Source organism: Nannobrachium achirus (genome assembly GCF_963921795.1).
Source record: "Nannobrachium achirus genome assembly, chromosome: 1".
NCBI classification, from domain to species: domain Eukaryota; kingdom Metazoa; phylum Chordata; class Actinopteri; order Myctophiformes; family Myctophidae; genus Nannobrachium; species Nannobrachium achirus.
Genome location: NC_137810.1, coordinates 27,666,713 through 27,810,891, shown reverse-complemented (window position 1 = coordinate 27,810,891; position 144,179 = coordinate 27,666,713). Strand labels below are relative to the sequence as shown.

The window sequence follows — 144,179 nt, the reverse complement described above, 5'->3', positions numbered from 1 at the left end:
GATTGGCGGCCCAACCTCGACAGAGAAGTCACAGCAGGCGCCACAGCTCCTGCTAGTAAGGATGGGTTTTTGGTCCTATTTGACATTTTATAGGATCCAATAGGATTTCCCCTACACAAATCCTATTGGATTTTTTCTTATAGGATTATTATCCTATAAGAAAATATCCAATAGGATCTGTTCCAAAACTGTAAGGGAGTGTGCGATTTTAACGCGCGGTTGGTATGGTCCATAACGGGGGGGGATCATCAAATATTTTTTTTAGATCTTGGGGGGATCATGATTTTTTTCATTTTGGCTTTAGGGGGGCCATGCAACTTTAATTTGTCGAATTTTGTAATAAAAAATGCTTAGTTTGTTCTTTATCTAAATAACATCATCAAGTTAGTATACCCAGTTTCAACTATACATTGTCCCCTACATAGTTGATGGACTTGGTACATTCCAGTTGTTCTAATACATCCCTCGGCCCCTCCCCCTGGCTGCTCTCAGTGCGTCTCTGTGTTGTCGAAGTTCGCTGCACAGTGTGCAGTGCACACACAGGAGTTTCTCGTAGCAGCTGGACTGGATAGGCTAACAACCACCATATTTGTTACCAAGAGAGGAATATAGCATTAGAAAGAAAGGTGTAGTCTCTCTCTCTCTCTCTCTCTCTCTCTCTCTCTCTCTCTCTCTCTCTCTCTCTCTCTCTCTCTCTCTTTCTTTCTCTTTCTCTCTCTCTCTCTCTCTCTCTCTCTCTCTCTCTCTCTCTGCTGCGAAGTGGGAATTGGAGTCAGAAGGAGAGAGAAAAGACTCATGCACACTTTGTTGACTTGGTTGCTTGATGAATATCATGGAAAATAGATCAGTTACTCAATCTTAGTTTGGAGTGTTTTTGTAACCCCACTACAAGTCTAGAATAAAAAATGTACTTGAGTAAAAGTACCTAAGTATTGTCAAATGAAAGTCCCAAAAGTAAAAGTACTCATTATGCAGAATGTCCTGTTCTTTAATGATATTTTAAAAATAGCAGATCTACAAGCTCACAATGGAAGGCACGCAGGACAACTAACAACAACCCATATAAAACAAACATTATACACTTGATTGAAGTTCTTTATGGGGAGATGTTATGGAAACTGTACAAGATCACCACCAAAGCCCTTTCAACCTTCTCAAAGTTGCATAACAGAGATATATGCAGCATCGTGACCACTCGACCATACCAGTGAGTAGCCTATATATTTGATTAATTGCTGGCCAAATAAATCTATCAATTTATGAAACATTTGCGCAGACCCGACTTTCAGACTATTTCTCATTATTCTGTACATGTGTTGTTGGCCTGAAACATGATGCAGCAGAAACACCTTGTTGTGAAAACATGCAGTATGCGTGCAAACACAGCCTGTGCGATTATAGTCCAATATAATTAATTTCCTTATGCAAGATGAAGCTGTAGTATGTTTGTTGTACAGCCTACTACTCCTTTACATTCGTTTTTGCACCTGCTTGTCATCCATGCATTCAAATTATTATGTCCGGTATTTTTTATCAGATGTCCGATAAATTAAAAATACTAGCACGATAGCTTAATATATATATATATATATGTATATGTTTATTGGGAAGGGGGGTCATGCATTTTTCTCAAGTCACACAGGGGGGACCACAAAACAATATTTTAAGGTTGTGGGGGGACCATGAAAAAAAAAAAAAAGATATCACCTGTCAACCAGCACCCCCTAGTGGGTAAATAACGTACACTCCCTAAAGGATTCTTATAGGATTCTTAATGGGATTTTTTAAAGGATTTTTCTATCCTATTGGATTTTTTTCTTATAGGATTATTATCCTATAAGAAAATATCCAATAGGATCTGTTCCAAAACTGTAAAGGATTCTTATAGGATTCTTAATGGGATTTTCTAAAGGATTTTTCTATCAGAAATCCTACAGCCTCCACTTCAACTCATAGCTAGATCAGATGTAGGGAGAACGTAGGGAATAATACCGCCCATAACTCTATCATTGGCCCCCCGTTGCCATGGTGACCGGTGATTGGCTCGTATTCCCAGCTATGGGACCGGCGGATCCAATTTCAACCGAGGGGGGCGTAGCCAGAACACACACACACACACACACACACACACACACACACACACACACACACACACAGCCCCTAGAGAGCGCAGCCCCTCCGAGAAGTGCGTCCGGCGGTCACATATGTCCGACCGGAAACGTGCTGCGGCACAATAGTTCCGCCACAATAGTTCCCCCCCCCCCCCCCCCCCCCCCCAATTTTTTTTTTTTTTTTTTAAACTTTTTTTTTTACCTTTTTTTTTTTTTTTTAACTAGATGTGAGCGGCCCGAAGGGCCGCGACCCTCTAGTTGGAACTTTACAAAATCCAATTGGATTTTGCAAAACTCCAATAGGATCCTATTGGACTTTCCAAAGTTAGATATAACCCAACTTTGGAAAGTCCAATAGGATCCTATTGGAACTTTACAAAATCCAATTGGATGTTGCAAAGTTCCAATAGGATCCTATTGGACTTTCCAAAGTTAGATATAACCCAATAGGATCCTATTGGAACTTTGCAAAATCCTTTTGCAAAGTTCCAATAGGATCCTATTGGACTTTCCAAAGTTAGATATAACCCAATAGGATCCTATTGGAACTTTACACAATCCAATTGGATTTTGCAAAGTTCCAATAGGATCCTATTGGACTTTCCAAAGTTAGATATAACCCAATAGGATCCTATTGGAACTTTACAAAATCCAATTGGATTTTGCAAAGTTCCAATACGATCCTATTGGACTTTCCAAAGTTAGATATAACCCAATAGGATCCTATGGAACTTTACAAAATCCAATTGGATTTTGCAAAGTTCCAATAGGATCCTATTGGACTTTACAGAGTTAGATATAACCCAATAGGATCCTATTGGAACTTTACAACATCCAATAGGATTTTGCAAAGTTCCAATAGGATCCTATTGGACTTTCCAAAGTTAGATATAACCCAATAGGATCCTATTGGAAATTTGCAAAATCCTATTGGATTTTCTAAAGTACCGATAGAATCCTATAGGACTGTATTGGAAATTTGTGAAAAACCAATATGATCCTATAGGATTTTCAAAATCCTATAGGATTATATTGGAAATTTCGAAGATCCTATAGGATTTTTTGACTAGGGTATGCAGGTGTTTTTTGATTTTGACAACAAGGTGGCGCTCTAGAGCCATATTTTCAGAGACGAGTTTATTTTTTATTTTTTTAGAGTTTTTTTAACAACTTCTACCCCCCCTAAATCCTAAATGCCGATCACGAATATGCAGGTTTCGTTTGATTTCGACAAAAGGTGGCGCTATAAATCCTTGTCCAAAAATGCATTTTTTAAAATTTTGAATATTTTCATTGATTTTTTATATTAAATCCCCTATTTCGACCACGCCAAGTCGAATGGTGCAGGTCCCAACTCTCTACAACCCCTAAAAAGACCATTTTCATGTCTAAAACGGCCTTTACAAAGGGTTAAAAAAAAAAAAAAAATTATCAAATTTTTTATGGATTCTGCGCCCTCAAAAACATATAGATACATTGTCATTAAAACAAAATCTATTTTCCTATTTTTACAGTTGATTTTAAGGCGTTTTTTTCGGTCAACAAACACGTTTTAGGGGTTAATTCTGCAACCGTTCGAAATTTTATAAAAGTTTCACCTCAGAGGTGCTTAAGGGGTCCCCTCCAAGACTCGATTTGTATTACTTCCGGTTTATTGCTTCTCCTTTGCTAAAATCACTATTTTGGAGCTAAAAAGGCCTTTTTTCGGGTTTTCTGAGTCTCCTAGAGTCACGGGATATTTTTCTTTGGAAGGAGCGCACAAAAAAACATATAGAATTGGTGTTGATGAAACAAAAGGTGTTTTCATAATTTATTTATTGATTTTTGAATGCGTTAGCATTGAAAAAACAGTTCTTAAGACTTTTTAAGACAATGGCTTGACCTTCGCTCGAACTAACAAGTCACACGTGTTCTGGGGAGGTATAGCGACATAACGCTACAGTTAGTCCCGTTCCGTTTGTTCCTAATCGCTCAGACTAGCTTAGATGAACGTTAGCATAACAAAACACGCTAATCTACATATTTCTCCGCAACGGCTTGACTTTTGCTCGAACTAACAACTCAGGCGGTGTCCGGGGGGGCGTACCGACGTATTCAATGGGTTATCCGGGTTCTGATTCGCCCTTTCGGTACCAAGCCACGATGTAAACAAACCAAGCTTAGCTAACACCCGAATCAAGGTTTACAGCCAAAATTAAGTGCTTTATCACTAATTATATTAAAAATCGTTACTCTCATCAGATGCCCCATGAATCAAAGTGTGTGTGGTAAATATCAGCTAAAAGCGAATAACTTTTTTTTTCAGTCGTTTTTTGGAAAATAGAAATAAATACTTTATCGATAATTATATTAAAAATCGTTACTCTCATCAGATTCCCAATGTTTCAGATAGCCTTTCTGGTAAATATCAGCTAAAACGGAATTATTTTATTTTTCGACAATTTTCAGGATTTTCAGAGGCTATTTTAGCGAGTGCAAACGACCACTCAAATAGCTAGAGGGGGTCCCCCTGAACACGTGGAAAAAAGAACTTTTCAAAACGGATGCACCGTTCCGGAGTTATGGTCAAAAACATGTTTCGTTTGCAGCAAAGGATTCTGGGAAATAGAAAATCAACTTTAAAACGTTAATTTCACCCACTGCCACACATCGTACAGAGAAAAGAGTTATATATCTGTGTAGGGTATTCAACCCTCTATCTGCTCAGCACAAAATCGACCCCCCCAAAAACAAAAGAAATAACCGTGATAGACAGTGACGGTTCCGTACTATAAGTCCAGGAGAGTAATTTTTGGTTTCGACAGCATTTTTTCACCACTGCTGCCGGAGGCTCTGCCCAATTTTTCAACAAACCAACTTTTGAGACTAACTTCGCTCTTTAACAGCTTTTTGGGATTTATTTTTGCTCCAAAACAAAAAAAACCCTAATACGGGGAACCCCTGCCCAATTTTTTTTTAGGTTTTCGTTTTTCTTTGTCAAAACCAAAAAAACCCTAATATGGGGAACCCCTGCCCAATTTTTTTTAGGTTTTCGTTTTTCTTTGTTTCAAAAAAAAAACAAAAAAAACCTTAATACGAGGACCCCCTGCCCCTTTTTTATTTTCCTTTTTTCATCCATTATGGACTATGGAGATGGATATAGAGGATCTAATAAGGGAGGAGGCTGCCGTGGAGGTCACGGGCATTAGACGAATGCAAGTTCGCTTAGGCCCAATTCGAGGCGGGGCTCACCAGCCTTTACTCGACCCCAACCCCGTCCCCAACCCTAGCCCTTGGAGGTGGTGGAGGGAGTTGCTGGAGGGAGACAGCCCCCTCCCTCCCAGAGGAGGAAGGTTAGCGAGGAGCCCACCCTCACTACAGCACAGAAGTCAGACGAGGACCACCCCCTGACTCCAGGCCAACGTGAGCCAAACACTCATGAACCGGCCCGCCCACACCCGCCCACAGCCCAGCAGCATCACCTGGCTCCGTTGAAGGGCCAGGTGATGATGCCCCAGGGAACTTTATCCCGGGGCCGCTTGCACCCAATGACATTGAATTAGTAGACTCACAAGACTCAGACACCTGGCCTGTGAGGGAGATCCAAGTGCGCTCCCGCCAGCGGGAACTGGGTGAAATGGCATCCTTCATTGCTCCGCCCTCAGGCAGTACTCCAGCTACGCCAATACCAAATGTCTGGCCGGCGTCCCCCAACGCCAATGGGTCCCCCACACCACCAGAGGTGGACTCTGACACCTGGCCCTTAACTGAGTACGGGATGCGCTCACGCCGTCGTGAGCTGGCAGCCTCCCGTGCTGAGCCATCAGGCAGTCCTGAGGGCCATGCTCACGAGCCCCTGCCACCCTCGCCAACCCAACCCATGTCCACTGGGTCCCCTGCGACACCTGGCCCTGTGGAAGGGCCAGACAGTCCAGGGGACCCATCCCCTGCTGCTGAGCCACTGCCACCCTCGCTTGGTAGTCAGGCAGGGGAGAACTATAGTGAAGTCTCCATTATAAATGGAGAAAATGTGGGTGAAATGTGGAGGCCGTTCCAGGACGATGCTGAGGCATTTTTGAGGAGGGACGGGCAGCCTCCGGCCATCCACCCTGTCTATGTCCAAACCCAGGATTTTTCCAAATACCTGGACATCCAGTTGGACATAGACGGGGTGGTGGTGGAGCTGCCCAAAGTCTCCTCAATTAAGACCCGCATGCACTACCTGATGCTTCCTGAGGTTCCCGTCCAGGGATATCGCCTTAAGTGGCATGAACTCAGGAAGCACGTGCCGCTGCAGGATCTGAGCTCGGCTGTGTACAAGGAGTGGACCCATGTGCACGGGGGGATACTTGGATACCCAGATGGGGGCTGGCAGCTTCACTGGGCCCTGGTCCCCAGCTCCCGAACTCATCCCAGTGGCAATCTGAAAGACCACGCCATGGCCAAGCTGCGCACCGCAAATGCCCAGGTGGCAATGGCCCAGGCGTTCAAGGACATTTTGGGGGGTCTTCCGTTGAGTGAGAAGGCAAGTCCTTCTCTACTCAAAAATGCGCTCTATGACACGAAGCAGTTCCGGGTTCTCTCTGCGGACCAGTCGTTTGTCCTGGACCTCCTGGACCAGGCCATTGCCAGGACGCAAACGCCAGAGGGAGACCGGATCATGCTTTTTGTCCTCCGCATGGGAGACAAGTCACCGGCCCCTGTGAACCTCGAGGACCTGGTGCACAGCACCGACCTCGTTGAGGCGGTGTCTGTGCACCCCGCCGCGTCCTTGAGGGACAAGCAGGGGTCGGTGGACGTACTGTGGTCCAGGTACGGCATCCACCGGGTAGTTGGCAGCAAGGGCAAGGTGTGGACAGCCTACACCTTGCACGAGGCTGCCAACTACCACGGGCCCTTGGACCGGTCCCAGCCCGACCACCATCCAAGCCTGACAAGGGTGTTTAGGGCGTCTGATGTTGGGGGCGCACGGCTGAACTTTGTTCAGCTGTACTGTGACGGCCCCCACCAACATCAGACGCCCTTCTACATACTCCCAGTCACGGCGGTGATATTGGGCATGGGGCTGGTCCAAGTGGACAGGGCTAGGGCAATGCTGCGCAGAGCCCAGTCGTACCTGGACCACTTTGAAGACTTGTCCAGGAAGATGGGGGTCCAACCGTCCTATAGGCTACTGTATGTTCCATGTTCTCCCTTATAGACTGTTTTTATTTATTTATTTTTTTCACTTGCTTTGGCAATGTAAACGTATGTTTTCTCACAAAATGTCATGATTACCGAAAAGTATTGAAAAACAGTGTGTGTGTGGTAAATAATAGTTTGACATTTTAATAGCAGCAACTTCAATGTATGAAAACTGCTGATTTATCACCCACAGTTTATTTTTAAGCTGGGCCACCAGCTTCGGTAATCAGCTCATTTTCTTAGACGACCATTGATTACCTCTTCTGGATAGGCTATTCATGTCACATGGTAGAGCTAAGGGCCAATCGCAGGACAGTACCCCAGGAGTGCCCTTCCAGACAATGGGGGCAGGAGAGTTTACCGCTCCTCCAGGCTATGGGGGAAATTAGCAGTGTTGGAAAAAGTACTCAAATGTTTTACTTAAGTAAAAGTATCGTAAGAGTATCAATACTGCACTGTAGATGTACTCAGTTATAAGTAAAAGTCCAGAATTCTAAATGTACTTGAGTAAAAGTATGAAAGTATTGTCATCAAAATGTACTTAAAGTAGCAAAAGTACAGATGCGACACGTTGTGAGCTTGTAGATCGGCTATTTTCAAAAAGCCTAGGTATGAATTAGGACGGCCGAGTGAGACACACGATCTAATTAGCTGCTACAGCTCTCAGCTGCGAGTGCGCCACCCACCAGCAGGGGGTGGTGATGTGCGGACTGAAGTGTCAGGCTAAGTGCGCACTGCCTGTGCAAGTGTGTATGCTTCTACTTGTCGGGTGTCACGCAGCCAATATCAAAGGATGCGCGCTGCCCCGGTGCCTGGCTGTCTGACCTGAGAATGAACTGGGATGATGGGTCAGTCCACTTAATGAGCTTGAGTGTTTGACACGGGGGGAGACTGGTGATACCCCCGCTACCTTGGAATAGTCCAAAATGTAGCTGAAATCTGATTGGCTCGAGGGGTTCCACCCAATCATATTACAGGTTTTGCAGCTGATCTACAAGCTCATAACGTGTCAAATCAGTGATCCGATATGGGCTTGTAGATCAGCTTTTTCGGCACAGACACACGTTGAGCTGACAAGGAGAGAGAGAAAAACAACAAAACATACACAGCGCTACATTTGAGATAGTAACGTTACCCTCAAGGAAGAAAGTGATGTATGATAACTTGGGGATCAGGTGCACCATGTGGGTGAGCAAGCAACAGAACATCTTCTTCCTGGCTTTCTTCTTTCTTATCCAACATCATTATTAAAGCATAGGTAACTTTTCAAGCACAAACTAGTGACACATGATAGCACTTTATGAATGTCATGTGTGGGCTCCCAAATCAATATGAAGAATGGTTTGGTGTGTTGCAACAATGTGTCTAGTTATCTAAAGTATGGAAATTAGTCATATGATTATGTCATGCAAAAATAATCTAAAAGCTAGCAAGTCAAAAAGTCTAGATTTACTTCCATTATAGCAATGATGCTCCCCTCAAATCCCCCAAACCAGGACACCAGAGTTAAAGTGGTTAAGTGTTATGCATCTTGCCTGGTGCTCATTGGGGCTTAAAGGACATGTATAACAATATGTAGGCATCACAATATTATTGTTTCAGAAATTCAGTCCTATAGTTCTCAAAATGTTCACAGGATCATAGATGTTATTAAAAACTCTGAATTGCTGTTGAAACAAGAATTTCCTGTAATGCCAATCTCATATAGCCTATAGATCTAGCCTGTTTGTACAGTAGATGTATTATCAGACAGAACGCTTAATTGTTTTCAATACTTTAGCTAACTAGACAAAGTTCTGATAGCATGCACTCATTTTTGTATGTAATCATGTTCATTCTTCACCCATTCATAATAGCCCTACTGCTTCTTTTTTCCTTTCTATTTCCTATTCCATTTCTATGTACACATGCTTGACTCTTATTGCACATTTGCTTGAGCACTGCTGCTATTGATTAGTGATTGTATATTCTGCACAACATCTCCACATATTTAAGCTGCTATTTTTAAGGTAGTGTTTGATTGTTACTGTTTTGGCTCAAGTCAGAGTAGACTATGTTGTCTCATTCACTTGCTGGCGATGATGGTGGTCTGCATGTTTTATTTGCTCATTTATCCATGGGACTGTTGTGGATTATACTGTACTAGCCCTTACCCGTTCAAAGATATGAGCTCCGAAATGATGTGCAGTGTGTGGGTTATGGGATGTGTGCACATGAGGGATGGAAAGTAACTTTAACTGGTGCTGGCATGATAATATGTAGGAGCATCAATGTAAGAAATACCCGTTTAATGGCTACAGAGATACTGTGTACCGACCTGCATGATATTTGGACGACATCTGTAAACCCCCCCCCGCCTACACACACACACACACACACACACACACACACACACACACACACACACACACACACACACACACACACACACACACACACACACAGAGAGAGCTGGTTAAACATGTTGCCTCAAGCTAGATGCAGAATAGATATGCTCATGCTAGATGCAGAATAGATAGATACACCATAAAAATGCTAATATACAGCATATGATTTGTGAAAGTGACAAATGGGCTTCACAGTTATGTCAGGTGTGTTCATATGCTAATGGTGATGCGATTTCAGATCAATTGCTCCAGCCATTGAGGAGAAACGCTGTGACAGACACTCACTCAGACATTCGGAAAATTATAGTATAGACTAGTCCTTACCCGTTCAAAGATATGAGCTCCGAAATGATGTGCAGTGTGTGGGTTATGGGGTGTGCACTGTGCACACAGTATATGAGGGATGGAAAGTAACTTTCTGGTGCTTGCATGATAATATGTAGGAGCATCAATGTAAGAAATACCCGTTTCGTTTAAAGGCTACAGAGATACTGTGTACCGATCTACATGACAACATCTGAAAGAGGGCCAGCCAACACCCCCCCCCCCCCCCCCACCCCCCCCACACACACACACACGCACGCACGCACGCACACACGCACACACACACAGAGCTGGTTAAACATGTTGGCCCATGCTAGATGCAGAATAGATATGCCTCATGCTAGATGCAGAATAGATAGTAGTTACACCATAAAAATGCTAATATACAGCATATGATTTGTGAAAGTGACAAACGGGCTTCACAGTTATGTCAGGTGTGTTCATATGCTAATGGTGATGCGATTTCAGATCATTTGCTCCAGCCACTGAGGAGAAACGCTGTGACAGACAGACAGACAGACAGACAGACAGACAGACAGACAGACAGACAGACAGACAGACAGACAGATTGAAAGTGCATATCTGTGCATGTATGTGATTATGTAGTGATCTTGGTTAGATCAAGCTAGAATTCATGGACTGTTCCTGAGTTGTTGTTGTAAAACAATGCAGCACTGTTATGTGGTACAGAAGTTAGCAGTAGTTAGTTGGCAATACAGTGTGAATCATCTATGCTGGTCTTATTTTGCTTATACAAAGTTATGAGGCATGTGTCAACATGACATCCTTTGCCTTGATGGTCTACATACAACATCATTAGAGATTCTTTATACCACAAAAATGATGAGTAACCGCTCATCGGTTAGTATTTGGTGCCTCGATTTGCGCCCCGAAGGCAAAAAATCTGGCACGCGGCTAATGGCCGCGCGCAATGAAGGCCTCTCCAAATCTTTTTCCCGGGCTGACTCAGGGGCCCAGCTCGTCCCTGCTAGAGTTATAATGTTGTGACATTAAAGTCACAGCTCACTCTTCATGGAAATCCCCAAAACTGACAACATAGAAAAACACACTTTACTGTTTAATGTCACAGGTCATGCTAGCAACTGTTGCTAAATCATTAGCTTTGTGTGTTGCAAAATGAAGTCACACTTCCATAGATTGTTTATACGAATATATAGGCTACTTAATGTCTACCATTTCACACAATGTACACAAAAGAATAATTGTAACAATGGGAATCCATATGTTAATATATTCAATTCGTTAATTTTGTGTGTGAATGGATGTGTCAGACTACCTTGGAATGTATCAAAGAGATGCCACTTACAGCAATTCACAGCAGTCTACTGCAGATTTCATCCCACAATATAGTCAGTCAGTCAGTTATATGTTCACTTTGTCACGCTCATTCAAAGCATTGAGCAGTCATCATCGTCATCTCAATATACTTTTACAAATACAAATGTGTTTAAAAGCATTACGTTAGTAAAAGTACAATATTTGGATCTGAGATGTAGTGGATTAGAAGTAAAAGTAGCCTACTGAAAACTGGAAATACTCAAGTAAAGTACAAATACCTCAAAACTGTAATTAAGTACAGTACTTAAGTAAATGTACTAAGTTACTTTGTGCGCAATTTCATGATAATTGCACTTTGCGGATATGGTAACCAGTGAAATGGAACGAAAAGTTACCTTTTCAGTAATGTCTTCAGTTAAAGATATTACATAGTGCACTCTGAGCTAACGCGGACAGTTTCTGTTGGCAGATGGGCGGATCCGGAGAATCTCTCCAGGAGATAGACTGTTCAACGTCCCCGCCTTTTTAATAGGGCTGCGAATCTTTGGGTATCCCACGATTCGATTCAGAATCGATTCTTGGGCTCACGATTCACAATTTTTTTCGATTCTTTCAAATCCAAACGATTCAAATTCAGAAACGATTATTTTCCGATTTAAAAACGATTCTCGATTCAAAACGATTCTCTATTCAATTAATAGGATATCAGGATCTACTCCAGTCTGCTGGCCTGAAAGCAGAGTACATTTACGTGGCTTTTATTGTAAAAGTAACTTATTGCAATAATGTAAACACACAAAGGTAAATCCAAGACAACATGTCTGATTTATTCATGCTTGCACACATTCTTTTAACTTGTACAAAATATCTAATGAAAAATTTAAGAAATTTAAGAAGAATTTTAGAAACCCAATTCGAATTCAAATCGATTTTTTCCTGCACCCCTACTTTTTAACCCAGTGACCAGCTTATATATTGACTGTGTCAATTCTTGTTTAAACTGAGATGTCTACTGTTAATCTGTTAATGCTGTAGGCTACTCCTACAACTGTATACATTTTACCTCTTCTCAACTGCATGTTTTTATTTTATTTTGGATTCTTGCTTTAGCAATGTAATTTAGGTTAGGCTATCTGAGAATACGTATCCAATCCAGAGCAAATGTCACAATACCTTAGATGTTCATCCTGCTGTAGCACTGAATGCAATCTGTCGCCTTATGAAGGTTCCGTTTCCATACAATCTGTAGTAGCCTGTATAATGTTCAGTTCCCATACAGTCGTCCCACTGCCGGCAGAGTCCCGTCGGCTCCTTGTCTTCCTGCAGACTGGCTCAGACTGACAATGTGCTTTTGTTTATGTGGGGCGCCACGTGCCGGAGCCCGTTACGCACAGTCTGTCCATACGCACACAAGCATGATGTTCTACCAATTGTCTAGCACATGGGCGTGTTATGTATTCATGAGATGAAAGCTTATAAATAACCTAGAAAGATGCAAGTAGAAAAAAAGTGTGGTTGCTGTCACACAAGTAACACTTGCAAATTAACCTGACTTTCGCCAGATAGTTGCAGCAGTGCGTAACGCTCTGCCTTACATCTGGGATCTCTCGGCCAGACTCTATCTAAGGGGCGGGCCATTTTTTGAATTTCTGTAGCAGGTGATTGGATGTGGCCGTTTCTATCACAGTCTGGGAGTGCCAACTCCAACCACTCATATTGGCCTGTCTGCATGACGTTGCAGACAGGCAACGTCATGCACTCAGGCAACGTCACTCTATTGGCTCAGAGCCGCTCAGAGCCCGCCCATAGCTGCCGCTGATTGGTCCGGCCCGGGACTTTACGAGTGTTATCAACGCTGGCGGACCGAGCCCAGATGGTAAAGCAATGCAACGCAATGCTGCCACCATCTGGCGAAAGTCAGGTAACTTGCAAATGAATTCCGTCTTAACATTAGAATTTTCCTCATTCAAGTCGGAATCTGACGGTCCACTGACGGTCACCCATCCGGGGTCCTCAGAATCCGTACCAGGATCTTCACCTTGAGGTTCCTTGATCACATAACAATAACAAAACAAAAATATGTTTTATAAGTCAGCCTCCTGGTGGAGCTATAAAAGGAAGATGTGAACAATGGCAAACATTTTTCCATAGCCTTATAGACTGAGAGTAGACTATACATAAAACAATGTACACAGATCACTGCAGTTATAGGTAAAACAAGAAACAACCAGTTATAAACCATGGGGTTAATTTGAAGATTTTCATTTCTTCTTCTGCCTAGTGGAAATGTGTGTAAAATATATCACTGCAATCGCACGCTGTTTTCATGATTTACGGCATTATGTTCAAAACGGAGCACTCCTGCAAACTTTGGCAGCCAATCTTAGCCAATCATCATTAAGATTGACCAATCCTGCAAACTTTGGAAGCCAATGTAAACCAATTAGGATGGAATATGAAATATCGGACAGATCATTATTGATCCCATGACTATAGAGATACTGTTTACTGATTTGTGTGATTTTTTGAACAAATCTGAATAATAATAATATCAAACGATTTGTTAACTTAATATTTTCACAAATATAGCTGATGATCTACAAGCTCACAACCCGTGGAAGCACGACACCTTGTTAACCCTGAAACATGACAGTCGACCGTCATGTTCCAAGGATAGACACCTTGTGAGCTTGTACTGTATGTATTTTCCCCAGATGTTCATCATTTATGGCATATACCGTTCCCACATTACCTAGATATTAGTGACGCTAGAGTTCATGTGGTTAATGTGATTAAGATATACTCTGGGTGTTTTTTCTGGTGAATCTTACCATAATTGGCAAGATCATCCATTGGGGATTGAACTCTTTGACGTCGTCCCAATTTCTTGATGCATTTGTCTTACCTGCTAGTATTCACCTCTGTTTTAAATGCTCTTATTTTTCAAATAAATGAAATGGCTTGATAGGCTTTAAATAGGTCTTACTATAGTACAGGTAAACATGGCAGTCATATCACCACTTAGTGGCCTAGCTGTGAAGGAAAACACTTGAGGAAAAAATTGATCCTGGACTCAAATTTATTCAATCAACAAATGGTGGATGGAAAAAGTGGACAGTTAACAATAGCAACGTGCTTGACATGTGCATGAACATTTGCACATTTCTGAACATTTGCAGATTAGGGATACTAGGGTTAATGTGATTAACATTAATCAACTTAAATAAACAACTCTGGTGTTTTCTAGTGAACAATCGTTGGAGGTCATCCTTTGGTTTGGACCACTGACTTCTTGTCCAATTTCTCCATTTACTTGTCTCTCCTGCTTCACATCTATTGTTTTATTACCAAAGTATTCAAAAACAGATTCTCAGTCACATTTACCACTTAATGGCCTAGCTGTGGGGAAAATAAAGGCAAAAGTGATCTTTTGGAGGACTGCATTAAGATGGTTGGCAAAAAAAAAGACATTTAGCATGTGCTGGTTTGTACAATCTACAATGTACATCAGAAAGTTAAACAATCAAAAAGTAAATGTTCACAATATGCACAGAACTTTGCATATTACAGATCAATGTCTGTCATCTATACTATAATTTTGCGAATGTCTGAGTGAGTGAGTGAGTGAGTGAGTGTCTGTCTGTCTGTCTGTCTGTCTGTCTGAAACAGCGTTTCTCCTCAGTGGCTGGAGCAATTGATCTGAAATCGCATCACCATTAGCATATGAACACACCTAACATAACTGTGAAGCCCGTTTGTCACTTTCACAAATCATATACTGTATATTAGCATTTTTATGGTGTATCTACTATCTATTCTGCATCTAGCATGAGGCACATCTATTCTGCATCTAGCATGAGGCAACATGTTTAACCAGCTCTCTCTCTGTGTGTGTGTGTGTGTGTGTGTGTGTGTGTGTGTGTGTGTGTGTGTGTGTGTGTGTGTGTGTGTGTGTGTGTGTGTGTGCAGGCAGGCGGGTGTGTGCGCAGGCGGGTGGGCGGGCGTGCTGGGGGGGTAGCCATTAAACGAAACGGGTATTTCTTACATTGATGCTCCTACATAATATCATGCAAGCACCAGTTAAAGTTACTTTCCATCCCTCATATACTGTATGCACAGTGCACATCCCATAACCCACACACTGCACATCATTTTGGAGCTCATATCTTTGAACGGGTAAGGGCTAGTTACAATAAAAAGTTAAATTCTCTTAACAGAAATCTATGCACAAAGTACTTTGCATAGCCTATTCAAAAAACCCTGTCCTCACACAGTCCATTGCATCAACTCGGTTTTGAACATCCATCCACACGAATCTTTCTCCGAACTTCTTGTTGATGTCATTGAGGGTCTTGTGGTCCAGGCTATAAAAAACAAAATAAAAGCATGTTAGTACTAGTGGGTAAACTGAATCCATTTTTATTTTTTTTCTTCATATAGCCTAATTATAACGTGCACAACACACACACACACACCTTAGCTGTCCATCGTAGACGATGATGACGCTTGCTTCACGATGGGGAAGGGGGGGTTCAGCGTTGTTGCCGCTGATGCCATTTGGTGTGGCTGTCGAGGCCGATGCGCGAGCCGCACATCCGTCCACAGGTAGGGCAGGGGAGCCCCGTCGTTGGGAGAATGCCGGCTTCCCTCTGGTGTCGCTGGGCACGTCTCTCGGACCTTCGTTGTTGGTTGCTGTTGTTTATTTGTGTGATTGCTATGGTACAGGTGACCTGCCATGCTGATCGATCAAGTGCCAGGGTTTCAAGCTGTGTGGGGTTGATGGCAGTGCGCTTCAGAAGGTCCTTGGTGTAGTCCTTGTAGCGCCTCTTTTGTCCGCCGGCGGCACGCTTTGAGTTTTGTAGTTGGCCGTAGAGGACTTGGCGGGGCAGACGATGGTCAGGCATGCGGATGGTGTGTCCTATCCATCGTAGGTGTTTCTTGGCCACGGCTGCTTCCATACAGCTGGAGTTGGTGCTCTTCAGGATCTCAGTGTGGGGCACCCTGTCTTCCCAGGACAGACCGAGGATCTTCTGAAGACAGCGTATGTGGAAAGCCTCCAGGTTCATGATATGCCGCTTGTATGGCGTCCATGTTTCTGCCCCGTAGAGCAAAGTGGACACACACACACTGAGTTGTATACGGCAACCTTGGTGCTGATCTTTAGGTTGCGATTTTCAAACACCCTGCTGCGCAGGCGTCCAAAGGCTGATGAAGCTTTATTGATTCGGGAGTGTATGTCGGTGTCAAGAGAGCAGTGGGAGGACAGTGTGGAGCCAAGGTAAGTGAATTGGTCAACTGTTTTGAGTGGCACACCATTTATATGGAAGCTGTGGGTTGAGGAGGGTTGGGTAATGAGTTGGGACATGACTTCTGTTTTTTGAATGTTGACCTGAAGACCAAAGGACTGGTAGAGAGTGGAAATCGTGTTGAGGGCATGCTGCATAGACTCTGGGCTGTGTGCTAAGACTGCACAATCATCTGCGTATTGCAGTTCGCAGATTTGACAGACCTTCGTCTTGGTGTGAGCCTGAAGACGACGAATGTTGAAGAGATTACCATCAAGGCGGTATTCTAAGTGAACACCATCGTTGTGACCAACCTCACGATGGAAGAGGTAGGTGATGGCAGAAAGGAGGAGATTAAAGAGCACCGGTGCCAAGACACAGCCTTGCTTCACCCCAACGTTTACTTCGAAGAACTCTGATTGGAATTCTCCGGTGACGACTCTGGCTTGCATCCCGACATGCAGTTGCTTCAGGATGGAGAGAAACTTGGGTGGGAGCCCAAGTTTGGCTAGTTGTTTCCAGAGCATCTCACGATTTATTGTGTCAAAAGCTTTGCTGAGGTCGATGAAGGCTATGTATAGGTCTTTACACTGCTCTCTGCTCTTCTCTAGAAGCTGCCTTAAGACGAAGACCATGTCGGTTGTGGATCTAGTCTTCCGGAAACCACATTGTGTCTCCGGGAGAACAGCTTCCGAGATGTGCTCAGTCAGTCTCTTCAGCATGATCTTTGCCAACACTTTCCCTGCGATAGAGAGGAGAGAAATTCCACGGCTATTCCCACAGACCGCTTTGTCACCTTTGTTCTTGTAGATGACCACAAAATGTTTGCATCCTTCCAGTCCTGTGGGAGGGTCTCGTTTTCCCATACATGTGAAATAAACCGGTGCAGGCGGCGTGTGAGAAGGTACCCGCCATGTTTGAAAACCTCTGCCGGGATACCATCAGGTCCTGCGCTTTTGTTGTTCTTCAAGCCCTTAACGGCTTGGCGGGTTTCACAGTACTGTGGTGGAATGTCAAGGTGCACAATTGGTGGCAGGTCTGGGAGTTTCTCCAGAATGTGGAGGTCAACAGGGTTGTTGTGATTGAGGAGAGTCTGAAAATGATTTGCCCAGCGGCCAAGGATCTCGTGACGGTCCTTAAAAAGGGTGAATCCGTCAGCTGAACGGACAGGGGCAATTGCCCGCTTCCTAGGGCCATATAGGGCTTTGATGGCATCGTAAAAGCCCTGGGTGTTATTGCAGTCCGCCAAGTTCTGGATCTCGTGTGCCTTCTGCACCCACCAGGTATCCTCCATGCTCCGGAGGGCACGCTGGGTTGCTGATCTTGCTTCAGCGAAGGCGGCTTTCAAGGTGGGAGATCCGGGGCAGGACAGGAGGGCTTTGTGTGCTTGATGTTTGGTTTGAAGGAGTAACTGTATCTCGGCAGAGTTGCAATCAAACCAGTCCTGGTGACGCTTCCTTGAAACGCTATGGGTGGCTTGCCGCAGAGATGGCCAGTCAGTGGATTCCTCAGGGATCTGATCAAGGTTTCTTGCAAGAAGCCGTCGAAGGTTGTCTTTGGTGGTGGGGCTGTTTAGTGCTGTGCAATTGAGTTTTTCGTTGGGGGCTGTCCTTGGACGACGGGGTTGGATGTTCATGAGGAGTTTGGACCTGACCATGAGATGATCGGTCCAGCACTCTGCTCCGCGCACAACTCTGGTGGTAAGAACATCCTGTCTGTCCTTTTGACGGACAATAACATAATCAAGGAGGTGCCAGTGCTTTGAACGGGGATGTTGCCAGGTTGTTTTAAGCCTGTTCTTCATCTGGAAGGTGGTGTTGGTAATGACCAGGTGGTGTTCTGCACAGAGGGAGAGGAGCCGTAGCCCGTTGTTATTCATTTTCCCCACTCCATGTTGGCCAATAACATTCTTCCAAACGAGGTGTTCTGTACCCACTCTAGCATTGAAGTCTCCCATGAGAATTAGTTTATCTGTAGCTGGAGTTTTCTGAATGATGGAGTCGAGTGCCCGGTAGAAGTCCTCTTTGATGTTGTGTTCAGCATCTAGAATTGGTGCATATGCACTGACGAGGGTGGCGAAGCGTCCCTTGATGAGGGGAATGCGCCAGGTCATCAGTCTTTCATTGATGCCGATGGGGGATTCTGGGATGCGTTGCAACAGCTGGGACTTCACAGCGAAACCTACTCCATGGATGCGGCAAGTGCCTTCAGGGACCCCTTTCCAAAAGAAGGTGTAACCTGCACCAACCTCTGTCAGGGAGTCCTCCCCATGTAGTCTTGTCTCACTGAGTGCTGCAATATCGATGTTATACTTAGCGAGCTCCAGGGCCACAAGTGCTGTCCTACGGTGGGGCCTCTCAGGTGTTTCAGCCAAGTCCAACAATGTGCGAACATTCCACGACGCTATGCATAAATTACTTTTTTGTTTCTTTGTTTTTCGACCGCAAGAGGGGATGCTCCGACGGATGCGGTAACCCGTCCGGAGTAGGAGAAGCAGACAATTTTTGGACCACCTTTTCTAGGTCCTTCCCCTGTTCAGGGGAGAGCAGTGTGGGGCTGCTCTGACACAATGGCAGCTGCCGAGGCGATGCGCTGCTCCATCCCGCAAACACAACGACCATCTTTCCATTGCCGCCTGTGTGCATGGTTTGACTAGGCACTCCCAGCCACATCCTTAGCCTGTACCTGCCGCCATTCCATGTCGCCACAGGGCTTCTTAATAGGGGGGTGGGGGTGGGGGGGGTGGGGGCGGGTGAGCAAGAAGCTTACGCAAAGGTAAGGATTAGGGTGGGGGTGTGGTTGCGCAGTCCTCACTCCCACCGTCTTCACTCCATCAGGTGGATTCCAGTGGCATGAGAGACCCATGACGACCTTCAGCCTGGCTGGAGTTGCAGGGGACTGCCGGTGGTCCGGTATTTTGGACTCCGCCTATGCCTATCCCCAGGTGCAGATTTGGATTCAGGGTTTACTCCCCTAGCCAAAGCACCCTCCCGGGTTTACCCACATGGCAGTGGGGCAGTGGTATGATGGTGGGGCCCACTGCTACCCGGCGATCCCCTTCCTTTTAGCCTGGAGTCGCAAGACTCCAGTTACCGTGTGCTGCCACGAGGAGGCAAGGGAGGAGTCTTGGTGAAGGAGAGGCTATGTACTGACCTCGGAAGACTTACGCACTCGGCTTCCTTTACCCAAGAAGGGTCAGCCAGCGGCAGGAACTAAGGGAGGGGGGTCACATGCATCCCTACATGCAACGTCTCTCTAGCATGCTGCACTAGACGCATCACTATGCACCCTGCGGACAGAGCCGCTAACAAATTCTCTTAACAGAAAACTATGCACAAAGTACTTTGCATAGCCTATTCAAAAAACCCTGTCCTCACACAGTCCATTGCATCAACTCGGTTTTGAACATCCATCCACATCCACATTCCATCCAGGATCAGGGAGAGAGAGGAACGAATCTTTCTCCGAACTTCTTGTTGATGTCATTGAGGGTCTTGTGGTCCAGGCTATAAAAAACTAAATAAAAGCATGTTAGTACTAGTGGGTAAACTGAATCCATTTTGATTTTTTTTCTTCATATAGCCTAATGATAACGTGCACAACACACACACACACACACACACACACACACACACACACACACACACACACACACACACACACACACACACACACACACACACACACACACACACACACACACACACACACAGGTTAAACATGTTGCCTCATGCTAGATGCAGAATAGATATGCCTCAAGCTAGATGCAGAATAGATATAGATACACCATAAAAATGCTAATATACAGCATATGATTTGTGAAAGTGACAAACGGGCTTCACAGTTATGTCAGGTGTGTTCATATGCTAATGGTGATGCGATTTCAGATCAATTGCTCCAGCCACTGAGGAGAAACGCTGTGACAGACACTCAGACAGACAGACACTCAGACAGACAGACATTTGGAAAATGATATGTTTGACTAGCCCTTACCCGTTCAAAGATATGAGCTCCGAAATGATGTGCAGTGTGTGGGTTATGGGATGTGCACTGTGCACACAGTATGAGGGATGGAAAGTAACTTTAACTGGTGCTTGCATGCTAATATGTAGGAGCATCAATGTAAGAAAAACCCGTTCCATTTAACGGCTACAGAGATACTGTGTACCGATCTGCCTGATTTTTGGACAACATCTGTAACAGGGCCAGAACCCCCCCCACCCCCCACCGCCCGCCCGCCCGCCCGCCCGCCTGCACACACACCCCCCCCCCCCCCCCCCCCCCCCCCGTGTGTGTGTGTGTGGGTTTGTGTGTGATTGTGCATGGCCTGAACAACAGCGCCCCTCCCTTAACATGTGTGGTCACAAAAGGTACTGTAGGCTAAATAGATATAGATACACCATAAAAATGCTAATATACAGCATATGATTTGTGAAAGTGACAAACGGGCTTCACAGTTATGTCAGGTGTGTTCATATGCTATTGGTGATGCGATTTCAGATCAATTGCTCCAGCCACTGAGGAGAAACGCTGTGACAGACACTCAGACACTCACTCAGACACTCAGACAGACAGACATTCGCAAAATTATATGTTTGATAATAGGATGATCCCTTTTGTGAGCTTGTAGATCGGCAATATTCACCTTATGACCACTAGTCGACGGGGTCCTCAGGGTCCTTATCAGGATCCTGGCGGGGCTATAAAAGGCAGATGTGAACAATGGCAAACATTTTTCCATAGCCTTATAGAGAGTATACATAAAACAATGTACACAGATCACTGCAGTTATATGTAAAAACAAGAAACAACCAGTTATAAACCATGGGGTTAATTTGAAGATTTTCATTTCTTCTTCTGCCTAGTGGAAATGTGTGTAAAATATCACTGCAATCGCACGCTGTTTTCATGATTCACGGCATTTTGTTCAAAACGGAGCACTCCTGCAAACTTTGGCAGCCAATCTTAGCCAATCATGGAATATAAGATTGACCAATCCTGCAAACTTTGGAAGCCAATGTCAGCCAATTAGGATGGAATATGAAATATCGGACAGATCATTATAGATCCCATGACTATAGAGATACTGTTTACTGATTTGTGTGATTTTTTGGAACAAATCTGAATAATAATAATATCCAACGATGTGTTTTAAATAAGTCAGCCTCCTGGTGGCGCTATAAAAAGCAGATGGGAAAAATGCAGGGCAAAGGTTTTTCTTTGGTCTCTAGGGAGTGTGCATAAAAGGTTTTACACTGATCAGTGGAGTTATTGGTAAAAACACGAATCGGCCTGTTACAGCACTACCACAAGGCTCAATTGAAAATTTTGAAGTGGCATTTCTTCCTTGGCCTAGTGGGAATTTGCATGCAGAACTTCACTGACATCGCACTCTGTGTTCATGATTTGAGGCATTTTAAGAGAGCACTCTTGCAAACTTTGGAAGTCAGTCTTAGCCAATCAGGATGGAATATGAAAAATCTGAAAAAACCCAACAGGGGGAAAATAGTGACACATTCTAGGCCATTAATGAGGCAGTGAATTAGTAGGGCATCATTTAGCAACTAAAGATACTGGTTTCCTTTTACACAACGTTGAGCATGACAGTTTTTCATCTTGCCCATTAAGAGCTGAGGCCGATTCTACGAATGCATTCAGATGAGATTGATGAGAAGATTGAGATTTTTCTCTTGGGTTCCTAACTACCAGTATATCCCAAGAAAGACTTCTCCAACACCAGTGTAATAGTACCTATTAAGTTCCCGGCCTTTCTCCATTTTTCTACACTATTTATAACTATAAAATAATTAATCACAGTTCTTACCTGATGGAATGACACATTGCATGGGCTTGTCTGTCTCTGTGTGTCTAGAACACGTGACAGGGCACTTTTGGAGTGAGGACTCTCCAAGCTACGCCGTGTTCAACGTCACTGATGACCAGGGTCAGGACCTCACCATCTCCCTGTTCGTTCGGACACGGAGGCAGACTGGACTGCTGCTGGCAATGGCCAACACTGACCAACACTACCTGGCCATTTGGCTGGAGGATGGCCGGGTCAGAGTTAAGGTAGGACTGCCTGCAACTAGAGAATACTTTTTTGATTTCGATTAATCAATCGAATAACCAAAACTAAAATGTTTTTCACTTGGAGCGCTTTTTATCAAAGTGCTTTACATGTGCATCACGTTCATCTATTCACACATACACCGATGGCAGAGGAATGCAAGGCACCAACCTGCGCATCGGGAGCAATTAGGGGTTCCGAGTCTTGCTCCTGGACACTAACTCTGGGGGAGCCCGGGATCGAACTGGTAACCTAGCGGTTCCCATCCGGCCACTCTACCCCTGAGCCACTGCCGCCCTTGCACCTTTGTTGAACAATGGTGACGTGCATAAACAGTTAATATTGGGAGGTCTAAAATCTCACAACTTGCCACATTGTGATGCATTATGAGCACCATTGTGAGCAATGTGGGCAATGAAAGGCACACTCAAAGCTGTGCAAAAAAATTATTTTATTGCTTTTTATAGCAAGATGTTTGGTCATAGACCTTCAGGTCTCATCACTTTATTGATCAATGTATCACACCTGTGCAAAACATGTCAGTGACAAACCCCAAGGGTTTGACACAAGTGTCCACTGACACAGGAAACACCAAAAAGAGGATTATTTACAAACAGAAAACTAGGGAAAATGCAACACAATGCAAACATCAGGCAGTAGCCATCATAAAGCAAAAAGCATGTAATCTATCGTGATCTATTTATGGCATCATGTCAAAATCCTCATTTAAACCAATCTAGGGTATATGGCTCCAGTATAGCTCTCTGTGGCATAACCTTCTGTCAACCTCACCCACTCTCCGAAGCATAGAGCTGGGCTGGAACCTAACGAGGAGATAGAATGAGAATAACAGGCAACAGGGTAGTTTACTTCTTTTCTTCTTATTTAAATGTTATGTTCACTTGGTTTGACGGATGGTTTTGCCAATAGCAATAACATTCCATCCAGGATCATTGAGGGTCTTGTGGTCCAGGCTATAAAAAACAAAATAAAAGCATGTTAGTACTAGTGGGTAAACTGAATCCATTTATTCCTTCTTCTTGATGGCAAGGTTGCTATGTAGGAACAGAATGTCATCCACGGTATCAGGGTTAAGGCTTGTTCTGCGCTCCTGAATAACGAATCCAGCCGTTGAGAAGTCTCTCTCGCTGGCTGCGCTGGATGCCGAGATGCACAGAATATTTCTAGCGATGAGTGACAGGTTGGGGAAGTCGGAGGTATGCTCCTTCCACCAGGACAAAAGATCAAAGTCATCCTTGCCCTTGAGTGCCTTCTTGTATTCTATGTATTCCGCGACTTCATCCTCAGGCTGGACGCTTTCATCGCTGCTATCCTCCACGTCTGATAAATCGTGACGGGGTCATTTAGCGGGTGGTGCTGTGGCAGCAGCGGCCTGAGCCAGCCGGCCCGGCCCCGGTCCCTGTGGGCTTGCTCTTTTCTCCTTCAGTTCTAGAGGATATTAAAGAAAATAATATTAAAATCAATACTATTTTAAGAAGCTAAAGGACAAAGAAAAGAAAACAAGGATCCATATCACATTACATTTAAGAGTTGCACTGAAAGCTGAATAGTTTAGTGGGCCAAGGTTAGGCCTCTAATGTCAGGAATTACTATTATTATTATTATTATTGTATATTAATTAGGCTTATAATAAAGTTACTTTTATTGTAGGCCTAATTATGTTTAGACTTGCCTTGAACAAAAGCTGAATAGTTTAGTGGCTCAAACTTTAGGCCTATAACGGTAGGAAATATCTAAATATATAATTAGGCCTATAATAAAGTTACTTTAAGTCACTTTATTATAGGCCTACATTAATAATAATTATTATTACAATAATAAGTCATTTTATTAAAGGCCCAATTATATATTAGACTTGCCTTGAACAAGACGTCGTGCCTCCCCATGAACAGCCATAATGTCAGCCTGGTTAGGCAGCAGCTTCAGGCTTTTCAGTTTGGGATGGAGGAACAGAGCCATCTTATGCAGGAGATGCAGATCCAGTTTCTCCTTCAGGATTGCAAGGCTTTTTTTCTTGAGTGAACCCAGTGCCATGCTGTCAGAGGTAGCTGGTTGCAGGTGACCAGTCAGGCGCTCCAGCCACACAGCGGTCAGGTGAAGTGTGGGGGTTTTGGAGGCCTCTAGGGCCTTGGTGGCGTCTCGAAATCGTTCCAGAAATGAAACCAAGTCACTCAGAATGTCAAAGCTGATGTCATTCAGACGGCGTTCTTCTCCTCGCTCAGCCAGAATAGCACGTACATCTTCATACTGACTGTGGATGGACTCCAGCATTGTGTGGAGGGAATTCCAGCGTGTTTCCACAGATGCTTTCAGTGTTACCTTTAGGCGATTCTGGAGGTTGGTTCACTTAGATCAGCCACCACAGGGATGCTGACAGAACCCTCGCTAAAAACTCCAGGGCAAAAATCCACTCGTCCGAGACAGTTTGCCCTCCTGGCCCCCAAGATGTGGAATAAACTCCCTGCCGCACTTAGAACAACGGACTCACTCGCTAGCTTTCGCCGTGGACTGAAGACTCACCTTTTCAGACTCCACCTAAACCCTTAGCACTACAGAAAAATCAGTGACCATACATGAAGCTAGTTAGCATTAGTTTTTTGTCTTTAGGTTTTTAGAACTTTGATTTTACTGTGTTTTTTCTAGATAGATAACCATTTGCATTTGTTATATTGTTGATGATGTTCTGACATATTATCTTGTTCATTATTGTGATGTTATTTGCTTATTGTAAGTCGCTTTGGATTAAAAGCGTCTGCTAAATGCCTAAACGGTAAACTGTAAACTAAACTGTTGGTCTGCTTAAAGTAAGTTACAAGGGACTTGGCAGAATCAATAACAGCAGACACTTCTTCATGAAAGAGGTCATCATCAGCTTTTTTCCCAAGGGTGGTGTGCAGCACAGTGCTCAAGATGTGTGCGGCGCAACTAAGCCTCGTAACATTGCGCAGTGCTGCCACTATGTTTGAGCCTCTGTCAGTCACGTAGACCAGCTTGTAGTAGAACTCATCCAGATTGTACTTGCGTAGTGCATCTTGAATAGCTGGCCTCAGATTCTCTCCCGTTTTGCGCAAAGCACTATCCCATTCAGCAGTGCAAAGCACACGTTCGACCAGCTCCCACTTCGCATTGATGTAATGGAAAGTGACACCGAGATATCCAATTTTTTTGTAGTCATCGGTCCACATGTCCAACGTAACGGCACCGTTGCTTACAGTCAGCTGCATCCTCATCTCCGGAATGAGTTTGTCTCGAAAGTTGTCTGCATATTTTGTGAGTCCCCGTGAGAAGTTTCACAGCATCCACCCTGCCAGCCCGGGCCCCGATGTCAATCAAGCCTTGGGCTAGAGCTCGGAATCCTTCCCCATGGAGGGTCTCAAAAGAGCGCACGTCTCGTGACACAAACTCAATCGATAACTTGGTTATAGCATCCTTGTCCTCTCGTTTTGGTGGTAGGAGACCGTCACCTTCGTTGCTTTTTTTCTTAAAGTATGCATCTAGCGAACCGCCTGCTTTCCCACCACAGCTGTCCAAGTGTTTCCGCAGTGAGGAAGTGCCCAGTTTACGGCTATCGTAGGCTAAAACTTTTTTGCACTGTTTGCAGACGGCATATCCATTAACTATGTTGTTTTCTTCGTCTTGAAGCAATCCAAATTTCTCCCACACGTCCGACTTGGCCCTTGTCGAATTGTTGTCCACAACTTCGTATTCACCGCTCACTAGTTTTGCTTTTATCTCATCCATGTTTGTTGTTCATTCACTCCCGCGTGGCGTGTGCGGTTCCGCTGCCAGTGGTTGACTGATTGTGATTGCGTGCTGCTGCTCACGTGGTGTGCGTGTGCGGCGCGCTGCTGACGTTTTTTTTTTTTTTTTGCTCAGTGTTTCAAATGAAACAGCCGTTTATTATAGGCAATAAAATGTGACCCGCCCGTGTTTAGTTCTGTTCCGCCAATCCGCCCGTGCCCGTACCCGCAAATTTAAAGTTGAATATATTCCGCCCGTACCCGCCCGTCAAACACGGGTACCCGTCGGGTACCCACGGATACCCCACCCGTTGCAGGGCTCTGCAATAGGCTGAACTGCACCTATCGTACATAAATACTGTATATATACTGTGGAGTTTTTTTTATTATACCGACCTTTTGCACATAGAACACTGTGAAGTTGTTTACAAATAGTTAAAGTACAGTAGCTACTAAGGGAAAATAATAAAATACACCAGGTCTAAACACAGACAGTCTTTACTTCTAAAAAAGCCCAAGCAGGCCCCCACTAGTTTCTCAACACCGTATACTCCAGCAGCAGGGCTAATAAAATATGTATTTCTTAAACACTGGCACATTTTCATATGTGCTGGTGTGTGTGTGTGTGTGTGTGTGTGTGTGTGTGTGTGTGTGTGTGTGTGTGTGTACCTTCTCCCTCTGCTCCTTCTCCCTCTGCTCCTTCTCCCTCTGCTCCCTCGCCTCCTTCGCTCTTTTCCTCTGCTCCCTCTCAATCCTCTCCCGCTGGCGATAATTTGGGTCCCACCACTCCATATTCTGCCAACAGACAGAGGAGACAAAGAATCCATTAAAGTGTTAATTTGACACAGTGACTCATCCATGCTGTACCCATTGTCAGAGTATCCATTATATCTGTGTCTGTCCCTTGTCTGCCCAGTATGGAGATCTCAGTATGTATCTGTCTGTCTGCCTGTGTCCCTTTTATGCTAATACTGTATGGAGTTGGAGATTACTAATGTCATCATTATAGCCCATACTGTATGTACATGGGCATGTTGATGCCAATACTTTTGTACTTTTACTCAAGTGAAATTTCGAATACAGGACTTTTAATTGTAACAGAGTGGAAGCTAACCTCTACAGCAGGGGTCTTCAATAGGGGTTCCAGGACCGAGTTACTATAGGGGGTCCTCCAAATCATAGAAACTTTTACTTTTTTATATTAACCAATTGAACCCCAAACTTTGCCAAAAATAGCAGATCTACAAGCTCACAATGCCTCGCAGCATGAGGCATTGTGAGCTTGTAGATCGGCTATTTTCAGCAAAGAGGTTTGGTGTAGAGGGGAAAAAGTGAAAGGTCAAGTGGTTAAATATCTGAAAACACAAATTGAAATGAATCCAAAATACACTGATGATTATGCTGTCAAACGATGAATCCATGCCTGTGTGGCAATGCCTAAGTGGTACGTGCCTGGACCAGTAGGCCAGTTTCCATACAAACAATTATTTGCACTGCAAAACAATTCGATACCGATTATCTGCATTGTAAAACAATACTGGTACGATACAATGTCAAAACAGTACAATATATGCTTTTGCATATTGATATAGTACATCATATAGTATGGCTAAGTACTCACTAGAATTTGCCCAAATAATCCGGGTTTCTTCTTCTCCTCTCCATCTTCAATGAAAGCCTGGAAGGTTTGGAACAAACCAGGCATGGAGAAGGGGTTAGCACACTTTCTATCGTAGCCCTATAAAAGTGATTCATGGCTGCTTGGCTGACCTTGAACTTTTTGAGCTACAGTCTGATCTTAATACTGGTATTGAAATCCCATGTTAATGAGTCATGGAAGGAGGAGACCCTCTCTACAACTCTGACAACTTGTTTTCTGTCACATAGAAAGTTATACATCCATTTACAAATGGATGCACCAGTTACAGTTAAAGGACAACTCTGCCCTAAATCACTTCTAGGCTCATTTTCCTACTTATATTGTTCCAAAATTACCGTCCATGGGGTCTATTAGGCAGAAATACCCCTGTTGTCCAGTTTCCCCAAAAGAATGCAGCAGCTGTCACAGCATAGAGTGGAGCCTATAAGCCTATCGCTTTTACACTATTTGTTGTGTTCAAAAGTGATTTTCTTTTTCATGAATGTGTTACTAGATGTCATTACAAACACATCCATGCCTTGGTTGTCTCACACAATCCACCACAATCTCATAAATAATGTTTTGGGATGAGCATTCGGCACAAGTGCCAATCAAAGTGACTGCACTGGCCAATCACAGGGCATCTTTTCCGGGACTTGGAAAGACACATAAAAGCCTAACATCTATTTAGTAGAGTGTGATGGCTTGTGCGAGACAGTGATGACATGGATGTGTTTGTAATGGCAACTAGTACCACATTCATGAAAAATAAAAACACTTTTGACCACAACAAATAGTGTAAAAGCGATAGGCTTATAGGCTCCACTCTATGCTATGAGAGCTGCTGGGTTCTGCTGGGGAAACTGGACAACGGGGGCATTTCTGCCTAATAGACCCCATGGACAGTCTTAATGGATCAATATAAGTAGGAAAATTAGCCTAGAAGTGATTTAGGGCGGAGTTGTCCTTTAATACACCCCCGATACATAGCCAATATTACATTTCATAGAGCGGACGCTAATGATTTTCCTCTCTCGCTGCACGCAACACTGTGAGCTTGTAGATCGTCTATTTTCGGCAAAGAGGTTTGGTGTAGAGGGAAGAAAGAGCAGAAAAGAGTGAAACGTAGAGTTTACTATAGACGGTTAATTGTTAATTGATAAGTGGTTAATGTCTGAAAACACATTAACATGAATACAATATATTGCTGTCAAACATGTTTATGAAACTATAGTGGGGTCCTTGCTTCATCTCTCTGTCAACTTAGGGGTCCTTGGCTGAGAAATGAGGACCCCCTGCCCTAGTAGGCCACCATTGTCTCAAACATGAACACTGTCATGTGATGCCAGTCTGAAGGACCAAAAACCTCTATCTTTTATATCTACACCAGACCTTGCAAACACATTACAAATGTTACAAGAACTTACAAAAAAATCAGAGCAAATAAGACTAAACAAAACCAGAATTAATTGATTAATTGTAAAAGCAATCGATAGAGTAATCACTAAGAAAATAAACCCATAGTTGCATCCCCTAAACAGACCCCGCACGCGTAACCACTTAAATCTCATATGGTTGCACGGAGTCCCTCAGGGCCAGGCTTTATGCTAGCGTCTTTTCTGTCATTGTGGGGCAGGCTTTCACTGAAATAGGCTAAATATCCTATCGACAAGCTCACAACGCTGCGCTCTGCGACGAGTTGTGAGCTTGTCGATCTTTCACCACGGACGCTGGGGTTTAAGTGTTTTAAAGACCAGTTACTTCCACCCGCAAGTGCCCAGACAGCCATTCAATCTTATTAGCATTGTAATCTCAAGGGATTAAGAGGAGTCATGCATGATTAGGCCCCAAAGGTGATTGTGTGAGAAAGACACCACTCCAGGAATTTCCAGTACGTTTATTGTTTTCTTACCATTCCATGTTTGGTTGGGATGTCGTATGGGGTGGGGTGGGGTGAGCGCCCACCAAACAGCAAAACATTAGGACAAAGTGCTATGTATTAGCAGTAATAATAGTGCTTCAATGGCCAGGATAAACAGCTGTGTCTATATATCATACCATTGCTGTCGGGAAGAAACCTCTCATCTCCATAAGTCCATATTTAAACTTTGTGTTTTTAATTTATTTATTTATTCGTAAATTAATGCCCTACTTAATAATACTACAGTGTCACAAACATGAAAAGTGGCAGCTCCACAAGCTTGAAACTGAATCATGAAAAGTGACAGTTTTGGAAATTATGAAGTTTCCACCCGACAGCAATGATACTGTAAATGTTTGAATCTTCAGCATAAGATGTTGCCATTTAGAAATGCACCAACGACTTAGGACACAGTAGGTTTAATTATTCACATCCAAACAGTATTGTGTTACTGGATAGGTCATAATCAGGGTAAAAGATTAACGTCAGTATGAAAAAGGGGGTACTTTTTCATTGTGGATGATGAGCTAAGACAAGGGTCTTCAACAGGGGGTCTGAGACCCCTAGGGGGTCCTCAAAGTTACTATAGGGGGTTCCTCCACATCTTTGTGTGATATATTATAAACCCTTTTCCCTCCTTTTTTATATTAACCACTTGAACCTTATTCTGATAACTTTAGCCAAGTTGTGGGGGTCCCCGCGTCATCTCTCTCAACTAAGGGGTCCGTGGCCTGAAAACGTTGAAGTCCCCTGAGCTAAGACATCCATTCAACTACAATGACTGATACTTTAAGTCAGGTGGCTGGTAAGATTGCAAGCTAAGCTGAACTGTTAGCAATAGGCAAATGTTATATGTGGTGCTTATCAATGTACAACCTTTGATGTATTAGCGTGTCACATTTAGATGCCAAGACAAAATGAATACTCATTGATTATTTTTCCTTGGGCTGGGAAATCAAAATCAGTTCATATTTTTGACCACATATCTTTATGTTGATACAGCTAGAAAGGTCAGGTAAGTTCAGAGGGTTAATACAGTTAAAGCCTTTAAAGCAAGGGCTGTCACGATTATGACATTACATGACGATTAATTGTCACCCAAATAATTGCAATTAACAATTTAATTGTGTTTTTGTTGTTGACAATTACATTTCGGTTTGGCTTGTAGGCTTTGAAGTTGCACATGGCAGATATGACACAACCTAAATATACAAAGAAATGAAGGACATATTTGACAACTTTACACTTTAAAAAGAACATTAATAGTTGAAATTGCCGATCTACAAGCTCACAACGTGTCGCATTGCAACGCGTTGTGAGCTTGTAGATCTGCTATTTCCAAAAATGTTTAAATGTTTGAACATACACTTATGCCTGATATCACATTACAATCAGAATCTCACAATCTCATATAACAACATATTGCCCAGACCTTCCTGGTCATTCCAATGCATTCCTGTCATGACTGTGCCAACTTATTTAGTTTGATAATCAAACAGGAAGACAAGCGAACCACACAAATCAAACAGGAAGACAAACAAACCACACAAGTCAAACAAGAGAAGGAGCCAACCTCTCAGGACGAGCTCTCGTCTCTCTTGTTTAATTATACTTACGTGAGGTGAATTGATAATGATGGCTGTTTGTCATGGGAGACAACTACACAGCAGTTTGATTTAGTTTTAGTCATACTGTAGTCTTTTGAATACAATTTAATTTAGTTTATAGTCATATTTTAGTCATCTGAACCATTTTAGTTTTAGCAGACTAAACGTTAAATTGACAGTTGATTTTGTCGACAAAAAAGGATTTTGGCAGGCCTTGATGGCATCGTAATGGCAGATTTGACACTTGGTTGGATGCTGAAAATAGCCCATCTATAAGCACACAACGAAGGCCATATTTTGTCTCAGATCTTGCCCTAAAATCCCACAAAGCGGTACACAGTATCTCTAAAGTCATGTCATCAACATGGATCTGTCCTATTTCCCATATTCCCTCCTGATTGGCTACGACTGCCTTCTAAAGTCTGTGTATGCGACCTGACGGGCGCTTATCACCGATTAGGGAGTCTTAATGGTTTTCATAAATGAACGCCCCACTTGATCATGCTGCAGCGTCAAACAAAAGCATCGAAAGTAGCAGATCCGGGAGCTCAAAGCGCTGTGCGAATATATCAAAAGAGAAAAGTCACAGTTTTGGACATATGAGGTTTCCACCCGACAAATGATATATGGACGTCTCACATGAATCCTGAATATGTACAAAATCAGCATCCATAAATAAGGCTTAATTTATTCTCAGGAGTCAGGAGGACTAGGGTTGGGATCCGTTTGGTTTGAACCGAGTCCGATTCTTTTTCGGTTCCCCCATATCGAGTGAGTGAGTGAGTGAGTGAGTGAGTGGATAGATGGATAGATAGATAGATATTTTTATTTCATTATTATAATAAAGTGATTCCCTGATTACTACAGCAACTTGTAGGCTATAACTACTATTTCAACGTAACCACAATAACAATGGAATACATGGTTAAGGGTGGACGTTCAAGCAGTGGAGAATAAATACATGGTTATTTAACGGCACGATGAATAGCCGATCTACTACAAGCTCAACGCGTCGCACGCGACATGCTGAGCTTGTAGATCGGCTAGTCTTTCGTTGTCATTATCCCAGCTGCGCCTGCTACCAGCGTGAAAGCTGAAAGGAGTGAGTTGCTGACTGTTGCTATAGTTCTAGATATTCTTCATAAAACCTCAAACAAACGTCGCGTCCGTCATATGGAACGCCATGAATGAACTGCAGTAAGCCTAGTGAAAAGGACATTGCGCCGTGGTTTACTCCGTTACGTCGCGTCCGTCATATGGAACACCATGAATGAACTGCAGTACAAGCCGAGTGAAATGGACATTGCGCCGTGGTTTACTCCGTTAGCAGCTACTGCTAGCTAGGCTACTGAATAAAGTGAAGCAGCAGCTGCAGTCACTGCCTCACTGGTACAGATTTTAGGAGACTGCACATTTGCACGAAAGGATTGCACTGCATTTCGTGCACTTTGCAAGCTTTTTCCCCTCTCTTGACCACACTCGTGAGTAGTTTTACTGCTGCGCTAACGTTGGCTCTGTCTGTCTCTCGAAGGATACTAGCATTCTGATCCTGGATCAGCTGTCGTAGACTCTGCTTTGAGTGGGCGTATCCACCTCGCTCACACATGTAGCGAGACGTCACCACAGTCGCTTGCAATGTAAGAACCGAAGAACCGGTTCCGGATCCCAACCCTACGCAGGACTGTGTCGCTTGCTTTGGGTACCCGGTTCCGAAATTGAGGAACCGGAGCCGGTTCCATCATATTTTTATGACCGGTTCCTATAACGGTTCCTGGAATTTCTTATGAGCGTTCATTTGGCCCAGCTGTGTACATTGCAAGCGACTGTGGTGACATCTCGCTACATGTGTGAGCGAGGTGGATACGCCCACTCAAAGCAGACTCTACGACAGCTGATCCAGGATCAGAATGCTAGTATCCTTCGAGAGACAGACAGAGCCAACGTTAGCGCAGCAGTAAAACTACTCACGAGTGTGGTCGCACTTTACAAGAGAGGGGAAAAAGCTTGCAAAGTGCACGAAATGCAGTGCAATCCTTTCGTGCAAATGTGCAGTCTCCTAAAATCTGTACCAGTGAGGCAGTGACTGCAGCTGCTGCTTCACTTTCTTCAGTAGCCTAGCTAGCAGTAGCTGCTAACGGAGTAAACCACGGCGCAATGTCCATTTCACTCGGCTTGTACTGCAGTTCATGGTGTTCCATATGACGGACGCAACGGAGTAAACCACGGCGCAATGTCCTTTTCACTAGGCTTACTGCAGTTCATTCATGGCGTTCCATATGACGGACGCGACGTTTGTTTGAGGTTTTATGAAGAATATCTAGAAGTTAGAATTATAGCAACAGTCAGCAACTCACTCCTTTCAGCTTTCACGCTGGTAGCAGGTGCAGCTGGGATAATGACAACGAAAGACTAGCCGATCTACAAGCTCAGCATGTCGCGTGCGACGCGTTGAGCTTGTAGTAGATCGGCTATTCATCGTGCCGTTAAATAACCATGTATTTATTCTCCACTGCTTGAACGTCCACCCTTAACCATGTATTCCATTGTTATTGTGGTTAAGTTGAAATAGTAGTTATAGCCTACAAGTTGCTGTAGTAATCAGGGAATCACTTTATCTATCTATAAATGCGACAAATCTCTGCGTGTATGTATCTCTGCGTGTATGTAACCCGCGTATCTCGAGAACCGTTCGTCCCACCGGCTTCAGATTCGGCACGCGCGTTCCCCGACGCGGCGCGGAGTGCAGTGCCGAGCCTCGACCCGACCCGACGCACGGTTTTCCGAAACCGGCGCAAAATGTTCGGAATCTCCTTATGCAGAGCTGATTGTTGACATCAGGCTGTTCCGGAGGAAATCGGCGCAAGCGCTGACTCATTGTGACATCACTTCATAAAAGGCTCTGACATCACGTACGCCGGCGCGAAACGTTCGGAATCACCATATGCGGAGCTGATTGTTGACATCAGGTGTTTCGGAGGAAACCGGCACAAGCGCTGACTCATTGTGACATCACTTCATAAAAGGCTCTGACATCACGTACTCCACATGAGTCAACAAAAAATCTCTGTGAATGTGTATGTATGTATGTAATCCGCGTATCTCGAGAACCCTTCTTCCCACCGGCACGCGCGTTCTCCAGATATGGGCATAAAATGAATGCCCGTATGCGGAGCTGATGTCTGACATCAGAGTTTTCCGCAACCGGTACTGTGTGTGCAGAGATCTCCATATATGGGCATAAGGGGACAAAGGCAAACAGATGGTCAAAACGGGTCCTATGACAACAGGTATATTGGGGTTTGCATTAAAGGGTGGGGACAAAGGCAAACAGATAGATGGTCAAAACGTGTCCTATGACAACAGGTATATTGGGGTTTGCATTAATGGGGTCCGCTCCAAAAAAAGATAAAGAAAATAAAAGAGACAAGACAAACATAAGACAAGCAACAAAGCGTGGGACTGGGAGGATGACTTGAATGATGCAGATTTAAGCAGGCTGCGTATTCTGCTTAAAGAAGAAACAAACAAAAAGCGACAGAGATCTCATATATGGGCATAAAATGGATTGGACGCATATAAACAGATATCTCCATATGCTTAAAGAAGAAACAAACAAAAAGCGACAGAGATCTCATATATGGGCATAAAATGGACGCAGATAAAAAGATATCTCCATATATGGCATATATGGGCATAAAATGGACGCAGAATCACAAAGATCTCCATATACGGGCATAAGGGACACAGACAGACAGATAAAGAGATCTCCATATATGGGCATAAAATGGATGCAAATAGACAGATATCTCCATATATGGCCATATATGGGCATAAAATGGACCCAGGATTATATCTGCAGTGATCTCCATATATGGACATAAAATGGACGCCGACAGACAGACAGATAGAGATATCTCCATATATGGGCATAAATGGACACAGGCAAACAGATGGTCAAGACGGGTCCTATGACAACAGGTATAATGGGGTTTGCATTAAAGGGCGGGGCATTCATTCCCTATTTACATCGTTCCCGAGTTGGCCAGGTCGCCGACTAGACGCTGGGCCGCCCGAAGGTTGTTGACATCAGGTGTTTCAGAGGAAACCGGCACAAGCGCTGACTCATTGTGACATCACTTCATAAAAGGCTCTGACATCACGTACTCCACATGAGTCAACAAAAAATCTCTGTGAATGTGTATGTATGTATGTAATCCGCGTATCTCGAGAACCCTTCTTCCCACCGGCACGCGCGTTCTCCAGATATGGGCATAAAATGAATGCCCGTATGCGGAGCTGATGTCTGACATCAGAGTTTTCCGCAACCGGTACTGTGTGTGCAGAGATCTCCATATATGGGCATAAGGGGACAAAGGCAAACAGATGGTCAAAACGGGTCCTATGACAACAGGTATATTGGGGTTTGCATTAAAGGGTGGGGACAAAGGCAAACAGATAGATGGTCAAAACGTGTCCTATGACAACAGGTATATTGGGGTTTGCATTAATGGGGTCCGCTCCAAAAAAGATAAAGAAAATAAAAGAGACAAGACAAACATAAGACAAGCAACAAAGCGTGGGACTGGGAGGATGACTTGAATGATGCAGATTTAAGCAGGCTGCGTATTCTGCTTAAAGAAGAAACAAACAAAAAGCGACAGAGATCTCATATATGGGCATAAAATGGATTGGACGCATATAAACAGATATCTCCATATGCTTAAAGAAGAAACAAACAAAAAGCGACAGAGATCTCATATATGGGCATAAAATGGACGCAGATAAAAAGATATCTCCATATATGGCATATATGGGCATAAAATGGACGCAGAATCACAAAGATCTCCATATACGGGCATAAAGGGACACAGACAGACAGATACAGAGATCTCCATATATGGGCATAAAATGGATGCAAATAGACAGATATCTCCATATATGGCCATATATGGGCATAAAATGGACCCAGGATTATATCTGCAGTGATCTCCATATATGGACATAAAATGGACGCCGACAGACAGACAGATACAGATATCTCCATATATGGGCATAAATGGACACAGGCAAACAGATGGTCAAGACGGGTCCTATGACAACAGGTATAATGGGGTTTGCATTAAAGGGCGGGGCATTCATTCCCTATTTACATCGTTCCCGAGTTGGCCAGGTCGCCGACTAGACGCTGGGCCGCCCGAAGGTTGTTGACATCAGGTGTTTCGGAGGAAACCGGCACAAGCGCTGACTCATTGTGACATCACTTCATAAAAGGCTCTGACATCACGTACTCCACATGAGTCAACAAAAAATCTCTGTGAATGTGTATGTATGTATGTAATCCGCGTATCTCGAGAACCCTTCTTCCCACCGGCACGCGCGTTCTCCAGATATGGGCATAAAATGAATGCCCGTATGCGGAGCTGATGTCTGACATCAGAGTTTTCCGCAACCGGTACTGTGTGTGCAGAGATCTCCATATATGGGCATAAGGGGACAAAGGCAAACAGATGGTCAAAACGGGTCCTATGACAACAGGTATATTGGGGTTTGCATTAAAGGGTGGGGACAAAGGCAAACAGATAGATGGTCAAAACGTGTCCTATGACAACAGGTATATTGGGGTTTGCATTAATGGGGTCCGCTCCAAAAAAGATAAAGAAAATAAAAGAGACAAGACAAACATAAGACAAGCAACAAAGCGTGGGACTGGGAGGATGACTTGAATGATGCAGATTTAAGCAGGCTGCGTATTCTGCTTAAAGAAGAAACAAACAAAAAGCGACAGAGATCTCATATATGGGCATAAAATGGATTGGACGCATATAAACAGATATCTCCATATGCTTAAAGAAGAAACAAACAAAAAGCGACAGAGATCTCATATATGGGCATAAAATGGACGCAGATAAAAAGATATCTCCATATATGGCATATATGGGCATAAAATGGACGCAGAATCACAAAGATCTCCATATACGGGCATAAAGGGACACAGACAGACAGATACAGAGATCTCCATATATGGGCATAAAATGGATGCAAATAGACAGATATCTCCATATATGGCCATATATGGGCATAAAATGGACCCAGGATTATATCTGCAGTGATCTCCATATATGGACATAAAATGGACGCCGACAGACAGACAGACAGATACAGATATCTCCATATATGGGCATAAATGGACACAGGCAAACAGATGGTCAAGACGGGTCCTATGACAACAGGTATAATGGGGTTTGCATTAAAGGGCGGGGCATTCATTCCCTATTTACATCGTTCCCGAGTTGGCCAGGTCGCCGACTAGACGCTGGGCCGCCCGAGCTTCTAGTTATAATAATGAAAGAAAAATATCTATCTATATCTATCTAGCTGTCTATCTATATATATATATATATATATATATATCTCTGTATCTATCTATATATATATGTGTATCTGTATCTGTATCTCTCTCTCTCTCTCTCTCTCTCTCTCATATATATAGGCCTATATATACAACTTCCGGAACCGTTATAGGAACCGGTTCTACCCGGAACCGATATGGGGGAACCGAAAAAGAATCGGACCAAACGGATCCCAACCCTGTGTAGCATGCACGTATTTTACTAGCCTGGGGGGCGTGTCTCTTCGCGGCCCCGGTTCTCTAGCGAGGTAGCCATAAATTATAACTTCCAGTAGAGGGTGCTAATATGCGGAGGTTACGTCTCTCCTGGAGTTATAACGCAGAGTAAAATAGCTCTCGCTGGTTGAGCCTCCATGTCCCTAATCGCCTCAAAACATGTTTAAATCATGAAGTTGCTCACCTCATCGTCGAAACAGCTTTATATCTACCGATGAGCCCACTCGTTGGCATGTGTTAGTCCATATGTTTCTAATAAATTAATGTTTACTAAAACTTATCTGAGACTCGCGTTTCCTCGTCGGAATGTTTCCGCATACAGAGCGCTTCAGAACTACAGAACGTTGGAATACTTCCGCATACAAAAACGTCATGTCCTAGTATGAGCAAATCGCAACGGCGATCAACGTCACGTGATATGTAGCCTCGCGTAGCCAGGCTTTTACTCATCTCGCGTGATATGTTCGGCCATTTTACCCAAGCAGTTCAAAAACAAGGAAAGCGATGAGACTCAAAGAAGTTTTAGTAAACATTAATTTATTAGAAACATATGGACTAACACATGCCAACGAGTGGGCTCATCGGTAGATATAAAGCTGTTTCGACGATGAGGTGAGCAACTTCATGATTTAAACATGTTTTGAGGCGATTAGGGACATGGAGGCTCAACCAGCGAGAGCTATTTTACTCTGTACCTCCGCATATTAGCATCCTCTACTGGAAGTTATAATTTATGGCTACTAGCGAGGCACTGAGAAACACCAAGCCGAGATGAGCGCTCGTTTCGGCCAAATGCTGGAGTTGCCTCGGTGCTTGACTGTGGATGTTTTTTTTGTTTTTTTCCTCTCTCTCTCCTCCTGTTTTTTCCCCTGCCTCTCCATTCATGTGTTCTCTACCTCTGGACCAAACAATGACACGAGATTGGATTAACTCACCCAAAAGAAGGTAGACAAATGTATTCCACTGGAATTAGTTATTAAAAGGTGCTTCACAAACGCGAGTGACGGGGCCGTGGGCTGTGCGAGCCACGTGACGAGCTCGACTGGAAAAGATACTCATATTTACTTAAGTAAAAGTACTCTCATATCATTTTCGCACGCATGGACAGTCACGCAGTGGCCAATCTACAGTACAAGCTCACAATTGTGAGCTTGCAGATCGGCTAGTTTCAAACAGCCAAGGTATAATAGGGCTAAAGTAGTTATCTGGTCCTTCACAAACGCGAGTGACAGGGCCGTGGGCCGTGCGAGATCGCAATGGTGGAAAAGATATTTTACTCAAGTAAAAGTAAAAGTACTCATATCATTCTCGCATGACAGTCGCCTAGGACGTGACGTGCAGCTTGCAGATCGGCTAGTTTAAAACAGCCAAGGTATAATTTTATATTATAATGTATTTCTGTTTTGATTGATTAAAGACTTTATTAGAAGTTTGCATAGGAAAAGGTACTGTAGTAGCTAAAGCTTTCAAATAATTTTAATGGTGTACAGTATTTGCCTCAGAGATAGATGTAGTGTAGTAGAAGTGAAAGTATTGGAAATTGGAAATATCCAAGTACAAATACCTCAACATTGTACTTGAGTACAGTAGGACTACTTGAGTAAATATACTTATAGTTACTTTACACATCGCGGTGATGTCCGGGCGTGCAGCGAGCCGCGAACACAAACAGTCACGCAATCAAACAGTCTGCAATGTGTCTCTGGCTCTCTGCTACTACTGAAGTAGGCTAAAGTACACACAATCAGAACATTAAACAATTATTTCACTAATCATTCACTCAGAGTCCTGCAGAAACAGGCAGAGGGGAGGGGGTGACTGTCTGTCTGTCTGTCTGTCTGTCTGTCTGTCTGTCTGTCTGTCTGTCTGTCTGTCTCCCTGCCTGTCTGTCTGTCTGTCTGTCTGCTTGTCTCACTGACTGAGGTGCACCTGCTTCTAATGATATCAACGCACTTAATGCGAAATATTCACGTGCTTTCAGACTCTTCAATGCAGAGGTATCCATAGATACAGCATACTAGTATCTCACCAATGCAGAGAAGTATCTCACCAAGGCAGAGATATTAGTAGTAAAATGACGACATCTAGTGGTCAACCTCAGAGGAGCGCAAAAATAAAACCTGAGGTGACTCCCAGCCTCGAACCAGATGCCAAGTGTGCTCTGTTCCCCAGTGTAACGCTCCACGCCACTGACCCCGACGGAGCGGCGCGGTATTGGGCGCCGATGAGCCCCGTGAGTCGCCACCGAGGCGAGCGCTAGCGAGCCGAGTTGCCGCGACGAACGGTGCGAACGGCGCCCAATCCCACTCAGCCGCGTTACCGAGTTATGTGCCGTTATGGACAGAATAGTAAATATTCAGTCCCTCACTATCAACATCTACCCCACTATCCACGTCATAGATAAATGCACAAAAAAGGAGTCATTTCATCCGTTCATTAGCTCAGTCAGTAGAGCACGGATGCAACAAACCCACGGTTTGGGTTCGATTCCCCTGAGGGGACTAATATTCAAGGCGAGAGATATCGGCGCATGCGTACTTCAAAGTAGATACTCCTCCGTGGATACACTGTGGATACTATCTGCGTTCAAACGTCTGAAAAAGGGTGATAAAGTCCGGTTGAATGCGAAGATACCAGTCGAAGCGGGTGCGAAACGAGCCTCCGCTGTGACGGAACAGAACGTCACGGAAGAGGCGTGGTCCCGAAGTCGAGGGAAGCAGAAGGAAGTAGAGGGTGTAGAGGGAGACACTGATTATAACTTCAAATGTGCCTATGTCTTTTGCGTTTTTATTTATTTTAAATTTATTTTGGCATCCTTAGGGGATCTTTGAGAGATATGCGTCATTATTTAGATAAAGAAAGATTCCTGCTCCCCCTCCTTTAAGAGCATGTTTATGAGTTTTGAGTTTATTCAAAAGCATTTTAAACAGGACATTCAAATTTCACCTGGAACTCTGAGATAAGGGGGTAAGACTGCAGGAAGGTTAATTGGCATTCAGATTGTGTGAAATGTCACTGAGTACATACCTTGACAGCAGTGGGAGACCATAACACTGTGCTTTGAGGTTTCTTCTTGGAAGTTGTAGCCCCACTGTCATGTTTAACCTTGCATTAAATGGGGGAGGGGGGGAGGAGCCATGTTAATAATAGGTCTAAATATATGTGGGCAGTCTGGGCACATAGACAACTCATCCTTTGTGTTTTGACTTTTATTTACAAGTCATTTGCAAACCATAACATTTGACATTTTATAAGGGTGAATTTACACATGCATGGCGAAAAAATGTAAAACTTATGGACTAGGGTTAGGGTTTATTGCTCCCTCCCGTATAGTACCGCGGTGTGTGCGAGGAGGAGTTAACTTCTGGGGACTCAGATTAGGCAATGGCTACAGACTACAGTATTATTATTTTAGGTAGAATGTAGCCTACTAGAAGGTCGGCCGGCTACGCCGGCCTCCCCTCTAGGTCGCCGCGTTGCATCTATAGGAGTAGATATTCGTCAAAAACAAACCCCTGAGGTACAAGGTGGCTTTGATCAGATTCCATTGCAATTGGGCAGTTTATGTTGCTGTTACAATTAAACAGCACAACATGCACCAACAACCAGTTGTGAGTCAGGCACCAAAAGGCCTTGGGTTAGGGTTAGGGTTTGATGCGTAGACTGTATGTGGACTGGAATCCTGCTTTATTTTCCCTTGCTGCTTTCTTTAGCTTTTTCCTGCTTGGCCACTGCTTGCAGCTATATTTGATTGTTGCACATTTGTCTGTGTTTGTTGGTGTGTAAAAGGCACACATACTAATGTCGACATTGTAGAAGCTAACAACACTGCCGTTGAGTTCTATATCTGTGTTTATCAATCTATGTATGTATCTATCTACTATATTATAATATATGCTATATACTACCAGTAAGACGGCCTAAGGGCAAGCTAAGGATTATTATCAAAAAAAGTTTTTTGAGGAAAAAAAAAAGTTTTTTGAGGAAAAAAAAAGTTTTTTGAGAAAAAAAAAGTTTTTTGAGAAAAAAAAGTTTTTGAGAAAAAAAAAGTTCTTTGAGAAAAAAAAAGTTTTTTGAGAAATAAAGTTTTTTGAGAAATAAAGTTTTTTGAGAAAAATAAAGTTTTTTGAGAAAAATAAAGTTTTTGAGAAAAAAAGTTTTTGGAGAAAAAAAAAGTTTTTGAGGGAAAAAAAGTTTTTTGAGAAAAAAAAGTTTTGAGAAAAAAATTTTTTTTGAGAAAAAAGATTTTGGAAAAAAAAAATTGAAAAAAATAAAACGTATTGGTGATGCGATGACGTGGTGTATACGGATGTTACTGCGATTGAGGTGAAAGAGAAAAGTGGAAAGTTGTGAGCTAACTATTAGCTATTTTTGTGTGTGTGTGTGTGTGTGTGTGTGTGTGTGTGTGTGTGTGTGTGTGTGTGTGTGTGTGTGTGTGTGAGTGAGAGAGAGAGAGAGAGAGCACAGTAGGCGGGAAAAACTGTAAACCTCAAGTGGCAGACAGGTGCTCTGTAAGTGGGAGTTGAGTACATGTGTATTTGTGGTGCTCCATGTTGGAATACATGGCTGTGGTGCCCGTCCCCACAACCACCTAAATGTTCCCATCCAGTGTTGCCAACCTAGAGGATTTGTCGCTAGATTTAGCTACTTTCCAGACCCCACTAGAGACTTAATTTGTGAAAAGCTTCTAGAGACAAATCTGGCTACTTTTTCTGCTGATTTGGAGACAGATATTGTTTACAGGAGCCATAGATAAAACCCTATTTTTCCTTCCTTTTCCCTCTCTCAGCCTCCATTTGCTGCTTGCCTTCTCCTCAGTGACACACAAACGTGCACGCCGCATCTCTTTCTCTCTCTACTGGTACTGCCGGCGTGCAAAAAAATACAAAAACTCGAATTATTACCCTAGAAACGTGCACGCGCATCTGTTCACGTGCACACGCTTTTGTGTGCACGTGCGCGCAGCGCGCGTGCACCCCACCCCTAGCGACTTCTAGCTACTTCTGGGAGAGCCACTAGCTACTTCCGTTACTGGGGAGTTGGCAACACTGTTCCCATCGAAAATGGTCCATTACAGTTGACATACTACGTAAAATGTAGTGGTCACCGCAATGTCCAAAAATAAAAATGTTAATAAGAATTACGTGATTACATCTAAATGACAAGAAGATGACAAGAAATCAAGTTGGAATATGATAACCTTGCTCGGTTCTCAGGAAAATATGTCAACATTTCAGCTTTTTGCACGCATCCTCTGTCAACCGGCCTCACTGAGTTTCAAACCTTTTCAACACATTGTACTTCACATAGTTACAAATGTGCTTTGGTGCCTTTAGATGGTCTTCTGTAGCTATTATGCTTTTAGGAAGCTGGGACCCTGGACTGTAAAGAATGTCCATGTCTGTTTTCTTACACTCTCCAGTTGGCAGAGAGAGGCTGGCAAGGCACAGAGAACACATTGAAATGGCCTGAGGATGTTTGGACACTGAGCTCACTGCTCTGATTCAGAGCACAAATCTCTAGCTTAGATTAGAAGGTAAAGCAATAAGACAGCAAGATGGTGAGTGGGACACATACTGTATACAGTGACACTGAGTCCAGTAGAAGAAAATACATACAGTAGTAACAACAAACACACACACGTACGCACGCACACACGCACTGGACGCACAGCACGCACAGCATGCACGTGCAAAGACTGGAGTTGCATACAAGGTAGGTCACACACACACACACACACACACACACACACACACACTAAAATCCAGCAAGAGCCGTTGGCCGCCGCGTCCACGTCCATGGACGCGGCCGTGGACGCGTCCATGGACGCGGACGCGAAAAAAACGTCCGTGGACGCGAGGTCGCGTCCACGGACGCAAACGGCCGGCCGTCCCGGCCGTGGACGAGGCCGTGGACGCAGACGGCCGGGGACGCGGCCGTGAACGAGGCCGTGGACGTGGACGCAAACGGCCGGCCGTGGACGAGTCCATGGACGAGGCCGCGAAAAAAAGGCAGCGAAAAAATTTATTATTTATTTATTTATTATTTTTTGATGGAGAATTCAAATATGACCTTCTTTTTTGCATAGGACAACTCTAACCTGCATCAATTGGTATTTTATAATTGCCAATTGTACCCTATCCATCTGAAAAACAAATTGGATGTCTATTGTATGTATTTTTTGATGGAGAATTCAAATATTACCTTCTTTTTGGGATAGGACAACTCTAACCTGCATCAATTGGTATTTTATAATTGCCAATTGTACCCTATCCATCTCAAAAACAAATTGGATGTCTATTGTATGTATTTTTTGATGGGGAATTCAAATGTTACCTTCTTTTTTAGATAGGACAACTCTAACCTGCATCAATTGGTGCATCAACCTACTATCTATCTATCTATCTATCTATCTATCTATCTATCTATCCATCTATCCATCTATCCATCTATCCATCTATCTATCCATCTATTTATTTATACTTCACCTTTAGTCCAGAAGAGAGTTCAGCATCAGGAACTTGCACACATGTAACTGTGTCATGACTGTGTCATGGAGCTAAAACAGGGCTATGTTAAATACTCAAAATGACTCTGATGGACCAATCAGGGTGGTGGTGGGGGGAGGGATCAACAATAGACAGAAACTGGATAATGCTTTGTTAACTGTCCCACCTAAGTCCCTGCTAGTCTGAACAAACATCACCTTCCCTCTCATAACACTACTACTACTACATTTATATAAAGCTGCTCTTGCATTTGAATTCAAGTCTGACACAAGTTAAGGTTAACTTAGGTAGTATTTCATTTTGCTGGCTTTTAGGGTCTGTGTGTGAGTGTGTAGGCTCACAAATTATTATAATTGTCATTAAGTGACTCTATCTGTCTATCTATCTATCTATCTATCTATCTATCTATCTATCTATCTATCTATCTATCTATCTATCTATCTATCTATCCATCTATCTATCTATCCATCTATCCATCTATTTATTTATACTTACTGTTTACATTTTCTATAAATATTTATTTCTATATAAAACTCAGTTGTGTGGAGTTATTGTGTGCCTTTTCTTGTAGCTAAAGAGTCCATTTGTTCACTAGACATTAAGTCAAGGTTACTATTTTGAGTTGAAGCTAAGTGTTTTATTGCTTTGTGGTTTAACATGATTTAAAATGCAAATTCATTGTTATGGTTACTTTAGAAGACTGCTTTTGCATTCATGAGTTAAAAAGAGAGCCAAGCTAATTCAAAGAGTTAAGTTAAAGGAACACAAAACATGACCTAACTCGCTGCCATTGGACAGACAGTTACAACATAGGCCTACTCTTATCTTTCACAGAACAGACAATTATCATTTGTTTTATCTATTTGAGACTATGTAGCTTATCAGCCTATTCAATTGATAATGACCAATGGGTGCCAGTTTCTAAGTAGTTAACCATATTAACATAACAATATATGTGGCCTAGACATGGATATTGCCCAATCAACTCGTAATCTACAGAAATGTCCACCACATCACACAGTATAAAACTTAGTAGGCTCAGTGGATTCACCTATGTTAAATCATGTCAGGTTAGTTTGGTTCAAGGTTCAAGTATAATAATTTATGAGACAAAAATGTAAACAGCACAAATGTACAATCACATCTCGGCTAGAATGATAACATAAAGTCCTGACTACTCCTTGTTATTGTGGTCCTAAATACTACAATGATTAGTTTGGATGCATTGCTTCTATCATGTCCAATTAAAAATAAATACATTACATACATACAGAAATCTGCCTTCTCCTGTATTGTATTAGTGACATTCATTATAAATAGTAAAATAACAGGACAGAGCAAAAAAGGCCTCTGTTGTGTCTTTATCTGATCACATGCAATCAGACACTCACACTGCACAGCAATATATAAACTTTATTACAGGCTCAAGGCCCACAGGGTAAGAAGACAATACATTACAAAGATAATAATTAAAAAAAACAACAACAGAGAGTACATTCACAAAGCCCCACCGGAGCTAAAGAGGCACTCATGCCAGTGTCCTCTAACGGTAGACGTGTACCTGACAGAGCTTTCCCCACATTGGTTACAGATATAAGGTTTCTCTCCGGTGTGAATTTGTTGGTGTATTTTGATATGTTCCAGTCTAGGAAAGCTCTTTCCACACTGGTCACAGCAATAAGGTTTCTTTCCAGTGTGATTTTTCTGGTGTGCTTTGAGATGATGCATATCACTGAACCTTTTCTCACACTGGACACAGCAGTATATGGCTTCTCACCAGTGTGGATTTTCAGGTGTCTTTTCAGAGCCGTCTTCAGAGTGAACCTTTTCCCACATTGGTGACAGCAGTAAGGTCTCTCTCAAGTGTGAATCTTCTTGTGTTGTACGAGGCTAGATTTTACAGTGAAACGTTTGCCACAGTGTTCACAGCAGTAAGGCTTTTCTTCGGTGTGAAATCTCTGGTGTACTTTCAGAGCAGCCATTAAACTGAACTTTTCCCCACATTGGACACAGCTGTATGGTTTCTCTCCTGTGTGAATTCGTTCATGTATTTTGAGATAAGACAATCGAGTAAAGCTTTTCCCACACTGGTTACAGCAATAGGGCTTCTCTCTAGTGTGAATTCTCTGGTGTTCTTTTAAAATCCCCTTTTGAACAAATCTTTTCCCACACTGGTCACAACAATAAGGTTTCTCTCCAGTATGTGAACGCTTATGATCTTTTAATTGTCCAGACCGAGCAAAATACTTCCCACATTGTTCACAGCTGAATGGCTTCACTCCGGTATGAATTCTCTGGTCTACTTTGAGATAATAAATTGAGCTGAAGGCTTTTTCCACATTGGTCACAACAGCACTGTCTTGGTTTAACTGAGGACAGCACAGGACAGGGAGAGAAAACACACACCTGATAAGAGCCAGATTCACACATTGATCAGCATTTAAGTAACATCATCATTATTATTGTTGAGTCTGAAAAGAACAATACAATGTGATAGATCTTTACACATCTGACCCATAACATTATTAGCAATTCACATGGTTACTATAATAGGTGAGTCTTCTAGCTTTTTAAAAATGTAATATTTCATTAATTCTTTCTCTTACTAAGTGTAACATCCCACTTCTTAATTGTATATTATTTGGAAAGGGTTAGCAAAATGTTTGCCATAAATTCAATGCTGAGTTGCATTTGTTTTCCTACATTTTCCCCTTCGATGTATTATTACAATGTATTTACTATTTCTTACTTAGGTCTACTTAACTTTGTATTTTTACATTATTATATTGATCAACATTAACACATAGTGTGTGTTAGGTTAGGTTAGTTGCAGAGTGTCCACAACTGTCCAGAATACACTGTACATAATAGACTCCAGACTTCAAGTGAAGATGAAATCTCTAGACGGCACCAGCGGCAATTCTGATGAACGGGTGGAACCCAAAGACCATCAAGATCTCTGTAAGTCACAGACTGAGTAAGTCTCCAGATAAACTCACACACATCAAAGTGTTTAAACATTACTTTTATCATTCATGACATAATATCATGTTACTGTTACCTACATGCCTTTATATGGGGAGAACCAAGCAACTTTGACCCAGTTATGATTTTGCTTTTAATAGAAAGGAATCCCTTACATTGTTGTATGTTAAATTAATTTCTGATCTGTTTGTGTTCATTATAACAGCCACAGGAAAGATACATTGTTTCAGATTGTTCCAGAGACTGATGACAGACCCTGGATGTAGCTCTGTCAGGTACACGTCTACCATTAGTGGACACTGGCATGAGTGGCATGAGTGCCTCTTTAGCTCCGGTGGGGCTTTGTGAATGTACTCTCTGTTGTTGTTTTTTTAAATTATTATCTTTGTAATGTATTGTCTTCTTACCCTGTGGGCCTTGAGCCTGTAATAAAGTTTATATATTGCTGTGCAGTGTGAGTGTCTGATTGCATGTGATCAGATAAAGACACAACAGAGGCCTTTTTTGCTCTGTCCTGTTATTTTACTATTTATAATGAATGTCACTAATACAATACAGGAGAAGGCAGATTTCTGTATGTATGTAATGTATTTATTTTTAATTGGACATGATAGAAGCAATGCATCCAAACTAATCATTGTAGTATTTAGGACCACAATAACAAGGAGTAGTCAGGACTTTATGTTATCATTCTAGCCGAGATGTGATTGTACATTTGTGCTGTTTACATTTTTGTCTCATAAATTATTATACTTGAACCTTGAACCAAACTAACCTGACATGATTTAACATAGGTGAATCCACTGAGCCTACTAAGTTTTATACTGTGTGATGTGGTGGACATTTCTGTAGATTACGAGTTGATTGGGCAATATCCATGTCTAGGCCACATATATTGTTATGTTAATATGGTTAACTACTTAGAAACTGGCACCCATTGGTCATTATCAATTGAATAGGCTGATATAATGCTCTATTTCCCATAGAGCAGCTACATAGTCTCAAATAGATAAAACAAATGATAATTGTCTGTTCTGTGAAAGATAAGAGTAGGCCTATGTTGTAACTGTCTGTCCAATGGCAGCGAGTTAGGTCATGTTTTGTGTTCCTTTAACTTAACTCTTTAAATTAGCTTGGCTCTCTTTTTAACTCATGAATGCAAAAGCAGTCTTCTAAAGTAACCATAACAATGCATTTGCCTTTTAAATCATGTTAAACCACAAAGCAATAAAACACTTAGCTTCAACTCAAAATAGTAACCTTGACTTAATGTCTAGTGAACAAATGGACTCTTTAGCTACAAGAAAAGGCACACAATAACTCCACACAACTGAGTTTTATATAGAAATAAATATTTATAGAAAATGTAAACAGTAAGTATAAATAAATAGATGGATAGATGGATAGATGGATAGATAGATAGATAGATAGATAGATAGATAGATAGATAGAGTCACTTAATGACAATTATAATAATTTGTGAGCCTACACACTCACACACAGACCCTAAAAGCCAGCAAAATGAAATACTACCTAAGTTAACCTTAACTTGTGTCAGACTTGAATTCAAATGCAAGAGCAGCTTTATATAAATGTAGTAGTAGTAGTGTTATGAGAGGGAAGGTGATGTTTGTTCAGACTAGCAGGGACTTAGGTGGGACAGTTAACAAAGCATTATCCAGTTTCTGTCTATTGTTGATCCCTCCCCCCACCACCACCCTGATTGGTCCATCAGAGTCATTTTGAGTATTTAACATAGCCCTGTTTTAGCTCCATGACACAGTCATGACACAGTTCCATGTGTGCAAGTTCCTGATGCTGAACTCTCTTCTGGACTAAAGGTGAAGTATAAATAAATAGATGGATAGATAGATGGATAGATGGATAGATAGATAGATAGATAGATAGATAGATAGATAGATAGATAGATAGATAGATAGATAGATAGTAGGTTGATGCACCAATTGATGCAGGTTAGAGTTGTCCTATCTAGAAAAGAAGGTAACGTTTGAATTCCCCATCAAAAAATACATACAATAGAGATCCAATTTGTTTTTGAGATGGATAGGGTACAATTGGCAATTATAAAATACCAATTGATGCAGGTTAGAGTTGTCCTATTCCAAAAAGAAGGTAATATTTGAATTCTCCATCAAAAAATACATACAATAGACATCCAATTTGTTTTTGAGATGGATAGGGTACAATTGGCAATTATAAAATACCAATTGATGCAGGTTAGAGTTGTCCTATTCCAAAAAGAAGGTAATATTTGAATTCTCCATCAAAAAATACATACAATAGACATCCAATTTGTTTTTCAGATGGATAGGGTACAATTGGCAATTATAAAATACCAATTGATGCAGGTTAGAGTTGTCCTATGCAAAAAAGAAGGTCATATTTGAATTCTCCATCAAAAAATACATACAATAGACACCTTTTTTTTCTTTTTTCGCTGCCTTTTTTTCGCGGCCTCGTCCATGGACTCGTCCACGGCCGGCCGTTTGCGTCCACGTCCGCGGCCTCGTCCACGGCCGCGTCCCCGGCCGTCTGCGTCCACGGCCGCGTCCACGGCCGCGTCCACGGCCGGGACGGCCGGCCGTTTGCGTCCGTGGACGCGGCCTCGCGTCCACGGACGTTTTTTTCGCGTCCGCGTCCATGGACGTGGACGCGGCGGCCAGCGGCTGTCTCTCCTAAAATCATCACATACATGCCATCCATTTGTAACACAAGTGTATAAATTATAGGTGGCTACATTTGTACACTTTTAGAGAGTTAAATTATATATATATATAATATATATATATTAGAGATGTTACCGATCAATCGGCAATGGATCGGATCGGGCCGATCAAAGCATGATCGGCGATAATCGGTGGTTTAGATCAAAAGGTAAATTCACCGATCCGATCCGATCGGTGCATCTGATCAACCAGCCGTTCAGTATGCCCACTTGAGGCCATTTTGGGGTATTGATTTCCACAGTGCTGAAGGAATAATTAGTTACTGCTATGATAATAAATGCATAGTAATGCTAGTAAATAACTATAAGGCAAATATATAAATGAATTCATGAGTGAATGAATGAAATAAAGTTAAAACATTAACATTTAGAATATATAAATAATAACTTGATCGGATCGGTGATTGATCGGGATCGGGTGATCAAACTTTTGTGATCGGTGCTCGGTTCCAAAAAACCTGATCGGACCATCCCTAATATATATATTTATTGCGACCGTAGGTCGCACTTACTACAGAAAGCTCCACCAGGTGTCCGTGCGTCCGTCAGTCAGTCCGTCACACGTCAGACGTCACACTTTTGCCCTGCTCATATCTCCGCAACCGTTGCCCCGATCCATGCCAGATTTTGCACACACACTCCTTACCTGCCAAACTACAACCTCCAAGGACCCCCGGAGTTCCAGGGACGCCCAGGTCCCTGGGGGACCCCCAGGTGTAAAAAAAATACCAAATGTGCAAAAATGACCAAATGACCACCCCCACGGGGCTGCTCACGGGGAATTCCCGGGGACCACCCACTCCTGCTACTCCAGAACGGATGCAAAAGTGGTGGCGCCCCCAGTGGAGGACCCCCTCCACTGCAGCTCACATAAAATGCCCTAACTCGGCCTAGGAGCGTCCGGGAGAGCCGGGGCCGGTACCTATTCGTCCGCCAAGGCAACGCGGAGACCCCACCCCTCATTTCTCACATGGCCCTCTTCTAGCGAGACCTACGGTCGCTTATCTCCCGATTAGGGAGTCTTACTGGTATATATACACACACACACAGAGAGAGGTAGGGAGCGAGGGGGGGAGAGAGAGAGAGACCTCCTCCTTCTCTCCCCAATGTCCTCAGCCTTCGGCAGTGCTGGACTACTTTCCTGCCAATGTTCATTAACCAACAAGTCGCAATGTGATGTGTTGTGAGCTTGTAGATCGGCTATTTTTGTAGATGGACAAAGGTGGTTCAAGTACAGATCCAACTCAGGGCAGGCCCAGTTTACTACTGTATGTCTGGACTCCAGACTTAGTAAACTGGACATGAGTGAGTTGTAGGTTAAGTGGTTAAACAGATACAGTATGTGCATCGTGTACAGTACCCCCCCCCCCCCCCCTCTCTCTCTCTCTCTCTCTCAAGGAGACACACATTATATACATAATACATACTGTAATCTGCAGCTCAACACCTGTTTGTAAACCAAGACCACAGCTCATTCATCACAACAGATGAAAAAGACAAATGTGAGACATTTACATCCTGAGTGCACAAATGTAACTAAATTGACCTGTAAGGGTCTATTAGGTTTCATTAGTACACTCTCAGTTACAAATGGACACAGACGTCACAGAGGATTTTTTCTGGGTATACATGTAGATTGGTTGCTTATTCTCCCACTCCCCTGGCAGGCGACAAGTACTGTACAGAAGACCTCATAAATAAGTATCAGGCTACAATATGCTGCTCGTTCTTCCCCCATAATGACCTATAGCTTGCAACATTATTGGCACATTTCCACTAATGATGATCTGGACGATCATGACTGTAGTACCGTTTGAAAGGGCCATGTTTATTATTGTTACTAAAGGTCCAGGTTCATATCACTGCCCTTTTCTTTTTTGCTTTGTTGTTAATTGTTTGAACTTTTTTAGAATGTTTTATTCTTGCTCTTTAAATGTCATGAAAGATGCTATAAAAATAAAGTTTAATATAATTATTATTACCAGAAAAGCTATCTCGCCCTTTGTGTGGTTGCCCTAACAGGGCATCATCTGGGAATCAGATGTAGAGGTCAGCTCTATATGGAGATCTAGGTGATGATCCAGTCGTCTCCATCTGGGAATCAGATATACAGGTCAGGGATCTCCATAATGGCCATAAAAGGGACAAGGACATAAATAATTTGCAAGTGTGACTCGTGTCATAAAGTGTGACTCGTGGCATAAAGGGATTCTATTAGTGTGGTTGCCCAAACAGAGCATCATCTGGGAATCAGATGTAGAGGTCAGCTCCACATCTGGAGATCTAGGTGATGATCCAGTCATCTCCATGTATGGATATCCAGGGTTTAATCTTCGATGAGGTGATGTCACAAGTCACAACAATGTGATGTCACAATGTCAACAATTTGATGTCACAACAATGTAATGTCACAACAGCTATAGACTATAGATAATGACATATTCCCAAAGTGGCAAAACAGTTGGAACTTTGGAACCTGAAGGATGCTCAAATTACACACAAGGAAAATATCAATTGCTCAAACCAAAGCGTACCAAACATGTCACATAATCAAGTATAAAGAAATTGCCGTCCCATTCCAAAGACACACACAATGTTCTTAATTTGGAATGAGAGCTTAGATCAATAACTCATTAAAATTGATGAATATTGTAATAGAATTTCTGAATTGCAACAGAAACGTCAAGGTACAGGTACGTACACGACTGAAAGATCACAGCTGAGTGCGACCGAGAAGGTTCATGGAAGGCCAGGCGTTGAACACAAACACACACACGCACACACACGCCCCTGCAGATAATCCTCCTGGCTTACTGTGTGCTGAATAAACAACAAATTACCTCCTGCAGTAGAGTCTAACGCCTATATTGTCAATAGAAAACTATAGTTAGAGGCCATTTAGGCTTAAATATCAAATCCAATTGATCACAAAAAGATTTACTAAACAATCAAAACGGTTAATTTTCTATATAATAATACATTATATAATATACTTCTATATCCTACGTATATAATACATAGGTTTAATGAGGTTAGACTGACGCACCAGTCAATCCTGAAATTAAAATGGAGTGCAGTCCTAGGCCAAATACAAGCAAGCCCCTTTTCGCCTGTAGCTTAATGAAGTTAGAAGAGAATCAATTTTGCTAAATTAACTTTAGGTTTTTTACAAATCACCACATAAAATGCAATGAAATGCACGTTGGAAATAAATGCCACCCAGACAATATTGTAGGTAAAGTGGATTTTGTTTTATCACATTCACATTGCAATAAATCTCCATTTGATAACTTTGCATGATACGAGATGGCGGGGTTGGTGGGGGAGTGGATGTACATGTCATAGTTCCTTCAGTACATTAATGAGATTCAGAGTGTTCTGTATACAAACACACACACAAACATACATTATACTTGTTTACAACAGCTGGTAAATACTGTTAAAATAATCTCCATATAAAAAAATACAACTAAATTACTCTTAAAAGCAAAACACAAATCTGGAGTTCTTCACAAGACTGCTGCTATGATTGATTCGGTATTCCCTTTTTTAAAGATGAACTGGAAATACAACAGGATTGCTTTGTTGAACTGGTCAAAACTGCAATGTTGTTAATAACCATCTAGTCTCACATGGCCAGACTGTTGCGTCCCACCATTTCCAAATGCTTCAGTCATCCAGTCTGGAGAATGGAAGCTCTGGTGACGATGAGCAAGCGATAACGCAGACGTGAAGCCTGTTCCCCACTTCCGTTTTGTCTTTACAGTCGTGTAAATTCATCTTAATATCATGGAAATGCCAGCTTCCTCTCTCGAATTTCGGGAGGTGTACGTAGTTCCAGGCTCTATATAGCATTCGGAGATTGACTAGTTGTCTGGCTACGTGAGACTAATAACCATCAGTAGTGTCACTTTAGTGGAAATGTATTATGAGTACACACTTGGTACTTCAAGTGAACCAAACTAATATGAAAACATTTGAGCTTGTATGAATAAAGATAAAACAATTCCATTATCAATAGTCAGAGATCACAGAACTAGAACTGTGAAATTGTTAAAATAACATTTTCAGCTTGATAGAATATTTTCACGTTGTGCTGGACATGCCCTCTTATCGAGTTCACAAACATCCAGGTGTTAATTAAATGTGAAATCACTCATTCGCCAATTTTGAAAACATGAACCTCACCTGAATCCAAAAATGCAATTGTGACATGAGGGCCGTGTTGGTTAAATTGACAGATTTATTTGAACTGATTAATCATAAGGTTTTTAAGTTCAAGACATTAACCTGGGATGGACACATCTTTAAAAATGTAAATCTTCTACCAAAATGAAATATAACTGACCAATGTCCTATTCTACAATAATGATTGCATATGGCCTATGGTGAGAACTGGTGACACAACCAGAGTGACCTAAAGCCTGAGTTACACTTGGTTGTGCATTGTGTTGCACAAGTAAGTATAAATCAGGCTCTAGCTCTGGTCCATAGCGTTAGGAGTTCTCCTTAACGCTATGTCACAGATGAGCCCTTGCACTCACAGCTGCGGTAGCCCAGGCTGCTCAGCCTCTCGTCTGTAGTAAAAAATAAAAGAATACACTTTCGCCACTCACTCACAAAACAAAGATTGTTCCAAGCTGTTGAAAGCCTACTTTCCTTAACACTTGAAACCCCCCACCTCACGGATATGTTAGTCAGTTTGGGTAACTCAGTGAGATTGGGGTAAGAGCGCTCGTTTTGTCGTTCACCACACACCCCTAACACCACCTGGATCAATTCACCTTGATAGTCTCTTATCAGCGCACCTGTGTAATTCTGCGTATTCACCATGAGATGGCGACAACAGCCATTCACTTGTGTTGTCGCTGACGTCACTCGTTTGCGACGGTACTACAGTACGGTACTAGTCACTCGTTTCAATTTCACTGAAACTCAAAAAAACTGTGACATATATTTCACGGATGTTTTATCTACTCCACAACGCCCTCTACAGATCTTGTCAATAGAAAATACCATATTGACCAGATTTTGCCTTCTGGTGAAATATTGTATTTTCTGTCTAAAAAGTGTATTTTAGATAGATGTGAGCTCAGTGTTCCCACTAAGGAAAGTAGGCTTTCAACTCCCTAAAGCCGTCTTTTTTTGGTGAGAGGCAAAACAGAATTTTTAATTTTTACAGCGTTTCCTGAGGCGCAAGGGATCGTCTGTGACATACTAACGCTATGGACCAGAGCTAGCGTAACCCCCTTAAGCACTATACACGGCTGTTAATATTGGTCTCCACTCAGTGAAAAATTACAGTACCATCATTTGCTATCTAACCCCCCCTTGCCCCCCCGCCTTGAACTTGAACATTATACAGGAGTCTCTTAAAGACACCTGAACTTAAAATGTTGTATTCATTTTGCAAGTACTGACTTCCATCCAATATGGACCTAAAGAAAGATAAAACTGAATAAAAAAAACATCCAAGGCATCAAAAATATAGTCAGATACCATGAATCGACAATTCATTATATCAACCCAAATGTCTGAGCATCATATTTTGAAGTACATGTACATGTATTTCCAACATTAAAAAAAGAAAAGTGTGTACGAACACATTAATAGCTATTTGTGGTTTTGTATTTACACTTCATAATGTGTCTTTGAGAATGATATCCATTTTGCACCCGCTAGGAAATGCATACTATATTTACTTAATCTGTGCAGTCGGACGAAAAACTAGTAAGAACAGACAGACAGGGTCAAATGACTCTTCATCAGAAAAAGAGGATTGCTCAGACATTAAAGTTTCATCTCTAACCTCTAATACCATTTTGAAAATAAAGGTCATAATGCATTCAATGGTGATGCTTTGAAGGGTCTTTCACGCACACACACACACACACACACACACACACACACACACACACACACACACACACACACACACACACACACACACACACACACACACACACACACACACACAAAGAGTGTAGAAAAGATGTTCTGAGTGGTTAACCACAGAGGTGGTCTGAGGTTCAGATAACCTCTGTACGACAGTGAACAGCAGCATCTCTATAGCTTGGACATCAATTTCAATTTAACCACATGAACCCTGGCATCCCTATTCTGGGAAGGACCTTCTGTGTAAATAGCAGATCGACAAGTTCACAACGCATCGCAACGTGACATGTGTTGAGCGTGTAGATCCGGCAAAGAGATTTGGTGTAGAGGGACAAAAAGGAGCGGATCTAGTATAGAGCCCTGGGGGACCCCAGTCAACTAAATATATAGGGTTTAAGTGGTTAAATGGTTCTGCGTGATATCTAGTTTCACAAAGAGCACAGTCGCAGTATTTCCTTGTCCTCAGGTGGTGCGATAGGATGAGAGGGACTCATCCTGTATAGGTCCTGCTGTCGTGTTCGGGCAGATAACAGGGGACAGCACATGTAGCCTATGGACATTCAGGATGTCTCATCTCCACACAAGGGTGTCCCCATCCCCATAAACCCCCAGCAGTCACTTCAATGTCACGTGCTGGAATTCTGTCTTCTCTTAAGAGTCTGAACATTTTTTGTTTATTTGTTTTTTTGTCTACATAAGTCCAGCATCACAAGAGAACATTAAACCTCTCTTGGATTCACAACTCAAAAATAGAAAAATAATAATAATGAAGAAACAATTCAGAAGAAATGTGCTATCATCCATCACTCCCCCTTAATAGTTCGGTTACAGGATATGATGTGCTGGTTACGAGGAGGGGAAGGAGCATGTCTTTTTCTTGGCTAACAAGAGTCACAAAGTGTGGTCAGCCATGGCTGCTTGTTCATATATCCCACAATCCACCTCAATAAATAGTAGAAAAATAATATTTTCTTTTTTTTAATATCCTTTTTATTTGTCTTCTTATAAAATTGAGAAGCTTGTGTTTGCCAACAAGTTTATGGGACATTTATGCCATTTTCAGAGAACAGCCCAATGTTTTCTGCTGAACCAAGGAGCCCGGCTGCATCAAAAGAGGAAAACAAAACAGAACAGGGTTCTCCAGCAGTGACTTGTTTATAGAGGAGGGAATGCCGTGTCCCTCACTACAGGAGGGATTAGTGGAAGAAACCCCTTTGGAGGCGGGGATGGAGGACTGGAGCCAAGGAGGAGGCATCACATGTAGTATTCCAAGGTGGGTGGTGATGGTGTGCCAGTGGTACGGTAGGACTGTTTTCCTTGCGTAAGCCAGTTCCAGTGGTGACTGGTGACCTTACTTTGCTCAGTGCTGACAAATTCCTTCAAAGAGCCCTATGTTTGTTCCTACTGATTGTAGTCCATCTAGGAGAGCGGATGCAGAGATTCCTTTTCACTCCCGACCGACATGTTACCACCTTCAACTCTCTAAGAGAGTGACCTGGAAATGTGCACTAGCCCAAGGTTATTAATTTACAACTAGTGCCAAACTGTCCAGATTTAAAATGGGGTTTACTGGAAAAGGAATGATTTGGCAGCAAACCGAAACTGCAGGCTAATACTTAATCCTCAAGTTCCATTCCTGAATGTCCAGTTGCTCTGTGGCTCAAGTCTTGTAAGTCGGGACAGTGTGGGTTCAAGTCGGGTTTTATCTCATGTCGTGCCCTCTCCATCCTTACATGGTTCCCGTCTGCTGTCCACTGAAGCAGAAATGTCTTTCAAAAAGTAGTCTTTTAGATAAAAATAGTTCCGTCTCGGGGGAGAAGGGCCCAGCGCTGGATCAGCATTCTGCATCCACGCTGTGCACGGTGACCGCCGCCTGTAGGTGGTGTGTGTGTGTGTGCAGCGGGTGGTGGTGTGTGTGCGTGTGGCGGTAGGGGTGGAACTTGTGACTGAGCAGCGCCGCCGTCTGCGGGGGCGTGTCCAGGTCCAGGTCATCGTCATGGTTACCCACGTCCACGCCGGCCGAGAGCGGGTCGTTGTTGCCGGGCGGATTCTCGCTGTCCTCCTGCGGGCTCATGGTGCTGTAACCTGCGGACACACATGAGTTGGTGTTACTATATTTGACTAAAATATACACTAAGTGTAAATGTGAGTCACAGACACATTGTTAGATAGATAGATACCTTTATTATCCCACGGGGGAAATTCAGTTGCACAGAGGCAGCACAGCAGTTTAAGGTTACAAGTTACAAAGAAGAAAGAAAAAGAGTACTGTAGTGTACTGTAGTGAATGTGTCATTGTTGCACAATGACGCATTCCTAAAATCTATATTGTGTGTGTTTGTGTGTGACCACAATACATAATCCACTCAGCCATTGAAGAGTATGGCCTCACACTTAGCTGCCAATGCAAATGTATTTATTTATTGTGGACACAGAGACAAAGATAACCAATGTTTTCGGACAGACAAGCTGCCTTCTTCTGGGTCAGCCTAAAGCTTGTCTGTCCGAAACGTTGGTCATCTTTGTCTCGGTGTCCACAATGAATAAATAAATTTGCATTGGCAGCTACGAGTGTACGGCTATTCTCTTTTATTATTTAGTGTTTATTCCGTTGGCCTCACAAGGACTGATGTGCTGTGCACCTTTTGTTACCCTATTCAGACATAGGATGCAGGTGCAGGGGACATACAGTACATACAACCCCAGCGTCCCTATTCTGGGGCAAAGAGATTTGGTGTAGAGAGAAAAAAGGTGGGGTCTACAGTAGTATACTGTAGACCCCTGGGGGGCTCTGGTTAACAAAGTACAGGTATATCGTCGTTGTCGGGTGGAAACCTTGTATGTTCAAAACTCTTCGTTTTGCATTTATCATTTTAAAAATGATTTAAACTAGTGAAAACAGCCGATCTACAAGCACACAACGCCTTGCACAGAGAGACGTTTTGTGCTTGTAGATCTGCTGTTTTCTCTACCTTTGTGCGACGGCCTTGTATGAAGCAGGGCTTTACTTTGCGAAAAGAAACGTACACATTTGAGGAGATACAAGGTTTCTACCCGACAGTGACGATATAGGGTTCAACTGCTTGAAAGCAGCAGTGGCTGTGGAGGTAGAGTGGCCACTTGGGAAACGGACGGTTCCCAGTTTGATCCTGGGCTCCCCTAGAGTTAGTGTCGAGGTGTCCTTGAGCAAGACACTGAACCCCTAATTGCTCTCGATGAGTAGGTTGGTGCCATTGCACGATTTCCTGTGTGAATGTGAATGGGTGAATTTAATGCACATTGTAAAGCGCTTTGGATAAAAGGTGCATGCAATAAATGCACCATTTACAGCATACAAGCTAAACACCTGCAATGCTCACAAACAAATGAGTATACTGATACTCATATGTCACATGTAAAAAAAAAATCACACCCGTGTGAACTGAGCGGTGGTTCCCCCCCCCCCCCTTCCCCCCTGTGTGTGTGTGTGCGTGTGTGTGTGTGTGTGTGCCTGGTCTGGCCTGGCCTGAACAACAGCGCCCCTCCCTTAACATGTGTGGTCATAAAAGGTACTGCAGGCATGCAGGCTACATACAGACACGCACACACACACACACGGACGGACGGACGCATACACACACGGCCACGTATAGGAGACGGTGTAACCACCGCTCAAAAACGCATATCTATACTATAATTTTGCGAATGTCTGAGTGTCTGAGTGTCACAGCGTTTCTCCTCAGTGGCTGGAGCAATTGATCTGAAATCGCATCACCATAAGCATATGAACACACCTGACATAACTGTGAAGCCCGTTTGTCACTTTCACAAATCATATGCTGTATATTAGCATTTTTATGGTGTATCTACTATCTATTCTGCATCTAGCTTGAGGCACAGCTATTCTGCATCTAGCATGAGGCAAAATGTTTAACCAGCTCTGTGTGTGTGTGTGTGTGTGTGTGTGTGTGTGTGTGTGTGTGTGTGTGTGTGTGTGTGTGCAGGCAGGCGGGTGTGTGTGCAGGCGGGTGGGCGGGCGGGCTGGGGGGGGCAGTATCTCTGTAGCCATTAAACGAAACGGGTTTCTTACATTGATGCTCCTACAGTACATCATGCAAGCACCAGTTAAAGTTACTTTCCATCCCTCATATACTGTGTGCACAGTGCACATCCCATAACCCACACACTGCACATCATTTTGGAGCTCATATCTTTGAACGGGTAAGGGCTAGTTCATTTGATTGCTGAGGACTGACTCACACTTGCCCTTTGGGAGAGGTTTTTTTCTTTTGTGGTTTTGTTCTAAAGCTTTCTTATACATGGTTTAAAGAAAGAAATAATAAATAGAAATACAACATCAATATTCATATTGAGATTCGCCGCATTTATATATAGGGTATACGTGTACTTTGCCTGGAGGAAACAGAAGGAGCTGGAAACGAGGAATAACCTTTAAACCAAGAGCAGTACTGTTATTTTTTCCCAAGGTTGCTTTAATGTGTACTGACTGGATTTCTACATGAATGCCATTTCCTCTTCCTGAAGCCTCTTATGAAACCATGAGGTTCTCACCTTGACACCAGTGCACAGGAGAAGAGGATCCATCTATCTCTGTCTCTTATTAGTCTGTAGGATACAACCTTCTCATCCGGAGTACCTCATTCATCATATGGAAATCTCTACCATTACTGTTGATTAAACATGAAATCTCCCGAGATCTCCAGAGACGAAAGAAATATGTCTGGCTAAATGTGTGCGTTTGTGTGTGTGTGTGTGTGTGTGTGTGTGTGTGTGTGTGTGTGTGTGTGTGTGTGTGTGTGTGCGCGCTCGCATTAAGTGTTTGGCAGTATTGAAGCCTGGTACACAGCGGTAAACCAGTGACATGAGCATTTCGAAACTTGTTTCTTTATGTGACTGCATAGATGTGCGTGGGATGGCCTTGGCTTGTTCCAACTCCTCTACCTTCCAACACCATCTCCTCCGTTCTCAGAACACTTCCCAGTGAAACATATAACCTTTTGTACAAAACGCCTCCGATCACTGGGAGGCTGAACATTCGGTGCCTCTGGCATTTGCAATCCATCAATATTCTGTAAAAAATCTTGTGTCTCCATTTGGCCTTCATCCTCTTCCTGGAACAGTGACAGGTGACATCAATCTCCTAAAAGATGTGTGTTTACTAAGGGTGCGGGAAAAAATCGATATGAATCGATTATCGGTTTCAACACTAGCGATACGGCCGCATCGATGCGCGTTTACCCGGATCGGTCCAAATCGCGGCCGTATCGGTCGATGTATCGGTCCTAAAGTAATTAATCGGATTAATCGGATTTTAGCATTAAATAATTAACCTGCTGTGAAATTCTGAACTTACTTACTCATCGTTTACTGTTACAAATCATTACTTCAAAAGTGAGCGCTCTGCTAGCACAGTCAGTGCTGCAGTGCAACGGAAAGAAAAAAAAGAAAAAGCTGCCTGCTGCTCTGTCCTCCAAATAGAGCTGGGTTTCTACGTACTGCAGTCACTGTCCTGCGGGAAGCCGCAGATCTACAAGCCCACAGGGTGTTGCATGTGGATGGGTTGTAAACTTATAGATCTGCTACTTCCGATGCAGCGTGTATGACGCTCGCATGTGCGACACACAGCGACTTGTAAACAAACCAACAACGTGGTAGTTGAGTTCCATCACTATGGATTCATTATTCCAGTGGAGAAACGCAAGTTTGGATTTTATAAGAATGCGACAGTAATGGATTGGATAACACTTTTCCCAGTGGAACCATCAGAAGTCCCTGCACTTCGACAGCAAAGGTAATAATCACAGCATCAGCTTTTATTGCAAAGGGCGAGTATTGGTCTTCAAAGTGGGGTCCTGGGACCCCCAAGGGTCCTTGAGGGAGTTCTAGGGGGTCCTCGACGAAATGATAGGAACCAAATGGACCCTTGGGTATGTGTAACTCAGGGGAGTGTACAAATTTAAACTTAAGACAAGAGCCTGATCTATGTCAAACTGGGGGTCCTTGACATTGATTTCTTTTTAGAACTACTGCAGTAGAGCCATAAGATAACAAGAAGACATGATGTGTGCCAGACTTCAAATGTTGCACTTACTTTATACTGCTGTTGTTACTGTTGTAAAGTGGATCTTTTTTAAATGATCTTATTGACTGAATAACAGCAGGCTCTTTTACTAGTTTTATTTGGTGATCTGATCTGTGGCATTGCTGAGGATTGATCTGATCTGTGGCATTGGTGAGGATGTAATATTTTAGTGTTTCAGTGTTATTATAGCAGCTTTGCAAAGTACAATTATTGCACTGTACTGAAGCCTGAAGGGCCAGGCCTTTTGTGTGTTTGTTTTATATTTCTCCACCTGACCAACTGTAACTGCTAAAGTGAAGCTCTTTGAAATGGGTGTGTGAGACAGATTTTCAAACCATGTCAGTAGGCTTTGTAGTTTACATTAATTATTTTTTGTATCTACATGTCTGTGTCTATTTAGAATGAACACAACAATGACATGATACTAAAATGATTTGTCATCGATCTTTCTTTACAATTTTCTGTTATTCCTTGGTCTTTTATGAGATATTCATTATTTGAAGGTCAGCAATGCTACTTTATAGATTATAGCTTCTTAATTGAATGGAAAATTAATGTTTCATTAAACGTATGTATCAGATCACACCGTATCGCATCGAATCGTATCGAATCCAATCGGATCGCATACAATTCCACAAAATCGAAATCGTATCGAAATTGCACCGTATCGAATCGTATCGAATCGTTATGTATGTAAGATGTATCGTCTCTGAATCGAATCGGAGCCCATGTATCGGATACGTATCGAATCGCCATGTAAGGGATGGATACACACCCCTAGTGTTTACCTTGGGACCAAGAATAACCTTTACTACAATGGAGTTGATGAAAAACAAAATCACCCAGCTTTCTCCTCAACTATTGAATAGTTGACTTTTTCTAGATACAAATCCAATAAGTTAAACCCGGGAAGGTACTGACTATTATGTTCAATGAATATCATTTCTTTGACACCTGTCGTAATACACTGCAGTTGCAAGTATCTTCACCAACACTAAATGTTTGTATCATATTGTATTAAATATGATACTTTAACTTTAAAAATTGCAGATCTACAAGCTAAAAAATTGACCCGTGTTCTAAATCCTTCTAAGGTTTTTTGAAAAACACATGTTTCTACGTCAGTGGTTCTCAAACTCTTTCATGTCAACGACCCCTAGAATTATATGTATTTGGCCGCCAACCCCGTCTCAAAATATTTTGTATCATGGATCCCCCCCCCCCCCCCCCCCAGAAGCAAATAAATATTATATATATTAATATTTGAGTTACAAATGTTCACTTTAAAAATTAGATATTCAAAGATTTGCACACATTTTCATGATTTTTCAAAAATAGCAGATCTACAAGGTTGCAGCGCGTGTATATCTGCTATTTTTCAATAGTTAAAGCATTCAATATTTCTAGGCTTAAATGGCTTAAGACACTCAAGGTGTTGCCAAATCACTGTAATGTACTGTAACTGCAGGTCATTTATTAACAGTCAAGAGTATGAGAGCTGCTTCTTTTATAAATCTCCCCTCTGGCCTCCCAGGGGATTAGCTGGGCTTTGAAAAGGAGAAGAGGTAAGACACAGTGAGGGGCAGAAAAGTGAAAATGACAGATGGAAACAGCAATGAGGTGATAGGGTGACCACCCGTCCCACAAGACTGGACCATCTGTCCCGCACAAAGGGAACAATGTAATTTTTATTCTATTTTATGTTTTTTTAATGTTTCTGCACTGTCAAATAGTCCTACATCTAATCTATAGCCTCAAAGCCATAGAGTTTTTTACCAGCAACCGTCTCTTGACTCTTGATTATAGATATTTTTTTCAAGTTACATTTGGTTGGGTAACGTCCAGATGACAAGAATATGACTGATTTAAGTGGAATTTGTATTTATATTATATTTGTCCTCTGAAACCAAGGGGTTTATTGCGACCATAGGTCACAGTTCACTATGCAACCCGGCAGATCCTGTCCGTCAGTGAGTCGGTAAGTAACGCCTAAATATCTATAGCTGACCTGTTGTGACATGGGAAAATCCCAGTTGGGCGGTGTCCCAGTTGGGCGGTGTCCCAGTTGGGCGGTGGTGTAGCGTTAGGCGGCAAGCGTACAGCTATGAGACCCCATTGATTTTTCGACGAAAATTTGATGAGCATTACAATGGTTATATGTCACAGTTATTGTCCACGACATTGCAAGCGCTGCGCGAGTTACAAATCCGTGGTGAATACAATCGTTATATTTATGCCCAGGCCGTAAGGCCTGGGCAAGCGCACGATAAACGCATGAATGGGATGAAGATCGCTTGCTTTTTAGTCTGTTGGAAATGCTCCCCCATCGCCTTATCGCTGCACCGCCCAACTGGGACTAGCCCTTGTGACATCACATTGTTGACTCAATGACCAAGACAGCCGTTCTGGCAATTATATATGGAGATCCCTGATGTCATATATTAAGCCCATATTTGGTAATGCCCATATTTGGCAATGCCCATATATGGACGCTCCATATGGCCAAGACAGAATTCATTTGCAAATCAAGACTGCTGACTATCATCACCTGGATCTCCATATATGAAGATCACGACATTGACCTCATCAAACCTTGGATTATCCATACATGGAGACGACTGGATCATCACCTAGATCTCCATACAGTATGGAACTGGTCAATACCTCTACATCTGACCTCACAGACTCTTTATATGGATATAGCTGACCTGTTCTGACATCACAGTGATGACTCGACCAGCTCAGCAGAAGGGTATACATGCCAAAGCAGCCATGTGCACGTACCCATTTGCTACTCGCCCTAAGTGTCTTACTGGTAGTGAGAATTTACTTACTGTCCTATGATCTTATTTCATTTTTTTGTAAAACACTTTAAGAGATGTTGATTGCGACCGTCAGGTCGCAGTTTAGTATCAAAACCTCCACCGGCCGTCCGTCGGTCACACGTCACACGTCACACCTTTGCCCTGCTCATATCTCCGCATCAGTATGACATCACACTGCTGACATCAGTATGACATCACACCGTACACAAATGACCCTTATATAAGACCGGCATTATCTACCGACAGCTGCTATAAGCCAACCCTGGCGATAAGGTCTGAGTCGAAGAAATGCTTCTTTCCTGGCAAGAATTGCCCCTTTATACTGTAGGGCTCGTTTGTGTATTGTATGACATCACGCCACATCATCGGCTGAGGACTGTGTGATGTCATCATATCTCTATATATGGAGACATAAGTTGCTCATGCCCAAATATGGGCTGGTGAGGTCAGACTTAGTGTGATGCGTAGGTTATCTCCATATATGGAGATTCAACTTCAATGAGTAACCATGGCAAACTGTCAACTGCCCGTATGTCTTGATAATTGGTAAAACAAACTTTTGGCCTATTTGTGGAGATAAGCGACCAACGGTCGCTTATCTCCCGATTAGGGAGTCTTACTGGTGATAAAAAAGCCACTATCAATCACCCTGATGACACTTCTGATTAATCACATTGGACGTGCCTTGCAACGATTCTTTTGCATGCTAAGTTCAAAAACTTGAAGGGAACCTAATGAAAAAGCTCCAAGTTAAAGTTACAAGCCATGCAGGTTGTCGAATCACCCCTGCTGCCGTGTGTGTGTGTGTGTGTGTGTGTGTGTGTGTGTGTGTGTGTTCTTAGTACAAAGTAACACACACATAGTACATCTCATGCCTTGTGTGCATTTTATCACAACCTTCAGTGGTAGGAGAACACCTTTGACTGAGAAGAGAGAAGCAGTTGCTTTGTACTGAATCCCCCCTGTGCAAAAAAACCCTCTCCATTAGTTCAACTCATCTTGCGTTCTGTGTGCTTTAATCTCACTCTTATGCTCCCTCTTATTATAAATCAGATAGATTCTCTCACTGGAAATGGAGCATAAGTGGCAGAGTGGATTTTCACATGTTCAACATGTGACACATCCTTTGAAGTGCCTTCTCTTTCTGGTTTTTATCTTGTTCTTGACTGTAAACCTTAAAGGAATTATGACATGCTGTTTTTACCAATCATTAAAGTCTTTGTCCTGGTCCTTAAAACGTGTATTAAAATGTTAAAACTAAAAACTCCACTCCATGACAGGTCCTTTTCTCTCTGTGTTCTGTGGCCTTTTGAGTATCAAAGATAATATACCTAGTCACCAGATATGGCATAGTACAGAGACTTTCATGGTCTTATCTGTCTCATGTCAATCATCGCCTCTGCTCTGCCCCCCCAAAGACCTGGCCCTCCCACCTTCTCCAAACACCCTGCACGTATGGTGCAGTGATGGGATGTTGATGAAAAGCTCCGGTGATACAGCAAAGATGTTACAACCACACTCTCCCCTGGACGATGATGCATACGTCCAGAGGCCAATGAACTAACTTTTCTGAGCCTAATTACCGGTATTCAAAAAACTAAAGATTACAGAAAACCACTGAATGTTGAAAGCTATGTTTTCTTGGTGTAATTGAGGTCAGGAAACATAAAAAAGAGAGAAAAAATGTACATTTTAAAAAAGACATTTTGATGTCATATGACCTTTAAGAGATACTCTAGAGTTTAGTTTATGCTTCAGCGATTCATTTATTCATTTGCAAGTTAGCGATATGTGTGGCAACTTCCCCACATTTGATGAGTGTCTTCATTGAAATCAGTACATATTTTATAAATTCACCCACTCAGGAGCATCTTTTTGAGTCAATATCACCAAGTTGGTGTTTAGAGTCAACGGCACAAAGTTAAAACACACAGTTCTCTAAAAATATATATTTTCTAAGAATCCTATAATTTATATTCAGTAATTGGTGTATTTTTGACTCATCGTTTGACACATCATTGGGAACCAATTCCTCTTTCCAATAATGCTGATATATTGGATTTTTTAAAAAAGAGAAGAAAATATACGTTTGAATATGCAGTGTGTGCATCTTACCATGATCACTCTCTGTCCCTGATCGTCCCCAGTACCTCCGTCTGCGTTCAGGGCTGTGAGTGTGTCTCTCAATAACAGCTGCAATAAAGCGTGTGTTGCTTACTGGAACACAAGACAGGAGAGAACACGTGTCAACTCAGAACATCCACTATGAAACCTGCAGAGCGCTGAGTTCTGGACAGTGGTGGAAGAAGTACTTACTTAACTCACTTACTGCCAATTTAAAATGCCCCTCGAGTGGCACTAGTGCCAGAAGCCTCCATAGACTCCCATGTAATTTATAGTGCACAGATCATGCACGCCCATGCACAGATCATGCACCATGTTTGTGCAGGCTGTTCACAGCTTTCAAACAAAAAAAAAAGATTGGAAATCCGTTCAGGCATTCATGATTTATCAGCCATAATGTTTTCTTCAGATGTAAACAAAAATGGCTGCCATGTTTGAAAGATGGGGTTGTATGGGGGGTGGAACATGCAAAATCGCGATTGAAATCATGTTTACTAGATTTAATTGGGTCAAAAAAAAAATATATATATATATATATATATATTTTTTTTTTTCTAAGTAAAAGTCGCCCAAAGTCGCTTGGCAGGGAACTCCATAGTGAGAAAGTTGCTCTAAAAGTCGCCTGGCACTGTATGAGTTAAGTCAAATGATCAATACCACAATGTAGAAATACTCTGTTACAAGTCCTGTATTAAGAAGTTACTACAAACAGTTTTTTTAATATATATATATATATCCACAAGTTTCCGCGGGAGTTTACTGGAGACTATCAGGACCAAACTTCCGGGTTTAACAGCAGACATACAAGCTCACGTCGCGTCGCAGATGCAACCCGTTGTGAGCTTGTAAATCGGCGGCGGAACCTCGGTGCAGACGTCTGCGCAATGCACTATGGGGCGTAGGAAACTCGTGGATATATATATATATATATATATATATATATATATATATATATATATATATATATATATGAATTTATGAATTTATATATGTATATACAATACATACATACATACATACTGTAGACACACACACACACACACACACACACAGTCAGGGGTGTCGCACCAAATTCTGGGCCCTGGGTACTGTAACTATTGAAAAATAGCAGATTTACAAGCTCACAGCACGGCACCGAGTGCCGCGCAGCGAGCTTGTAGATCTGCTGTTTTTGAAAAATTGTGAAGATTTATTGAAAAACCTGTTTCTACGTCAGTGGTGCTCAAACTTTTTCACTTGAAGGACCCCCAAAATGATATGTATTTGGTATTATAAATATTTAGTTCCAGGGACCCCCAGAAGCAACATTTTAATTATAAATGTTCGCCTAAAAAATACACAAGTATATTCAAAGATTTGCACACATTTTCACGACTTTTCAAAAATAGTAGAACTACAAGCTCACAGCGCAGCACCGAGTATAAAATAATTAGGGCCCCTCCACCTTGGGCCCTGGTAACTCAGTCCCACTTTTCCCCCCCTTGTGACGCCCCTGCACACACGCACACACACACACACACACACAAAGTATAAGTCACACAGCACTTACTTATTCCTCTGTCCTCGTGGCTGTCTTCGTCTCGCTCGTCCCTCTCGTTGTCCAGGTTGGACATTCTCACTGACATCTCTGGACAAACAAAGTGGAAGACCACAGAATTACTTTATGTGCAAATAAATAACCTTAAAATATGAAGACTACTACTACTACGTGGACTCTGACATCACAACCTAATATAACTGGTATAACTTGGTGTTTAACTCATAACTAACTTATGAATAAAAGATTTTTCTTCCTAACCGTTTCCCTGTAGCCATATGCAGGAGTAAATGCTGCATATGGAATATATATTACCTAGTATGTATGGAGGTATACAGGTAACACTGGGTGTAATTTCATCTATCTATAAATGCAAGAAGTCTCTGCGTGCGTGTCTGCGTGTCTGTAATCCGCGTATCTCGAGAACCGTTCGTCCCACCGGCTTCAGATTCGGCACGCGCGTTCCCCTCCGCCGTGCGGAGTGCAGTGCCGGGCCTCGACCCGACCCGACTCGCGGTTTTCCGAAACCAGCGCAAAACGTTCAGAATCTCCTTATGCAGAGCTGATTGTTGACATCAGGCTGTTCCGGAGGAAATCGGCGCAAGCGATGACTCATTGTGACATCACTTCATAAAAGGCTCTGACATCACGTACGCCACATGAGTCAACAAAAAATCTCTGTTAGTGTGTATGTATGTATGTAATCCGTGTATCTCGAGAACCGTTCGCCCCACCGGCACGCGCGTTCTCCATATATGGGCATAAAATGAATGCCCGTATGTGGAGCTGATGTCTGACATCAGAGTTTTCCGCAACCGGTACTGTGTGTGCAGAGATCTCCATATATGGGCATAAGTGGACAAAGGCAAACAGATGGTCAAAACGGGTCCTATGACAACAGGTATATTGGGGTTTGGTTTAAAGGGTGGGGCATTCATGAGGTTTGCATTAAAGGGTGGGGCATTCATTCCCTACTTCAAATTCGGCACGCGCGTTCCCCACCGCAGCAGGTAGTGCAGTGCTCGGCCTCGACTCGACCCGATACACGATTTTCTGGAACCAGCACGAAAGGTTCGGATTCTGATGTCTGACATCAGCATTTTCCGGAACTGGCACTGTGTCTGCATAGATCTCCATATATGGGCATAACATGGATGCAGACAGACAGATACATATATCTCCATATATGGACATAAATGGACACAGGCAAACAGATGGTCAAAGATCTCCATATATGGGCATAAAGTGGACGCAGACAGACAGATACAGATATCTCCATATATGGGCATAAATGGACACAGGCAAACAGATGGTCAAAACGGGTCCTATGACAACAGGTATAATGGGGTTTGCATTAAAGGGGGAACCGGCACTGTGTCTGCAACACAGTCGGAGGCACAGACAGATACTCCATATATGGGCATAAATGGACACAGGCAAACAGATGGTCAAAACGGGTCCTATGACAACAGGTATAATGGGGTTTGCATTAAAGGGGGAACCAGCACATGTGTCTGCAACACAGTCGGAGGCACAGACAGATACAGAGATCTCCATAATGGGCATAAAAGGGTCACAGACAGACAGATACAGAGATCTCCATATATGGGCATAAAATGGACGCAGATAGACAGATAACTCCATATATGGGCATAAAATGGACCCAGAACTATATCTGCAGTGATCTCCATATATGGACATAAAATGGACGCCGACAGACAGACAGATACAGATATCTCCATATATGGGCATAAATGGACACAGATGGTCAAAACGGGTCCTATGACAACAGTATAATGGGGTTTGCATTAAAGGGCGGGGCATTCATTCCCTATTTACATCGTTCCCGAGTTTGCCAGGTCGCCGACTAGACGTTGGGCCGCCCAAAGGGCGGCCCAGCTTCTAGTTATATATAAACACTGTACTGTATATAACAAAAGGTGCGCTGCTATGTGTGTATTTGCACACATGTATTTTACATTAAGTACAGGTCTGCAGCTTGCTGTGTGTATGTGTACACAGCTAAAGCCTAAATTATATTTCAACAATCCTGAAGTTCAGTCATTTTCAGAGGGCGACACTGTCCTGTCTCGTGTATGGTGGTTAAGTGTTTACACAACTGACTCTTTATTACTTCCTTGCATATTTTTTATGTTTGTCTCACTGTTGCTGCTTTTCCCTAATGGCTGTGTTTGATCTTGTATTGTAAAGCATTTTGTAACAATGTTTCAAACAGTGCTATGTAAATAACATTCATAATCTCACCCTGTGCAGCCAGTGGGGACATGTGCTGGTGTGAGCGCCTGTGGATCTGGTGTCTGTAGGCGTACACGGCCAGCACCAGCACCATGATGCATCCCATAATACCCCCAGCTACTGGACCCACCGGAGCACTTTTGATCATGTTCAAAGATGCCACCTCCTCATCTGGGAGGGAGAAAGAGAAATCGATTACTTTGTCCCACTTTTGCTTTGGGCGATGTAAACGTATGCTTTCTCATGCCAATACAACAGCCCCCATCTGAACTGAATTGAAAGAGAAGAAATAAAGACTGAAGGAAGCAGAGGAAATGAAACGTTCTGTCGATAAGCTGGAGCTTATTACTAGAGGTTATGAAAAGAGCTACAGAGATGCCCCCTGGTGGCTCAAGAAGATAGAACTATGGTTACTTGAATTGCACCTGTTGGCGCTATGCTATTACATTCTTATATTATGCTCCACAACACAATAGCATTGCAAAGTGACAAATTGTGAGCTTGTACTGTAGATCAGCAATCTTTGTTGTACAACACCATTATAAGAAGACAAAGTATAAAATAGGGCTTAAGTGGTTAACAGTCCTTATTTTGCGGAGAAACTCACCTGCAAGCCCCATGCCATCCATGTAGGGACTTTTGGCCCCTACGATGCCCCCAAAACACTCCTTCTGCAGGGCACAGTAGGGCTTGTCCAGGTGGGTCTTGCCGTCACTGTCCACCATGCACCACTCGCAGTCCAACACACCAAAGCAGTCACTGAAAGAGAACATAGAGTTCCAGAGTAAGCTAATAGCCAGTGCCAATGTCTGTTTATGTGTGACGAATGCACCAAGGATCAAGAAGATGTTCACTTCAACTCATGGATGGATTACCCAACGGGCACAATGGGCCCAGGCCCAGGGGCCCCTGAGCTAGGGGGGCCCCTCAGCTTGAGCCACCGTGTGACCGCGTCCCTGTTATTAGCGTTGCGCTATTTGCTAGACACTATTTTATTAGTTCATGTAAAAAATAACCCCAAATATTCCTAAAACACCATGATACATATTATACTGTAAGTGTTTAGCTCCTCAGTTTATCTATAAGACTTCAAAACAACAACAACATTACATTTTCTAATGTCCACGCATTACAACAATGTAGAGGTAGTAAGATAAACCGGAGTAGATAACATAACTGTTATGTTATCTACCCCGATTAATCTAAATGGGCCCCCTCATTCATACCATAGCATCATATACTGTAACACTTGACTGTATGGTCCTTTAAGTATGTGTTACCACCAGCCTTACCTGGCTGCCTGGGACAAGTCAGATTCTTTGCATAAACATAAAAAGCCCTATCAAATGTATAGGGGCCAAACTCTTGCAAGAAGTATAATGAATAATGTATAATTAAAATATAGATAATAATATATCTAAAATAAATAAGTCATCACCCAATTTTATATAAAGTATTGTTAGATTTTCTTATTTTTTCTTTTAAGTTGCTTTAGCAGCTAACATAAGCATGATGAAGAATGTTATCACACAGCATAGAATAACTTTGAACCTGGCACCACTGTTTTTAGGGCAGAGGAGAGGGAAAATAAACCCATCCAAAATGTTTTCAAGAATAGCTACTATGTTATCTACACAATATTGTGTGTTATAGTTACGGTATAACTATTCTATACATTTCAGGGGCTCTTTTTTTGGGACTTTAAAAACTCTATTTTTTTTCTGGCGCGGCTATGCCGCACACACGGAACACACACTATCGCTATGTCGCTGTGCGGTCGTAAGAAGGGGGGCCCTTTGCATTTTGGGGCCCAGGGGCCCATTTTGTCATAATCCGTCTATGCTTCAACTGAAGGAAACAGGAAAAAAGCACATACTAGAAATTAGGTTATTTTATACAAAACAGACAGAAGATATATCTGTAGGTGTTTAACGCCATATTCATACTTCGCGTGTCGGAAACAGCCGACCTACTATATTGTCGGCATGCGACGGAGCATGTATTAGGCTTTAACTGCTGCTACAGTGAGTGTGAAGCGTACCTTTGTGTGTGTACTTACAGTATATACATAGTTTCCCTTGCGTACCTGTTGGTACAGTATGCAGCTCTATGTATGTATGTTGTGTACAGTATGTGCGTATTATGTGCTACCTTATAGTCTGATGTTCTTGGTGCTCTTGGTGTGTGTGTGTGTGTGTGTGTGTGTGTGTGTGTGTGTGTGTGTGTGTGTGTGTGTGTGTGTACAGTACCTGCTGGTGTATCTCTGACTACAGCGGGTGTTGATACACTGTGGCAAGCTGTCCTGAAGTCCTGGGTCAATCATACTCAGACTGAGTGGCTCCTGGTGCACCTCACAGCTGGGGTTCCTATAAGACACATAAACACATAGTGTGTACATGGTGTGTACATACATACACGTTTAAAGTCCAATATATAACAACGGATCATGGCATTAAACCCCTAGCAACATGAACCAGCTTCAAAGAATACCACTGCATTTCAATCAAAACACTTCAATCAAAACACGCACGCGAACAAAACAACAAAATAACCGCATCAGCGATTCCATTTTAACAAAGCACCTCCAAGGGGACGAACACTCAAAACCACTTGACAGAACCACGACGGAGAGTGTGATAGTCAAAAGCAGAACGACAAAAGGGAAATTAGCATCTGCAAGGCTGCCACGCTGTTGACAATAGACCTGGATGCTATGAAAAGAAAAGACGCCGAGAGAGACAACAATGAAATAAGAGTAACGGACAAGACACTGTAGCTGACAGAGACGACTGCTGTCGGATAGAAACCTTGTATCTCCATATTTCAACTTTTTATGTTTTCTTCATAAATGAATGCCCTACTTTAACTTCATCATACAAATGTCTCACAGCAATAGTGAAATTATCATATCTACAAGATCAGGCATCAAATGCTGGCAAAAGAAAAATCGTGAATTAGCTTGAAAAACTAATACTCCATTTCAATCAAAACTTTTCAATCAAAACATGAGCTCAAACCAAATAACTGCATAAGCGATTCTATTTAGGCAAAGAAGCCCCTCAAAAGGGACAAATACTGAAAGGGGACAAATGGTGAAAGAGTTAGACCGCATGCAAAGACACTTGTGGCTCGTCGGCAGGGCTAGATATCGCTTGGAAAATAGCCTGTGCCAGTGCCTTTGATGGGACAGCAATTCCATTGTTTGGTATACAGTACAAATTTAATACCGGAACTGAATTGACCCACAGTGCCTGGATCTCTCCCTTACATTATGAAATCCTCATAATGGAACAGAGATGCTGCTTATAGCGGCTCTTTTGTAAACTTCTAAAGACAGTGAAACTCCTCAGGAAAACCCAACTACACTCACATACATAACTTACAGGAAGGTATGGAAAGGGCTCAATGTGTATTTAATCAAATGTTTCATCTTATTGCTGGTATTCCCAGTGTTCTGTTTATTATCATAAAAGCAATACTTTTGACAGCTTCAGAGCATCAGATGATAATTACTGACCTGTTCTCGGTGTAGCTGAGGTTGCCAGTACACTCATTGACCTCCAGGGGGCACTCACATGGACACTCACACTCATTCTGCTCCATTCTGCACAACAGAAAATATACAGGTAAGTCTCTGAACATGAAGTAAACACATGACATATTATGCAACATGACAGACATGCTTGGTAGACCTGTGGCAGTTGAGACAGAGTCTGTCCACGGTGCTGCAGGCACAGAAAGCCAGGGAGTCACACGTCTCGTTGACGATACCAGCGAAGGCGTTGGTGCCAGGAATGCGAGTCAGTCGGTACTTGGAACAGTGACTGCCATGGACCAGGTTAGTAAGGTCACCCTGTGAGAGAGACAGAGAAACAGAGAGAGAGACAGAGAGACAGAGACAGAAACAGAGTTAAAGAAAGAAACAAACAAACAAACAAACAAACAAACAAACAAACAAACAAACAAACAAACAAACAAACAAACAAACAAAGAAAGAAAGAAAGAAAGAAAGAAAGAAAAAGAAATGTAAAAACTAAAATAATACATGTTCAACTGGAGGTTAAAATGGTTGCAGTTCAGGCTGCAGTTCAGATAATGACCAAAAGGAGGGGCCATAACACTGTCAGATAATTGCATGGTTGTTCTCCAAACATGACTTGCAGTACATCTCCCTAACAGTGTCTATCTCTCCATTCAACACTTGCCACTGGATTCAAACGGCAGCTCCCTATTTGATCTTTGATCCGTCTGTCTTTGATCTGTGTGCCCGCCTCCCGTCCCCCCACCCCCTCTGTCTGCTCCCCTCCTCGTCAACCGGTCTGGCTCTCACTCACATTGACATTTTCCTTGGAAAATTAGGAAATGAGGAAACATATCACCAAGTTCACATGAACGATATTGATGTAAAATAAGTAGTAAGTATAAGAGTATTACAATTAAAATACATTTTCACGTGAGCTCCTCTTCACTACGGACACTCCGTAGGCGATGCCTTGACGGCCGCGGCGTGTGATTGGCTGAGCCACAGTTACTAGGGGCTTTACCCAGGCTTTTCTTTCTTGAATGAAACACCTGGGTTCCCGAGGCTAGGTTTCTACAGTCTCACGCACAACACTATGCTGGTATTGAACTTATAGAGGAAACTCACCACTATGCTGGTGTTGAACTCATAGAGGAAACTCACCACTATGCTGGTGTTGAACTCATAGAGGAAACTCACCACTATGCTGGTGTTGAACTCAGAGGAAACTCACCACTATGCTGGTGTTGAACTTATAGAGGAAACTCACCACTATGCTGGTGTTGAACTTATAGAGGAAACTCACCACTATACTGGTGTTGAACTTATAGAGGAAACTCACCACTATGCTGGTGTTGAACTCAGAGGAAACTCACCACTATGCTGGTGTTGAACTCATAGAGGAAACTCACCACTATGCTGGTGTTGAACTTATAGAGGAAACTCACCACTATGCTGGTGTTGAACTTATAGAGGAAACTCACCACTATGCTGGTGTTGAACTTATAGAGGAAACTCACCACTATGCTGGTGTTGAACTTATAGAGGAAACTCACCACTATGCTGGTGTCGAACTTATAGAGGAAACTCACCACTATGCTGGTATTGAACTTATAGAGGAAACTCACCACTATGCTGGTATTGAACTTATAGAGGAAACTCACCACTATGCTGGTGTTGAACTTATAGAGGAAACTCACCACTATGCTGGTGTTGAACTTATAGAGGAAACTCACCACTATGCTGGTGTTGAACTAATAGAGGAAACTCACGACTATGCTGGTGTTGAACTTAGAGGAAACTCACCACTATGCTGGTGTTGAACTCATAGAGGAAACTCACCACTATGCTGGTGTTGAACTAATAGAGGAAACTCACCACTATGCTGGTGTTGAACTTATAGAGGAAAATCACCACTATGCTGGTGTTGAACTTAGAGGAAACTCACCACTATGCTGGTGTTGAACTTATAGAGGAAACTCACCACTATGCTGGTGTTGAACTTATAGAGGAAAAAACTCACCACTATGCTGGTGTTGAACTTATAGAGGAAACTCACCACTATGCTGGTGTTGAACTTATAGAGGAAACTCACCACTATGCTGGTGTTGAACTTGAGGAAACTCACCACTATGCTGGTGTTGAACTCATAGAGGAAACTCACCACTATGCTGGTGTTGAACTAATAGAGGAAACTCACCACTATGCTGGTGTTGAACTAATAGAGGAAACTCACCACTATGCTGGTGTTGAACTTGAGGAAACTCACCACTATGCTGGTGTTGAACTCATAGAGGAAACTCACCACTATGCTGGTGTTGAACTTATAGAGGAAACTCACCACTATGCTGGTGTTGAACTTATAGAGGAAAAAACTCACCACTATGCTGGTGTTGAACTTATAGAGGAAACTCACCACTATGCTGGTGTTGAACTTATAGAGGAAACTCACCACTATGCTGGTGTTGAACTTGAGGAAACTCACCACTATGCTGGTGTTGAACTCATAGAGGAAACTCACCACTATGCTGGTGTTGAACTAATAGAGGAAACTCACCACTATGCTGGTGTTGAACTAATAGAGGAAACTCACCACTATGCTGGTGTTGAACTTGAGGAAACTCACCACTATGCTGGTGTTGAACTCATAGAGGAAACTCACCACTATGCTGGTGTTGAACTTGAGGAAACTCACCACTATGCTGGTGTTGAACTCATAGAGGAAACTCACCACTATGCTGGTGTTGAACTAATAGAGGAAACTCACCACTATGCTGGTGTTGAACTTAGAGGAAACTCACCACTATGCTGGTGTTGAACTTATAGAGGAAACTCACCACTATGCTGGTGTTGAACTTATAGAGGAAACTCACCACTATACTGGTGTTGAACTTATAGAGGAAACTCACCACTATGCTGGTGTTGAACTCATAGAGGAAACTCACCACTATGCTGGTGTTGAACTTATAGAGGAAACTCACCACTATGCTGGTGTTGAACTTGTAGAAGCGCTGGACAGTGCGGTCGCTGAAGCTGTTACACAGGTTCTTTTTGACAAAGTTAGGATGGTTCAGGATGTCATTGGCCACCAGAGGCTCCTACAACATGGAAAATCACACACACACACACACACACACACACACACACACACACACACACACACACACACACACACACACACACACACACACACACACACACACACACACACACACACACACACACACACACACACACACACACACACACACACACACAAACACACACACACACAAATGATAAAAGACAATCGAATAGAATTTTTTTTTTTTTTTTACCTTTATTTTAACCAGGAAGTCTCTTTTACAAGAGAGACCTGGTCAAAGTAGCAGCCGTCCAAAAGCTCAACACATTAAAATGCAACAAATAGTTGGGTAGAAAGAAACGAAAAGAAACTTATTGTGAGCTTCTAGATAGTCGAGTTTCACTACACTTTTGTATGACGAAGTAGGGCGATAATTTTGGAGCAAGTTTAAATATGAAGATACGTTTCTGCTTGGCAGCAACGATTTGCAATATTATGCAAAAAACAAACAAACAAAAAAAAATGCCTTTCAGGAAATACAATCTATGCCTCCATCACACATCCTTAACTCATTGAGTGCCAGCCTATCACCACTAGAGGGCGCCCAGTGACCAGAGAATAATAGAGATATGCTGGTAATGCATGCCCAAGCCCTGGAGCCATGACTTGCCTGAACACTTTCCTTTGTGCATGTACAGGAAGAGGATGAAGTTAGCTTGAAGTTAGCTATTGGCTACCAAGCATTTTAGAAGCCTTATTTTCGTCAACTTAGCCATGATTAAACCTTGCACACCTCATGCATGGGAAAAAACAGAGAAGAATGAGCTCTAAAAAATCCAATGCAATCCTGGATTGCATTGGAGTGGATTTGTGCAGTTTGTTCACAGCTTTCAAACAAAAAAATCCGATTGGAAATCCGTTCAGGCATTCTTGAGATAATCGCCATTATGTTTTACATGTAATGTAAACAAAAATGGCTGCCCTGTATGTTAGATGGGGTTGTATGGGGGTGGAACATGCAAAATCGCGATTGAAATCATGTTCACCAGATTTGATGGGGTCCAAAAAAAAAAAAAAAAAATTCAAAAACATTTTTCAAAAAAAAAAAAAAAAACTTTTTTTTTTTTTTTTTAAAAGCCGAACTTGTTCGGGATCGGCACTCTACGATACGCTAATAAAGCCGAACTAGTTCGGGATTGGCACTCAAAGAGTTAATGGTGCTTTATGATGGGGATTCAGACATCATCTGAATGTGAGATGGCGACTGTTCCCCAGTTCAAGGAGTTCAAGCAGTTCATGTATGGATGTTTGTGTTCATGTCTATGCATGTTTACATCTCTCTTTGTTCACGGGCACATGTGTGACAAACAGAATAAGGCTGTTTAGAATAAGACTGTTTACGTATGTCTCTGTTTGCTTGTTGCCGATGAAATCAATACGCGCATTTGTTTATTTGCACGCGATGTCCTGGAAGAAGGAAGTTCACTGCTATTAACTGAACATCAAATCTCCTATTGTGTGTTTAGCACGCTATCATAATGCCGCACAAATATGCAATTCATCAGGAGCAACCTGTTTCTCTTCAGTGCCTTCTTTAATGTTAAGTTGAAGTGTTGCCTCTGATGCAGCTAAAAGGGGGCACTGCATCATACCTGTGGAACAAGCTCTACTCTCTCTAAAAGGGTGCACTGTATGTGATCATATCACAGTGTGTGTGTGTGTGTGTGTGTGTGTGTGTGTGTGTGTGTGTGTGTGCACATGTCCCTTTACCTTGTGTGTGATGTGCTGTTGTTCTGCAGGGGCATGACCTTTGGGGTCAATGAGTGTAGGATGGGCCACAAGGTATCCCCTGTCCTCCATTATAAAGCACCTACCACACACACACACACACACACACACACACACACACACACACACACACACACACACACACACACACACACACACACACACACACACACACACACACACACACACACACACACACACACAAGTATGGATGCTGAACTATTGACACACAATCACAACTGTCAGATAATTGCATGGTTGTTCTCCAAAGTACTTTCTCACAGAACAATGTTCCTCTGAGGTATTCTGGAATGTTGAGACAAAAGGGAGACATTTATATTTGTATCCCATGTGTTGAGCGCAATGTCGTTTCTGTTGGGACGGTTGTGCAATTTGTGTTGTGACTAATGTTTCGGGATTGTTTGCCAGAACATATTCGTACCGACAACTAGTTATCCGGCACGATATCACTGGGTAACACATTCAATGCTTTGTTCATACTTTCCCAGGCCTCTTAAATACTGGCCAGTAACCCCTCTGCCTATGCCAGCCCTATACTAAATACTCTACCTGCCAGATACTGATCCTGATAAATTATCTCTCTCACTCCAACTATGCCAGTTTTATAAATAGTTAGTATTTAGTATATCAGAAGAAGAGAGCGAGGGAATAGAAGAGAATGAGGGAGGTGGGGGTAGGATGAAAAAGAATGTCAGTGAACAGTACATCTTCTGCAAGATGCCAGTGGAATGCTTTCATCAGTAGTTTACTCCCTTTCTTCCAGCTTTCTGCTTCTTTTACTCCCTCTTTTATGCCCCTCCACCTTCACCAACTGCATGGAGATTCATCATTTAGTCCAGATAAGATGGGAGATGCCCTACACTTCAGTCAACCCTTGCTTATGTACATATCGTCGTTGTCGGGTGGAAACCTGGTACAGTATGTCCAAAACCGTTTGTTTTGTATTTATCATTTTTAAAATGATTTAAACTAGTGAAAACAGCCGGTCTATAAGCACACAACGCCTTGCACCGCGAGGCGTTGTGTATTTGTAGATCCGCTGTTTTCACTACTTTTGTGTGATGGCCTTGTATGATGAAGCAGGGCTTTACTTTGAGAAAAAATATACAAATTTGAAAATTGGAGCTACAAGGTTTCTGCCCGACAGTGACGATATGCTATGATAAGAGAACAGCATAAATGACTAGAGTACAAGATACAGGAAAAGCCAAGAAGACAAGAGAAAGTCTCAAACAAGATATAAAACGAGAGTTATGCATATAACTATGGTTCTATGAATACCGGATAACCGCCAGAGGGCGGTGTATGAACACCGTGGATATACATCACGCGCATGCGCAGAGGTCGAATTCTAATAACAACATAGTCACTCGTGACCCTGTGTGCGCGTACGTCGCCTACATAGGCGCGACCCACACAAGGAACATCCTCCTGAAAATCTTTTCGTCGGGATTCCGAGTGACAGACACCTCTGGCGGTTATCCGGTATTCATAGAACCATAGTTATATGCATAACTCTCGTTCTATTTCATACCTCCTAACCGCCAGAGGGCGGTGTATGAACACCGTGGATATGGTATATCAACATGGTCACGAGGAATCTGCGCTTACCGAGGTCGGTTTGCAGATTGACCGGACAACACCACCGCCGTCCACTCAAGATGAGAGACGGCCTGGGTGACTATTGGCAACCGCCCATGACAGATTTAAGCCCATTAGGCTGCAGAACCGAAGACCACCTCCTGGTCTGCCTTAACACCCGTCTCACAGAGGGAGAGGCCGTGGCCATACCCCTGGCAAAAATGCCTTAAAGGCAACCTAGAGGTCTGCTGAAGCAGTAGCTTGCCTTAACTCAACCAACAGAGTATGCAACAAGTAATGGCACCTTGTGCTAACCAGCTTTGCTCCGCAACAGAGCCTGAGCAACCTAACAAATCGATAGGTTAAGTAACGTGAAGGGCAGAAAGCCCTTGCGAACGTAAGGAGGGGTCGGCCAAATGGAAAACCCAGACCCACTGGAATGCTGCCATAAGGGTCTCTGACAATAGGCGGGGCATCAAGCCCACCTACTCACTTTGCAGATGCAGCAGTGAGGATGAGAGTATTAGCAGATAACTTCGTGTAGGTACTTACGATACAGCTTAACAATAGCGGAGGAGCGGACACCGCTCTCAAATGCTATACCATGAGGCAGCTCCTGCAATGCTGTATCCACTGACGCACCAGCTTAATAGCGGAGGAGCGGCCAAATGCCATACCTACGGGGCCATATGCGGAGTGTCTCTCAATGGTAGAGGCTTATCACCCTCTACAACATCATCCGCAGATATCTCAAGCAGCATTAAGCACAGAGCAATGCTCTAACCTGCATAGTGGCCCTTGTCTTAACTATAGCCCAGTGTACACCCCTGGCATGGAATGCCCCGGCATAGGATGTACAAAGGTGTAGTTATTTCCCACGATAGGCTTGACTGGCAGTAGTCACTTAAGCAGTTGACGGTGACCTGAGTGAGGATGCTCAATGCACCCGAAACCCTATTGCGACCGGAGATCCTGTCTCTATGGAGAAGCCACGCCGCTCCATGAGGCAGCAGTGGCCTCCTAAATTAAACTCATTCGGTTCAACGCTAGTGTTCAACAAAAATGAACCTCCTGTGGCTAAGGTATGTAGCCTGCAAAGCCAGGAAAATTGGGGAGTGAGCGGTGCCTCAGCTTATCTGCCATATGATAGTACACAGACAGTATCACTTCAGATTCGTCAGGGCAGCTCTACTTGAAGGTAGGTTACCCTGCAGTATTGCAGCTGTTGCAGCTGCACTGAAACAGACAGGCAGACCCATGCAGCCAGTTGTTGGAGCAGTTGGCTCTGTTCAGAAACCATGACGAGAGTACTAGCAGATAGCTTTGCCTAGGTACTCACGATACAACTCAACAATAACGGAGGAGCGGACACCGCTCCCAAATTCTATACCAGGAAGCAGCATGTAGAATGCTGTTACTGTATCCACTCGCGATACAGCTTAACAATAGCGGAGGAGCGGACACCACTCTCAAATGCTATACCAGGAAGCAGCATGTAGAATGCTGTTACTGTATCCACTCATGACACAGCTTAACAATAGCGGAGGAGCGGACACCGCTCTCAAATGCTATACCAGGAAGCAGCATGTAGAATGCTGTTACTGTATCCACTCATGATACAGCTTAACAATAGCGGAGGAGCGGACACCGCTCTCAAACGCTATACCAGGAAGCAGCATGTAGAATGCTGTTACTGTATCCACTCATGATACAGCTCAACAATAGCGGAGGAGCGGACACTGCTCTCAAATGCTATACCAGGAAGCAGCATGTTACCATAGCGGAGGCTTCACGCTGTTCCAGCACCATGACGACACTGGCTGTCATGTTGTGGTGCATCTTAGGGTTCGAGGCCCAAGACATAGACCCAGAGGTCTATGGATTATATGTAAAGGGGTGAAAAGAAAGCAGCCCCAGAGAGACCAGTGTCTGTTGTCAGTTTTGTTCCAACAACTAGAGGGGCTAGCTGCCCTATTAACCCTGAATCAAGGGCAAGCTTACAAACCAGACTCAGCCAGGCACAGCCTGGGAAAGATCCGCTGTGGAGCGGACGTAGGACCATAGAGAAGTTAGTGAAGTGTTCCACCACCTCTCTGCCACACTGTATGTTAAACACATATAATTAGTGTGTCGCCTGCATTAACGCATAAGAGCAGTGAGCTCAGTCGACGGCACTCAGAGAGCAATGAGGGGCTCAGCCAGGGACACCCCTGGACCGAAAGCTGGCCATGACTAGCATTAGACCTGGGACAACTCAGGCCTCTGGCTCCCCAGGCAAGCTAGGGCCACCCATAAGAAGAGTCACACTCGCCACCGACATACTCAAGTAGATAATGCGCCAATAATTATTTACACATTAGTAAAAAATATCCTGGATGCAAACACCCAGAGCCACATAACACTCGGTGCCAAGTCCGCGTATCCATACCTGCAGACCAGAGGGCCAGGATAAGGTAACGAAGGGATCGTCCAATACATCCCATTCCAGCTGATGTGGCATGCCTCGTTAGCAGACCAGTAACTCTACCCCGGGGTACGGACAGTGGCCACCTAGCTCAGAGGCTTCAACTAGTGACACCACCAGAGAAGCAGAGTTGACAACAACTGACATTAGGTCCCAGCCATAATGGGCTGTATACCTCATGGCTGACAAGGTCCCCAGTGGATGGGTTCGGGACTGGCCCCATGCCGAAGCTCACAATGTACAGCCAGAATATGTACATTAGAGGAGCAGCCACAACCTGGGCTAGTGGCTATCTGGCCAGCCTGTCTGACTGTAGACCTCTAGGGTAACCTTGTCCTGTTGGCTAACAACAGAAGGTATTTTAGCCAGGTTCTTGCTCCCATCATGGATTTGGAGTAGTGGCTCTTAGACAGCAACGACAGAGATAGCAGGGAGGCCCCCTGTTAACTAAATGGCCTCAATCCAGGCAAAGTTAGCAGTCTCCCTCTAGTTGAGAGAGCACTCTCGTAAGGGCATAAAGTAAGCGGGAGGCAACCAGCCACGACCACAGACAGTGTGGTTGACATTCCTGCCAGAAGTATGCAGCTGCAACTACCGGCATAGCCATTCTCAGGCACCAACTCAGGACATGGTGGTCGCACGTAATGGATTTCCTGTCCAGAATCCGCAACAATTGTTGCCATAATCCATTGGCAACAGTAATAGAGTGCGATACACTCAGTGCAGAGCCAAGCTACAGACCACTGAAGCCACGTTGTTGAGTACACACAGTATGATAACCAAGCGATGGGCAGCCGAGACACGCTTAAATCATAATGGCAGTTTACTGTCATGCCCAAAATGGTATCATCTGGAAAGCAGCAGAGTGAACCCCACTCTAGCTAAGACGCTCGCCAGCCGGCTACTCACAGTAACCTTGGTATCAGCATCAAGGCCCATATACACAGCGTTATACACTCCAGCTGTGATGCCACATGTACAGACCGCATTGGCATATCCCTGTATAGGGGGCAAAGCATGCTAGTAAGTCAGTACTGAGCAGCGTTTACAATTTCACCTGTGTTTCGTCACACAGCTAAGTTGGGACATTTAGGTACACACCCGTCTGGTAGTGTACGCTGTCTTGAACATAACCCTGAGTGCAAGCAGCAATAGGTACACACAGTATGTCGACCAATAACGACAGGGTGACCCCAGTGCCACATTTCTGGTGATTGAATGTCTGCATTTAAGTGCACCGCTCTTAGCAGACCATATTTGGAGAGAAGGGCTCCTCCATCGACCAGTTTGACACGTGGCTGCCTCATTATGAGGTGGAAAACGCCTTCTGAGAGACACCAAACAGCACACAACGCAACATTGCCGTGTGTTAAATGCAATCTGCTATCAAGCACTAGTCAAGCTCTGTGGCGGCCGTCCCGTTTGAGGTGGAAAACGCCTTCTGGAAGACCCCAAAGCAGCACACAATGCAAAATCGTGTGTTAAATGCAATGGCCAAATTCTGTAGCGGCCGTCCCATTTCAGGCGGAAAACGCCTTCTGGGAGACCCCAAAGCAGCACACAATGCAACGTCGTTGTGTGTTAAACGCAATGGCCAAATTCTGTAGCGGCCGCCCCATTTGAGGTGGAAAACGCCTTCTGGGAGACACCAAGCAGCACACAACACAACATTGTTGTGTTCTAAATGCAAACTGCTACCAAGCACTGGACAAGCTCTGTAGCGGCCAACTTATGAGGCAGAGAACGCCTTCTGAGAGATACCAGCCAGCACATCTTGACACATTGTTGTCAAGGGAACAATATATTAAGCCAATACCGACAGGGAGCTAGAGCATCACTGAGTGAACAGTTTAAGCAAAACTATTAGGTTAACACTCACTTACTGCCAAGTAATAATATACAAAGCAAGTAATAGATGGCATATCATGGCAAGGCTGTTACATACAGATGCCACAAGATAGCTGTGGAGCGAAGACCGCTCTCAACGCTAACATGAGTCGCACGCACACGTGCTATGCTGATTCTAAACCCAGTACTGATTAAGTATTTATTAAAAAGCGTAGGACAAAGTACAGTATCCTGACAGTAGAGTTCACTGATACACGGTCTACTAAAAGGAAACGCAGGAAATCCTTGCGGCTTACTTCCATTGAGACCTTCTCTTAAACTCATACATTGAACTGTTTAGTAATAGCAGCTATAACGGGCGCTACAGCGAACGGCAGACAGTGCGATACTGCATTCACCACACAGCGGCCAACGTTAGCTTACGGAGCGTACCCCGCTCTCAAACGCTATGGGTCACCAGCAAGCAGCACGTGCAATGCTGTATCCAACCACGATACAGCCAGTAATAGCAGCGGGCAACCCGTGCAATGCTGTAGACAACGGCCAACGTTAAGCCTTTTGGAGCAGTTGAGTTAAACACTCCGTGCTAACACTCGCCGCAGACCCACGCTGGTTCAGCTAACAGCAGTGTAGCGGATAACGCTATCGACGCCAATGCCAACCAAAATACTCACTAACAACAACCAACACACTACTGCCATGCAGAATTCAACTAATTGCTGCGTAGCAGAAAACGCTATCGGCGCTAAAGTGAACGGCAGACCGTGCTATTCATGCGGGTCCCCAAACACAATATACAACGTACCATTCCAGCTCTATGGAGCGAAAGCGCTCTCGACACTAGCATTAGCAGTTGGCTACACAATGCAAAGCGCTACACTGGTTAGAAACCAGTCAAATACTTACCAATGATCCACTCCCGCGGCCATGCATGGTCCAACGATAGCACTCAGCTGTGGGACGGAAAACGTCCTCCATGCCATGCTATCGCCAACAGTAAACATTAGCACGCACCCGTGCGACGCTGCATGGTAACCATGGTTCCCAAATAAACCAAACTGATGATATAAGCGGGGTGACTTCTAGGCTCCGCGGCAGTCTCTAGGAGGGCGACATTTCGCAGCTCCCACCCATGGTGGGCCAATATGATGGGCCACCATGAAGGTTTGCGAGACTCCAAACGCAGAGCTCCACATAAACGACCTGCGCCCTGAGGCGAAAAGATGAAAGAGGATGTTCCTTGTGTGGGTCGCGCCTATGTAGGCGACGTACGCGCACACAGGGTCACGAGTGACTATGTTGTTATTAGAATTCGACCTCTGCGCATGCGCGTGATGTATATCCACGGTGTTCATACACCGCCCTCTGGCGGTTAGGAGGTATGAAATAGAAGAATGGTTAAAAAGTCCTAAAAAGAACAGCCTAAAAGAGAACAGACTAGAAGAGAATAGCCGGGAACAGAACTGTCTAAGCCGGGAAAAGGATAGAAAAGAGTATCTCTCCATATGATTCTTTCCATATGATTCTTACCTGATCTTGTTGCCCTTGTCCTGGTTGCAGACGGGCAGCAGGTCCAACAGTACCTTATACAAGTAGCGCAGAGTGAAGTCTATACCCATCACTGCTACAGCATAACCAGAGGCCATCTGAGAGCTAGACACACACACACACACACACACACACACACACACACACACACACACACACACACACACACACACACACACACACACACACACACACACACACACACACACACACACACACAGAGGATAAGTAGGAGGTATGTTATTATTTAATGTACACTGTAGCTATAAATAAATAAATATATATCTCTATAATAAACGTGTGTGTGTGTGTGTGTGTACCCGTTCTTACTACAGAGTGAGGACCAGAATGAGTTTTTAACCAACAGAGTGAGGACATTTTTGGAAAGTGAGGACATTTTTGCGGTCCTCACTAAATTTAGGGGTTGTGTTAAGGGTTAGGGTTAGGGTTAGGGTTAGGTTTAGGGTTAGGCGTTAGGTTTAGGGTTAGGGTTTAGGGTAAGGCCACAGGAATGGAAGAAAAATGAATGGAAGTCAATGTAAAGTCCTCAGTATGTAGGGTTAGGGTTAGGGTTAGAACAGCCTAAAACACTTTTTTGGAGCTGTGTGGAACACAAGCTCCCTATACGTGGCCGTGTGTGTAGGTATGTGGGTGGGTATGTGGGTGGGTGGGTCTGTGGGTCTGTATGTAGCCTGTATGTAGTAACCCTGGGTGACCAGAGAGGTGCTGTTGAGTCTAGCCTGCCCTGAGCATCAACTGCAACACACACACACACACACACACACACACACACACACACACACACACACACACACACACACACACACACACACACACACACACACACACACACACACACACACACACACACACACACACACACACACACACACACACACACACACACACACACACACAGCTCCACTTCGAACAGAGGTTCGATTTTTAAACAAACAAATGCAGTGTGCTACAAGTTTAGCATTAGGCTGTACTGTATGCAACACACACACACACCCCACCCTCATGTTGTCTTTTCCCATTGTTGTGTAGAGAGCAAACTACTGTATAATCCCTTGGCCTTGGGCCTTGCATCATAACACACACACTACACACACACGCTCACACTGACAGAAACACACGCACGCAGGCAGGCAGACAGACAGACAGACAGACAGACAGACAGACAGACAGACAGACAGACAGACAGACAGACAGACAGACAGACAGACACGCATACACACTTACTGAACCATTACATAACAAACTAATCCTGACTTATCAAAGACACTGATAAACATTCAGAAGAGCTCTTCCTACAGTATGCGTCACTGTGAGTTTGTGTGGGTGCTTGGGTGTTTATGTGTGTGTGCAGCACAGTTGCATGGTTCATAGATAAAAGCTAGATAATGGTTCAAATAATATGTATTTTTTTGTTGCTCTGTCTAAACCAAACTAATCCCCATTTGGTTCCATTCGTACACAGGCAAAGTTATGGCCCACAATAACATGAATGAATATGATCAGTTTGAATAACAAACCGTTGTCTAGATCAGTGGTTCTCAACCTTTTCAGGCCGTGACCCCCAAAATAATCATATTTGAACTGGGGAACCCCCACCCTGCAAAAGCACTTGGAATTGTAGGAGTTGGCATTACATTTAGTTTGACTCGATCTATTCCATTGTGAAAATAGCCGATCTAAATGCTCACAACGCCTCGTTGTGAGCATGTAGATCTGCTATTTTCACAATTTCTGCCCCAAATATTTGACAATTTTACCAATATTTGAGAGGTCTTTAAAGTCCTAAAATGTCATTTTAGAAATGTGCAGATACCCTGTCTGTTTACTGTTGAGTGAGAAAACAATGTTAACATTTAGCTAAACATCTGGGGACCCCCCAAAATAATTTGGGGACCCCTCTGGTTGAGAACCATTTGTCTAGGTTGGGTTATCTTACCTGGAGGCATGGATGGTGTGACTGATAGTGACGACATATCCAGCACCTCCAACATCCAGATAGGGACCAGTGAAGGTGATGAGACCAGGGTTAGCCACTGCATGCTGGTACCTACACCACACAGCAAAACATGTTGTGTTCACTCATCTGGGCAACCATCTGCTGGGTGAAGCAGGAATAACTAATACAGTAAATCCAGAATATGGATTCTGTGGTTCAAGTGGTTAAGGGAAGACAAACCCCAAAAGTATGACTAGGATTATAGTGAAAACTGACAGACTGTATACTCAACATAATGTTTTTGATGTATTAACTGAATATAATATAATGACCAAATTCTATCAAAGAGGCATGGCATTAACAGATATAATATTTAGAAAACTTTAATTCAATGTTCTATATGAATGACTGCAAAGGCAGAGAGATTAAATAGCCTGACTGGTCTCCTCAGAAGGTGCAGGAAATTATTTTTATGTAGACACCTCTTTTCAAACAAGAACACGTGCACACACGCATGCACGCACGCACACACACACACACACACCCCCCTTAAATCCTACCTCCATCTCCGCACACACACTTCTCAACGCCCTCCACCATTCCCCCAAAGTAAACCTCACCATTGTCTGCGGGTTGGGTCAAAGGCTTTGTCCATCAATGAGCCCGGGTAAATCCGTAGCACCCCATTGGGCGTTGCTATGTAACGCCGCACAATGTAGCAGTTGAGGCTACTCATTTCCATTAGTGTCATCCACTCATCCGTGACGTGACTGGTCGCCATAACCTCATTCCTGACAGAGGACTGGAGAGAGAGAGAGAGAGAGAGATAGATGGACAGAGAAGATAGTTGGAGAAAGGAAAGGATGGAGGAAGGAATTGAGAGGTGGAGAAAAGAGAAGAGGACATTGCACAATGATTCATTTAAACAGACAAATGTTTCATTTTTTTGTCTGAGGCTTTTGTAAAGTCCTGCACCCATGTGAGTGTCGGTGCCTCGCCTGTTTGTCAGTTCAGACCAGTAAGACGGTTACCCAAACATTCATCATACATTTTCATACAGATAATTTGATTACCTGTAAACATGTGATAAAGAGAATTAAAAAAAATTAATGAATAGTTTGTCCTAACAACTGGAAATCTAGGGGGGGGAAATGAGGGAGGGGGTGGGGGGAATGGTATCCCTATATCCCTATAGGGGTTTACAGAGGAGCTTAGACGTTTCAAAGGGCCGATGAGGTCACTGGAGGGGGCCTTTAAGACTAGCCTGGGAAGCAGAACTGGGACTGCAGCTTAGAGTTCAAACTCATAGCTTCCACTCTCCCTTAGCAGAGAGAGAGAGAGAGGGGTGGGGAGAGAGAGACAGAGACGGAGAGAGGGAGAGAGAGAGAGAGGGGTTGGGACTCGGGAGCAGGGAGACAGGAATGCACACAGACTGCCAAAACCACATGGGGGTTAGTCCCCCTCTTAAAGATGCAGAACGTGAATTTAGGTGGAAAAGATCTAGCCTATTAGCTTAATGCCAGCTGTCTCAGGAGGTGGCAATACCCTTGCTTGCCTGGAGTAAAGAAAAGACATCCAACACTGTGCCTCACTGACGGTCTGGTTGAACATCCAGCTGTGGAAGACCAACACTATTCTTGTGTTTGTGTACAGGTGGATGTCGACTAATGTATACATGCACACAGATAAACATGATGTAAGTATATATAAGTGTGTGTGTGTGTGTGTGTGTGTGTGTGTGTGTGTGTGTGTGTGTGTGTGTGTGTGTGTGTGTGTGTGTGTGTGTGTGTGTGTGTGTGTGTGTGCTGAGCCGAGCCCACACACAGCAGGCATGGCTATGAGACCTGTTGTAAATCAAGAAATTGATGTACAGCAGATGATTTGTGTGTGTGTGTGTGTGTGTGTGTGTGTGTGTGTGTGTGTGTGTGTGTGTGTGTGTGTGTGTGTGTGTGTGTGTGTGTGTGTGTGTGTGTGTGTGTGTGTGTTTGTGTGTGTGTGTGCCTTCAAGCCAGGGTTAGTAGGTATGAGGTGCACACGTGTTCAATCACGTATATGTGTGCTTGTGTGTGAGTGCGTACCTTGAGGCCGGGGTTGGCTATAAGCCTGGTATTGTCGCTGAGGTAGGCGGTGTAGTGCTCCACCATGCGCTTTGTCTCTGGCTGACTGAGGTGCTCGTAGGGAGAGGAGAAACTGCCTGCTGCCAGCATCACCGTGGGAGACTCTGGAGGAAAAACAAACAGCGAGACATATTAATAAGCTCACAAGCCAATTAGAAAAAACACACCCTACCCACACCAACATGTCTCTCCATTCCTTAGACATGACCGCTTGTGTAACTTCAACCTTGACCTTGATTGTGACCTTGACATTTGAGACCCAAAGGTTAATCATCCCACTAATCATTCCCACCCATCTGTTCTCAAGTTTGAGATTAACGACTTTAAACGTTGACCTTTTCACCTGATGGGAGGGGAAAGGAACTGGTTGGAATAACGTGTTCCTTCCATGCACTACGTCTTACCGGGGAAAGTCCCCCCCTTCAGGTGATAAGAAGCGGCCGGATCACTCCTCATGCATTTTAGGAAGCATGAGCTCAGTTCGGGGCTCTCCCCAGGTTGGCAGAGGGAGAGTATAACGCCAAGGATTACAGCTTAGGCAATTGGCACTGGGTGAAAAATGGGTTACAAAATTGTGGGATAACGATTTTCAAGAAAACCTTTCCACTGAAACATTTGACCTTATCTTTTGTGCCTACTGATCACTCCCAACAAGTTTCATCATCGTTCAAAAAATTGTTCAAAAAGACACACACAGACAGACTGATTTACAATAGCCCGCCAAACAAGCACGAGGGCGGCTGTCTGGCGTTCTCACCGACAGTGGCGAGCTGTTTGAAGTGCAGACAGGAGCTGGGCTGACCCAGCAAGTCTAAACGATGGTAGAGCAGCTTGGAGCTGGGAGCCTGGTTGAGGTTCTTCAGCTGCTTGACGGGGATCTCTGGCTGCACGTAGACGATGCACAGGATGAACGAGGTGTCCTGCACCTGGGAGACACAGAGGGAGGGAGACGGATAGTGGATAACCAGAGAAGGGATCAACTAATCATGAGGAAAATAAACAAAGTCTGATTCATTCTTAGTTGTGCATGGGTGGATCGGTAGCCAATCAGTAGCAGATCTACAAGTTTACATGTGTTGCGCTTCAACTAGCTTGTACTGTAGATCTACTATTTTCAGTCTACGACACCACCATACAACCAAGAATAAATCGTGCTTAACATAGGAGATATTTTAAAAATGTTCCCTATGCTTTCTTTTTGGTAAGATATCTCCTACATACATTGAGTTGATAAAAACTGGTGGAGATTCTGCACTTGAAACTAGGTATTGTGGATATCTTTGCAATAATGTCTATGGCAATTGTCACTTGCGAATGTGAAAACTATGACAGTGTTTTGTAGTACATTTTAATGGCACCTGTGCCTGTTCAGTGAAAGAGCTGTAGTGCCAATTAGCTGTTTATCCCTAAGAACTCCTGCCAGGAATAAAAGACTGGAGAAATAGACAGGTGGCAAATACAAGCAATCCATGGTTGGAGATGATATCTATTTATATCTAATAAAGACTACATACTATATATGAACCCAGAGCAGTGACACACTCCCCACTACTGTCTGCCCTTAGTGTTCAGTGTCAGACATCACAGCCAATGTGTTTCCCAGAGGTCCTTCCCAGCTCTGCTGCCAGTAAACAATGCTGCAGAGAGACATGGCCGTAACAGGCAGTTTCACTGACAGATCCTAAATGAAACACATTAGGCTTGATGGTTACCCAATTCTGTGCGCTTAAGAGCAGAGCAGACAAACAGTAACTGCCAGAGTGTGAGACTGGATGTTTCAGGATGCAGTGAAGCATAGCGCGCGTGCACAGACTGCACACACACACACACACACACACACACACACACACACACACACACACACACACACACACACACACACACACACACACACACACACACACACACACACACACACACACACACAGCGCCGGCGCCCCCTATAGGCAGACTACGCAGTCTGCGTAGAGCCCCCCGACCAAAAAGGCCCCCACCGCCCCCCTCCTCTCTGCAGAAAAGAACGTACTGCTGCATGGTTAATCGTTTTCAAACCGAAATCGCGATGCGAAATCCCGCGATTAGCGAATCGCAAAGGCCACGGTTTCTCTGCGAAGTAGACTTCCCAAGCAATATGGAGACGTTTTAATTTTTGAAATCCCTTCATAATTGACTAAGGAATGATCAAATCAAACTGTGGTGACTTTCTTTGCTTCCGACTCGTTCCGAGCATCCACACCGTTGAAAGTGAAAGTGAATTTGGCACAGTGGCTGCTGAGCAGGACTCTGCCAGTGCAGGGGCGTAGCCAGGAATTACATTTTGGTAGGCGAAATGCCTACCAAGGGGTAGGCAAGGGGGCCTAGGGGTGCTGCAGGTGTTCCAGGTGTTTAAATAAGAAAAGAACAAATCAAACATAGCAAAAATACGTTGCCTGTTGTTGTTGTTTTTTATGTATTCATTTATATATATTTTTTATTTATATATATATATTTCCATTATAAAATGGATTAAAAAATTATAAAAAATATTAGGCCTATTATTTTTCAAACAGCAAAAATACGTTGCCTGTTGTTGTCGTTTTGTATTTATTCATTTATATATATTAGAGATGTTACCGATCAATCGGCAATGGATCGGATCGGGCCGATCAAAGCGTGATCGGCGATAATCGGTGGTTTAGATCAAAAGGTAAATTCACCGATCCGATCCGATCCAATCCGATCGGTGCATCCGATCAACCAGCCGTTCAGTATGCCCACTTGAGGCCATTTTGGGGTATTGATTTCCAAAGTGCTGAAGGAATAATTAGTTACTGCTATGATAATAAATACATAGTAATGCTGGTAAATAACTATAAGGCAAATATATAAATGAATTCATGAGTGAATTAATTAATTAAAGTTAAAACATTAACATTTAGAAAATATAAATAATATATAAATAATAACTTGATCGGATCGGTGGTTGATCGGTATCGGGTGATCAAACTTTTGTGATCGGTGCTCGGTGATCGGTTCCAAAAAACCTGATCGGACCATCCCTAATATATATATATATATATATATATATATATATATTTCCATTATAAAATGGATTAAAAAATGATAAAAAATATTAGGCCTATTATTTTTTCGCGGGGGCTCGCTACGCTCGCGCCCGCAGGAAGGCCCCCTAGCAGAATCACGCTTAGGGCCCCCATGGGCCCAAAAACGGCTCTGCACACACACACACACACACACACACACACACACACACACACACACACACACACACACACACACACACACACACACACACACACACACACACACACACACACACACACACACACACACACACACACACACACACACACACATTTTAGAAATAACGGCATTAGTCACAATTATTACATAATCGTCTAATCACAATTATTTGACATAATCACGGTTATTTTTCATAATCATCATAATCGTTTCCATGTTGAAAAATGTTCATATATATTATTTTTTTTCAATCAATTATCAATGTTCTTTTTTAAGTATAAATTTGTCAAATATGTCAGTAATTTCTTTGTATATTTAGGTTTTGTGTCATATCTACCATGTGCAACTTCAAAGCCTAAAAGCCAAACAGAAATGTAATTGTCAACGACAAAAAACAGAATTAAATCGTTAATCGCAATTATTTGAGTGACAATTAATTGTCATGTAAAATGTCATAATCGTGACAGCCCTAAACGGCATAGAGACAAATCTACAGAGTGGCAATCATAACTGCGCCACCGCTTGGACACTGGATTTTCGAGGGATGACTAAATGCTATTTATTCCCTCTACCACCCAGATCTTTCTTGCCAGTCCGGAGGACTGAACCGGCAACCTTCCGGTCCTAAGCGTGCTTCTCTGGCCTTTAGGTGACTGCTGCTCATTGACTTTGGCTGGCCTAACAGCTGGTCTGAGGAAAGACAGGATGGCGTGGGAATATGTTCCTTTCTGCTTTGACGCTTAGAGTTTCTTAAGTAAACTTCAACTATCGGCCACTTTACTGACTCTGGAAAAATACATTTTGAAAAACATGAGGCCGCAGCCAAAAACGAGGCAAATCTGACGCATGTGAACTCTTGCAACCATGTTAAATAGTGAAATGTCAAAAAGCCTTTTTAACCGGGGCCAAGAAACGGCATCCAAAAATTAAGTGTGATTTTTATGCTCGTGCCAAAACGACTAAAATGTCAAAAAGTAAACAGTGCAAATACGGCATGATGTTTTTGCTGTCCCACTGCCATTTGTTCCTAAAACGTGACACACTGGGTCTCAGGAGGAAAAACAGATTCGGAGGGGAGACAGCTTTTTGGGTGTGGGGATGGCGCTTGGCTTTTATTATGCTGACTGATTTAAGGTGACAGAGAAGGGGTGGGAGTGACCGGGGCCTGGGGGGATGGAATGAATGGGAGCATGGAGAATGGAGGACAGAAAAAGACTGGAGGCACAACTCACTGCTCTGCCACGGCTGTGGTTTGATAGAACAGAGCAAGGGAGGAAGAAAAAAGGGAGTTGAGCAAATGGAGAATAAAGCCTGATTTATACTGGGTTGCACATCGTTGCCTCGCACTGGAAATAGCACTATTTGCAAGTATAAATCAGGCTAAGAGTGCGGCTGATAAGCAAAGTCAGCTGATAAAGTAATGGATGGCTTTGCTGCCATGGGTCGAGTTACTTACAAACTAATAATGTTGAGCCAGTAAACCTGTCACAAGTTAAGTAAAATGATTAGCATCTAAATGCGAGCTACATGCTTTGAGTGCCTTTACATATGAAATGATTAGCGTCTAAATGTGAGCAACATGCTTTGAGTTCCTTTACATATAAAAGTTAAATCCCAGCAATTCATTTTCTAAACGTCAACATTTTTCATTAGATGACCAAAGAAAAATATTGGGTGTTAGCAGTCCAAGACACCATGGGAAGCAGAACCATCAAATATATGAAAGTGTCAAAACTATATCATCCCGTACCAGTTTCCAGGCATAGCTGACATTGTAGGCGTCCTTGCTGGGGTCTCTGAGTCTGTTGGCGTGCCAGGAGAGAGAGGAGTTTGTTGGCACCGCGATGACTTGACTGCCCAGCGGGAGACTGCGGAAACACACAGGAGAGTTGCAAATGTCACACTTTTGCAGCAGTCGTGGGGTGGGGGGTAATTGTGGCTTCAAATGGGGCATGAAACGAAGCTAAAAGATAAATGCACAGAGCTGTTATTTTAAATGCAGACGGCTTTAGCTCTTGGTCCAGACACCCACACACACAGAGACATCACAATACCTGAGGATGTTGTGTCGTACGACGGGGAATCCTGGGATGTTCTCGTAGTGGATGATGTCTGTGTGCAGGGGAGGCTCCGTCATCAGGTACGGCCGCGTCAGTGACGGGTGCATCAGTGTGTAACCTGGACAGACCAACCAACAGAGGTTACCAGTTATAGTCCACACACGCCCCACCCCACAAGATTAGGAGGTATGTACCAATATGTAAGCCTGTGTCTTTACCAGGTGTTTCGCCCAGGTGGGCGTGGCTATATGCCTTAACCTAACCTCAAAGAAACTATCCCTAACCTCAAAACCCCACCCACCTGGGCAAAACACCTGAGAAAGAGGGATTCTCCAATTATTACACCATAATTTGATGGTGTATTTATTGCAATAAAAAAATCTTTCAGTATTACGATAACTGCAACAGTTTTGCATACTTTTTTACATTCATCTGTATAAAAACAGATGGAGGGAATTGTACAGAAATGTCATAATTCCATAATTATTTCCCAAATCGTTACATACAGTACATGCTCTTCTAACGACTTTCAACCTGGCGTTTAAAAAATTGTTAAAATAGTGGATCAACAAGCTTATCACACACACACACACACACACACACACGCGCGCGCACACACACACACGCACACACGCATGCCTGAGAGAGAATAACCAGAGAGATTTTGTTTTGGTAGACATTCTTGTTTTTGCACTGCACATTCATCAGAGAGGTCACGAATTTTCATCCAACAATGTTCTTTTATGTTCTAATAAACCCTGTCGGAAAATGTTGACAAATCAACAAACAAATTGGTTCCAGTTGTCATTCCGTGTTGCTGATCATGCTCGAGAAGTAGCTCTTTTTTATGTGTGTGTACAAAATGTAAAACAGCTCCACCCAAGTAGAAGGTGTGAATGAATGATGAGGCCAAGATGCAAACAGAGCACAGAGGCATTTGTGTGTTTAACCTCTTAAACCCTCTACGTTTCCCCGGGACCTAAATTAGTGAAAACAGCCGATCTACAAGCTCACAGCACGTCGCTTTGCACAGTGTTGTGAGCTTGTAGATCGGCTATTTTCACTACTTCCTAAACATTTGTTTTCTAATTTATGGAATCTTTTAGATTTTTCTTTGATTTCTTCATGAAATTAATGGGGGGGGGGGGGGAAGAAATTGTTGCATTTTGGTTTTAATTCATGAATATTAGCTTTTTCTGATAATTAAAAAGCTACATGTAGGAAACAAAAAACAAAGGGACCCATACAAATCGGTCTGCAACCCACAAACGGGTCCCGACCCACAGTTTGGGAAACAGTGCTCTATACTTACTAAACTGGATATGAGTTGCCTACACCTACAGTAATCTCTGTGCAGAAAATAGACGATCTATAAGTTCACAACGCATCGTGAGCTTACAGATCGGCTATTCTCTGCGAATGTTCCCCCCAGAGGATCCAAGAGGTTAAGTCACTAGAAACAGCGTGTCCCCACTTTGCCTCAAATGCAAAACAGAAATTGGTAATTACGTGCATTGTCTCTGGTCATGTGTGAAGCTCCAGAACTACTGGTCTGATGTCGTAACAGAACTATCAACCATTTTCGGTGTCCCCATAGAACCAGACCCCCTGTGTCTTATACTTGGTCTCCCAGATGGTCATATTGTCAATGCCAATCATAAGAGGCTATTCAATGTGTTAACGTTCGCTGCCAGGAAGAATATTCTCCTATTTTGGATCAAGGATGTTGCTCCTTCCAAAAAATCATGGCACAATATTATAATGGACTGTATTCCCTGTGAATACATAACATGTATGTTACACTCCAAGATAGACGCCTTTTATAAAATCTGGGACCCCTACTTAAGATTCATCGGGCCCACACTGTCTGCTGCTGTGCTTAAAGGGTTCCCCTGTCGGCCTTGACTTCTATCTGTCGCTGTTTCACTTATCTTGTAGTTTCTTGACTGGTGCTGAACTGTGCTCAGTGAATCTAGTTCTCTATTCTGAGGGGGTCGTGGGGGGGCGGGGGATTGATGGCTTCGCTCATCATGTATTAATCTTTCCTATTGCCTGAGCTTGTTATGTTTATTCTTTTGTTTTTGTTGTTTCAGTTTGTTTGTCTCCTTTTTCTTTTCTTGTATAGTCTTGTGTGTTGTATAATGTGTTGTCCAAATAATGTATGTTTGAAAATTTAATAAAAATATTATTCAAAAAAAAAAAAAAAAAAAATCACTAGAAACAGACTTTAACCCATTAAAAGCGGGAAAGCATCGGTGTCATTTGAGATTTTAACTACTTAAACAACATTTTATACTTTCACTGTTCAAAAATAACAGATACAAGCTCACTTTGTGCAGCTGATGAGCTTGTAGATATGCATTTTTTTGTTTTAAACGTGACAATTTGAGTAAATCATTGAATATCAATATTTTTTAAGAGAACATTTTAACAAAATATTTTGAGATGGGGGTTCACGGCCAAATACATATAATTTAGGGACTCCTTGACATGAAAAGGTTTGAGAACCACTGATTTAGCATCTTAAGTTTTTCAGAAAAAATGATTTAGAAGACATTTTTAGAATCGTCCTCAGGTTTTATAATGGGTTAATAAGCCACAGTAATAGCTTTGGGGGGGAAAGGACCTCCTGAAAGATGGGCGAATGAAGAGCATGTGTGCTAAAGACAGTGAACAAACAAAAAGGCTTGGCTCAAGTCCATAGCTCTCTTAACTTTTTCTCTGCCATTTTAAACATAGCTGTAGTAAGCAGCTGCCAAATTGTCCTTACCTTTTAACGTGGGCACGCGCACGCATCGTGCACAATCTGTGCGCGACTCATCTAGTAGACGTGTAGACTCGGTGACAAGCTTTCGAATACAAAAAACCCCATTGAAAAAGACATATCCGTTGCCACACTGTATCTCTGCTTATCAGCCAGTGTTTACATGAAAAAGCATTGAAAAAAGCCAACTGTGCGCTATGGTAACACGTGGACACGTTCGCGCACAAAACGCATGATATGAGCGGGGATCATAATCCAGGCGTGTAGAGACTGGATCAAAGTTTCCAAACGCAAAAATCCGATTGAAAAACGAGCGTTCCATCGCCCAGTAGCTTCCACTTCTGTTACACAGTAAACCAATGGAGGCGGGACTATGGCCAAGGCTCAGACTGGATACGGAAAGCTGGATCCGGTCCAGACCGGAAATGACCGGATACAGTTAGGGGGGCGGGCCTAAAGAGCCAGAATCAGCGAAAATCTGCGCTAATACTTTTAATCCTTTCATAATGATTAAAGCTAATTAAACTTTACGGGCTCTACGGGCATGGCAGCGCGGTACAGCGGGAAATCTACGGTCTCTACGGGGATCGCGAGGTATGAGTTAAGCTTTGTCATACGATGGTGTCACACGCCAAACTGGTGACGTGTCACGTTGTGAGCTTGGATATCATCAATCTAGAGGCAGAAACCTTGTATCTCCAAGTTTCAAATGTGTAAGTTCTTTCGTAAAGTAAAGCCCTGCTTCATCATACAAGACTGTCACACAAAACTAGTGAAAATATCAGGTCCACAAGAACACAATGTTGTGTGTTTGTAGATCGGCTATTTTCATTATTTTAGATTGAAAAAACATGATAAATAAAAAACTAACGGTTTCGAACATACACGGTTTCCACCCGACAACGATATACTGTAGGCAATTGTCGGTGTGCGACACTATCGTACAACGGAACATAAATCAGGCATAACCTGGTGTTTATGTGTGCACATGTGTTTAAGTATGTAGGCGTGAGTGGCACAGGAGCAGCTGGCAGCAGCAGGTGTACCGTTCCCCCAGTACCAACCACCCTGGAGGAGAATCTCCATCTATCCTCTCTTACACAACGTACCTCTGACCTCTGATGAACTACTACAGATTACAGTGCACAGGGACAACGCAACAGGTCTATTAGACATTAATGGATAGCGTGCATCTCAAAAGGAAGGGAAAAAAAACACTCATTTCAGTCTCACACATGCTCAGATAAACACATGCTCAGGCGCACAAAATCCTGTGGTAGATGTAGCAGTACTCTTTTATGATGGTTAATATGACTAAGATGTAAATCTATATAAAATATATTAGATGTATTTGGTTTAACTAGCCTGTCATCATCATACTCTTGCAAAGAGGTCACAACATGGCCACTCATCTCGCTATGCATTTTCAAATATTGCAGATGTTATGCGCCAATCTTTATTCCTCGGCTCTGGCAGCCTCCGTGTTTACACAAACCCCTAATTGGCAGCAGGCAATTTGAATAGCAGTTAATGACTTTAATGGGAGTCATTTGTCAAGGTTGTTTATTGAATGGCATTAATAAGCGCGGTACAGTTAACGAGCCATAATTTGATGGCGCATTTATTACAATAACAAACCTTTCAGTATCTAGAGGGGGAATAGCTGGTCTCATTTAATGGTGTAGCATAAAACACAAACACAAGTCCGCTCAGATGACTCACAGTGTGTGCTAATAGTGCTATGGAAGCAGCTATGCGTTGGAGGTAGGTTTCTTCCAGCCAGCCCCCTCTTAACTGGGGTGATGTCATGTTGCTGAATGACAGTACTTGTCTGTGGTCATGCAGTCAGGAAACCAGCTTGTGCGCTGGTGTGTATGTGTGTCGGTGTGTCTCAAGCGTTTAACATGATGGGTAGTAATGGACGAGTAGCGGCTCCGCCCCCTCCAGAAGCTGCGCCCGACACTATCACAGCGCGCCGCTACTGGCTTCATTCACTTCAATGGGAAATACGGCGGATTGTACACACATTTTACACATTAAATACTAATTCAGTGTTGGACCCAGAGCTTCGAAATCTCTGCCTGGTCCGTCGGCAGGGCAAGGCATGCGTTGGAGGAAGGTGTAGTAGCCTACACGGCTAATGGAACAAAACTGCAGAGGAATATTTGAGAAAAAAAAAAAAGTAATGAGGAAGGCAGGAAGCCCCTGTCTGCTGGACCACAGATCGCCGTTTTTTATATAAAAAAGACGATTAAAATATGAATACACTGTGCTGGCTAAAAGGCCATTGACCCATGACTACAACACCTTATTTGTTATGTAAAATAGCTACTGATAAAGTAGCCTAATGAAGAATGAACCACGCAAAGTGTTGTATTTCTGACATGAAGCAGGATTTGTACAGGTGCGTCACAAGAGGGGGGAGAGGGACTGAGTTATTAAGGCCCAAGGTGGAAGGGCCTTAATTATTTTATACTTTAGCTATTGAAAAATAGCAGATATATAAACTCGAGAGTGCCGCGCTGCGAGCTTGTACATCTGCTATTTTTTAAATCCCCAGATGAAGAACATTCATGTGGGCCCGCAGTGAATCCTTGTACCCAGGGCCCAGAATTTGGTGCGACGACACCCTTGCTTGTATTTGCGACTTGGGGCGGCCAAAACTTTTCGGAATCGAGACGTTTTAACGCCAGAGATATCAAATGTTGTAGATTTATAAGCTATCGGTATGATAAGAAACACGTAGGCCTAGCCTACATTTGAAGCAGTTTATTCTGGTTGTTGTGAAATAAGAGAAATAGACAGAGTAGGATACTGCCTACCTCATTCGTCGCTATAGGCTGTTTAAACACCAACATCACAGATCATATAAATACATTAACACGCCGTTTAGGCGTCAAATTCACTGGTAGGTATATTTATTAGGTTGTTCTCTTTCTTACCTCATCCATGTCCAGTCCAGTGAGAAGTTGCTTTATATCAGATGAACATATTCCTTAGTGCTTCTTGATATAAACACATACAATGTTTGTGTTGGTATAAATGAGTCGCAGCCTACACATATTTTCTCAGTTCATATGACTTGATGAAAGTAACTCATATTCCGCCCAGGTCAATAACACTATTCATTATAATGGCATGAATCCATCTAAACAAATAAAGTCTGTGCTGATGATGATGGTAGTGCTTATGGCTGATGTTAGGCAGGCCACTTAATAGATAGATCGATAGCTAGATATCTTTATTATCCCAAGGGGGATAATCAGTAGCTATTTAACATAACAAATAAGGTGTTGGTGTTATAGTCATGAGCCATTTAGACAATACAGCGTATTCATATTTAAATCTTTCCGAGTCAGTGTAAAACGGCTCTGAATCCAGCAGAGAGCTTCTGTATTCTCTGCTGGTTTGTTTTAATAGGCCTACATATTTTTCTAATTTCATGCCAGGTCTTGTTGACGGATTTGGAAGAGATTTCGAGGCTTTGGGTCCAAAACGCGACATGCAGTGTGTCTGTGTGTGACATTCTCTTCCATCGTGCTGACAGTGTTGAATGACTGAGTGAGGGCTCAGCCCTCAGGACTGTCGGACTTCAAAGCAGTAACGTGGAGGGAAAGGTGGGGGCGGAGCTACCTCCATCCATCCATTGAGTGTCCCTCAACACCCCTTCTTTACTACGCCTCTGTTCTCACACTTCCCAGACCCCCACCTCCCACCCCATTAGGACTGCAACCAGCGGTTATTTTATTAGCGGTTACTGCATCAATGGCTTTTGTCGAATAATCAAGAAGCACATTTTCTTTAATAACTTGCTTTTTTAATGCATTAATAAATCAACGTAAAACAAAATCTAATTGGTTATTCAAATTGACAAAATCAATTAGTTTGGTCTACCTCTTAAGCCCTATTCTGTACTTACACTTACACAACAGTGTCTCACAAAAATAGCTCAAACAGTAGATCTACAGTACAGACGCATTGTGAGCTTGTAGATCTGCACCCAACATACCTACTCTTCACTTCATCTTTACCTGATAGTAGATGAACAGCCACTATGTTCAACCACTAACTCTATAGCCTACTGAACTGTAGGCTCTAGCATTTCCCTCTACACCAAATCCAGCCACAAATAGCCGATGTACAAGCTTACACAGCATTATGAGCAGTTCATGTGGTCAATGTTGTTATTATATAAGGAGTAAGGACATTCAGTTCTATTGAAAAATGTTTGACTTTTTTATGGTTCTGAAAAATCATTTTATTTTTGAAAATCTTTTGAAATAATACATTCAATTATGTTCGTATGAAACGTAACAAAAAATGGAGATATAGAACTCACAGCCCATAAAAATAGCTCCCTACCCATTGTTTGGGAAACACTGGACTATTCCACTTCCATTAGGTACTCTGTTCTGGCCTGCCCTGCCTTCCCAGGCTGCGCTGAATACTAGCCTAAAGCCACGTCCAAGACAAACCATGTCCGGACATGAGTTCTACAGCCCTGTGCCGTGGCAGGGCAACAGGGCAGGGCTCGGAAGAACATTAAGCGCCAAAGAAATGCCACTGCTGGCTGGAAGATGTCCATAAACAGTAATAAGGGATAATGATTATTTAGGAAGTCGACACAGACTAAATAAACCGTGCACACTACCAGTGAGTAGTGGGTCCATGTACTGTACATGAGAAGGGTGGATAAACACTCGCACTGGCCATTTTACAAACCTTTCACGTTTTGCTTTTAGGGTCTTTCTTTTTTCAGCTAGGAGCAATTTGTAGGATTTTCGAAATTGGATATGAATACAAATGATGTCCAAAAATCGAAGTTTATGCATTAAATAATCGGGGGAGAATTTTATATATTTCTTTATTTGTATTTAGTCTTTTTTTGCAGCATGTGTTTAAAATCCTTGAAATGAAGGATGCTTCATACAAACAATCTACTGGAACATATCAGTGCGTGTGTGACTCACCTTTGTTGTCTATGAGGAAGGTGTATGATGCCAGGGAGTCCTGGTAGTAGGTGACATCCTCCAGGATGTAGGCCAGGTTCACATCCACCCCCACCACGCCAAGCAGCAGGTTACCAAAGTAACATGGCCGGCTAACCGTCATGATGAAACCTAGGGGAGGAGGGTTTCAGGTTTCAACAGTTAATAATTGTTAATAATAATAATAATAATAATACATTTTATTCATAAGGCGGCTTTCAAGGCACTCAAGGTCGAAGTCAGTTGAGTTTGGTTTAGGATTAGTTTCCATACAGCTGGGTTTAGTTCGGCTCCTATCATGGAGCACTGGACTTCAGCTCATCTCGGCTCACAAACTTGTGTTGTGATTGATTTAATGTAGCCTAGTTAAACTATGCATGATTATTTATTTTTCCATCCAGTTCAGCCCTATTCAATTCACTTCAGACTGGCTTGCAAAATAATGCAAAATAAAAAAAATCATGCATTTATTCAAAGTAATTCATTAACCACTTAAACCCCATGTACTTCAGGGACCGACCGGGGTCCCCAAGGTCAGACTATTCTTGGCCCGGTCCTATTTCCCCCTCTACACCTGATCTCTTTGCCGAAAGTAGCTGATCTACAAGCTCACAAAGCTCCACGTTGCAACACATTGTCAGCTTCTAGATCTGCCATTTTCACAGAACGCTCATGTATGATGACGACATGGGGGACGCAAGGGATCAAGTGGTTAATTAAAGTAAAGTCCTTCCCATTTCTTCTTAACTGGAGTTTCATTTAATATTAAGAGCATTTAGGCCTAGAATTATTTAATGATTTAACTATTGAAAAATAGTAGATAATACAAGCTCACAGCCTGGCACTGAGTGCCACGCTGTCTTTGAATATATCTTTTTAAACGCAAACATTTGTAACTCAAATATTTGCTTCTGGGGGGTCCCTGGAATGTTTTGAGATGCGGGTCTGTGGCCAAATACATGTAATTTTGGGGGCCCTTGACATGAAAGTTTGAGAATCACTGATTTAGAAGCACTGTGTGCCGTGCTGCGAGCTTGTAGATCTGCTATTTTTGAAAAATCATGAACATTTGTGCTATTTACATTCGTGCTAAATATACAAATGTGCTATTTTTATATTTGCAATGTTTTACATAAATAAAGGTTAACATGGTTTAAATGTAAAGTGACACAGATTTGCGTTCAGATATTGTGTTTTGATTGTTCTGTATTGTAACCTCTACAGCTACATTGAAAATGAGGGCTTGCTGTACTTCCGAGTATAAATAAAGGTGATGATGATGATGATGAGGCCTAAATGGCTTATATTTAAGACCATTTTCCTTTGGGCCAGTGAAGAAGGGTGTTTGGCGGTCCACCTACCGTCTCCCATGGGGTCAGAGTAGGGCAGGCTGAAGCGGGCCAGGTCGATCATGCGGTTGGGGAGGTTGATGTAGAAGCGGCCCACCGTGGTCTCCAGGTTGCTGAGCTGGTTCAACACCATCATGCTGCCTTTGACCACCGGCAGCGCGGCGCTCCCCGCCGCCCCGGCCGAGATCACGGAGGAGCGGTCGCGGTCACGGTCGCGGTCGGCCGTGCGGTCCACGCCGTATTTCACTGAGTTCTGCTCCGCCAGGTCCCGCAGGAAGGCCAACTCCTTCAGACCTGTGACGCCCTCTGAGGGGAGGAAGACAGGCGGAGGGTGGAGAGAAGCAGGAGAGACGGTGTGAGTGAATTCATTTAGATCCATTTGACTGAACTACACAAGACCACACACACAAGACAATTATTGGGACCAAAGAAATCGCGATTTACGATATTATAGCGATAATCAAAATATCCCCATCATCCATTATCCTGGGGCGGAACATTTGCCAAAAAATAGCAAATCTACAAGCTCACAACGCGTCGCGGCGCGTTGTGACCTTGTAGATCGTCTCTTTTTTGGCAAAGAGATTTGGTAGAGACGAAAAAAAGACGTCAAGTACGTATATTATAAGTACGTTTTACCAATAGAGGGCTTAAGTGGTACAGGATATGCAGCTCGGCAAATGAAAGGTGCATGACGGAGGACAATTTCACGATAAATGTAATCTCCATGATACGATAATCGTGAGTGTTTTTTCATCACGATAAATGATAATATCGCTTATCGTCCCATCCCTAAGTGTGAGTGAATTTATTTAGATGCATTTTACTGAACTACACAAGACCACACACAAGACCACTAAGAACTTCTTATTCACAATGACAGTCTGTCACTAGGGGGCCTTTTGAGCGTAGCATGATGAGCCGATGCTTAAAAGCAAAAGAAGTGTTTGAAAAGAGGGGTAGAGAGAGAAAACAGCTCTTCAGTAATGAGCAGATGACTCAAATTCCTATCATCTTTTCCTTCTGCTGTTGGTAAAAATGAAAGCAACAACAGGAAAATAAATCCGATTGCCAAGTGCCACAAAACAGAGATCGTATTCATCAAGTATCTTTGAAAGGGTTAGTTCTATTTTGGGATGCCGATAAACTTCATAAGTTATATTGAAGTCCCTCTGGTTATGCGGCAAAAGCGTTCAGAAAGAGAGAACCCAGATTCGGGACCAGTGTCCAGGCTACATGACCATGTAGCATTGCCCCGTACGCCAGAAGAAGACCTGTTCTGTGTCAGTCAACACTCCTGGGATATTCCATGCATGCACGCCTGAGATCCTGCATCACCACCTCACTATTCTTTGAAGCTTTATACATACAAAACCAACCATCTGTAAAACCCCGTGTTTATCTTTCAAGCCCCAAGTTTACGACACGTGCAGAACATCCCACCCAGTGTGCCACAGCACGGTGGATCAACAGTAAATGCACGCTCCAGACTCTGGACTAGCCCGGGATTTGACTTTCCGAGTCCTGAGGTCACTTATGCCAGATTTGTACTTAGTCACGCGCCACAGTGCCAACGCGCTGTGAGCTTGTAGATCGGCTATTGTCGGGGGGCAAAGCCGCGAGCGACAAAGTATACCAAGCCCTTTAGAGGAGCCTGGATCACCATGCAGCTGTCACCTGGATCATTGGGTATCTCACAGCTAATCGGGAGGGATAGGGCAGGGAATCCATGCCAGTATGCAATCACTGATGGGATTAGAGCAGAATCATGTTTTAATGCCAAGGCTCATCTCTGGTGACCATGTTGTTGGACGACTGACAAGATGTGGCTTCGTGGGGGGCTGCAATGTCAAATGGACAGTATGGAGGGGTAGCTTTTCTGGCAGACATGGGATCAGGTCTTTTGCTCTTTTATGTCAGTCAGTTCGACATGTGAACACAATACAATATTGAGCCCCATACCCTATACTTGAAACGTTCGGCGAAAATATTAGCCGAGCTTGTAGATCGGCTATTTTCACCAAAGAGATTTTGTGTTGAAGGAAAAAAGAAGCAGACCTAACATAGAGCCATGTGGGACACAATGCAATGCATTGTGCGCTAGTACAATGGTTCTCAACCTTTTCAGTCCGCAACCCCCAAAATAATCATATTTTAACTGGGAATCCCCCCACCCTGACGAGCACTAAGAGTTGAGGCATTACATTTTGTATAACATAGTTCTATTGTGAAAATAGCAGATCTACATAATCACAACGCCTCGCAACGTGTAGATCGTCTATTTTCACAATTTCTGCCTCTAATATTTGACAATATGTGTATTTTGTCATTTTAGAGGTGTTAAAAAGTCCTTAAATTGTGACTTTAGAAATGTGCAGATACCCTCTATACACTTAAAATTTATGTTAGTTTACTTTTGAGAGAGAAAACAATGTTGCACACTAAGTTAATCATCTGGGGCCCCCCAAAATAATTTGGGGTCCCGACCCACAAGTTGAGAACCACTGCGCTAGTACATCCGCTATTCTCAGCCACGAGATTTGGCGTCGAGGTTAAAAAGGAGCCGATCTAGTATAGAGCCCTGAGCCTATGAAAAACTGCAAGCAAGAGATACAAAAGAACATAACATGGTTCTTAATGACTTTCTGGCAATGCAAAATGGAAAGTTCATGAAACCAGACTGAAAGGGAAACTGGATTAGGCAGAACATCAGTTTGTCTTTGTGTGCACACACACACACACAGACAGACTCACGGTCACACACACGGACATGCCACACACACGCGCGCGCGCAGTGTGGCCAACAGATTGTTGATCACCTTTGACAAAACAACAGTTCACATCTGCCAGCGGAAGCAGGGATTAAGACAAACACACACAGGCTTTGAGCTGTGTACAATAGGCCCTAGGTAACAACGGAACAAATGTTTTTTTCTGGATGTGCAATGCTAATAAACTCAAAGGCTGATAGATGTGTGTAACCTTTTCACCGTGGAGTGTTTTAAACAAGCAGGTCCTCCGTCAGTCACACAACTCCACACACACACACACACACACACACACACACACACACACACACACACACACACACACACAAATTACTTTGAAGTTTTCCTTCCCTCTCAGATGTTTTTCATTTCCATACCCTAATGAAAGAATTATTTAACTAATGGTAAACTAATGCATACACAGTGTGTGTGTGTGTGTGTGTGTGTGTGTGTGTGTGTGTGTGTGTGTGTGTGTGTGTGTGTGTGTGTGTGTGTGTGTGCAGAAACAGACAGATGGACGGATGGATGATGGAGAGGGCCAATAACAGAGAGAGGGAGGAAGGGTGCACACACACACACACACACACACACACACACACACACACAGTGAGAACAAAAAGCCTTTGAGGTTTTAAAGCACCTCTCTAACCTGTGTATGTTGTGCATATCCCATCACACACAAAGAGCACCAGGTCTAGCACACGCATAATTAGCTTCCAGTGGAAAAACAAACCAAGAGGAGAAACAACAACAAAAACGTAGCTCTGTACCAAGAGTCAAAATTGTAATTGAAAGTGAACTGCTGTGGGTATCCGTGTACAACAGTGTTTCTCAAACTTTCACATTTCAAGGTCTCCTGTTCATTTGGTTCCATTTGTACACTGTCAGAGTTACAGACTTGCATGGGTCAATTTAGACCCCCCTAAAGGAACCCACAGAGTCCCTGGAATCCACTTTGGGAACCACTGGTGTACAATGTGGTGGTTGAGCGGTTTGCATCCAATGACCAAAGGTTCAACTTCACCAAACAGAACTTGTTAAGGTACGTTTGATCTCTCTGACCGTGTTACCATCATTTTTTGTGACTCCGTTTATTTTAGTTGTCAGAGGGGCTGCACGTCAAGCTTTTCTATTTTGTATCTTGGGCCAGCCAGGGTCCAGTGCTTTGCGTGTTATTGTGTTGCTAAATGTTACAACCTACTAAAGCCTGATTCATTACTTTTTTTTTTTTGAACAAAAGGTGTTTATTTGCCATTCTGTCTCCATAAACATTCACAAAGTTATCAGCAAGTTACTGATTCATTACTTAAAGGCCCATTTCACCTCTGGGACAACGAGATCTTATTTTATTGTTGTTTGGGACAAGATCAACACAATCCTTTATTTTTTTAGTTCAATGTGTGTTTTGAGATATTTTAGTATTTCAGCATGAATGATGATGCATTTTGCATCATATGATGCAGCATGATGCATCATATGATGGTTGTCCCAGAGGTGAACTGGGCCTTTAATCGTACAACAATGTCCCAAGAGAAAAACAGCCCTTCTACAAGCTCACAGCGTGTCGTGTAGCCATGCATTGTCTGCTATTTTTTGTACAGGACACCGCTGAACGACATTAGTATAAGTCTGCCATGAGAAACCATACTTCATTCCTCCATTCCTCCTAAGTCATGGTGGCGAAACCCGAATAATTTGACAACAGCAACAGTTTGTGTGAGTCGTACCGTTCATGAGTGCGTAGGTGAGGATCATGACAGAGTTGTTGAGGTGTCGGTTCTCCTCCCTGACCACGCTTAGCGTCGCTCGCTTCTCCTGCTCAGACGACTCCCGAGACGTGATGCCAGATGACAGGTAGATGATTACCATGTCTGTGGCTAATGGACACACACACACACACACACACACACACACACACACACACACAGAGGGAAAGACAAGCGAGTGCTCATAAAAAATTGGAAATGTCATAACAATTAATTACGCGCTAGAAATGAAAACGTTGCCTTTGGTGCAAGACTGAATGAGTCTGCGCTATTGAATGTAAGCAGTGGTTTGTGGCCTTTTCTGGATCAGGGCCCAAATCTCAAAAGTGTTTGCGGCCCTCCCATTTCACCACATACCACCAGTGTATTGATGATTCAATGTTTGGGGGGGAACCCCTTTTTAATGACGTCACACGCACGTCGCTTAACATCTACACTACTGGAGTTAGCAGACCATTGATAAGCATCAAGGCTCGTTCCTATGTTAATGAACGCTAGTGTGACACTCCAGCTTTTGTAAACGTTGTTGAGGTGTGAACTTAAGGGTTGTTTTACATCGATGCGTGTGCATGCTCCTGTTCAAAAGGATTTGGGACAGCGTGGTAGAACGTGACCAATACAACGCAGCTTACCACGGCAAGCATTTGGTTGTCAGATGGGTGGGCATGTTAACTTGCAATGCTCTCACTGCCTCCTACCAGTGGGCCCCGCCCGTAGTTTGGGAAATGTCTGTAATGATTTATCCCATTTAGGCCTAGAATTATTTAATGCTTTAACTATTGAAAAATAGCAGATCTACAAGCTCAAAGCGCAAGTGCCACGCTACAAGCTTTTAGATCTGATATTTTTGAAAAATCTTTATTTTTTTAATATACTGGTATCTTTTTAAAAGCCAACATTTGAAACTCAAATATTTGCTTCTGGGGGGTCCCTGGAACATCATATTTTGAGATGGGGGTCCGCAGCCAAATACATGTAATTTTGGGGGTCCTTGGACCTGAAAAAGTTTGAGAACCACTGATTTAGAAGAAGGATTGAGAAGACATTTATAAATCTGGTCAAAAACATTCAAAGACTTGCACAAAATGTTCACGATTTTTCAAAAATAGCAGATCTACAAGCTCGCAGCGCAGCACAGAGTGCCAGCTGTGAGCTTGTATATCTGCTATCTTTTAATAGTTAAAGCATAAAATGATGGTTAAAGTGGTTAAAATCTAAAGTCACACAGATTTGCGTTTAGGCCTAAATGTCTGTAATAAAGACACATTGACGTGACATTTCTTACTGGTGGCATGCTTGCTGAGGCTGCTGGTGTTCCGGAGCAGCTGGAAAGCCTTCTGGAAGCCGGCTGCGTGCTGCGTGGGCCCGTCTGATGCCTTGATGTTGGAGATGAAGGTGCTCATCTTCCGCTTGGTCTCGCTGGTGGCTGGAGACAGCAGGCTCTTGTAACACAGGTCCAGGGAACAGTAGCGAACCGACTCCGCTACCGACAGAATGGAGATCTACAGGAGGAGGCAGAGAAAGACCAAACGATTCTACATTAGACCTAAAGTATTCTAAATCCTTTAACTAAAACTAAAAATCTTTATAAAAAGAAAAGAATAATAATGTAAATAAATGAAACAGAAGCATTCTTGGCTTGAAAAGTATCTACTGTAAATGGTCTAGTCATTATTTTCATCCGATTAAGCAAATAATTTGGCTTATACTGTACATGCATTGATTGATCAATCAATTATTTGATGTATCATTTCACCACCGTTCTGTGTTTGGCTTTTTCTTTCCCTTTCTTTGACTTCAATTAGCATTTTAGACACTACATCACATAAGAGTTACTTTAAAATGTGGAACTCTGAGCTGACCTTGTCGTGCTCGTCCACAGCGTTGAGGATGACCAGCGCTGAATCTCTGGCGATCTGTAACTGAGTGTCAGTCACTGACGCTCCGTGGTCCACCATCACCACCAGGTGTTTAGACTGAGGCCGCACCGCTGCCACATACACAGGCCTGTAGGAACAACACATGTACTGTATGTATGTATGTATACATTGATACTGTACACTAGTGGTCCTCAAACTGTTTCATGTCAAGGACCCCCAAATTAATATGCATTTGGCCACAGGACACACACACCCCCCCCCCCCCCCCCCATCTGAAAAGGTACGCCCAGAAGAGAGAATATTTGTTTAAAAAAACTAAATTAAAATCCTCCCCGTCCCCACTTTGAGAACCAATGCTGTAAAGCGAGACGTTAAGAGAATGGGCATTCACATGCAGCAAGTCTCGGTTAACATGGTCAAGTAAGTAACACACAAATAATTATCACAGACAATATAGAAATTAGACACAATGAGCACAAAACCATTACGATTCACAAATACCCCATGAGTCAATGTTAGACAGCATCATGATACACAGACTCTCAACCATACCTCTCCATCAGTCCTTCGTGATAATGTTTCCTTTTCTCCCTCTCTTTCTCTCTTACCAACCTATCACAGTCTCTCAGCTTCCTAGATGGCCTATGTTGCAGACCCTGCCCTGCACCTCTGTCTGCTCTGGGCCACACTGTTTTCACAGGAGATCCCCTTCTCTCCACTGTTGCTTTTGGTGGAGGCTCATCTCTGCCCCAGTACCTGCTCTCACCATCAATGAGCTGTTGCTCCAAAACCCCAGCTATCAGAGTCCGTATTCCCAGTTTCCTCAACAATGTATAAAAACTAAATTAGGTCAAAATTCAATTTCTCCCCTGAGCCAGCAGGAAGGCTCCATTAGATCAGTGGTTAAAATTGCAGCGGGAGAACGGGGTTCAAATCCAGGGTAGAGCATCAGGTTAAGTATGTAATTATTTGGTAGTAAATGTTACAAATTTAAATATTGATTCAGAGGTTAATCTTCACATGTACTTAAATGTTTTCCTATGTGTGGTCTGAGGCAGTTCTGAATTAGTTTGTAGAGTAAGAACAAATTCAAGTAAGAACATATTGACTTATTCCAGTAGGCTCCTAGATGGAGCATAGGGCCGCAATCACACCCCACCATCAGACTCTGTTTTGGGCAGTCGTCTTCAGCTGGCCCCACGATAGTCACTCGACTAATCTTCTCCAGGTCTGTTTTGACCTTCGCCCTTTTCTTTTGCCCTATGGATTCCTGTCCAGTGTTTGCCTAGTGATGTTGTCAGTTGGTTCACGGAGAACATATTAATGAATCCCAAAATGTTGCATTAAGCATCCATTCTCAGGGTTTAAGCACAGATTTGTACTTACACACTTTTAATGAACGAGGCCCAATGAGAAGCTATCACATGGTGGAAAAAGGGGAGTCATGTACTCGCTAAGCCACCCGCACTCAGTCTTGCAGCAGCAGCATCATTTGTTTCATAGCTAAAGGCCAGCTGACTGGCTCAGAAACTCCACTGACAGATTTACAACACCAGGAAAAAATGCAAGAGCAAGTGCATGAACAACAGAGAGAGATGGGGGATAGATTAGGAAAGGGATAGGAAAAGAGAGAGAGAGCCATTTGAACAGGAAAAAAATAAAAGAGAGAGCTATGAATGACCACAAAAAGCCACAACAGTGGAGGTGTGAGATTCCTGTGGGCTATGGTGGTACAGAGCCACATTCTTGCCGAGGGCATGTGTGGTCAGATTTGGGGGGCGGCACGCCACCCACATGCCCTCTGGGATGCCCTATGACAACTGCTGGAGAGGTAAGAGGAGGAGGGAGATGGATATGAAGGGGGGACGGGGGAGTAAATGATTGAATCCAGCAAGCGATCATTGAAAGGAAATGTATAATGGTACTGTACCTGCTGCGATGCTCATAGCTTCCCTTGCAGTGGAACTTGTGGGCAGGAAAGACCGTGAAGATGCCCTCCTCTGAGCTGAAGTACTGCCACTTTATGCCTGGGTTGGACTTCAGGTTGTCTGCCAACACTACATAGGAGGGAGGGAGAGAAATAGAGAGAGAGAGAGAGAGGGAGGGAGGGAGGGAGGGAGGGGTGATGGAATAGAGGCGAGGAACGAGGGGAAGGACATGAGACGAGGGAGGGAGAGAGATAGGACATACATGAGAAAATGAGGGAAATACTTGCCAAGTTTCACCGTTTCAATGTAACCTTTATTTAACCAGGTTAATCCCACTGGTCAGAGCAGAGGTTAATCACAGGCTCTGTGTGCGTGAGAATGAGAGAGCAAAGACTCACATGACATGTGCAGCCCTACGTGCACTTGCATTCCATGTGTGCATATGTCATGCTTGATGCTGAATGAAGATCATAATCTTTAACTGGAATTAATTTGCCTTAATTGCTCAAATGCGGTGCAGTCAAATTGTTGTGGCGCTTAAATGATTAACACCATCTTTTTTTATTGTATTTTTTAGCATCTGTACCTTGTAAAATAAATACTTCTGGTACATAGAAGAATTTGTTTCTCAACGATAATATTGACAGCACAACAGAAATAATACCTTCCACTTCTTGGAAATAAATCATATGTTGTTTTATGAGATCACTAAAGAGTTTCAACTTACACCAGTATGTCTCCCAAATCAACTATTTGCCTAAAGGTACCGTAAGCTCATATTTCAATCAGCTACTTCTGTTTGAGTATGGTGATGACTGATGATTCATAATTTTCATAGGAAGTGAAAACTGTTAGAACATGTCTGTAATTTGTTTAAGCGCATCCCGGCAAAGACAACAACAATCACAGATTTTGGTAATGGACTTGACGACACCTACATAACAACATATCACCTCTGTCATTTTATGTAGGCAATACAACAATTTTCAGCTTACTACACAAATGTACGTAGAGCTGTCAAATTCACAAATTATTTTGGACTATCTTTCAATGAATTCCTAAAAAAAACAAGTGTGACCAGTCTGACCATACAAGCTGTGAATCAACGCCAATGTATGCATCAGTGCTTCACTGACATGTATTAATTTATTACAGTGACGCAGGCCAACTTAACAGCATCCTCTGCCAAAGACTCTCTAGGTCGTCCTCAGACACTGAGCCAACAAACCATTTTACTGGGTCACTGAGTCAACAGTATCTTCGCAGAGATCCAATCACAAAGACTGCAGCTTCCTGTCTGCTCAATGCAACACAAAACAGCCTTTCACATCAAAGATAAAGAGATGGAGGGAGGGAAGGGACACAAATAGAAGCTGGATTCCTTAACCAGGCCAACAACTATTAGAAAGAGAGGAAGACGGAGAGAGACAGAGAGTGAAAGAATGTCTAAGATAACAGTAGATGGTGATGTAACTGTTAAAACTAATAAAACACAGGAATGTAGGCCCACACTGACATCTAATCTCCTGAATATGAGACCAGTCTACTGAGCACACCCACATTTATGGGGCATGTATACACTGGCACTGAGGCACATCCACTATAAACAAACTTTGGACTTTCTAGTGGTCAGACTATACATGGAGGCCTGTGTGGATTAACATTTTCAAGAAATTACAGGCATACAATTCATACCGTACATGGTATGAATGGATTTCACCTGAGAACAAATAAAAGTCAGCATGCTTATTATATGAACAACATATTTCTTGGTGAGCAAAAACTAAAAAGCTAAGAATGAAGTATGCACTACGCACAGATGTACATGAAAAATATATTTTAAATATATTATATATGTCAAGGCACTCCATTTTTGAGGAGCAGTGGGTCATTATTGCCCTGCAGTTTGCTAGCTAGTTTGCTGCACATCATACTAGTCCCTCCATCCATCTTTGAGACTGGTATAAACAGGAACCACTCAGCAGTGTTGACAGCTGAAGAGGGCTCTGTATACATCTATATACATCTGCCACCAGTGTTTAGAAAGTTCTACAAACGTACACATTTATATACCTTTGAGCCAACTGCCAAGCGGTCAACATGTCTACTGGGCTGAGATGAAAAACCTGCATACATATGCAAAATGTGTCAGTTTTTTCTGTTTTTTAAATATTCATTAGTTTTGTTCAGTTTAGCTTTAGTTGTGTTCAATTTCTGTAATTGACTAGTTTTAGTTAATTATTTAGTTTTAGTCTTGCTTCTCCATCTATTATGAGGAAAGCTTGTATTTTACAGAAGCTGAAAAGGGTAGCATGAAAGAATGCATAGCATCAGATATGATGGTGGAAAAACTAATATGAAGATGATTTTACAAGCAATCCCATTTCAGTTTACTAGTTTATTTTAGGTTCCCTTAGTTTTTCATTCTTCATTTAAGTCTTAGTTTTCGTTTCTTTTAAAAACACTTGTGCACACACAGGCATTGAGGCAGATCAGGGCACACACACACACACACACACACACACACACACACACACACACACACACACACACACACACACACACACACACACACACACCAATATAAACTCACTCGGGAACCAATCAGGACGGGTAAAACAGACTGAGGACCAGAGAAAAGGATGGAGAAGACAACAGAAACAGAATAAAAACGACTTTAAAAAGGTTAAAACTAAATTCTTGTGTTTGCTGGACTCTTGGAAGAGTAGCCTGAAAGAGATCCAAATTCAAATCAAATCAAAATCAAAGGGGATTATGATCAGGTAGGGAATGTGAGTCTGAAAAGGTGGGTTTTGAGCTTTTGTTTGCGTTTGTTTTAAATGTGGAGAGTGGGGGCATCTTTGATGTGAGCTGGGAGTGAGTTCCATCTGGAGGGGGCAGCCACTGAGAAGGCCCCATCACCCCAGGTTCGTTTCTTAGTCGTGGGGATGTCCAGGAGGTTGGCATTATCCGACCTGAGGTAGCCGAAGGGGGCTACCATTAGTTTTTTAAACTGTTGAAGTTGTTTTTATTCTGTTTCTGTAAAGCGACTTTGAGTACTTAGAAAACGCTGTGTATGTATTAATAACACATCTCTTCATCCACTGTCCTCATCTTCATCAATTTCACCTGTTTTGGGTCTTCTGTTGTGTTGTCTTCTCCATCCTTTTCTCTGTCCTCAAGTCTGTTTTACCCATCCTGATTGGTTCCCGAGGGAGCGCCCTCTCTGTTTGTTTTTGAGAGATTAGTGCGCGCACAACACGTTTTTAAAAGAAACTAAAACAAAGACTAGAATGAACGATGCAAAGGTGGAAGAGTTCAGAAAGGTAGCAGTGAGCCTGGTTGTTGATGGCCTTGTAGGTAGTGATGATCAGTATGTGACATCTATTCTGTGTTTGACTGGGAGCCAGTGAAGGTCACAGAGGACCACTGTGCTGTGGTCCCTGGATCGGGTTCTGGTGAGCAAGCGGGCGGCAGAGTTTTGTATATACTGTAGTTACTGGAGGCTATGGTAATAGTCGAGTCTGGAAGTGATGAAGGCAATGTCGCAGTTTTAGTGATCTGGTAGACATGGGACTGGAAGAAGAGGGTGGGGTCCAGGATGACACCAAGGTTGAGGACTTGGATGGAGGGGGTGACAATGGAGCCATCATTGTTGAGGGATCGGGGAGGGAGTCTTGGCTAATGATTAGGATTTCCGATTTATTGCAGTTGAGTTTTAGGAAGTTTGAATCCATCCACGTTTTGATGTCGATCAGGCAGGAGGTGAGGGTGGAGTGGGTGATGGCAGTGATGGTTGTGGAGGGGAGGTAACGTTGTGTGTCAATGGCATAACAGTCGAAACGGAGGCCATGTCTGCGGAGTATCTGTCCTGGGGGGAAGCATGTACAGGGTGAAGAGGAGAGAGCCAAGTACTGGGCCTTGGGGGATACCATGGGTGACAGGAGATGAAATGATGTCTGTCAGTGAGGTATGATTTGAACCAGGAGAGGGCAGTGTCAGTGATTCCAAGGGTGAATTTGGGGGGATTGAGATGAGTATGGAATGGTGTACATTTGTGTTAACTACACAAAGATACTAGAACCCCGCCTATTACAACCCCAGTGTTCATTTATCTTCCAATTGTAACTGTGAGATTGTACAAATGTAACCAGAAATGAACAGTCAGGATTTCACAGTGCAATTCAATCGACACCCCGGTCTGTCTAGTTTTTTTTCCCAGTCCTAGATCATTGATTGCTGATCCCACATTAAGTCTCCCTCTACCTTACCAGGTTCCCTACCCTCACTGGAGAACGAACGCAGAAGACAGTCTCAAAAGCTACTAGCAACAGACTGCAAAAACGCTTCTTTCCACGAACAATCAGGCACATGAACGAACTGTCAAGAACGAGAAAGATCCAAGGAAAAAGGAATCGCTAGCCCCGCCCCCTTTCGTTCCCTCCTTGTGAACTTACTTCACATAAAGAGAGACTGTGAAGTTGAATTGCACCTACTATACATAAATGTATACTGTGAAGTTGAATATACTAACCTGTTGCACATAGAACATACTGTGAAGACGTTTACAAAAAAGTTGAGTAGGCTACGTAACAGTACAGTAGCAACTACTGGAAAAATATGCTGTTGGCGTATAGAATATTCCAAACTTTATGCACATGTACATTTGAGGATACTCTTTTCTTTTCTCATTGCTCTTTTGCACTCTTTTCTCATCTTTCTATGTCTTATTATTATTATTACCCCTTTTAGACTATTTTTTTTAGATGTGGTTTGCTGTTATTATATTATTTGCTGTTATTTTAGTTATACCACTGCATTGGCTGAAGGATGCCAAACAAAACAAGTTTTACTCTTATGTACCTGTACAAAAGACCAAACGATAAAGTACAACCTTGAACCTTGACGGAACAGGAGGTGGAACACAAGCCATCCACACAAAGTACACAGATGTGACCAACAGCGTTCCCATCTGAACCCCTCCCTCTCCTCTCATTCATCATTCTCTGCATCTCAATTATCCCCTCGCTTTCACACTCACTCACACACACACACACACACCGTAGTAATATTGTTTAGACTGGGCCAAGAGAAATGAGAGAGGATGAATGTGTGTGGGGAGTGTAAGGGGTCAAGGAGGCCTGAGAGTGAGGGAGAAGCAGAAGGGGTGTTGGGAGTGGGTGGGTGGGGTGGGGTAACATGAACTGCCTGCGACTGGTCGTAAGGAAAACAAAGCCCCCGGCCAGCGGTGATGTACAAATGGTGGTGGCTATCACGGAAGGTGGCAAGAGAGACGGACTGGCTGGAATGTGTGGTGTAGGGGGAGAGATAGATAAAAACGCACGCACGCACACACACACACACACACACACACACACACACACACACACACACACACACACACACACACACACACACACACACACACACACACACACACACACACACACACACACACACACACACACACACACACACACACACACACACACACACACACAGGTAGAGAGAGAATTACAGAGAGAGAGACACACAGAGAGCAGTGGTGTAAAGTAAATAAGTACATTTACTTAAGAACTGTACTTAAGTACAATTTTGAGGTACTTGTAATTTACTTGAGTATTTCAAATTTCTAATACTTTTACTTCTACTCCCCTACATTTCGGATCCAAATATTCTACTTTTACTCCACTACAATTATTTTAAAACTTTTGTTTCTAGTTACTTTGCAGATATAAATGAGTAAATTATAAGACATACATAAACCACTTTAGCCCTATTGTATACCTCGGCCATTTGAAAATACGTGTGAGCTGGCATTGAAATGCATTGGCGGAATGGGGAATCCACTCTCATGGGTACTTTGGTGTGTGTGCACCCTAAGAGGCCTCGCACACTGGGCGGATATTGCATCAGATCAGATCTCGTGCCCGGGGGGTTGATCGGTGATCATTTCAAACGACGTCTTGAATTCGGGCCCGGTATATCCCGCTGTGCCAAGTGAAATATCTGAGACCATTACACACGAGACCGACGTCTAGCGATTCTAGCCTCTTGGCGATCTCGGATGGAATCTTTTTATTCCTCAAGAGGAATAAAATCAAGAGTTGGGGATAGGCCTATATAATATCTTTATTATATTTATATAAGATAGGCTAATAATATATTTGGCTTGGAGTTGGCTGTCAAATCATCTTTTACAGCGTCACAATGGCGAGGTTTGGTTTGACAGTTAATTACCTTGAGTGCGCTGCATCTGTGATGTGATGTAGTCCACATTTTGAAGAATTAATCCGGATTTTAGGTGAAAACAAGGGGAATGCATTTGTTGTTCTGAGAATGGATATATGTGCACGATAAAGTGTACAGTTTACACCTCCTCGCCTGTCAATCAGTCAAAAAAAATGGTATGAAAGCATCATGCTTGCTATATAGGAGACTGGACGAAAGCATTCTCATTTCTCACTGATTAACTCACGTTCCCAGCCTACATAATAGACTACTGTGTATAACGTGTATTTGCCCCTTTGCTTTTTTTTCCTTCGCTTTTTTTGCGCAGCCTCTTAAGGCACGCATGGTGCTTTAAATATTAAAACGGCGATATATTCGCCGTTATATATATATAATAAAGAGTCTCTCTCTCTCTCTCTCTCTCTCTCTCTCTCTCTCTCTCTCTCTCTGTGACATATTTGTAGCTAATAATGCAGTATTGATACTTTTACTTAAGTAAAGAATGGGAGTACTTTTACCATATTCAATGAGTCCCGCAGTGCAACACCAAACAAAACAAGAAAAAAGAAACTGCGTTTGAAATTGCCTACTTTCCAGTATGATTTCAGTTAATTTACATTCCGTCCGTCTTTCAGGAGATAGTCTCTCCATCCCCGCACTCTTCTGGAATGGTGCAGATTGTGGGCAACTCCAATATTTGTATTTACATTATAATAAATATTGGCGCTGTGGATTCTGTGTTTCTCGAACATTTCAAGGTCTCCCCCTTCTACTCTTTACAGTGTAGGCCTACAAAATACTTATGCAATCAATGTGCATCAAATGACGTCGCGCGCTGTTCATCAGCTGCTTTTTTTTTTGCGCAGCCTCTCTACAAGGCACGCATGGTGCTTTCATCAGTGCTACCAATTAAATATTAAACCGGCGAAATTAAACAAATATATTCGCTATAAGAGTCTCTCTCTCTCTCTTTCTCTCTCTCTCTCTCTCTCTGTGTGTCATATTTGTAGCTAATAATGCAGTATTGATACTTTTACTCTAGTAAAGGATGGGAGTACTTTTACCATCACTGCTCAAATTAACTGTTCATCAGCGTGAATACTTTCAGGTGTGTATCTGATCAATAGGAAATTGCCCATTACAATCTGCATGACATCAAAGCGACATATTGCGTGAGAGAGTTTGAACTTGAACGACCAATTAAGATCCACAGCTGATTCTAGACTCGCTAATAACTTTCCAGCTCTGCTCTCCTCTAAAACTCCAAGTTACATTAAACGTATGGTTCTCACTCTCAGCAGCAAATGTATGATTAAGCCTGTGCATTCTCCATGTTGCCACCTCAAAATGCTGGATCATAATTCTCCATGTTTCCACCTCAAATGCTGGACCCGACAGGACCTCTCTCTCTCTCTCTCTGGGACATTGGATTTGGATCTCCGTGCCGTCAGATTTGCAGGCCGTCGGAATATCGAGATTTAGCCACTTGCACGCCACTTTATAGCCTATTCAGTTATTTTAAACAATAAGCCTACAGATCAGATCATATTCATATAGGTTGTCAGTTGTCAGAACGTGTCACTTTGTTGTCATGGTAGCTCTGTTTTGGACCATTGAACAAAGATGGATAATGATGAAAGGGTTCACTTTGCGAACGGGACATGTTGGATTGGATACTATGCTACTTCAGTGGAGAGACGACATGGAATACCTACCAGCCAACGTGAGTACATTGCCGTGCCAAACCAAACCTTGCCGTTGTGACGCCGTAAAAGATGATTTGACAACTCCAAGCCAAATATATTATTAGCCTATCTTATATAAATATAATAAAGATATTATATATCCCCACGTGTTGTCGTGGGGAAAGGCTTTTTGTGAGGTGATAGAATAGCATACACTGCCCTAGCCAAATCTGCGCAGCAAAAAAAAAAGAGAGAAAAAAGAACGCCAGTGTCCACTCCTAAAAGGCAGAAGAGGAGCAGCTGGCTTGGATAAAATCTGAAGTAAACCCGGTAGCTCATTCAGACGACAATAATTGTAAAGGATTCCTACCCGATGACCCGAGAATATCAAGCTTTTTTGATATTCTCGGGAGAGCTTCCGACGAGTCCCGAGGCCATAAAAATCCCATTAACATAATCCGATCGTGTCGGGGTACCGTACAAACCCAAGACCGAGTCCGGGGCCGACCGAACGATTTTCCCGGGGGATCATCCCGACAATCGGCCCCGGGGAATCGGCCCCGGGCTCGGCCCAGTGTAAATGGGCCCTAATGGAGCATTTCTACAATGCAGTATTGATACTTTTACTCAAGTAAAAAAATTTGAGTACTTTTTCCACCACTGACGGAGAGACTCACGGAGAGACACACGGAGAGACACGGGGGGGGGGGGGGGGGGGGGAGATGCCGGGGGGCTCCATGACCAGGGAAGGGCGTAACATTGAGAGGAATTGACAACAGCGTTGATTGGATGAGTGCAGTGTGAGGCCATGCTGAAAGAGTTTCAGCTCTCCGTACGTAATCACGGGATACCCAATACTCTGGCAGGAGAGGATAAACATGGTGCGCTTGTTTGAATGACAGATTACCCTTTTCATATAGATTACAATTTAGATGTTTAGCAGACCCTCTTACCCAAAGTGACATACGACATACTATGTGCAAGATCAGAGGTAAGTGGCAAGGGAAGGCCGTCAATAGAGTTTAAAGAAAACAAAGGCGACAAACTATCAGGTAGACATCAACTACCATCTGTTTAAATAACAAACTTGCCATTTGTACACGCAAGCAAACAGCATACATCTAAATAGCATGCATAACCAATCCGGATAACATAACTGGGATTTATCTAAATGGGCAAGTGCTGATACAAAGAAATAATAGAGCATTAGGGGATGAGGTAGTGTATGATTTTTATTTCAAGGACCCCCAGTTTGAATTTGGCAACATAGACCCATTTGACACAATTGTAATATATGTCACTGCTTGTACCTGTATGAGTAGTGACAAATGATCCTTCTTGATTCTAGGAATAGCATTTGTCAGTGGAATTGCATGCGAGCAGAGGATCTGGCTCTCTAATAAGTAGTAATGCAGACCACTGCGACTTTTCACCACAACAATAATGGTTCATTTATGCTCCGGCGTACGGTGGTGTTGCACTCTGAAAATAGCCAGTCTACAAGGCAAGCACACACTATTTTCGGCACTTAGTTAACACCCTCATCCGAAAAAGTAATAAATCAGGCTTAAAACCGTGTCGTCTCATTGCAAATCTTTGGTCTGAAATGTGCTTTTGACTATCATCTTTATAAATGTACTGTATGGGAGGGGGAGGTGGTGAGTAGACAAGACGAGGGTGTCAGGAGAAAGAACAAATGTAATGAGGTTCCTAATGGTAGCGATTTCCTAGAATATGCAGGCGTATGTGTGTAAGTGTGTGAGCGTTCAAGAGAGACAAAGGGAGGGATATACATTTCTGTGTTTGTGCGTACTTGCATGTGTTTACGGTTATGATCGCATTATGTACCATTTAATAGCCAAATACCGAGTTCTCTGGTACAAAATAAAAGATTACAGAATGAGGCCATGCCATGGCAGGAGAACTGAGAGACCGGGGATGTGGTGGGGTTGGGGAGGGGGTAGCTGGCATTTTCTGGGTTTATGGTCAAAGACTATTTTCTCTCCCTAATCAAATGCAGGCATACACATGCAGCGCAGACACATGTGGTCTTTACATGGCAACATTCTACAGTGTATTTATGCAATCCGACACCTTGACAAATACATTGCAGGAGACACAGAGCAAACATCAAAAAGTCCATATATCCCTCTAATTTGTTTTGGCAGGGTTTCAGATGCCGGGGCTGGGAGTTCTTTGGATCTTGAGGTTAATGTGCACACCTATAGCATACATGCATTCGAATGGAGTGACAAGGGATGAGACTGTAGACCAAGGTGAAGTCAGGATACTGATGGTTAAGAACTGACAAAAGGCTTAACTGGAAAACACGCCTACTGAGAGTCGCAGACGAAGATATCAAAAGCAAAGACTATTTGATCTTAGGTCATGAAGGATGTTTTAAAATAAAAAAAGAAATAACAGCGCAAGAGAGGAGAAATGGAGAGAGAGAGGGAGAGAGAGAAAGAGAGAGAGAGAGACTGACTACAAAGACGTCTCCTTACACCTTGAGCTGCCACAGCTCATTATTTCCATTGCCGTTTTTTATTGCCCTTTCCTTTTAAAGATTTAACAACATGAGATCTTGACTTCTTCAAAAAGCGGTTGCCATGGAAATTGTTCTTAACGGAGTCACTCAAATGTAAAAAGGAAGGAAAAAAGATTAAAAGAAAAAAACAATAAGAACGTAAAAATGGAGATGGATTCCATGGTTCAAATTGGAAGCAGTGTTGAGTGTGTGTACGTGCCATCACAGCTGAGCTAGTTACTAGCACGAATGTGGAAAATAGCATGTCTGAAAGCTCACAGCGCGTCTCATCGTACACACATTGTGAGCTATTTTCACAATTTACTACCATACAATAAAGTATATAGGATTTAAGTATCAAAAAATGTGTTCATGTCGAGTTAACGTGTGTGTGTGTGTGTGTGTGTGTGTGCGTGCGTGCGTGCGTGCGTGCGTGCGTGCGTCTGTGCGTGCGTGCGTCCGTCTGTGCGTGCGCATGCATGTAAACACACTCGCGTTTGCGTGTCTCTCACCTGAGTTGAGGTCTCTACCAGGGTTGAAGGCTCGGCTGTTGACTGTCGGGGACAGCCTGTCACAGCAGATGGTCTTGGAGACGTTGGTGTTGAAGTTGCCATCAAAACTGAAAAGTGACACAACATAGTGACAGTTTACACACTATATCAAGACCTTTCTATTGCACACTTCAACCAATGACTTGGTTGAACTGTCTGAGCAGGGAGAGTATTTTAGCCCTGCTAGTGGCGGGTCTCTAAGGATGGCTATATGTCAGTTAGTGGGTACGTCTGTCTGTCCAGTGCCCACCACATTACATTCAGCTACTGTATCAGCTCATCCCCAAACTAAATTATCTTGAAAATCTGGATTATGCTTTCTTGCCAAAATTAATTCTTGAATTAATATGTCTTGATATCCTGGCTATAAGGAGGCCATTAGGCCAAATAAAGATTTGTATTTGAGTAACCCTGCAGTAAAGTTACCCAACTGTTATTTGCCTTTACTCACTTAGTTTTTATATAGGCATTTTTGATGATTACTTATCAAATATTTTTTGATAGCACCGATAGTCATCAATTAGATGATATTATTTTGTCCATATCACCCAGCCCTAGCTTCTACGGACGTAATCAGTGGACAGCAGCATGGATTAACTTGATACGAGAAAGTTGATCTTTCTGGTGAAGTAGAAATGCCATTCTCACAAGGGCTTTAACCACTTAAACCATACATTGTATGTAAAATTGTGAAAATAGACAATCCACAGCACAAGCTCACAACATTTTGCGTAGATTGGTATTTTTGCCAGTTTTTACCCATTTCTGCCAACCGTTTCCGTATTTTCACCTGTTATGACATGCCCAAATAGGGATGCTAGGGTTCATGTGGTTAAACATTACACCACCTCTTCACACGGATTAGTAGGCTAACAGCATGTGTAATCTGTTGAAGATTGACAAGTGAAGTGAAAATGCACCAAGACATTTAGGGCAAAATATGATAGAGGCAGCCTAATTGGAACGGCTAACCAAATGCGTCCGTCATCGTCGATACACAACACAGTGTAATGTGGTTTACTGCAGGCATTTTACAGTACATGTAAGTGGCAACACAGCGTGCGGTTCCCTGCAACATATCCTCAAAAAAAAAGCTTTAAAGTGGCGCTGAAACAACATATGCTTCGTGTTGCACATGAATGCAGTTGCATATGCTGCTTTCAACAGACAAATGGCGTCAGTCACGTCATCAACATATAATACATTGAATGACTCCAGTTTTGAGGGACAAATTCATTATTGCAACGCCTCTTATGTGCATGCCCGTGCTAATAGTAAAGCATGTGGAATGAACGAATTGGCCCAGGGAGGGTGGGTTGTAAGGGAGGGGAGCAGCCCTCACCGCACTGCACCAAGCCTGGGTTCTTTGATCCCCAACACTCCCAGCAACCCTTCCTTCAAACCACACATACATACACACTCGTCTCACATATACTTGCACTCAAAGATACACATGCAATGTGCTCAAGCATGTTTGTGTATACATATACACAAACCATGCATGCACACACACACATTATGCTCGCATGCACATGCATTATACACCTATACATCACTCACAAACACAGCAGCGCTGTGCTCAATCACACCTCGCTCTACCTCCTTGCAGAGCTAACACTGGCCTGGTTTGACTGACATGTACTCTGATGTTCAGGCGCCTTTAGAACTTCACACATTTAGAGTCCCATTAGGCCAAAGTCATTACTATTCTCCTTCAACCAGCCCACTTTGCATAGCAGGGCCAGACAGGACGCTCAGCTAAATGTGTGCCAGATAAAAAATACATTTGCAAGCGCTTTGAATTTCACATCAAAAAACCTTATGAGAGCACAGAAATGAGAGAGAGAGAGAGAGAGAGCAAGAGAGAGACAGACAGACAGATAGAAAGAGAGACAGAGAGGAGAGGTAGAAGGATGATGAGGAAAGAGTTGGGGTTCGGCATCGATTCCGATCTGCCATGTAAATGAGGCTTTAAAAAAAACATTCAAGACAAGCATGCTGCATACATTCACACACTCACATTCACACTCACACTCACACACAAATAAGATGTAATGAATGTGAAACAAATAATCAAAGAAAAGGAAGGGGGAAAAAAACACTTTTGTACCCCTGCCGCATTAAACTTTAAATAATGCTGCCATTAAATATGCATATTAATAATGTAACATAGTTTAGGTATGCATGATTTACAATATATCCCAATGGAGGGTACAGCTCTCCTTACATTAATTGGAAAGATAATCCTTAAAGCAAAGGAGATAGCGTCAGCATTGTGCCCTATAGAATCAGCATTTTGCTGTTTTGTCTGTATTATGTTAGTAAAATGTAGGTGAATCTATAACAAAGGACCAGGGGTAGGCTGATTTTAGATCCTTACATTCATCCCAAAAGGCACAAAAGTCTCCCTTACTTTGATGCAAGAAATTCCTACAATTGCGTACTGTATGTACTATGGAGCTCTCAGTATAACTGACAGACACCTCTAAATAAGGCTGCAAGTATCATGTTTAACACCCGATATCCAACTTCTGCTTATATAAGCCATTATATTAAGTCACACTACATGGCAGTGGACTGGAATATCAACAGTGGAAGTGATCCTAAGCCATTCAAAACGCCCTGTGAGTACAATTACCTTGGAGAGGCATGCTGCTGCGTTCCACTATAATGTCAACAGTAATACCCCTTCAAGTCTTCTAAATCCCTCAGTGCTCAGTACTGTAGTAGCAGCAAAGAGAGCAAACTGACTAGCTGCAAAGCTGAGAAAGAAAGAAACCTTTGTCCGAAGTGAGATTGTTTTATGTATTTATGCCTCCACCGGCCGGAGGCTTTATGTTTGGGTTGTCAGTCCAACGTCCATCTCATTCTTGTGAATGACATACTGAGGAATGCCTAGGTGGGGGAATTTCTTCCCATTTTTTTACAAACTCCACTTTAAGACTCAAGGATAACTGATTACATTTGTGGTGGTCAAAAGGTCAGGGTCACAATGACCTGCACACTGTTTTACACATGTGAACCTGTGATGTGACAATAAAGTTGATTCTGATTCTGATCTCAAGTCCATCCCATTCTCATGCAGTGTCTCAGTAACACTTGGAAGGAATTGCATTACATTTGACACAAAATGTCCACTTGGACTCAGGGATGAACTGAATAGAATTTGCTGGTCCAAGTCACCAGACTGACTGAAGGTCATTGTAACCTCACAAAATACTTTTTTAAATAAACTCAATACATTTTATGCATGAGTCTTCACTACGAAGACGTGAGTCTGGACAGACATGGATGCAAACCGCAGCTGGTTGGAGGAGGAGGTTTACAATTGCAATGTGGTATTTCTAGTAGTTTGTGTTCCAAGTGAGTAAATAAAATCCTTATTTATTTTGGTTTGGAGAAAGGATAAGGAATAGTTGATATGGATTTTGAAGGAAGCTTCCAGAAGACTACATGGTATTTTGTATCTGTAATTCTGTGAATTCTGCAATTCATTTCAGTTCCCTTCCTCTCTGCAGGTAGGAAAGCTCAGCAGCATGATAACGGTGTGATGGAGATGCTGCAGGAAGGAAAATTGCAGACAGGGGTGAAAGGAGGTGGTGAAATGAAACGAAAGCTGAAGTTTTTGGCAACAAGTTTTTGCAAGCAAAGCGTCACAAAACCGCTGCCTAGGGAACATGGCCTCATACAGTAACTAGCTGAAGTCTGTCTCCTCTCTGATGTCTCCTGGCCGCCATGCTGCCTGTTCCCTCCTTTCATCCGCCCTCTGCTCCACACGCTGCCCTGCCATTCATTAGTATTAGCCACCAGAGAGACTGCAGGAGGCTCAGTGGGGATTTGGTTAGGGCTGTCAGGGTAGGGAGGAAGACAAGAGGACAGCGAGAGACAGGAAGATAAGAACAGAAGAGAAACAGAGCGGGGGAGGGAAGAGAGTAAGATAGGGAAAAAAAAGAAGTCATGCCCAATTGCTGGTCACCTTCATACAACGGTGTCTGTGCGCTGGAAATAGCCAACCTATAAGCTCACAACGTGTTGCAGATGTGATGCGTTGTCAGCTTATAGATCAGTTATTTCTGGCATGTGACACCGTCGAAGAATTAAATCAGGCTTAATGTGAAAGGGATAGAGGCAATAAGTGAGAGATGGGGCCTGCATGATATAAAGAGGGAGTTATATCAGTGTTTATAGCTGTTAAGGTCACTTTGACATACTCAGAGGTTTTAGAATATGCGCTTTCTCTTGACCTCGCTCTCGCTTTCATCTCTCGTGGGCAAACACTGATATCATTAGCTAGGTAGCTGACTAAGCAAGAGAACCAGCTACATCCACAAGAATAACTTGAGGCCAGCAGAAAGGCACTGGAACTATTATGTTTAATTAATGTAAACCAGTCCAGAACACATATGGCACCTTGTTACTACTACCGACGGTGCACATGTAATTATTTTCCCTATACATCTCAGGAGTTATATGAGAGATTGAGTTGTTTCGTTCTGGGATCCCGTTGCATGAAAATATCTTGACACTTCCAGAGAGAGCTTCTGTTGTTGTTGTCATGTTGGCAGCCGTAAGTGAGCAGCGAAATCACTGCATCTGATGTAAGCATATGATTTATTTATAGGAGCTTTTATAAGACAAATTACACTAACAACACAGTTATCCCCACACAAATGTCTAAACACTGAATAAGGCATAGTAGCCTAAACAAAGTTTCCTTGGCAGCAACAGAGCATTCAAGGTGGATTAGCAGTACTGTTCTATTCAAAATCACTGCAATGGAACAAAAACTGGGTGCATGCCCTTTTCACAATTAAAGAAATCCACACTTTTTCCAAACGGATTTCTTTTTCTCTTCTTTTTTTTCCTGGACTATACTTTTTGGATTTTTCTAAGAAAACTATATTTGTTGATCATCGGCAGTGATCTTAAAGCACTGGCAGCGAGACATTTTTGCAAGGCATTTTTTCTGCCCTTCAGATGTATGACCAACACTGCCTCTCCAGTGCTGGCAATGTCAATTTCTCTGGTGCATATTTTGCATGCAGCTTGGGGTAAGGAGCGGTCCAGGGGGTGTTCAAGCCATAAGCACGAAAAACAAACAATAACAGATTTTCACACTTTTCTTCCGAGGCTTCTGTGCTATCCTTAGTACGGTTGCAGACACTGGAACAATTTAACCATTGCATAACTTCACATGGAATATTTGTTGTACCGTGCATTTTCTTGAATTGGAAATGTTGCTCGGATTGAAAGGTGAGACCCAGGTAGTTTTTTTTAAATGTTCAACTTTTTTACTACTTCTATGAGCAAAACATTTTTCAAGACTTTCACTATCATTTCCATACTATTCCAGGTCTGAAAAACAGTAATTCATAATTCTAGACTTTTCTAGATTTTCCAGACCTGCGCAAGCATGCTGAAAAAGAATCATTTTAGTAGGCTGGGCCACTGTTCATTCAGTCTGGCTTATTTGTCTTGCCTGGGGACTGATCTCTACCTAGAGGCCATCTCTACTCCCACTCCCAGGGCAGTCTGGACAGCGCCCAAGTACATGTCTATCTCTTTTTACAACTGGATATCAATTGATCTTCTAAAATAGCAACCTGAAGATGTCATGTCATCCTAAAAATATGAACCTAAAAAAAAAAGCCCATAAACACATGGATACACACATAGTAGACTCATTTACACACATATAAACGCCCCAACTATCACTGACACACACACATACATACACAAACGTCACACACACACACGTCTGTGCTATTTTCAGGTACAGTCTGACTGGTGATTAAAGCATACCAGCGCACTCGCGAGTACTGCCCTCAGTGGCCTACTGGCTAACTGATAGCCTTCTAGCGTGGCGGCTAGCTGACATGGATACTGTGTGAACCATCTGATGGCTGACCTGACTCAGACCCCCAGGAGCAGCTGATGACTAAGCCTAGCAAAGGACATGGCGACCTGGACAGGAGGAGGGCTCTAGTCGGAGCTTAATATGGGGGCCATCCACACAAAACTTGAAAACATACTAGGGATGGGACGATAAGCGATATTATCGTGATATAAAACACTCACAATAATCGTATTGAGGAGATTTAATTTATCGTAAAATTGTCCTCCGTCATGCACTAGGATCAATTCACCTTTTATTTGCCGAGCTGCATACGGTACCATTTAAACCCTCTATGGGTAAGAGTACTTATAATATACTGTACGTACTTGATGCAGTCTTTTTTGCACTCTCTACCAAATCTCTTTGCCACAAAATAGCAAATGTTCCGCCCCAGGATAATGGATGTTGGGGATATTTTGATTATCGCAATAATTTCGTAAATTGCGATTTCTTTGGTCACAATAATCGTGATATGAAGTTTTCATATCGTCCCATCCCTAAAACATACACACAAAAAATATCTGAACCCTGAACTGAGATACCGTATAGTAACTATTGTACGCCATACACTTTTACAAAATAAAATCAATACATTAAATAATATATCTCATTGTTGCGACTCCTTGCAAGAGTTGGCAATAGAAGCTTGCAGATAAATCTAACACACACCTAAATCTATCTAACACACCAATTATAACTTAATTAGCTGCAGCTGCATTGCTTACACCACAGTATATTATTTATAAAATCCGCCTGAACTTTATACCCAACTGTAGTTCGTAAAATGTACAGGAAACCCAACTACAAAATCATCCTAGGGTTTAAGCCCACAGTATTTACTGTGATGTTTCAAATCCCAGCTCAGGCTAGTAACACTATGACTATTACTTTTATACTGTACTAAATAAATCAATCAAGGGAACGGGGCAAAATGTATATTCTACACACACAGGAAAAGAGAGAGCGAGTGAGAGAAAAGTGTGAGGGAGTGATGGAGGAAGAAAGAAATGGTGAGCAGGATAGAAATCACTATGTGCCCTTTTTCCCCCAGAGGATGAAGCTTTGATGTTCAAAGCTCTATCTATTTCAGCTTCACACACACACACACACACACACACACACACACACACACACACACACACACACACACACACACACACACACACACACACACACACACACACACACACACACACACACACACACACACACACACACACACACACACACACACACACACACACACACACACACACACACAGCATCACCACAGCATCACCACCCCACCAATCAGGTCTTATATAATCTTTTCCTCAGCCATTTTTTTATCCTCAATACGGTGTGTTGTAAGAACATCGTCCTAGAAGCCAATAAAAGACTATCATAAAGTGGCTGTATAGAATACGGTGTTAAGAAGGTTCAACTCTGCAAATCCCAAATTAAATATCAGTCACAGTCCATGTATACGTACATTGTGTGCATGAATAGTGACTATTTCATTAGTGTGACTTTAGCTGCGCCTACGATATACAGTACAAGCAAGTAAGTAAATGTGTTTGGCAATGGGCACATGTTTGGAAGAGTGTGTATGCGTGTGCAAGTGTGTGCATATGTATATGCACGCGCATGCACTTTTGCAACCGTAAATAATGTGTGTTACATGCATGACTCCATGCCGGAGGCGTTGTAAGTTACAGGTGGCCAGTGGCCCTGCGCCAGCAAGCCTCTCTCAGTAGGACTCAAGGGACGAGAGCTGACCTTGCAGCCCATGATGAAGTCTCGGCGGTAAGAACTTCACAGAGACAGATAGCAGGTAACATCAAAACGGCATGGGCAGAGGAGATAAAGGGGCAGAGGGGCGAGAATGACAGAGAGGGAGAGAGAGAGAGTGAGAAAGAGACAGAGAAGACAGCTGCTGCTGTGGAGATTAGGGTTGAAAGCAGCTCTCTCTCTCTCCCTCTCTCTCTCTCTCCCCCTCCCTCTCTCCATCTCTCTCCCTTTCCCTCTATCTCTCCGAGGCCTTCTTTGAACTGTGTTCTTGCTAGCTGAAATGGGAGATTGAGTGAAGGCTGGAAGTACACATGTGCTGGCAGTTTCTAAACTCCCACCACATGTGGTACTTCCAGCACTAGATCCAAATTTGAGATATGTACAGTCTCATCCCTTTGACACCGTCTGATGAAATCGTTTGTAATGTTGTGGCCCATAAATGTCTTAGAAGGTAGTTATATGTATATATGTATTTAGGTGTCTCTGTCTTCAATATACGTTATAGCTGATAGATTGGATTTGTGATCAAAGTGCAGCGAGCAAGACACTAAGGTACAAACATTCTTGGACAACATGGACATTTCACACATCTTTGGGTAAAAAAAGAAATGTTACCTGAAATGTGTGCCTTGCAAGCACTACCTGCAGCAGTTTCTATTACAGGAGAGCCATCTTACTTCATGCATGCTCTCTTCTGCACTGTCTTTAACAATTTAACAGGCTACAACTCAATGTGGGTTTCTTACCTCCACAGGGATATATATTGAACATACGTTGAGTATGCACAACCAGTCTTGTGCATTCGCAGTGCACAAGATAGGCGCTGTCATTTATGCCAGTGATTCTCAACCTGTGGGTCGGGACCCCAGGGGAGTCCCCTCGTTATTTTGGGGGGTCCCCAAATGATTAACTTAATGTGCAACATTGGTTTCTCACTCAACAGTAAACAAAACAACATATAACGTTTAAGTGTACTATATAGCGGGGCTGTTAAGGAGAACAATACTTCAGTTCTGGAAAGAAGCACCACAATTTTACAGAGTGTACCTCTTGGGTCATTCTTTAGAAATATCACATTAGACACTTAATTTTCAAAATGTCCGCCAGTTTTAAAGATGGCCGCCTTTTCGGATATGTTTTACAGTACGCCAGCCAGTTAATATCGAATTTTCATAATATTAGAGTTGTTTTGTAGGTTTTAAAACATCCTGAGTTCATTTATTACACTTTTAAAGCAGCCAGAATAACCTTTCTGACTTTTGGTTGGGGTCTTTCCTCACCTGGGACCCCCCAGACAGACCCCTGAGCCTATTTCAGTAATCGCTCTGCTCCTGCACCAGAACAATGTTAAATTAGATCTGAAATATGCTCTGAAATAAAAAATGACTAGTAGCAAATAACAGAGGTCTTCCACGGGGGGTCCGGGACCCCTGGGGGGGTCCTCAGAGCTATTACAGGGGGCCTGCCAAATCTCGATGAGATCTTTTTTTTTCTTTTTTTTTTTACATTTGAAACTTTGAATGTTTTTATGTATCCTGGTTTTATGTATTGTACTTTGATGGTTTATTAGTATTCTCAGTATTATTTATAATGTTTTTTGTGTTAAAACAGTTATGGTTGACAGCTGTTACTGCAGGGATTGCAATAGGTATTGCAACTTTTCACTTTGGGTGCAGAACAACATTTCCATTTATTGCACTGCACTCACACTGACAACACACACACACACACACACACACACACACACACACACACACACACACACACACACACACACACACACACACACACACACACACACACACACACACACACACACACACACACACACACACACACACATTTTAACCATTTATTTATGTCCACACAAAGGAGATGCATACAAGGACACAAATAGTATAGGTGCAGTAGAGTAACATTTACAAAATCATGGCATTATGTCTTCATGATACAATAGCAAGGCACTTGGTACTCTACGGGTATAAGTAACAGCGTCTCCGCCATATGTGGCGGCTGCCGATTATAGCGGAGACGGAACAATACTTTGCCAGCCTTTTTGCCTCTTTTTTAGGCACTCCAAGTTGTTGAAACCCTCTAACAACCAGCCTGTGGGTATGTCCTAGGCTGCCAAATATGAAAACAAATAGTCTGCACCTGTACCCCAGCTCTGAGATCGTATTTAGGAGAGGTTGGTATTTAATGACCTTGGTCATGAAAGCTTCCTCTAGGCTAGGGTCAAAGGTGCAGGCCATCTCCAATACAGACACTTCCCTGGACTCTTCATCAACCACAACAACATCTGGTGTATTAGCTGTCAAAGATGCAAACATTTCCAAGTTATCACAGAGATGAAACATGGATGGAATGACACGGGAATGTTTGTACACACACACACACACACACACACACACACACACACACACACACACACACACACACACACACACACACACACACACACACACACACACACACACACACACACACACACACCTCTTTGTTATTGTCACCCCAAAACCCTCACCTTATCCTCTTATAGAGCCCATGGTTAATTACGCCCAAAGAGATTCACTACACTACAGTAATTTCAGACATGCAGGATATATTCGTCTTCATCATCATCATCATCTTCAATGTCCAACCTAATAGTGTTGACACAGTCTCCACCATAGCATAGAGTGAAAGGCAGGTTATTTGAGCAGCTGCACCGTCCCTTACAACCTGCTTTGCAGACACATTTGATGGGCTCAAGTACTGCCTTTGGAGCAGGGAGAGCAAGAAAACTGAAACCTGGAATATACCCTCCACTCTCTGAATTCCATCTATTTTCTTCGATTGGTGGAAGCACAGGGAAATTTGTCAGGTATGATTTATCCTGCATTGTGACGGAGTTGGCACGGAGGTAATGTGGTAGCAGTGCAGCACGAGTTGGAGGTAGCATCTCACCCTCCAAGTTATTTGACAGAAATAGTTCCCATCTGAGTAATCCCAGGGTTGTTGGACCTTTTGAACTGTAAACATGGCATGCAAAATGTTCGGACTGCAATGTTGATGGAAGCTCACAATTTATAAGCTCAGGAGGAATGGCCAATGACCTTGCCAAGGTCCTTGAAGCGGTTAGTGGCTTGGTCATCATCATCATCATCATCATCATCATCATCATCAAGTAGGCATTGACCCATGTCTTTTTGTTGATTCCAACAAATGTTCTTCCCCAGTCAACACCTGAAAAACGCAAAGGAACCCTTGACATTTGTAACATCAACTTGAACTCAGTCGAATATATCAATTTCCTTTTTTTGTACCGGAGGCAAGGACTTGATAAGGAATCGGGGTATCAGCCTCTTCATGTGTTTGCACTTCCTCAAAATCATGTCCCTTGATGAAGGTATCGTATTATGATGCCTACTTCGTCATACCTGACAAATTGCCCTGAGCTTCCATCAATTGAAAAAATAGATGGAATTCAGAGAGTGGAGGGTATGTTCCAGTCAGGTTTCTTGCCATCCCTGCTGCAAAGGCAAAGCTCATCAAATGTGTTTGCAAAGCAGGTTACAAGGGACGGTGCAGCTGCTCAAACAATAACCTGCCTTGCACTCTCCTCCCTGCAAATGATATAGTGGAAACTGTCAACATTATTAGGGAGGACATGTATAGTAGTGAATTTATTTGGGTACAATTGACCGTGAGCTCTTTAAGAGGATAGGGTGCGGGTTTTGGGGTGACGATAACAAAGAGGTGTGTGTGTTGTGTTGTGTTGTCAGTGTTAGTGCAATGCAATAAATGGACATGTTAGACTGTGCGCCCAAAGTGAGAAGTTGCAATACCTTAATTCTTGCAATACCTGTGAACCTGTCTGTCTAACACACACATGTTATAAATAATACTGAGAATACTAATAAAAACAGTTTCAAATGTAAAAATATATATACATATAAAAAAAAGGTACTTCCCCATCAAGATTCGGCAGGCCTCCTGTAGTAACTCTGAGGACCCCCTAGGGGTCCGGGACCCCTGTGGAAGACCCCTGGGTATTTGCTACTACTCATTTTTGCTTTCAGAGCCCAGTTACAACAACTTTAATGCTTCAGTTATGATCTAATTTAACATTGCTCTGGAGCAGGAGCAAAGCGACTACTCAGATAAGCTCAGGGGTCTGTTTGGGGGGTCCCAGGTGAGGAAAGACCCCAACCAAAATTCAGAAAAGTTATTCTGGCTGCTTTAAAAGAGTAATAAATGAACTCACGATGTTTTAAAACCTACAAAACAACTCTAATATTATGAAAATCGGACATTAACTGGCTGTCGTACTGTTCAGAGGCAGCCATCTTGGAAACATGGCAGCCATTTTGATTTTTCAGTGTCTAACGTGTTTTATCATAGGAACAACCCCTAAGGAGTACTTGTGAAAAGTTTTAGGTTTCTTTCCACTTGTGAAGTATTTTAGTGCAAAAATGCATTTACCTGCCCCGCTATATAGAGGGTATCTGCACATTTCTAAAGTGACAATTTAAGGACTTTTTAATAGTCCTACCTCAAAAAAGACAAATTAAACATTGGCCAAATTGACAAATATTAGAGGCAGAAATTGTGAAAATAGCCGATCTACATGCTCACAACGCCTCGCAACGCGAGGCATTGTTATACAAAATGTAATGCCTCAACTCTTAGTGCTCGTCAGGGTGGGGGGGTCCCCAGTTAAAATATGATTATTTTGGGGGTCTTTGCCTGAAAAGGTTGAGAACCACTGATTTATGCGGTTGCCAACTTAAAGTATGTTTTGGGACACAGACGGAAAGAGAAAGCGAGACACATAAAGAAAGACTCACTCCATCATTGAGGCCGGTATGGAGCAGCAGTCCTGTATGGCAGTGAGTGGCGAGGTGAGATGGGCGGTGTATGAGGCCTCCACCACCTGCTTGTTCCTGTTCACCACGTCCAGGTAACGGTTAAACTTTTCACGGATCTTCTTGGCAAGCTACAGGACACAAACAGAAAAGGATTAATGACTACATTTGCGGTGATATTTCCATTAATTAAGTAGGCTCTATGTCTAACCCTGAAGTAAAGAACTTGTCTCAAGTGGCATGCAGTCATCATTTGGTCTTATTGTGAGGGCTTTACGGCGCTGGCAATACAAGCTACACACATGGCAGGCTATACACAATCTACTTAAGTACATTTATGCATCTGGATTATGATCACCAATGCTTGCATGCATGCATATTATCAGTGTGCAGTAATGCCTGCACAATATCATGTATGCATATTTGTGGAACCAAAGTGTACACACACACGCACATGCGCAGGAGCAGATACGGTTTAATGTTCAGGAATGAAGCGAAGAATCATCAAGGAAGGCCAGAACTCAGGTCTGCCTAAGCGTGAAATCCATCACTGTTAAAAGCAGAACATGATGATGGATGTCTGTGGCTGGTAAACCTCTCCACTTCCACATTGCACATGACTAATTAATTAAAGGGAAATTCTGGCCCATGAATGAAATGAAAACACAGAAACTGGCTTGGGGGAAGCTTGGAAGTCTATGTAGTTTTGAAGGGACGATCCTTCCTAAAAACAGATTACGATCCCTCCTCCTAGAAGCTGGTTTCACACAGGGGATTGCAATGGCTGTGAACATTTCAATTGTAGATGTTAACAGCTATCCAAGTGGTTAGAGGTGATGCTAGTTTCAATTCACCCTTTAAACCATACATACTTGTTGACCGGAGTCTGCCAGGGGTCTATACTAGGCCTCCTTTTTTCACTCCACACTAAATATCTTCATGGAATATAGCTGAGCTTGCAGATCTTTTTTTTGGTGCATGTTCGTCCTAGAATGGGGATGCGAGGGATCATTTGGCTAAAGTTATCCTAGCATACCTGCAATGAAACAATTCTTATGGGAGTTTCCGATATAATTATGAAAAAACTCAAACAATATTTCTTCAGAAATAAAAATCACGTGAATGCTACTCTAGGGTGCGTTTTTCCTTTAAAAGCATGGAAACCCGTGAGCAGGATGGAGAAAATGGCTTTTCTAAACAAAAGGCGCTTGGCTAATTCAATCAGTGTTCACTGGGGCCCTTACAGCAGGCCCCTGGACAGGAATACATTACACCTCCTCTCTGAAGGAGTGAGCTCTGGTTGAGCGCACATCTCAGGCCTCATTCAGAGCGGGTTCCAGCCTCTTGGGAGGCACTAATAACCAGCGTAGCAGCAGCCCCCCCGGGAGACATTAATAAGCAGCACACCAGCAGCTCCTCACAACAGGTTCCTGTTCCTGCTCTCTGAAGCTAGAAAGCCCAAGAGGTCTTCCTGCTCACATATACATTACCCATTCCCTTTCAGCTACGTCAGAAATCTGTTTTCATGAAATGTCCATTAAACGTGAGTAGGGATGGGACGATTAGCGATATTATCGTCTATCGATTCGTGATAAAAAAACGCTGGTCACGATAATCGCATCGTGGAGATTTAATTTATCGTGATATCGTCCTCCGTCATGCACTGGGATCAATTCACCTTTTATTTGCTGAGCTGCATATCCGGTACCACTTAAACCCTCTATAATTGGTCAAATGTAATAATATACGTACTTGATAGTCTTTTTTTTCACTCTCTATTAAATGTCTTTGCCAAAAAAATAGCCGATCTACAAGCTTGTAGCTTGTAGATCTGCAATTTTGGCAAATGTTCCGCCTCAAGATAATGGATTTTGATTATCGCGATGATATCGTAAATCGCGATTTCTTTTGTCACAATAATCGTGATATGAAATTTTCATATCATCCCATCCCTAAACGTGAAGCTAAAAAGGGGACAAAGGACATAGCTAAGAACACAAACTATCAATCCTTTCTTAGTTGCATGCGGTGAGGTGTATAGGTATAATACCAGTAAGACACCCTAAGGGCGAGAATCGACATAAACAACAGAGACTGACACAATATGTCCATATATGGGCACTCCCAGATATGGGCTTAATATTGATGACATCAGGGATCTTCATATATGGGCATAAAAGGGACAAGGACAAAGAATGAATTTGCAAAGTGTGGTTGCCGTGATGCGAGTCACAATCGCAAATGAGTTCTGTCTTGGCCATAATGGAGCGTGACATGAGGCATGACTGACTGACGCACATGAACTGCAGGTTTTCATAGAAAATGCGACCTACGGTTGCAAATTATACATTATGTTGGAGTTAGAGAACTGCATCATCCAATGGAGCTTTTAAAATTGTTAGGAGAGTAGCTTTCAATATCTGTGCGGGTAAATTGTATTTAGTTGCTGTCAAACCTTTACATGGAGAGGATCTCAGTTGAACCAGACTAAACTAGCCAACACTCCATGTAAAACGTAACTATTTTGCCTTGTTAATTACACAATAAAGGGCTGTTTCAACAGTAACTGGAGCCCCTTTGTCCAACTCACATAATTGCCACTGCCTACAAAAGTATGGTGTCAACCAAGAGCAGGGAAATGTGCTGTGAACTGCCGACAGCCCATGAACCTAATCAGCCAGCAGCTATTCCTATTAGGGTTTAACAGGGGTCTGCGGCAACGCCCAGACATACTAGGCCTTCTACCCCACTACAAGAGTTGCATACATGCATATCGTCGTTGTCGGGCAGAAACCTCGTATCTCCAAGTTTCATATTTGTAAGTTTTTTTCGCGAAGTAAAGCCCTGTTTCATCAGACAAGGCCATCGCACAAAAGTAGTGAAAACAGCAGATCTACAAGCACCGCGAGGCGTTGTGTGCTTGTAGATCGGCTGTTTTCACTAGTTTGAATAATTTTTAAAATGATAAATGCAAAACGAACGGTTTTGGACATACAAGGTTTCCACCCGACAACGACGATATGCAACCACACACACATTCACATAGGCATGAGCACCCAGACAGACTCAATGCAGTCACACACAAATACATTACGGGAAACAAGTTACAGACGTGGCTGCGCGGCAATTAGGTTCAGTGGACTTTGAATTAAAGAGGGAAAATGACCCAGTGTTCAGCCAAGGACTGTTTCCATAGTCCAAAGGGTTGGACGGGGAAGAGAATAAAAGCTGGTGCGAGCGAGACTGAACATTAACAGAGAATAGCTTAAGAAAAAAGCACCAACATCTAGCTGTGCAAGTTACAGCTTAAGTTACTGCCAGCTATGCTGTAGCCAAAGCCACCCCTTCGGACCTACTCACCACAAATTAACCACACTCCCCCAAAAAACAGGGATCTCCTCTCTCGCTGACCAAACCTACCCACTCCTTTGGCTATGGCTTGTAATGGACAGTGGGGTTGGTTTCAGCCACAGAACCGAAATGCATAGAGCGGGCACCCTGTGTCTCTGTGCTTTGGAGTGCATTGAGGTTTAAGCCCCGTCAGCCAACCTTAGACCACATCCATGTGTAATAGGGCTTTTGGTTAAGAAGACCAAGTCCTGTTTGGAAGAGCTTGATTCTCAACATGAATCATCTGAAGGTTTGAGTTGAGTGGTGTGGAATTAAAAGACTATTTGGGCTGACATGCAATCAGCTCAGTAGAATAGCTCAATATATACAGTAGGCCATTTGTTTGTGTGTGTGTTTAGTGTGTGTTTAATGCAATATTCCCAGAATGACTACTGCTGGCTTTACCATGTATTCATGATGCACATGTGACAAATTGTAACTTGAAAAATATCCCAGTTTGGTCACAGTATGTCCTTTAAAAATGTAAAACATCTGCAATTCTGTCTTCAAAATACCATTGAAAACTAACTTCTGATTGGCATTTTCCTTCTATCTCTTTAATGTCACAAGACTAATCTACCTGAGTGACCCCACTGCTGCTAGGGTTCACAAACAAGCAACATCTAGAACATACTACATAGACACAATGCTCACACAGACAATATTTCTATGAGATTGTGTTTTGTGCCTCTACAGATTCTGTATTATCTGCCGACTATACAGGAGCATCTTTCTCGGTCAAGAGCAAAAACGTAATCATCTCTGCTCCCCGATTCATCTGCTGACAGCACCATCCAGCATATGAATGTAGATTATTATCTCTGCCCGGAGATGAAGAGAGAGAGTGTGTGTGTGTGTGTGTGTGTGTGTGTGTGCGTGCGTGCGTGCGTGCGTGCGTGCGTGCGTGCGTGCGTGCGTGCGTGCGTGCGTGTGCGCGCGCACGCGGCTAATCTCGCATACTAGTGATACTATACTATCAGCATCAGCATCATATTCGATCAGCATCAGATTTCTTGACCAAGCCGACAGCAGGACCTTAATTTTAGAATACATTTCAGATTGGTTAATGTCAAGTAGGGATGGGACGATAAGCGATATTATCGTGGAGATTTAATATATTGTGGTATCGTCCTCCGTCATGCACTGTTATCAATTCACCTTTTATTTGCCGAGCTGCCTATCCAGTACCACTTAAACCCTCTATAATTGGTAAAAGGTACTTATAATATACGTACTTGATACAGTCTTTTTTTCACTCCCTTTCAAATGTCTTTGCCAAAAAATAGCTGCCGTGAGCTTGTAGATCTGCTATTTTTTGTTAAATGTTCCACCCCAGGATAATGGATTTTGATTATCGCGAGAATATCGTAAATCGCGATTTCTTTTGTCACAATAATCGTGATGTGACATTTTCATATCGTCCCATCCCTAATGTCAAGTATGATTTTTTATTTTATTTTTATCACAGAGTAATCTTCCCTCCAAGCCAGGGGATACCTATAAAGCCCACCCCTCTGGGGTTAGTTAGATTATCACACAGTCTTAAAGCCCTTTGCACACAGGACAGTTGCGTTTTCTTTCGTTTGCGGCATGAATAAAACGCATTGGATTTGGTGTGCAAGGCTGTGCGGAATCGGCGCTGCGGATCCAAAAAGGAGTCATAAAAGGAGTGATGAGTTTTTTACCGCATGCGACAAGACGCACGAATCGAACTGGTTTCGATCGAGAAAAAAACGCACGGCGGCAGCCACTCGTCGCACGGCAAATTCGGAGCCGGTGTGCATGAGGTCATAGAGAATCATTGTTTTCTTTTCAAAAAATTATATTGTCCGTTTTATCCGTGCGGTTAAACGCGCCTGTGTGCAAAGGGCTCAGTTTAGAGTGCCAATGCTCGCTAATGCATGCACCAAAACTGATATGGCATACAGTGGTGTCTTGAAACCACAGACATTTAACAAGCATGCTGGATTTGAAAAGTTTTGGATGATTTGAAATCAGGACATCCCACCTAAATGTAATTGTGTTAAATATCATGCGTGTGTATGTGCGACCAATCTGTCTCTTTTCTCTCTTTCTCCATCTCAGGCATACATTTGACAGCATACAGCGCTATTATTAGGGCCTGGCTCCTGACAGAGATTTGCACTCTGAGTGTGCGTCACCTTTCTAAGTTTAATGTGGTAGCTGCTGTTCTACATAATCTAACTATTAATTTACAGAATGTCTGTCCATCCGGCGTCCGCTGTCTGTCTGACCGTCTGTCTGCATGCTGACATCACTGATACTAAACAGTGTCGCAACCATGGTAACAGCCACATGCTATAACAATGCCCAACTGACATGAACTATGCCCAACTGAAATCACTAGAGTGCCCAAATTTGAAGATGACATCTCAGACTGGGCTGGACACGGAACACCATATATGGGCATAAAAGAGGGCCAGACAGACAGACGGATAAAACGAGTATTGCACAACTCAATGGTGACCATTCTGCCCAACGGGCACTGGTCTGGGTTCTCCAACTTTACTTCTGAGACTCCTACATTCAATCCCTAATATACTGTGCACACCCTAGTTTCCATAGTCCACCCTAGTTTCCGTGCACAGGACTAGTTTTCATCTATTCATCTGTATGTCTGTATATGGAGCAGTTAATACGTATGCTTCATAATCTCACACTAGAACTTGAGGTGCATGCACATTGCACCCTGACTAGAGCCACACAGACGCAGCCTCCACATTTTCTTAACCATTTATTAAGCCCTATACTTCTTTGTACCAATATCAAACATATCAGTCAGACTACAGTTCCCCTAAAAAATGCATGTCCAGAGTCCAGTCCAGGGGATATCAAAACAGAGGACTAGATATCCACCCCATCCCCGCAGCAAATCCAACCCTGGTCCTTCTATACATAGACAGATAGGAAAGCAACGACAGATAGGGCTGTCACAATTATTACATAATCGTCTAATCGCAATTATTTGAGGTAATCGCAATTATTTTGCACAATCGTTTCCATGTTGAGAAATGTTAATATAGTTTCAAACACTTTCAAAAAGTAGTGGACTCGTTGTGAGCTTGTAGATCGGCTATTTCCACTATCAATGTTCTTTTGTAAGTATAAAATTGTCTTCAAAGCCTAAAAGCCAAACAGAAATGTAATTGTCAACAACAAATACACAATTAAATCGTTAATCACAATTATTTGAGAGAAAGTTAATCGTCATGTAAAATGTCATAATCGTGACAGCCCTAACGCCAGAGAGTGACTGAGGCCCCATGGCATATTACAGAGAGGCAGATGTCTGTCTCTCCCGTCTCGCTAATGAGTTTCCAGAGGAGGAACTACAGCAGAGAAGCCAGCTCCACAGTAAAATCCTGAGAGTTACTTTAACTCTGAGAGACTCAGCTTTAAGTGAAAACTCAGATTTTACTGTCTTCTCTGGACTTCACAACCACCCCCACAGTACTCTCC

At 42.9% G+C, this 144,179-nt stretch overlaps 1 protein-coding gene across 1 annotated transcript; it reads right to left on the bottom strand.

The window, feature by feature from the left end:
• Positions 1-58,158: 58,158 nt before the first annotated feature.
• On the bottom strand, positions 58,159-111,412 carry cachd1 (cache domain containing 1; the record flags this gene model as incomplete). Its single annotated transcript, XM_080725288.1, has 21 exons — positions 111,280-111,412; positions 109,956-110,105; positions 105,473-105,766; positions 104,094-104,243; positions 96,354-96,477; positions 96,050-96,167; positions 91,814-91,982; positions 91,018-91,160; positions 89,560-89,741; positions 88,940-89,050; positions 86,965-87,087; positions 79,503-79,602; positions 77,650-77,766; positions 74,841-75,001; positions 74,666-74,752; positions 73,398-73,514; positions 71,756-71,907; positions 71,158-71,319; positions 68,905-68,982; positions 67,347-67,448; positions 58,159-58,409 (listed from the first exon to the last, which is right to left on the bottom strand). The coding sequence occupies exons 1-21, from the start codon at positions 111,395-111,397 to the stop codon at positions 58,159-58,161; spliced, it is 3,009 nt and encodes a 1,002-aa protein (XP_080581414.1). The 5' UTR covers positions 111,398-111,412.
• Positions 111,413-144,179: the final 32,767 nt, after the last annotated feature.